At 48.0% G+C, this 122,021-nt stretch overlaps 4 protein-coding genes across 23 annotated transcripts; 1 reads left to right on the top strand and 3 right to left on the bottom strand.

The window, feature by feature from the left end:
• Positions 1-940: 940 nt before the first annotated feature.
• Positions 941-13,228, bottom strand: DPYSL4 (dihydropyrimidinase like 4). 3 transcript variants are annotated; one of them, XM_031597292.2, is made up of 14 exons: positions 12,892-13,214; positions 11,232-11,320; positions 10,936-11,120; positions 9,889-10,053; positions 9,094-9,155; positions 8,918-8,998; positions 7,742-7,810; positions 7,537-7,657; positions 6,540-6,696; positions 5,388-5,529; positions 4,507-4,677; positions 4,000-4,179; positions 2,352-2,523; positions 941-2,027 (listed from the first exon to the last, which is right to left on the bottom strand). In XM_031597292.2, exons 1-14 carry the CDS (start codon positions 13,177-13,179, stop codon positions 1,936-1,938), a joined length of 1,974 nt encoding a protein of 657 aa, XP_031453152.2. In that variant the 5' UTR covers positions 13,180-13,214; the 3' UTR covers positions 941-1,935. The 3 variants fall into 3 exon arrangements, with proteins under 3 accessions (XP_031453152.2, XP_031453153.1, XP_090001822.1); XM_031597293.2 differs by lacking the exon at positions 12,892-13,214 and adding an exon at positions 12,544-12,627 and having other exon boundaries at positions 944-2,027; XM_090145696.1 differs by lacking the exons at positions 941-2,027; positions 2,352-2,523 and adding an exon at positions 3,237-3,505 and having other exon boundaries at positions 12,892-13,228.
• A 7,758-nt stretch (positions 13,229-20,986) lies between these two features.
• JAKMIP3 (Janus kinase and microtubule interacting protein 3) lies at positions 20,987-75,918 on the bottom strand. Of its 16 annotated transcripts, none has more exons than XM_090145682.1 (22): positions 75,490-75,918; positions 44,736-44,917; positions 41,840-42,337; positions 37,055-37,270; positions 35,307-35,426; positions 34,432-34,578; positions 33,592-33,723; positions 33,017-33,052; positions 31,734-31,793; positions 31,320-31,448; positions 29,763-29,891; positions 28,322-28,405; positions 27,690-27,752; positions 27,499-27,597; positions 27,129-27,227; positions 26,981-27,040; positions 25,634-25,699; positions 25,141-25,209; positions 24,990-25,067; positions 22,949-23,152; positions 22,555-22,620; positions 20,987-21,647 (listed from the first exon to the last, which is right to left on the bottom strand). In XM_090145682.1, exons 2-22 carry the CDS (start codon positions 44,856-44,858, stop codon positions 21,468-21,470), a joined length of 2,658 nt encoding a protein of 885 aa, XP_090001808.1. In that variant the 5' UTR covers positions 44,859-44,917; positions 75,490-75,918; the 3' UTR covers positions 20,987-21,467. The 16 variants fall into 16 exon arrangements, 15 of the variants coding, with proteins under 15 accessions (XP_090001808.1, XP_090001806.1, XP_090001815.1 ...); XM_090145680.1 differs by lacking the exon at positions 75,490-75,918 and adding an exon at positions 70,945-73,659; XM_090145689.1 differs by lacking the exon at positions 75,490-75,918 and adding an exon at positions 70,945-73,659 and having other exon boundaries at positions 22,949-23,110.
• On the top strand, positions 75,261-80,809 carry BNIP3 (BCL2 interacting protein 3). Its single transcript, XM_031597299.2, has 6 exons — positions 75,261-75,398; positions 76,283-76,466; positions 77,477-77,561; positions 78,702-78,808; positions 78,988-79,137; positions 79,869-80,809. The coding sequence occupies exons 1-6, from the start codon at positions 75,362-75,364 to the stop codon at positions 79,918-79,920; spliced, it is 615 nt and encodes a 204-aa protein (XP_031453159.2). The 5' UTR covers positions 75,261-75,361; the 3' UTR covers positions 79,921-80,809.
• Positions 80,810-83,059: 2,250 nt separating this feature from the next.
• On the bottom strand, positions 83,060-109,527 carry PPP2R2D (protein phosphatase 2 regulatory subunit Bdelta). Of its 3 annotated transcripts, XM_031597296.2 has the most exons (10): positions 109,371-109,527; positions 109,121-109,207; positions 97,171-97,268; positions 94,101-94,266; positions 92,602-92,714; positions 89,955-90,132; positions 88,915-89,079; positions 87,347-87,516; positions 87,172-87,263; positions 83,060-85,212 (listed from the first exon to the last, which is right to left on the bottom strand). In XM_031597296.2, the coding sequence occupies exons 1-10, from the start codon at positions 109,375-109,377 to the stop codon at positions 84,933-84,935; spliced, it is 1,356 nt and encodes a 451-aa protein (XP_031453156.1). In that variant the 5' UTR covers positions 109,378-109,527; the 3' UTR covers positions 83,060-84,932. The 3 variants fall into 3 exon arrangements, with proteins under 3 accessions (XP_031453156.1, XP_090001823.1, XP_031453157.1); XM_090145697.1 differs by lacking the exons at positions 92,602-92,714; positions 94,101-94,266; positions 97,171-97,268 and having other exon boundaries at positions 109,371-109,513; XM_031597297.2 differs by lacking the exons at positions 92,602-92,714; positions 97,171-97,268; positions 109,121-109,207; positions 109,371-109,527 and having other exon boundaries at positions 94,101-94,227.
• Positions 109,528-122,021: the final 12,494 nt, after the last annotated feature.

The following is a 122,021-nucleotide window of genomic DNA, read 5'->3' as shown; positions in this document are numbered from 1 at the left end:
GGGGGTTCCTGCCACACAGAGCCTGAGGGCTTTGCTCTCGGGTCTTGTGCAGCCACTGCCCGTCCCTGCGGTGCATTGCAGTGCTGCATTGCTGCATTGTGCTGTGGTCTGAAGGCTGACTCTGAGATGCATCAAGATGCTGAAAGCTCCTTGGAAACACAGCCTGACATCCCGGGACCGCAGGATGCTCCGTCCATCCCACTGCAAGGTAATGAGGTGAGCTGCAGGAATGCTGTTGTGGTGCTTAATGCAAAGGTTTAGGGGCCAGGATTGCTGCTCCTCAGTGGCTGCAAACCGCACCTGTGGGCCTTTCCCAGGGTCAGACAGGTGTCCCTGTCCTCCTGTCCTGCAGTGCCAGGCACAGTGATGGCACTCAGCTGCTCCCCTCTGCCTGGCTGAGCCAGCGTCTGACCCAGAGCCTGCGGTGCTGTCAGAGGGAATTAGGGCTGTGCAGGCTGAGTGCTGCGGGCAGGGCTGCTCCCTGCAGGCACACACTGGCAGATGGATGATCTTCACGACAGGGCTCAGACATCTTGCTGAGACAAGCGCAGGGTTCTAAACTTGCTGCCCCTTTCCAAGGCCAGGTAGCCCCATGCCAGTGCTGCTTCAGCTCCCCCAGGTCCCTCCTGCAGAGGGGCTGCCCACAGCTGTGCCAGGGAGAGCAGAAGGGAGGGGTGGGCCCATGCCCAGGTACCCTGAAATGAATGAGCCCAGCTGCCACAGATTGCAGCACTCCCTTGTTAAGAACAGCTGTGTGGAGCTTGTGCAAGGCTGGGGCATCCTGTGCTGGGGTAACTGCTGCCCTTGCTCTTGCTGGCTGTGGTTTCAGCATTGTGCAGGTGAGGGATATGAGTTCGAGTGAGTGCTTTCCCTATGAATTGCTTCTGCAGTTTTCAAAAATGCTTTTATTTAGATGTAAGCAAAACGGCTGCTTGCAAAGAAAGTAAATGGATCTTCAATAGCCTTGTTGCATTTGCAGGCAAAAAAAAAAGAGAGACATTAAACAAAATTAAGTCATTTGTTTAAATATATCTGAGTATATACGCTTGATCCAGACACCCCATCTGCCTCTGGTCCCTGTGTTTGGGCTCAGGCACACAGCTGCAGCCCAGCTCAGCTCACAGCAGCTGCACAGCCACAGACACAGCACAGACCGGCACAGCTGTTCTACAAACCAGTGCACGTGGCAAGGTGAGGTATGAACACAAAGTGACGCAGGTCAGCTGCTTCCATCACTTCAGGATTTCCAACAAAGTTTATTCAATGCAAGGAACAGAAAACCAACTGCGAGGCAGGGGGCAGAGGGACATGCATAGATTTGTGGCAGAGGTTCACCTTATCTGTACATACCTTTCAATGTAACAAACTGCCTCGCACAGATTTTATAAAAGAGCCTGCCATATGCAAGCAGCCTTCAGCTGGGTCTCTTACTGGCTGTAAGACTTCACTGACACTCAGTACTTGAAAAACCATATAAATAACCCTTTAAAAAAGCGTGCCTACAGCAGCCTGGCGTGCAGCCCCTGTGCACAGCCCCAGCACAGGGCCAGCTGCCAGCACGCAGCACTGTGGCAGGGCTCATCAGTTAACAGTCCTTAGAGAAGGGCAGCCATGGGGATAGAAAGGAATGAACACCAGACAAACTGTCATGGCCTTCCTGGGCACAGAGCAGCGAGCAGCACTGCTGAACACACATCAAATGTACCTCTAGGTGTGGGCATGCATATGCTAAGGGCTCTGAGGATCCAGGTAAGAGACACAGAGCAGGAGCTCTAGGGACTGGGGGACACAGGTGGGTGAGCTACCTCTGGGTGGGCTTTGTCTACTTTCTACCTAAGAGAAGAAGGTTCATCAGGTGCCCAGGGCCCACCTCGCTTCCACCCTGAGCTGGAGGGAACCAGCCGTGCCCTTCACACCAGCACCATGGGAGCAGCATCAGGACAGGGAGGTGATGTTGGAGCGCCCGCCCGGGGGCGCCATGATTTTCTGGGCTGTGCGCCGGGCAACGTGGTCATCAGCCTGAGAGCCTGGGGAGAGCAGAGCAGAGCATCAGTATGCAGCCATAAGGCCTTTGGGAAAACAGCCCACGTCTCCCTCTAAATCCATTTGGATGCTGCGTTAGCATAGTACTGTAAGTGGTATTTTAAGGGGGCTTCTAAAAGAGGCACGGTCTGACAGCAGGAGAAGGGGGAATGGCTTTGTGTGAGAAGAGGGAAGATGGGGTGGAGGTGAGGAGGCTGCACAGGATGGCGGAGGCAGCATCAGTGCTCCTTCCTGGGCACAGAGCTGCGTGACTCAGCCCTGGAGCAGCACAAACAAACACATCCGCACTGAGCCCTGCCCACACCTACCCGACAGGCTGAACCCCGACTGGTGCAGGTTGCGCACGGGCACGGCGGGCACTTTGCTGGCACAGCCTGCAATCCTGGAGGCCGCGATGGTGGGCACAGCTTTGGTGCTGAGGACAACATCATGGACCGGGCCGTCATACAGCCCCCGTGGGACACCGTGCACCTCTGCCAGCTGCGGGAGGGATGTGGGTGTGAGGTGTGAGCCTGGGCACTGTGGGCCATCCCCTCCCTCCCCCACAAGGCTCCATCCCACCCCAGCCCCTCTCCCTTCACATGCAGCAGACACAGCACACGGCTCCAGGCTGCTGGTAGGCAATGGGCAGCACAGGGGGAGCATCCCACAGGCACACACCTCAGCCAGAGCAGCACAGTGCCGCGTTCTACCAACCTCTGTATTCTTGGGCATCAGGAGCCAAAGCCAGAGCGGAGCAATGGCCCCAGTACCAGTATGCATCACAGTCCTGCTTAAGGCTGCGTTGTCTCCACAGCAGAGCAGATTGATGACTGACAGCCATTTGAGAACCAAAGGGTCAGCACACAAAGGGTTTGCAGATGAGAAGAGCAGGGTTTCAAGTTAAAAGCACAGGGCCTGATGGGTTCTCCACAAGCACACAGCATTTTCCACAGCAAGGTTTCTGGTACATCACCTTCATCCCAACCCCTATCTCATGCAGACAGTGCTCTGAGCAGCATCTTGCTGTGCTCCTTTTGACCCTGGCTTTTTCCCGAAGCTCTGGTTGAACCACAGACCAGGAGACACGGGACGGCTGTCTGGTTGTTTGCAATGTGCCCAGTGAGGCTGCCCAAGTGAATTAACTTAACAAACGAATCACCAGCCGCCGGCTCTGACACTCAATTTTCATCTAGCTGGGAGACCGGGGACCTTCAGGACGTTTCTATTTAGCAAGCTCTGTCTGTCCTTTGTGACAAAGCAGTGGCACCGGGCGTCTCCTTTCACCACTGACACAAACACAGCCTGACTGCCAGCCCTGCACAACACAGCATGGAGGTGCTGGGGGGCTGTGCCACCACTGCCTGCACTGAGCGCACTGCAGCACGGACAGAGGTGCACAGAGCGAGCACTGCTGCAGCAGCCAGTGCTGTTGGTGTGCCTGGGGTTTTGAGTTTTGCTCTTCAGCGCATAATGAAAAGGTCTGAAATAACACAAGGAAAAAGGGAGGAAGGTGCAGTCATTAAGGGGCATTCTATGCATTTGCACATCTTTGTGTCTCCCAGGAGAGCTGTGCTGGCACACTGGGAAGGGCTGCTGTTATTTCCAGTAACTACGACCACTCCACCAGTCGCAGGCAGCAGCCAAGTTGCAGAGTGGTAATACAGCAACACCATTTCCAACAGAAGCAGAGCCAAATTCTTCCTTCCTACCTCCAGAACAAACAGAGTTGGTAGAAGTTGTGTTTTTGCTCTGTAACTTTGTAATAGTTGAATAATACTAATGCCTGTATGATCAGCTGCACTACTGAAGCAGGCATTGTAAGCAGTACCTGCCATGACACTGACCAGGGTGTCACAGCATAACATTCCATCAGCACAGCTCTCCTTCCTGCTGCACCCGAGCGCTCAGAGCAGAACAGGGACCACAGTGCAATAATGCAGAGGATGTAATTACTGCAAATGAAGTTCTCCTTACCCTGTTCCTCGCCTTTATTCTTTTATAAACAAAATCAGGGAACGTCTTTCTGGGAATGAAGCGACCTGAGCCCTCGGTGACAAACAGGTTCCCGTCCTCAAGAACAACTTTCCCCTGACTGATGACCACAGCAGGAGCCCCATGACACTCCATGCCTTCAAATATGTTGTACTCCACATTCTGGAAGAAACAAACCAGGATGTTTAATACTCAGAACGAGGTCAGCCCTTAATTTCTCTGCTCTGCAGTGAGCACAACCCATGTAAGCTCTGTGTTCTGGCAGCAAGGCATCGTGGCTCAGTCACTGGGCTCAGCCCAGTCCCAGCTGCCCAGCAGTGCAGCAAACAACACATTTTGCATTTTACAAAGGAAATGCAAGGTTTTCCACCTGCTCCTCCACTCACATGGCCAATGCCCTCATCTTTTTGATCTGAAGAAATAAACTGCTTTGCCGCTCCTTTCCATCTGTAAAATCAGCTCAGGAAAATAATTAAAAAGATACCTTACCAAGTTGTGGGTTTTCGCTGAGATGATTTTTGTAGCCTTGGGGTTCCACAAGACCAAGTCTGCGTCAGAGCCCACCGCAATTCGCCCCTTCCTGGGGTAGCAGTTAAAGATTTTGGCAGCGTTTGTGCTGGTCACTGCCACGAAATCGTTCTCATCCATCTTCCCTGAGACCTGAGCAGCAGGAGGAGGGAAGGGCTGTTCAACACAGGACAGCACAGCAGTCCCACCGCAACCAAATCATCCCTGGAAGCTAAGGGTGCACTAGAAGGTTTGCTTTCTGCACTGGGAAAGGTCTCTGAGAAGGGCTTCCTTTGCAGGCTCAAGTTCCCTGTACGGGAGTCTCACATCCACCAGAGACGGCTAAGGATATCTCAATACAGAAAAACAAGAAGTGAACCTAAGAATTAATTGCCCTAAATATCTTAATTCTCTCAAATTATCTTAAGATAAGTGGTACTCATCTCAAGAACAAAGCCTCCTTCAGACTGTGACCCAGGGATGCTCCTGGGGGCAGCGGCCCAGGGCTGAGCACTGCGCTCAGTGCAGGGCAGCAGTGGCAATGCTCCATCCCCAGCCCCCCTGTGAGCTCCAGCAAAGAGCAGCATCTCAGCCCTTCCAGCCATCACTGAGAGCTGTCTCCTGACTGCAAGTCACAGCGCGGGGGGCTGCTCCCCCACTGCAGCCTTTGAAGAGGCTTTGAAGGCACTCAGTGTCACATCTCCTCCATCGCAGAGCTCTTTTGAAGGAGCCGTCTAGACAGTGTCACACTGCAGGGCTCATGTGAATTAATGAGAGATCTGACATCATCCGATTTGAGCGCCGCTCCCATCCACTCGCATTCACAACTCGGAAGGAATCAGGTTATGTATTTCTGCACCTACCACACACTTCTCCCAGATTATGGCCATCCGCTCCTCGATGCCATTCGTCCCCTCGGGGATGAGGGTGAAGTTGTCCTTCCCTACGGCCTTCTGGGCGGTGGTGAACGTGCAGTGAGCACTGCCTGCCACCTGCAGGTCCCCGCTGCACCCAGGAAGAGACACGGTCAGAGGACACTGCAGAGACAGCAGCTCTGAATGGGCTCCTCAGCAAAGCTGCCCTTCCTGCAGAGCTGCGTGCTGGGGAGCCTCACTGGGAGCTGTGTGTCACAACAGCCCCCGGCCCTGAGCTCTGACTGAGGGATGTGGGCGCTGTGCACGGTGTGGGCAGGCTGGGGTTGAACTTGGGGATCTTGGAGGGTTTCCCTACCCCGAGCTGTTCTGTGATTGTACGATATACACTGATCTCATCAATGCAGGCTCACAGGCAGGCGGCTTAGACCCCTACGTCCCACTGGAAGTCAAGTGAAGAGGTACACAGAGGTACTGCCCTCTATTCACTCACAGAGACTAAGCACTGGAATCTCACAGTAGCAGCAGCCGTAGCCTCATGAGCACCTTTGCTCTTTTCTCCTAAACTGGCTGTTATTTCTATTTATTCAGTATCTCGATCTCTGTACCTTCCCTTTGAACCTCAAGCCCTTCTAATATGAAGATGGTTCTAAGAAAAAACATCCTGATGCACCTCCAAAGTACCTTTCAAAAAGGAAGGATACAGTCCAACCCAACAAGCACATCTCAGTCCCATAACAGACTGCAGGTTACGCAGTGCTGTGTGGATGTGCACTGCACATGGCTGCAGCCAGCCCCAAAGGGTCACTGCTGCATCCTGGCTGCAGTGGAGCACACACAGATGCCTTCCTGTTTACCCATCCCTGCGTCTGCAGGGCTGTCGGTGTTGTGTCTGTGCACAGAGATGCTCGTGCTGACACAGGGATAACAACCGACCCCACATGCACCATCCCCCAGTACTTACAGTTCAGATTTCAAACCTCATGAACACCCAGTGCTGCTCCTGATAAAACCCCTCATCTGACATCAACACCCTGGAGCTCAGTGGATGCACAGGCTGTGCTGTGACCACCCCCCAGCCTTACGACGCCCCCAGCACTGCCCACATCCCCACACAGGCTGCGAGCCCCGGGCTGCACTCACCAGGACAGCAGGGAGGAGAGGCGCTCCGGCGTGGTGGGGTCGGGGCTGAGCGGGGGTGAGGTGACGAAGGCCGCAGCCTTGGCCCAGTTCTTGCTCCAGTAGTGCGAGCCGTCGGCACCCAGGCTGGCAGTGATGGGCTCACCGTACACCACAGTGCCTGCAGAGCAGCGTCAGCGCAGTGCTGGGAGCCCTCAGCCTCCATTCACAGCACGCTCGCTGCTCACCGTGCCGCTTTCATTTCTCTCCGGTGTTCTGGGCACTACAGCTTTTTAAACTCAGACTAAAACCTCTGATTACCTCGGATGTCTGGGAAGTAGCACGCTGTGAATGCATCCTCAGAAAAACATACATTTCCAGCTGCAACTTGCTCTGCAGCCTTGGGTTGGGTATTGGGAAAAAGAGAGCGGCCAGGCGCTGGCACAGCTGTCCAGAGGTGGGCAGTCCCCATCCCTGGAGGTGTTCATCTGCGGGAATGTGGCACTGAGGGACGTGGGCAGTGGGACTGTGGGGGGGGTGGGGGTCTCAGAGGGCTTTTCCAGCATTAATGGTTCTGTGATTCTATTATCTGTACCCAGCTGGTGCTGATGGTGGCCATGCACTGCTGCTCTCTCAGCACACCGCTCTGCTCCTCACTCCCTGCAGGTGCACAGCTGGCTCTCCCACCACTCCCTGGTTTGAATTTAGTTTGCTCCAGTTCCACTTTTCATTTAGCTCATGATAAATGACAACGATAAATGACTAGGAGTTGTTTTCTGTTCTTTTTTCAGCTGTATCTGCTGGGATTCAGGTGTCAAGGTTTCAAGTACATCACATCTTCTGCGTGCAGCTCAGAGCAGTGAGCTCTGGCACATGGTGAGGAACAGCCAACACCAAGAGTTAGCACCCTTAGAGAGAGAACTGGGGTGATAATGAGCTCTTAGGCTCTGCAGCTAGAGTGGCATTCCTGGATGTATGTGAATGGGCTCACGGAGCATGCAGACGTGACACAGAGCTTTACCTTTTCTCTTTGCTTGAGCTACCACATCCGCTGCACTTTTGCTCATTATTTTTGTGATGTACAAGGGGCAGTTGGCTTGTTTTGCTATTGTAATCGCACGGTACACGGCCTCTGCTTCGACCTGCAGACACAAAAACAGAGGCACGGGGCATCTCCTCGCAGCCCCCAGGAACCACGAGTTCTTTGGAAATGTGGGCAGCATTACCTCCTCGGGGCGGCTCAGGACGTGCCCCTCTGGCCCAGTGATCCCAATGTCCAGCAGCCTCTTCTGCTCCTATGGGGACAAAGATGAATGAAAGCAGTCGGTCTGAAGCAGAGTGGGACACAGACACCGTGCTAGGAGCAGCCAGGGCTGACAGCAATGAGGAGTACAACGATGTGACACCACAGAACACGGGGTGGCAATGACCCTCCAACCTCTTGGTTCAAATAAACCAATTTCAAGGATCAGGATTCTGCTTTCTGAATGTAAGCTTCAAGGAATTGCATGTCTAATTCTGCTGTGCAGCACCCATTCGCAGTGTTTGCCTAGCACTTCCTTTTCTAATGGGAAAAAGGAAGATAATGAATAGCTTGCAATAGCAAATAAGGTACTGACTGTTGGTTTTGGTGATACATATTATCAGCTGTAAAGCAGATCACTGAGATAACACACAACTCTTCAGCTTTCTCAAGTAGTGGAGACACCTGGCTACACAGCAGTTCTATACAAGATAAACAGAGGAATAAACAGCACTGAGGGTGGGCAGGCAGCCTTCAGGGAGCCCCTCAGAGCTCTTGTTGGGAACTACTAGCAGATTTCTGTGATGAAACCCAGGTGAGTGTGTGGAACTGGGAGGATGCTGCTGATATTACCAAGGGCCCCAGATCCCCCTGCTTGTTCCTGCCACAACAGGATTTCCTATCAGCCCCGTCCCTCCAAAGCTTTGGTAAGCAGATTGTCCTGGAGGCCAAATCCCTCCACCAGGTGCGTGTGGGCAGGAGGGAGAAGGGGTGGGATGCAGGGACAGCCACAGCCCCCAGCCTCTTCACATCTCAGTTAATGCGCAACGAGCAACCAGAGGCTGCCCTGCTGCAGCAAGGCCAGCCCATGCAGTGAGCTTTCTGTCAGAAACAACCTGACACTGAACAACCCAGGTGATGCCAGCAGACAGCATGCACTGCAAAGTGCACACTGATTGTCTTTATGAAGCAACAGTGCCCAGAGCTGCTCCTCTGTCTCACTTGGACATATTCCTATTGATTCTGCAGCATCAAATGAGCACTCAAAGCATGCTGGCACCTCCTCTCAGACACTACGGCCCATCTGCTAAGTCAGCGTTTTGCCTCACACCAAATTACTCCCACCAGCCTTCAGTCTGAATGAACGTCAGCACAGTACCTCCTCAATGATGTCTCCATTTTCAGCATGCACTTGGGCTATGGCCCCCAGGTCTCGAATAATGCAGAATATTTCATACATCTGCCAAGAGAGAACGGGTGCCCAATATCAGACCAACGATGGATTCTGCTCACTGGGGGTCACTGCTTCCACTGCACAGCAGCTGTCTGCACTACCTGGGCGTCAGTGCACTGAAGTCTGTCCTTGTAGGCCATAAAAACCAGGAAGGAGTTCACACCTTGGGAAGAGAAAACGAGAAGAGCAGTGATTGCCACAGCTCAGAGCTCAGAGCCTGGCATGGCTGAGCTCTGCGTGGGCTCAGCTGAGAGCAAACCAACACGGGCCTCTCCTATTTCTCAGCACTATTACTCAGTACACTATTTCAATAGAGGAAACAGGCACACTGTGCTCTGCACACAGCACTGCACACAATTCCTATTGTTCCTATCGAACGCAGAGCACGATTCATGGAGCAGAGTCAAAGCCTGAGAATTGCCAACGTGTTTTACATGGATAAAGGCAACAACTAATTCCAAACTACAATCAAACCACAAACAAGCTGTATTTCATGAGAAGGTATATATGAAAAATATGTTTTCAGCTCCAAATGGTCCATTACTCAGCTGCTCTGCATTTTAATACGAGATTCACTGCAAATTTTTATGTTAAATGACCAATTAAGGCCTTGCTTGCAAGACTGCAAATTACACTGAAGTCATTTAGCTTTGCATTAGCATATCTGAAAGCAAAATGCAGCTCCAAACTCAGCATTAAGAATTAATGGAAGGCACAAATTCCTGACGCCTGGCCAGCACCTCCCTGGGCTGCATCCAAGGGATGCTTAGAGCGTGCAGGAATTAGAACACAAAGGACATCTCCGGGAAAAGCCCAACGCTTCACCTCATTCCGCGAGCCCAGCCTCCAACGTTTGTGTTTGAATAGTTTCTTTAAGTCAGAACCCAGACCCTTACCCTTGTCCTTCACCAGCGCCTCCAGCTCCTCCTGCAGGCCCTCGTGCCAGCGGGGGATGTCGATGTGCAGCCCGTAGTCGCAGCAGGCCCTGCTGTCAGCACGCTGCCGCCACTGCTCGTAGGCAGCCAGCAGGCTGGTCCCAGCCTCGGGCAGCACGTGGTCCACTGAAAGACACCACAGGGTGCTGGGGGGCTGCCTGGGCACAGCTGTGTGTGGCTGCAGGAGCTCCTGGGGTCAGCGCAGCCACCGCCCCAAGGAGACACCCCAATAGGAATCCATATACATGGAATCACAGAACCATTTGAGTTGGAAGGGACCTCCAAAGGCCACCCCCTGCAGTGAGCAGGGACAGCCACAGCTCTGACAGTGCTCAGAGCCCATCCCTGCCTGGGCTGTCTGCAGGGATGGGGCAACTCCACACCACGGGTGGATGGATGGATGCACGGAGCTGGGGCAGGGCTTGCTGAGTTCCCTTCAGGCAAGTGCTGCTGTGGGCTTTGGGATCAGAACAAGAACAAATAGAAATCAAAACTGACATATGTAACAAAGTGGATCCCGCACTCATAGAGCTGATAAATTTATAAATATAGCTGTATAGCTATTAAAAATATATGAAATGGTGATTAACGTTTTCTTCTATTCTATTGTCATGAGATTCAAGTTGGGTATTAGGAACAATTTGTTCTCCAGAGAGCAGCCGGGCGCTGGCACAGCTGCCCAGGGGTGGGCAGTCCCTGTCCACAGAGGTGTTCAGAGCTGCAGGGATGTGGCACTGAGGGACGTGGGCAGTGGGACTGTGGGGTGGGGGGCTCTCAGAAGGCTTTTCCAGCGTTAATGGTTCTGTGGTTCTATGAGGTGAAGCAGGAACAGCTAAGCGTGTTCAATATACATGTATTACAAAAGGAGGTTATTGAGAAGCACATCATGCATTCTACTTTGCTTTTTAATGCTTTGGTTACTACAGAAAAAATGAACATTTCTCTGCTAGGAGAACAAAGCCATGACAAAGGCCTGCACAGTGCCCAGCTCAGCGCTGCCCATCTTACTTATCATCGTGGTTCCTCCTGCCAGGGCTGCCCTCGTGCCTTGGTAGAAGTCATCAGCAGAGGCCATCCCCATCACAGCCATCTGCAGCCGCGTGTGCACATCGATGCCGCCCGGCACCACCAGCTGCCCGTAGGCATCCACCGTCCTCACCCCGCTGGGAACAGCCAGGTTCTCTCCAATCTGTCTGAACACAGCATTCAGATGAACATCCAGCCCAGCCCCGTGGACAGAAACTTTGTAAAAATTAAACAGCACTGGGATCGGCCTGGCAGCGACATTACAGAACTTCACTTACTTTATCAAGCCATCCTCCACATACACGTCGGCATAGAAAGACTGGTCGTCGTTGACGATCTTTCCGCCCTTGATCAGAAGCTGCTCGCTCTAAGTGGACAAAAAACAAATGTAGGATTTCTTCCCGTGGATGCTGCTCACGGTGAGATGTGGGGTTGGGGGCTGCAAGCACCGCTAAGTGCATCTCATTGACCTGCTAATTTATTGACATAATTAGCTTTTCCAGTCTCGGTGGAGGTGGTAACGCCTCGAGGCCTTTCCTCCCTTCAAAGTAAGGCTGCGCGCTGCTGTCAGACTGATGGGATCTTTAACCAGAAATATTAGAGAGCTGCAGCATAATTAGAGGGCTCCTTTCCGACCCTCTGCTATATTAACGAATATCAGCGAGGCTGCAATGGGCGGTGCTGGGGGCACAAACACAGCGAGGGATGCACACGGGGCTGCGACCTCCCCAGCATTGAGTGCTGCTGCGGGACGGCCTGCAAACACGTCGGGGTGCGGGGAAAGGGACCGCCTCGGCGCACGGAGGAACCACGAGCAACTGCGCTGCCTTTCGGAAAACGCATTTATCGCATCGCTATTGTTCGTGCGCGTCCCATAACATCAATCACGAGGAGCTGTGCCGGCTGCCCCACGGGCACGGCGCAAATCCCCGCCCCCGGCCGGGATGGCGGCTCCGATCCGCTCGGCTGCGCTCAGACAGCGCGATGTGTGCGGGGACCGCAGGGGTGAGCCGGCGGGAAAATAAAAGATAAAAAAGAAAAAAAAAGAAAAAAAAAGAAAAAAGAAAAGGCAATGTCGCTGTCTGGAGATTTCCCTCACTTCTGCTCGGAAGCCCCGGCAATAGGAGCAGGGAATCCCCTCCTACAGCAGCAGCGCCGGCGCCGGTTGGCGGAGCGCTCCCAAACAGAGCGGCGACAACAGGCGGAGGATCTCCGCCGGACTCCCGCAGCGCTCGGGCGCGGGATGAGGCGCGGGGCATCGCGGGGCTCGGGGCGCTTCGGGGAGCGGAGCCGTCGCCTTTGTGCGCGGAGCGCGGCTTTGTGTGCGGGGCCGCCGGGCAGACAAAGGCGCAGAGCCGGAGCTCCGAGTCACAGCGGGTCACGCGAGGCCGCCGCCACCGAAGGGCCCCTCGCCCGAAGCCGAGATGCGGGGCCGGGGGGTCGCGGTTCGGGCCGAACGACCCCAGCGCTGCGGAGCGCTCTCCCGAAGGAGCCGAAAGCTCCCAGCCGGGACGCGCGGCCAAGCCCGGCTCTTCCGCTCCCGCTGCGGGACGGCGTGAGCCCGCCCCCACCCCCTCCGGAGCCCCTCACCGTGCCACGAGGGCCGCTCTTCTTGCCCGGGTTCGACATCTTCCGCCGTTCCGTGTGTCTGCGTCGCGCCCGGTCGTGCGCGGCCCCGCGCCTGCGCGCCCCCCGCCGCCGGCTCCCCCCGCCCGCCGGGGCCACGCGCCCGCTGCTGCCGTCGGAAGCGGCTCCGCGGCCGCGGTGGTGGCTCCGTCAGAACCGGCCCGAGCGGTAGCTCCGTTCCCGGCACCCGCACTGCCCGGTGGTGCCGTGCTGGCCGCCCCGCCGAGGCCCCCGCGCGAGGCTTGCCCGACGGCACAAGACAGAGCGGAGGGGCTGCCCCGGCCGGCCCCACGCACACACACACACACGCACCTGCCGGCAGCTGTCGGACGTCCCGACATCTCGACCCGCGGTGGCGGCCCCCGGAGAGCGTGGCGGCGGCGGCGGCGCGGGGCTGCTGCTGCCGTCGGACGGGGTCGCGGAGCCACGGGACCGACCGCAGCCGCCGCCGCCGCCGAGCGAGGGAAAATCCAACGTCTTGTTGTCGAAGGCGTCCTCCACGCTGCAGAACATCCCGCCGCGCTTCTGCCGCGGCCGAGGGCTGCCCGCGCCCAGCCCCGCGAAGCAGGCGGGCAGCGGCTCGGCGCTCCGCTCTGCCATGGCGGGCACCGGGCGGCACCGCGCGGGAGGAGCGCCCGCAGCCGCTCAGCGCCCACCTCCGACGGCCGCGGCCCGTCCTCTGGGAGCGGCCCCCACCGCGCCCGGCGCTTCTCCGCGCCGCCCCCCGCCGCGGGCGGCACTCCGCAGCGACGGCAGCGCCGTGCCCCGGGATGCTGCGGACGGGCACGGAACTCCGCGCTGCTGGGGGCTCCGCCCGAGGCTTCGCGGGGTAGCGGTCAGCGGCTGGAGAACTGCAGAGATCGGCGCTGAGCCCGGCAGGAGGGGCTGCGCTGCGGGTGCGGGTTTTGTTCCGGGTATCATCGATGGGTCAGGTGGAACTTCAGCTGTTTAAAATGAGGGCATAATGGAAAGGGTGAGCGAAGTGTCCGTGAGTAATGCCAGGCTTCCACCTGCAGCCGGGAGAAAACAATTCACCGATTTTAAGGTTTAAAACAGCTCTTTTTATTAAAAGTTTACAATAATTTATGTATTTTACAAATGAATAGAAAGTCTCTTGATATATATCATATGAATCACAATACAAAAATATGTGTAAAATTCTGTAATTGATCGATGCAGCCCCGCCTTGGGCCCAGCAGTCATTGCCGCGGCACCGACCCAACGTTCTGCACTCGGGATGTGGCTGCTGGAGGTTACAGAGCACAGCACACAGCGCAGCGGCCGGGGGAACCACTTTCTCTGGTTCGCCTCGATGTTCAGCATTCCTTTCTAGCAAACATACCACGCATCAGTACAGGCTGTGCTGCACTATTCACAACACAGATTCCTGAGCCCCTGGGCTGCCGGTGGCTCCGTTTAGGAGCTGCGTAAGGCACTCGGGGATGCGCTGAAAGCTGGGGTGCTGCTGGAGCACGGCACTCACTGACGCCACGCTCCTGCAGCCAGGTGAGCTGAGATCCGAGTGGCTCTTAGTTCAGCTGTGTTGCATCAGTCCAGCCCAGGCCGTGCCTCTGCCCAGCGCTGCAGTACCCGAACTGGGAGCACCTTGACTCCTTTGGCATTCCTCCAGAAGCTCCCTGTGCTGCTGATAACACACTGCACGCTCTTTCCAAACTCCGGTAGGTGAAATAAGGCTGCCATAGCAGAGCAGCAGTGAGTGGGCAACACGTTCAGTGTGTGTCCCTCCACCGTTTGGAGCAGGGCTGCCCAGAGCCCCTCAGCCCCCAGGACTGAGCCCTGAGCATCCCCAAGCCGAGCACGAAGCTGAGCTTACGTTGAGCTCAGCAGCACGTCTGTGTCGCTGTCCTTCTGTGCCTTTAGACAGAAGAAACTATTTTTAAAACATTCTTTGAGCCATTATTTTCTTTCCTATGTACATAACTTTTTACATGTAAATATTAACATCTACATAAACGTAATCCCTTATTTACACGTGGACCTGTCCTGTACAGCTTTCTCATTAAAGAAAACACCATAAGGAAGTCTAACCAACAGCTGGACCCTGTGCCGCACACACACAGGACCGGGGTCTGAGTTAAGGGGGATCTCAGTTTGGAGGCGGTTCTGTGCCCCACGCTGCCCCCTGGGTGGGGTTAAGGCATTCTGCAGATCCACAGAGCACATCCCAGGCCTTCCTGGCTTGCAGAATCTCCACGAGGGCCTGCAGTGTGCCACACACAGCTCTGCGCAGGCGCTCCCACGTAACTGAGTGCGTTAAGACATTGCGTTTAAGTGGAACTCAAAATGGACGTTTGGGATTTGACTTCTTTGTGCATAAAATGTGGAAGTGACCATTTGGCTCATCTGTGTCACCCCAATATAGGTGCTTGTATGGGGTGGAGCTGGGATCGGGTATGTGACTCCTATCAGATATATGCTGATATCGAAGTCCATAACCTTTGATTCTCGTTTTGTCCCATTATTTCAGCACAGATGGAACACTCTTCTGAACAATTTGAGCTCTGACAGTTCTGCTGTTGGCTCCCATGCTGCTCAATGCCCAGTGTTAACGGAGGGCTGCTGTACCAACACCAGGGCTTTAGAATTTTGTTATCAACGGATTCACTTCTCAGCTTTCTAAACCTGCCATGGGCTGCAGAATCGGTGCAGGCACCTATGGGATAAACAAACACAGGGGTGAAGCACAGCCAGAGGTCCCCCCAGCAGCGATGCTGATCCCAAACACTGCAGCAGTTCTGGAGAACCCCTCCCACACTGCGGGTGTAACTGCTTGGCAGCACATGCACCTGTGTGAAGGAGGGCTGCAGGAGCAGCCATGCAGGGCTGAAACAAACTGCTTTGGGACACCGAGCCAGTGTAAGTGTGGCTCCCAGACAGGAGCACTTAGCTCTGTCAAAGCCTTTTGTTTATTTGGTAGCATATGGTGCTCATTGGTGAATCTGAATTGCACCTGCATATAACTGCCGTGCAACCGCGCAATTGTGTTTAATTGCTTAATGATGTTTGATTGCTTTTTAAGAAGACATCTATTAGCTAACTACTGTAATTGTACATAAACTACATGGATCTATTTCTCAGTAAGGGAAAAATACTGGGTGGTGTATTTGCAGCTGTTGGTGTTCCACAGCCACCCTACCAGAGCAATTATTGCAGGCTGGGCAGGCTGTGCTGGTCTGGCAGGGGTCAGTGGTGCAGCCCCCAGCTCCACGGCTGTCACAGCACTGCCATCTCCTTCACATCCCCCTAACGGTCCTCCTGTCAATTTGTGGCAGCCCCGGGGCTTTTCCTGCTTGTTACAAAAATGAAGCCAGCCACTGGAACAGCCCTACTTTAGCAAAAGCCACCGACGGAACAAATTTGCCTACATCTGCCTCTGCAGATCTTTGTAACAAAGCCATCACAGGTCTGAGCTCCTCAGACAGGTTCTTTTCCTGGCGGAGGTTTGTCTGGGAGCTCTAATTGCCCAGTGGGGCAGACACATCCCAGCACATCACCCACTCACACCACGGCCTGCTGCAGCCCTGCATCTCACCGAGCCCCAGCCTCCTCTCCTGCCCCTCCAGGAGCTGACTGTCACTGCTGGAACTACCTGGTGGAACCTGGGCTGTGGGCTGGGTGCAGACACATCCCTATCCTTAGGAAGCCAGGCTGAGGAGCAGGAGCTGGGCAACAACACCTTAAACTTAAGCCAGGCCAAAGAGTCATCGTTCTCACTCCTCAGAATTGTCATTCTCCACAGTGTATCTCATAAGAAAATCTTCCTGCAGCTCCGTCTATGCACACTGTGATGGTGCTGGCAGGGACAAACCAGTGCCTCGCCGTGACACCATTGGGCAGCTGGACCTCCTCTTCAGGCCCATCACATGAGATCTTTACAAATGAAGAGGACAAACTCACAACAAGCTGTGACTGACAGCACTGTGATTTACACAAATGAAGTTTAATCTAGCTAATTTGTGTGTGTACTCAAAACTCCATTCCTCAGACAATAGTTAAGGGCTGTGCTGTGCATCTCAGCCCCATCAAAGTGAAGGGACACAAAGCCCACATGTCCCCAGCTCACTCACAGATCATTCTTGGGACTTTGAATGAATGAAATGTGAAAGATTGACAAAGATGAGTTTGTTTTATCTGGTCAGTTTCCCTTGTTTCCTCCCTCACAGAAGAGAAAGAATCCTGCCCTGTCTGGAAGATACAGTCATGAAATGAAAGTAAACCAAGGGGAGAACGCTTTGGACCTCATGGAAATGAGATCTGCAGTGCTGCAGCCCTCCCGAAGGTGAATGATAAAAAGGGCAAAGTTTGTTTTTAAAAAAAATGCTCCATGGATAATACTTCTACAGTGCAAATCTCAGGTTCTGTGCCACGTTAGGGCTGAATGGGTGACTCAATTACAGCTACTGCCTTGCTGGTTTTGGTGAACAAAACATTACACTGCTACCCACGTGAAAACAGCTGTCGCTGCAGAGTGTCTAACCCGTGTAGCATGCCAGGACACTGGCAGCCCGAGCAGAAAGCTCTCTGTGACACTGCTCCAAACCTCAGCTCTGTGCTGGATGCTGCAGTTCGGCTGAGCAGAGCACGCTGTCCTGCCCCGTGGATGGGAAGCAGCAGACAATGCTGCCAAAATGCAGCAGCTGTGGGAAGGCCCGACAGATGTGAGGGCCCTTTTAAATGTTAATCAAGGCGTTTAACCCCATATTTATGCGAGCTCACAGATCAGGCTTTGACTCTTCCCATGAGAGCACAGTCTCGGAGTTCAGGAGGTTTGAGGGGGAGGCCCTGCAGGAACTGCAGCACTGAGAAATCAGAGACAGCTCTGCTCCTTACAGCAAACATGAGGGCACTTGTACAAATTGTGTGCTCAGCATCAAACACCACTCCGAAAAACAGGGCTCTGCACATCAGACTCGTGTTTTGACCATTTTGATGACTTCCATCCTTTCACTGAGCTCTCCTGGAAGAAGGCATGATGAGCACACAGCTCTGCTCGTATTCACTTCTGGGTCTGGAGCTGTTGTGCTCCTGAATCTTGGAAGAAAACTCAATCAAACAAACTCTGTGCTATTCAAAGGTGGTGGAAGCACCGTGCTCAGGCACTCAGAAGAGAGCAGAAGTGCATCTGTTCATCTTATTGAAATGGTTGGCTGCAAGCTGACCTTAACAGCAATACAAGTCAGTAGAAATATTTTTCCAGCAATGTTAATTCTAAGCATTTAACTGTTTGGGGGGTCCTGCTTCATTACAGAAACACTGTTTTCTGCTTAGCATTTTAGGTGTCTGCATTTTGTAACAGTATTTGATGGAGAAGGACATAATGCCATTGTCTTTTCTGGGTTTGTGTCCAATTTAGTGCAACAAATCAGTCCTGTGTGAAGTCTGTTGCTCTGGAACGGCATCTCAGATAACTACCAGAAAGCAGACATTCTGCTTACAAGGAAAATCTCATCAGGTCTGCTTCACCTTGTTTTCTGGTGGAACTGGCTGAACAATAATTTGCGGCCTTTTACTTTGACTTCATGAACTGAAATCTCTCCATGATCAAACCTCCAATCCGCGCTGTGCTCGAGCACCAGCAATGTCGTTATTCCTGCCCGAGGTCCTGCCTCTCACCTCGTCTCCAGACATTGCAAATTCAGAGTGACACTGTCATTTCTATGTATTTCTATGTATTTCAGCCTGTATCAATCCCTGAAATATTAAAGCAGAAAAACGGTGCAGTGAGACACTCCACACTTTTCTGTATGTTGGTTATTATTAGTCTGCGGGAAACCCCTTTGTTAATACTGAGCCACATTCTGCTCTTTACTGGGATCAATTACACAGGATTTACATCACAGTAAACATCAGCAGACTTTGAGCCTTTTGCTTTATATGCTCTCATTCATCCCACTGGGGGGGCTTCCTGAAGTCTTGAATTTCCCCTGTTTGGCTCATGCTAAACAAAGATGTTTTGAGTTGTTCTGCACAGCAAAGGCTCCCCAATTAGTATTCCAATAACGTAGCTTATTAACCTTGTCTCAGTACCCCTGCGAAGTAAGCCTTTTACAGCCCCTTTGAAAATGAATGGAAATATACAGGATGTGGCTGATGGAACAATGAAGCAAAATTTAAGCTCTAGCAGCTCATCATCTCTCCTGTGGATCGTATCTGCAAAAATGTGCTGCTGACCTTAAAAAGAAATCTCTTCTGATAACTGAAGATAAAAAGTGCAATTTGATTACACAATCAATAAATAAAGTGATTTAGAGAAAAGTAATTATCTACCACAGGAACAGGATAGCATGGACAGATCCAGCAGTGGTGTGAAAGGAGGTGACCCGACGAGACAGCTGCCAGCAGAATGCTGCTCACCAGCTTCACTGCTGGGCAGGTGTGAATGGAAACCAAAGGTGCCCCGTCCCTGGAGGTGTTCAAGGCCAGGTTGGATGGGGCCCTGGGCAGCCTGGTCTAGCATTAAATGAGGAGGTTGGTGGCCATGCATGTGGCAGGGGGTTGGAGATTCATCATCCTTGAGGTCCCTTCCAACCCTGGCCATTCTGTGATTCTGTGCCACAGGGAGATAAAAAGATCAGGTGCTGAAGATCTTGATTTGGTGTTTCTAATTGCTCTCCTGCCTACAGTAGGAAAGAAGGCTGAATATTCTTTGTTAGAAATGGCGTGTCCACTCCTAGAGTAAATCTATGCCTCTGTACGAAGCAGAAGGGCTGGAGGAGCTGGGTCGCTGTCTGGGATCGTTGTGCACCGTGAGCCCGAGGGCGGTTCTCTGCTGGTCAAGGCCACGGGGGTCAGGAGGCGGCACGTCCCCGCGCTCCTGCAGGACGCCCTGCCTGCCATGCGCTCAGCGGCAGCGGCACCCACCCTGCGGGCTGAGCTCTGCTCCCCAGCCTCCCGCCACCGAGATCACTGGGACAAAAATAACGGGTTTGAGGGCGCTCAAAGGCTTCTATCGACACAAGAACCACCGAGCCGGCAGCCCGGCGGCGCTGCTGCCCCCTACCGCCGGCAGCCCGCAGCGCCGCCCGGAAGTCGGTGCCGAGAAGCCCCGGAAGTCGCGGGGCGCTGCCGCCCCGCAGCCGCTCTCTGTGCCGCAGCGCCCCCTCGCGGCGCGGCGGAGCTGTGTGCGGGCGCGGCCGCGTTTCAGATCGATGAAAACAGAACAACTGTGCTCATACTGAAATTCGGTGTCTAAATTGTGGACTAAAGTAAGACAAATAAATAAGTCATTTACATAAAGGCCTTGGACTATTCAATTTTTTCTCTGCGTTATTATCCTGAATAGGTTGAGTGAGTCAGACCGGCAGCCACGCAGTTACGAAGGAAGTCATACATGTAATTATGTAATAAATCAGCTTTTAGGAATCTGTCTGCCTTACCTGTCGGAGCTCTTTGGCTTCGCGTTCCTCCTGGTGCTCCCAGCGATGGGCAGAGCTGCAACCTGCAGCCCGTGCTGCTGGGGCTCCAGGACCAGCGCGGCTCCATCATCCACCAGCAGGTCCGGATTTGCACACCTGGCTCCAGTTCCCATCTGGCAAAGTACTGGTGGGACTCCTTTGGGGTTCTTCCTCCTTCATCTGTTGCTACAGAAGATTCCCTCTCCTGGCTCTGAGCCCGGCCTCGGGCTGCACGCTCTGCGTATTCATGCCTGCGTTCCTCTGCCACCTCCCACACTGGGATCAGGGACGACGTGTTCTCAGGTTCACTCTTTTTCAAGTTGAACGTTTTAATGGACGGCGTTGGGCCTTTTAGCATCATTCAGGAATAGCAAACTCCAAATTAGCATGCCAGTTTTGTCATCGTGCTGTGCAGCATGGCCTACTGAAAGCTCAGAGCCGAGTACAGTTTCATTTCCTGAAGGGTTCAAACAGAGCTTCATGTTTTTCCCCTAATCCTGGGCTTGTGGGGTAGTCAGCAAACCATTGGGCAGACCCCGTGCTATGATGAAATGCCTCGGAACACAACGCACTCCCGTAGTTCACATTTATCCTTTCAGGAGTTATTCATCTGGAGCTCTCTCTATAAATTTCTTTCAAGACAGATTTGTAAATAACTATGAATCACAAATATAAATGACTGACATATAAAACGGGACATAGTCACTTCCACAGAGAAGCAATTCTCTACCTGCTTAGCAGGGAACTAAAATGCATTCAGTTTATCTGAATTAGTATACTGCTCCTTAGGTAAAGCTGAGTTATTTCAAGCAGCAGAGCGAGGACCTCCACTGAAAGTTATTCCAAGCAGCAGAGACAGGCTTGGGAGAAGCCCATAACTGTTAATAGAGGGAGGGGTTTTTGGCTTTCTTCTTTGCCAGCTTAGTTCCAGCTTTTGAAAATGCATGGTCAGAGGTTTCAGCGGTGCAGACCCCACCTGTGCAGAGGTTCCCACGCTGCCTGGTTCATCTGCAGTCTGAAAGGGTCGTAAGGTTCACTCCTCCATCTCCAGCAGCAAAGTACAAGATATATTTGGGTTTCTTGACATTGCAATGTCTCTTTTTCTGTCTTGGCAACCAATGCCATCTTCCAGTTAGTAACAGTAGAAGCAATTCCAGTTCATCAGTAGGCTGAAACAAGAAAAACATATTAAAATACGGATCAAAGAGAAGTAAATCCGTTCATAAATAACACGCACAAAAATTCTCTAAGGTTCATATTTGCATATATCTGCTTGAATTATACAGCAAATAAAAAAGAATTTTTGTCATATCCCATTGGCTTCCATGAGTAACAGAGACCGTTCCTTCCAGTGCTGCTCATGGCCAACATGGCAATCCATGCCACCTCTCCAGGCACAAATGGGTTGCCCTTTTTTCTCCTATTTACATGAGATAAAGGGTAATCCCAGCAACACCTCGGGCACACGTTACTTCAGGGCTTCAGGGGCTTCCATTCTGGGGAGACGTGGGCAGCCCTGGGGAGTGCACAGGCAAGGCAGGCTGTGCAGCACTGGGTGGGCCCTGTGCCACGTGGGAAGAGGAGGGGACCCCAAGCAGTCCGAGTGCTTACCTTCTGCATTTGGCCTGAAGGGCTACGACCAAAGAATGAAAGCTAGAGAGAAAAATAAAAACAAAAATAAAAACTGAAAAGGGGAGGGAAAAGAGGAAAAAATGGAAGAGAAGAAAGAGAGTAAGATTTTACAGTGTGTTTAGCTGAGAATAAGCCATGGTTACAGACAGTGCAACAAATCTTTGTGTTGGGAAGCAGTACTGACTGCGGGGTGACCCCCAGAGCCAGCTCTGCTCAGCTCAGGCAGTTGCCTGCATCCCTCGGGGCGCGGAGAACTGCAGCCCAGCTGCAGCCTGGGGCAGGCAGGCAGGGAGATCAGCAGCTGAGGTCTTCTGATGCTTCAAAAGGATGCACTGCTAAGGTTGGAGCTTGATTTTGGGCAAGAGTTCAGCTCAACAACTGTTGTGCCTGTGGTAGGGGGAGACTTAGACTGGATATAAGGAAGAAGTGTGTTACAGTGGGGACAATGAGGCACTGCATGGGCTGCCCAGAGAGCTGGGGGTGGTCCCTGCAGACAGCCCAGGTTGGGGGATGGGCTGTGAGCCCCGATGGAGCTGTGGGTGTCCCTGTGCATTGCAGGGGGCTGGACTACATGGTCCTTACAACTCAAATGATTCTAAAATTCTGTGATTCTACAGTTCTATGATTCTACAAGTTCCCTCTTGGCAATTGCTCTAGGAATAGATGTTTCACGTGAAGGTCATTTTAGGGCAGAATTTCAGTTATGGTTTGGCCAAAATTGAAGTTGTAGGAGGAGAAGTGGTGCCAGGCACATGGGAGCTGCTTCTGTGTGAGATTCAGGTGGGAGCTTTGGGCACAGGGAGAGAACTGCGAGAAGGTAATTTATGCACAACATCAGTTTTTGTAAGATTATTTTCTTAGCAAAGATGGAATGAAGACACGGACATACACACATCACGTATCAGCTGCTTCATCTGCATTCCCTTACCTTTTCCTCTAACTCTTTTATTTGTCTTTTTTGGCCTTCAATTCTTTCTTCTAGCTCTTTAATTCTCTGTTCAATTTAAAATTTAAGAAAAATATGTATTAACCAACCAAACACAAACGTACCCAGAAGACGTATTATTTTCAGGGACATGACTTGCATATATCTCTTCTGAAAAACAAATGTGTGTTTTAAGCTGTAGGTGAGTCCTCTGTTAGTGCAGCATCACGCACCACGCGTGACAAACCCATGAAAGCCAGAATGCCATTTCGAGGGATGCTCTGAGGCAAACCAAACCCGGCTCCAACACCAGGGACCCCCGGTGCAGCCCTGCAGGGGTGGCATGGATCTCACCGCGCCCCTGCCCTGAGTGCTGCCTGCCCACTGCAGCACATACCTGCTGGGCATGCTGGACGAGCTCCATGCGCTCGCGCAGGATTTGGGCATCCCTCTCCCGCAGCTCGCTCATCACCTGGCGCTTCCACTGCTCTACCGCACTCTTCAGTTTCTCTTTCTCCTCTTCTGAAAGAAGTTCGGAAATTTTGGCTCCAGCTTCTTGCTGCAGGGCATCATAGAGCATGGCTTCTAATTCCAGAATTTGCTAATCAAAAATAATATATACGGCTGTCAGCTCAACGTGGTCATGGGTCGAGGGAGGGTTTTGTGGGGAACTGCTCATCCTTCCTCTGTAAGACAAGGGGAGGGCTGAGGGTGGTGTGCTACGTCCTGCACAGGGCAGCACAGAGCTCAGTCACAGGGCAGGGCGCTGGGAGCCCCGTGCTGCAGGGCTGTGAGCTGTGTGGCTGCTGGGGGGCTCCGGTCCCTCCGTGTGCCACCCAAACACGGGGGGGTCAACTCCTGCTTTCGTGGAGTTGGTGGATGGCCATGCGGAGAGAGGGAAAAGACAAAGCAGCGTGGTTGGAACCTGTGGGCTGATTGAGAATGTCAGAGATGTCTGCTGTGATAATTCGGCTGAATTCAAAATGAGCTATTTGCTCCACCTGAGGTGGCTGTTGCTGCTTTCTTATTATGACTTAGCAGAGTCAGGACAGAGTAACACTCGTATTTACAAGAATAACAAGGGATTACACTTTGGAGCTGCAGACATGGCTGAGAGCAGCAGTAGTTGCTGTGTCTCTGCAAGGACGGTGGGATATACAAGAAGGTTCTCCTTCCACTTGTAGCAATAACCCCAGCAAGCTGGCTGACCATAACTGCCCTAACAAAACCCCACTGCTGGGAACACGTTGGGCCCCACATCTTGCTTCAACACCATTATACCTCTCTGCTTAAATTGAGTTGCAAATAAAATGGAAAGAATTGAGAAATTCACTGTCTTCGGGGCAGTTGTACTCTGTGTGACAAAGCGTTTCTTGGAACAAAGTCCTCAGCAGCAATCAAGGCAGTGAAAGCCGTGCAAAAAGCGTGGCGGTTCCGGCTGGTAATCGGCTTGGCTGGGGCTGCAGGGGAGATTAGCAGCAGCTCATCTTGGGGAGCACAAAGGGAACATGGATGTGAGACAAGTTACACAAATCAAAATGGCTTTTACCCTTGGAATTTCAGGAAGAACAAAGCTTTCTGGCTGCTTTCAGCCTGCATTTGTGCGCATGAAGAAAGCCACCGCACTGCCTGAGAATATGGGGGAGTGCAGATAATCCTCAGCCAGTTCTGCACGGACTAAGACTCACTTCATTATGCTCCTTCCTTCTGCTTGAGAGGCAGATAAAGAGCACCAAGCTGAGCATTTTGCCAAACCAGGCTTAAGGCATCCACACCGGACTGAAAAGTGTACCGAAAGCTCTCCCAAAGTGGTTTGACATCCGAGCAGATAATGGGTTTCCAAAAAAGAGGCATAAAAACCCATTGCTTCTCAGGAAGCAGAACTGTCCTCAGGATTTAAGGGTAACCAAAATAATAGGCTGAATCTATAGGTCAATGTATGCATTTATGTCTTTTGAGACTATATAGGTACTTTAACTGGAGGAAGCAGAATGGCTGAGAAGGTAGTTGAAATGGCACAGGATTCATTAGTGTGTGCAATGAACCTCACCTAACTGCAGTTTCGTTTCAAGTGTGCAGAATCCCATAATATCTCCAGGTATTTTGGTGGCAGAGACCATAATCTAAGACCTAAAAGAAAGTCTAGGCTAAAATCTCTGTTCTATAACAAAAAGCACTGTCATTAACTACAGCCTCTGCTAAATTTAAATTTGTGTTTAATAACTTTACATTTAGATCCTAATCCTGCAGGGACCATGCACACCCAAGGACCACCATCCCTAAGGAGCTCATTATGAGGATTTGCTTAGCATTCCACCCATGCAGTCCTTGGGTCACTCCATGAGCAGTAGTGGCAGAAGCAGAGAGCATTTCTGGAGGCAGCACAGCACACACCTTGCAGGGGGGAAATGGATCCTCTGGCACTGCCTGGTGCTCACCTTGTGCGCCTGGTCCAAGGACTGCTTCCTGAAGTCCAGCTCCTCATCCAGGTAGCCCTTCTGCTTGCTGAACAGCTCCTGGTGCACAGGGAGGTGCAGTCAGTGCTGTGCCTGCCCTTCCTGCAGTTTCACCCCTGCCCCATTCCAATACCTTTTCATTCTCCAGATCCAGCATCTTCTGCTGCAGCGCGGACTCAGTCACTTCAATCTGCTGGAGCCACTGTGCACACAAACAGAGCAGGGCTGAGGCAGAGGCTGGGGGCACACGGCCGCAGGCGCAGTCAGCCCTCACTGGAACTTCAGAGTGCATCTTTGCACTGCAAACATGCAGCTAGCTTCACTGGTTGACAGGGGAAGGATGGAACTTACTGTGACACCTTCACTTTTATAAGAATTGGTGGTGGAAAAAAACATTAGTTCAAAGTTCACCATTTGCCCTCCAACATTTTCCTAATTAAATAACTTTTTAAAGCAAACAGTTCGTGCACATGGCTCGGATTTTCTCTCTATTCTGACAAGAACCCATGCAGGTGTAGTGCCCCATAGGGAATCATGGCCTCTGGTGAACACCCTCCGATTCATCCCCAGCTCCTCCAGCAGCTGTTCTGACACCAGGGCTCACGGTGGGGCTCTGCAGCCGTTACCTTTTCAGCCAGTGTGAGAACTGTCCTTGCTTGTATGACAACCACTTGCTCCTCGTTGGTCAGGTTCTGCACAAGATCAGAGCAGAATTACAACAAGTCCCGGCGCCTGGCATGTAACCCAGCACTGGGCCACTGCTGTGTGAGACAAATACGAAGTTAAATGCATTCAAGCAACAATAAACTAAGGCAAATAAAAATAGCATTGTAACACAGTGTTGCTGTAGGAACAGCTGTAATTAACTACTAATGCTGAATGGTGATCACACAGGTGGGGAGCTCTTCTAAAACTCTGGCATTAAGAAAGAAGATGCAGACACCAGATCTTGGTTTTGTCCAGCAGGGAATAAAAGCAGCTGCACCACACAAAACTGAGCTTTGTGGGACGTGCTGTTAGAGAAGAGATGCAGTCCTTGGCCTTTCCTTGCATGCACAACAGGCGTGATTGCGGGCACCAGGCTGGAACAGCAGGGTGGGAGGCGACCCCTGGGCGTGGGATTGACCTGCCATCAGCACTGCCAGTCCCACGTGCACTGACACGAACAAGGGTTCATCTTTCTGCCTTCCCCAGGGTCAGTCTCACTCACTGGTGCTTGGGTTTATGCACATGCTTTTATTCTTCACACCCCAAGGATTTTAGGATTTGTCATGCTTCTGCCAGTACAAGCATCTTGAATTGCAGCAGCAGTAAATATCGCTAATTACTTCAGTATCTTCTGATTCCTCTGCTATCTCCTGGCTTCAGGGCTGTTCGGAGGGGCAGAGGGTGGGCCTGAGCAGAGGGAGGTGTTGTTCTGACTGCTCCACGTGCCCCATGCACAGGGACACCCACCTGCACTGCAGTGCCTCTGCAGCTCAAGTGTGTGGGTGTGCATAAGATGTGTATGTGCACAATCACTTCAACTTGGTACAGGTGAAACACTTTCAAACTTCTTACTATTTGCTGCTGCTTCTCCTACTGCTGTTGTAACTTGTTGCGTAACAGCCTGCTTCCATGTAGACGTTTTTGGTATTAGACAAAACTGAAACACGCAGCCGTTAAAATGGAAACGTACAGCAAATGCAGAGAACAAACCAAATGTGAGCAGCGGTGAGAAAAAAAACAGAAGCACGAGAAAGCAAAATTTCAAAGTATTTTCTAAACCATTCACTGGCAATTTAGAAGCAATATGATGGTATCGAGGTCCTGTGCAGCACTTGTAAGAAGGCAAGTTGACAAGCTGGGGAACACGTAGCGTGTAGGTCAGTGCCCTGCAGACAGCTTTGGCCATTGCAACCCAAGCGGCTTTGCTACAATAAACGTAAGGACAATGCATACCAAAGCATGCACAATATATTAAAGGAACATACACTTACGGCGTTATCCCCTAAAATGTCCAATTTTTTCATCAGCTCTGCCACTACTATGTCCTAACAAGAGAGGAATGGAAAACCAGGAGTCAGAACAGAGTGTCGGATTTGAGTTAGAGAAAGGAGAACCGGAGGTGAGGATCCTTACTGTGACACCTTCTGCCTCGCAGTAAACCTGGAGAGGGCTTTTCCCCTCCGTGAAGGGAACGTGGTGGAAGTTGATAGCAGGTGATCTTCTTTCTCTCTCCTGAAAGAACAATTGTGTGATTACTGCACTGTTGCTATTGTTAATGCACAAGGATTGCCTCTAGCAGCTGGGCAGAGCAGCCCTGCCATGGGCACGGCGGCCGTGCTGAAAGTAACCTGGGGTACTTTTCCTCTCGTCAGCACTTCCACTGACTGTTTCACTGCTTTGTCTTACAGCAACAACACAGTTGGGACGGGCCCAGCCGTGGTGCCCCAGCCCCAGTGACACACACAGTGTGGGGCAGCAGCACAGCCCTGCAGCACGAGCTCACCTCCAGCTCCAGGATCCTGAACTCCAGGAGCTCGTTCTGGTCTTTGGCATCCTGCACATCGTGCTTCAGGCGAGCCTCCTCTGCTTCCATTTGCTTTATCTGTACAAGAAAGCAATATGCGTTAGTAGCATTTTCTGCATTCCGTAAGCAATAGATGTGATTTGAATAATACTTATAGAAGTGCTGGGCACCTTGTCCACAAGTTCTTGGTTCCTTCTGTACAGTGCTTGCTTCTCCTCAATCCACTTCATGTCCTGGGAAACACAAATGGTTGATAGTATGGGTGAAAACTGGCAGTGTTTGGCACAAGCACAGCAGCACGTCGTTCATTAAGTCACACATGCAGAGAGAAATGATGTTGCATAGGAAATTGCAACTCTATTATTGCCTGTGATGCAACAGAGCAACTCTTCCATCTTATTTGAGAAAGTCCATAGCGTACAAATGGAATTTAAAAACTCTAATGACTAAAAAGAACTCTTTCAGGTTAAGAAAAGTTTGCCTTCAGAAAGCTATGTCTAGCTGTCCAGCTCCTGCTAAATTTTGGTCACGTGGATGCAAGTCAGGTTTGTGGACATGGGGAAGGCAGCCAGCAGCCTGCACTGGGCACTGCCTCCCATCCCCAGCTCTGACAGCTTCCCCATCTTATCCCTCCTTCAACAAAGCAAACTCTTACAGAGCACCAAGGAAAGCTGGCGATGAAAGCTTACTGTAATGCACGCAAACCAAACATTTCGCAGAGAACGGCCATCCTCCCCCACACTCCCCCTGCCCACCCTGCACTGCAGCTGCCCCTGGGATGGGGCAGGGCTGAGGGCATTACCTGCCCCTGCTCCGCCAGGGCCTTTTCCAGGTCCTCTATCTGAGCCTGGGATCGGTGTATCTCTGCTTGGAGCTGCTCACGTGTCTGTAGGAGAGGAGGGAAAAACACCACAGAAATAAATAAGCAAATACAAATTCCCTAACAGCCGAAAGCTAACACAGATACGGAAAATGCTTAAAACATCAAATCCTTTTAACAAGTAATTTTAACAGCTCTATGGCAGGGTAAATTTGGAGCTAAGCACGCGGCATTGGTCACTCATTGTAAAACAAAGCCTACAAGATGGCATGATAATTTTAAGCTCTTAGATAAACATCCTGGTGGGTTGGTACAAGAATGGGACAGGACACATGGCTTCTTACAGCCGACCACAGGAGGTGCAGCTGGCAGCCCTCTGTGCTCCAGAACGAGGTGGGTGACACCAGCAGGCAATGCATGCATTCATCTCGCCATGAAAACCAGTGCAAGGAGTGATGTGGGACACAGCAGAGAGCACACTGTGTGAGCAGGGACACACTGACAGCATGCACTGCTCCTGTGCACTCAGTGCCCTTCTGCACCGTATGTCGTTCTCACCCACGCTCAGAGCTTCCTTCTTAAATATCCAACACCTCCCTGCTTTTTTGCTGTAGAGTACGAGGAACTGTCAGTAGCTGTTTTATTCATCAAATGCTATGTTTATAGAACATTTTCTTTTCTTGAGCCATTTATCTGCTCTTTATCCTGTCCTTTGCAAATGAAAATGATCCTTTTTTGATTGCTATGGTTCTCTTAGGCTTCAGACTGCCAGCTGAAAGCAGAGCTTATCCCTTACTGGCTGTGTTCTCCCTTGCACTCTGTGCCCCAGCAGCTACGTGACACACTATGTCCTTGTAGCACAGAGCAGATTCCTCATGAGCAGAACGTCTTACATCTGATAAGACATCTGATAAGGAAATGACACTAGAGACAATGAAGCTGCGTGGCCATGTGAGCCAGGTAGACAGGCAGAGCTGCACAGGATACTTGGAAGCCTCATTAAGAAGATGAATTTTGGAGCTGCAATCCGTATTATGAAGAATCAAATAATTAGAATGCAGAGGAACTGAATAACAGGCATTATGCACTTAAGGTCAACCATAGTGGATTTTTATAGAAAGAGAGCTTACTGTTAAGGATTTCCCATTAAAAATCTGGCTGAATTTCTCTTAATCTGATCACGAGGTGAAAACAGCAGAACGAATTCAGTGTGGTTCCCTCGGCAAGCAGCACAGGCTGTAGTGGGCTGGGCAGGAGGGAGGGGGTGGGGTGGGGATGGGGACGGGACCCCCCCGTGGGACCCCTAATCCCACAGCCCAGCCAGGTGCCAGAGGGCAGCTGACACCCTGCAGTGTGAAGAGGTACAACGACACGGTGCACACAACAACAGCCCTTTAGTGCATGTAATATAAGCCATTTAGACCTTAACTTCTCGCTCCGCATCCAATGTTCCTCCGACCTGTTCCTGCAATAGGGCGTATGCGCGCTGCAGAGCCTGGTACTCCATCGTCAGCTGCCGGAACCGCAGTTCTGTCTCTTCTTTGGCCATGCCCTGAAATCGTTCAAAGCAAACCTGATTTGTGCCAGTTACTTTTTTTTTTTTTTAATTCTGCGATGAGAGATAAAAAGTTAAAAAAAAAAAAAAGAGTGGATAATTGCTTTCTCTAGAAGTGCTGAAGTTACTACTGTTAGAATGCAATTTGGGAAGCACTGAAGATCTTATTTGTGTGTTCTCACACTATTTCTCTTTTGTCCAGTAAACACGCCTTGCATACACCTAACTAAGATAAAATATATAATTATATATATATATATATAAAATAAAAGAAATAGAGTGAATTTCCCCCTCCTTCCATCTGAGTCATACACTAGCAACTGGATGACCCTATATTACTTTACCAGGTAAAGCCATCACACTTAAAGGTGAAAGCACAGCTTTCTTGCACCACCAATAGGTTTCCAGTCTGCAGACTGACCCACACCTAACATCTCAATTATTAAAACAGGAATCTGGAGACAACAGTTGTAGAAATGGTGACATCAACAGGAAGAGCACGTTTCATCTTCTTTCCCCTCCTTACCACATCCAGCACTGTGTGCTTCCACGTCAGGCTGACCGCAATATTTCACTCTACCTGAGATGAAATGACACTGTGGGTGCATGCAGAAACTCAGAGCTGTCTGCACGGGGGAAAATGGCAGTAGAAGAGTGAAAAATAAATAGGTTCCAAAAAATAGATTCAGCCTCCTGCAGTGCCGCTCGCACCTGGCAACCACTCGTGTATCTTTTAGGATAGAAATATGCATTGTTTAAGTTCCCTTTCAGAATCAAGAGATCTGATTACAACCCATGAAACAGACAAAGTGACAGAAGAGAAACTGCAGCTATCACAGCCTGCAATGGCTGCTGCCACTCTTAGGAAGTTGTGTTTGTTACAAGGCTCTTGTTAAGCTGAGGAACAGCTATCAGGGCTGGCATACACAGGGAGTGCATTTGTAGGGAAGAGGTGCAGAGTGCTGGAAACAATCCTTTCCCTTCATTATACACACTCAGAGTCCCAGAAAAGCCACATCCTCAGAGCATTGCAGGGAGCCAGCTCCTCCCCAGCACTGTGCTGGCTGCAGAACCCAGGGCAGCACGGTCACACTGCTCATGGCTGCACTCATGCCAAGCTCTGGATGATAGAGGAGAAGTGGGGTGCAGGTTGAATGCAGGGCACCTGGCTCCTGGGACCTCCCCTCTCCAGACCCACTCTAGATCCAGTGTTCTTAGGATAATAGCATTTCCAGTTTGGCTAAAAGCTGTGAAGTTACCAAAAGCCTGAGACCCAGAAACATTACCCATCACACCCAGTGTGACATCAGCACCAGTCTGTAGTGCTGTGGTCAGAGCTGACCTGAAATGAACAGACCAGGAGGTCCATTGCACAGTAACAGCGGGGTTCGACGCCCAAAACACACCACGCAGCTCCACAAATACCTCTTCCAGGTCATCTTCAGGGGTGCACGGGGTCTGGTCCGTCCGATCCGTTTGATATGAGATAGAGGAACCATCAGACTCCAGGGAGGCTTCTTCATCATAGCCGAAAAACGTCTCCACCACCGGCTTCTGGCCAGAGAGGTGTGTCAGTGTGTCCTCGTGCTGTGCCCCACACTCAGCTGCTGGGCCGGGCTTGGGAGGGCTGTAGGAATCCTCTCCGTACCCTGCAGCTTTGGGGTTTGTGTGCACACACCCCGTTGGACACCACCCCCAGCCCTGCCCCCAGGCTGTGCCATCCGGGCAGCCTGCTGTGGGCCCTGCACTTACACCCCGTCCCTCCCCCAGCCCACACAGCCACTGTACCCACCGTGCCCATCACAAGCCAACCTTTTTATTTTGCTTTTTTTCTTTTACCTTAGGAATTCTTGTCATTTTTTTCCTTTGCTTCCTATACCTTAGCAGCTTATCACGTTCCTGAAAGAGCCAGATACAGAGCTGTTAATTAAGTTAAACTCTGCAGTTTTCAGAGTCACGAGGCAACCAAAGAGATGGCAGTGCTGGGCAGGCTTTAATTTTGCTCCAGCGTCTTCTGAGCTCATAGTAAACAATCATCAAATGCTTTTCATGGTCATGAAAATCCAAACAGCAAAACAAAAGCAGGACAGCACAGACACGGCTCTTCACCCTGCTCCACTCTGCAGCTCCATGCAGTGAGGCTCTGTCCTGGGACAAAAACAGAGCCCAGCCCTCTGGCTGCTCTGTGCCATGCATGCATGTCATTGCCCGAACTGCACAGAATTCTGAGGCTGTTTGCAACAAGCACATCCAAAACCAACAACATTAACAACAAGCTCAAGCCAAACCCGCCTGCGTTCCCCAAGGATGTGCAGCTCTCCGTGACTCTGATGAAGGGGCTGAGCCTGTTCTGCTGCCAGCCAGTTTTTCCCTTTGCTGGTAATTATGACTCTCTTCATAGAGTGCTATTAATTTTTTATTGTGCTGATTATTTTATTATTATTATTCTGGATGGCACATCCAGGCAAACTCTGGAGCTGAAGAGCCAGTGAATTCCTACAAGGATGCTCTCCCACCGCCCCACCTCAGCCCTTTGCTGGAGGGTGTGCTTATGCTGGGACACCAACAATCTGCCCCTCCTGCATTATCCACAGCAACAGAGGAAAATCAAACACTTGTTTTTTGCTTGGCAACATAAGCTTTGCTGCACACTTAGCAATGGAAAGCAAAACGGTACAGCTGTTTGGTACATATTGGTGGCTAAACTTAATGAAATCTTCACCACCAGCAGCAAAGGGATGAGCTGTGCAGGGCCCTGTAGGGGAGCTGCTGTGGGTATGATGAGGCAAGGCTGGGATATCTGCCCAAAAACACCCCTGTGATGTGGCAGAGCTGTCCCAGAGATGGGCACCACGTGCTGTGCCCTGCTGCCATTTGTGGTGTCCTCGGGGCAGGGGAAATCTTTCCTCTCCCAGCAGAGCTCTGCTCCACACTAGCACTGCACTGTTGTCTGAAGAACAACTGCTGGTAGGGCCTTCAGTGGTAACGGCATGGGGACAGATACTGAGTTACTTTGCTGTCCAGTAAGGGAGGGAAGTGACAATAAGTGTCACCTGTGTGCTTTTCATGACCTGCATTTAAAATATGTAAAAAGATGAGGGTAAAGTTAGCCTCACACGTACCATGACACTCTTCACATAGCCAGCAGTTTCCAGGGTCTAACAAAAAAAAGAATAAAATAACTTCAGTAAAAGTGCATAAGAAAAACAACCCACAAATAAAACAAACACGTTTTCCTTGAGGAGTGGTCTGATCACAGTATGTGAAACACTTCCATCTGCTCTTTTCAAAGACTGAGCACAAGTTAGCAAAGAAGAGAAAACCGAAGCACAGTGCTGCAGGACGTGTCCCTTGTTTATGCAGCAGCTGCACTCAGGCCTGGTGCTGCTGTGGCTGAGGGAGCCTGGGCAGTTTGCTTTGCTGGTGCAGGATCCGGCCGCTGGTGTGTGTGTGTGTGTGTGTGCATGCTGGGAGCACTGCAGTGGTTGCACTGTGCAAGCACTATGTGGGATGGAGGGATTCTGTCCAGATGCTGTCCCACATATAACTGAGATTCAGGTCAGTGACTACTGAGCACACAGACACCAGCTGTGCTCCCTCTGCTGCTGTGCCCGCTGGAGCACAGCACCCCAGACATGCCCTCCCTTGGGCTTCCCTTCCTTTGTATGTGTCCTTAGATGGCCCTGCTCCATCTCACCTTGGAGAGCTCATCAATGATATTCTGCTGTTCGATGATTTGCAGTCTCAGGAGATCCACCTCTCTTTCTTCCTGGCTGTGGTCGAGGTCATTTAAGGAGCTCGGTCTCCGCATTGCTCCCGCTCTTTGCCTCTGAAAGAAACCCATATGGCAAAAGAGGAAACAATCCAGAGGCTTTGCTGAAGAGCTGCCTTCAGCCTTTCCCGTTCCCAGCTATTAATGCACTCATCTAGCAGCTGTGCTCACAGCTGACCCTTGGTTCTGCCCACATCCCAGGCCATTCTCCTGCTGGAGCAGGCACTCAGGGGGCTGTGGCCACCAGCACTGCCTGCTGTGTTGTGCGCTTGTGTCCACCTGCAGCAGCCTGGGTTGCTGTGCTCTGGGATGATGAGGGGCTGAGGTTGGCCCCGTGGTGATGGCATCTATGAGTGTCACCACCAACAGCTGCTGCTCATGGCCACCAGCAGTGCTGGAGGTAACCCCGGAGGGGAAGGGAGAGCACAGCAGGTGTGGGCTCCCTTGGCTGATGGGGTGACTCTGGTACAAAAGCCAAAGCTGAAGCGAACTGCTTTGTGTTTGCATTGTAAAAGTGCTCTGTGACTGAGCAGCCATCTGATCAACATCCACAAAGCTCACACAGTTCTTTTTCTTCAGAACTATTGTGTTCTGTCAGGCCAAAATAAAGCATGTTATGTGAAAGAAAACAAGCTGAAGCCACAAACCACTCAGGACGTCACAGCAGACAGCAGGAAGGAGAAGGAGTTCCCAAGCACCTCACGAGCTGTGCTGCTGCTGCCATGTTGCCCTGTGTTCTGGGATGGCCCCCATTCCCAGACTTACCATTGCTATGTTTTCCTGTGTGACAAATTTTAATTTGTTTTCCATTCGACGTAAGGCGTGTGACAGCTCTTCGTTCTTCCTGCTGAGGCGTTTGTTTTTGTCCAGGATGGGCTTGTACTGACTTTCAGCTTCTCTGAGGCGTTTTAACTGAAAAATTAAGAGAGAATTGACACCTCAGGAACAAATATGTTTTATCAAATAAATTAATCATTTTCTTTCGCTACCATAGTAGCAGTACTTTCTCTTTATACGTGGCAGAATATATCAGGAAACTCTTGGTATAGCCCATTGGGAAGTGGGTTGTTCCTCACTTGTTTGCAACAAATATACCATGTGGGGAATGTATTTATTGAAAATAATTATAATTACAGAATCACAGAATGGCTTGGGTTGGAAGGGACCTCAAGGATGATGAAGCTCCAACTCCCCCACCACACACAGGGCCACCAACCTCCACATTTCATAGCAGCCCAGGCTGCCCAGGGCCTCATCCAACCTGGCCTTGAACACCTCCAGGATGGATGGGGCATCCACAGCCTCTCTGGGCAGCTGTTCCAGCACCTCACCACTCTCATAGGAAAGAAGCATCCAACCTAAATCTTCCCTCCCTCAACTTAAAACCATTTCCCCTTGTCCTGCAGTTATCAACCCTTTCAAAGAGTTGACTCCCCTCCTGTTTGCAGGCTCCCTTTAGGTACTGAAAGGCTGCAGTGATTCACCCCTTAGCCTTCTTTTCTCCAGGCTGAACAAGCCCAGCTCCCTCAGCCTGTCTTCGCAGGGGAGGTGACGATTCTTGCCAATTCCTTCTTTAAAAGGACACTGTTTTACAAACAAAAATCAGTGTGATTCTGTTGGTGCCCATCCCAGCTGCTCACCAGCTCGTTCCTCTCCTCCGACAGCAGCGCATTGCGGTCCTCCAGCTTCCTGATGATGGCGCTCAGCTCGGCGATTTTCAGTTGGAAGCGCCGGGCATCCTTTTCATCCAACTGCTGTTCCTAAAACAAAGATCAACTGCAAATAACTGCTCCTAAGTGCACAGGGAATATCAGTGTTATTCAAAGCTCAGCCTCCTTTTTATCCCGAATCCAAACATTTCAAAACTATCAGATGGAAGGGCGTCAGGTACGCCGTAGTGGAACTGACCACTGAGAGCTGCGAGATGGGACCGATGGAAAGGCAAGAGTGAAAATGTAACAAAGTATGCAAATGCAAAGTATGTATATGCAGATACAAGGTGGCAAATGCTAGACTTGGAAACAGAAAAGAAAATATAAAAAAAACAAGGCAGTGTTTCCAATGTATGCCACTGTTGAACTGAGTGTTTCAGACACGTCGCCCACTCCGAGGACTTTGTTATAAGAAGATGGTATCAGAAGTACTGACATACAAATGGGGAAAATCCATGCAATTATACCATTGCATAAGCTCTCTTCCAAAAAGCTATGGCCCTTATTGGGTTCTGTTGGGTCACTCGTAAAGCAAATGGGGTAGCACTTTATCTGAGTGAAAATGCTTAAATCAATTCATAAGTGAAGAGAAATACAGGTAGATGTTCTCATTCAGAATCAGGGAGAAGTTACATCCATTTACAGGTGTGACGTGCTATTTTTTCCTCCTCTTGTACTTATTCTGATGATTGACAGAAGTTGAGCACAAATCAAAAGAAGCAAATTAGTGTCCTCAGTCCTGGTGGCACTTTCAGGAGGTCTATGATTCCTCATTCAACAGGTGCAGGAGAGGCTTGGGATAAAGAACAAAATAGATCGCTTTGCTCATGTGTGACTATTTACACTTCTACTGAGAAAATTAAGGCTGTTGCAAAGGAAATCTTGATGAGAATCAGCAATGGAGAAAATTGGCAAATGTGAGACATACAAGGTTAGTTAACTGAAGCTTTCTGCTGTTAGCAAATTAAGGCAAAAGCAGAAAGGTGCTGTTGTTACAATTAAAAAAAAAAAAAAAAAAAAAAAAAACATCGTGAAAAGATGACTAAGATTTAATGTTTTGGATATTGTGTTGTAGAAAAGAGACAGGAAAGAAGAGGTTAACAGGCTTCTAATTGACTTTCCGGCCCACTGAAAGCAATTACAGCGCGAGGATGGAGGAGCAGGGAGTGCAGCACCGCGGGGCTTCCAGTGCTTGTGCACCGGGCACCTTCACCCGCCTCCCTCTGCAAAGCAGCCTTGCACATCTGCTTGCACAGTACATTGTCAGCAGTTCCAACAGCTAGCACACATACATTACTTGGTTAGAAAAGCATTTGCATCATTTGTTGACAAGAAGTGTGTCAAACAGTCAAATTAAGGCAGGTGGTAGAAGAATGGTACGGAAGGAAAGGAAAGAAGAGAGAGAGGAAAATTTTCATCCTGGTATCAAAAACAAACAAAGGAAACCAGAAAACAAAACGACAAACAAGCAAAAGCTCTCCCATAATTTGGTTCGGTTTGAAATGTTAAGCATTCAGCTAACGAAGGAGGGCGAGAAATTAATGCCTCTCCGTTTCCCCTGGGTTACTATGGGAAAGCTGTTGCTCACAGTGCACTCATCAAGATTCTGTCATTTGGTGTCATTTGGTCATTCTGCTCGTTCGTTTGTTTAGGTGAAACCACGTGAAAGTGCTTACGGGGCTTCCCGAATGATCTGAAGCGTCTCCTGCACCACTTGCATAAGGAAGTTCCCGCTTGGGGCTGCCCAGGTGCCGGTCAGACTCTTTGATCTGGGACAGTTGTTCATCTAAAGCCTCCTTTTGGAGCTGCAGTCTCTGGGCATGCCCGGCTTGAACCCCTAACTCTCTTTCCAGCACGTAGACTGCTCTGTCTTTAAACTTAATCTCCTCCATCTATAAGGAGAACAGAACACAATCACACACACATGCAGCAGCTCGGCCGTACGTAGCGCCCTACAGCCCAACCACTGCCACAGAGCCAACCCCTGGACATGAAGACAAACCCTCCTCTTGCAAACACAACAGCAAGGAATAATGGACAACGAACAAACCCAGCATTGCGTCAGTAACTCATGAGCATTGTGCATGCACGTGTGGCCGACTGGCAGCTTCTAGAGACCATCCCAACTTTTCAGAAGTTTTTCAGTAAGGCAATTAGGAGACAACCCGCCGTTTCAGTACCACTTCAGAACACCCCTCATCACTTTGGTGAACAACAAAAGTAAAAGGGATAAAAAAAAAAGGAAAAAGATTCATAATTAACTTCAAGAGAAAGAAGTTAAAAACTGAACGTTTCCAATGCTCAAAAGGTTTTCTTTCCAAAAGTTTCCCTTTTGAGTGATTTCCTTAATTATCTCCGCAGCAGGGCAGCCCTGGGCTCCGCAGGGCAGTGCAGACAGGACAGGGCCAGGGCTGCCCAGGGACAACTGGTTGTGCACTGGAACATTTGTCTGCCTGCAGATGAGTGCAGTGCTGCAGCACAACCTCAGGATCTTCACAGCTGCATTGTGCTCATACACATAAGGTGTGAATGTGAAGTTAATTGCACGCACACACCTCTGGGTGGCCGGATGTGCTTACAGGGAGTGGATCTGGGAAGCAAGAGATTGCTAAAGCACATCCATAAGGTGCCTGTTGGCTTCTCCAGGCACAGCACGTGCATCCTGGACACGTAAGGTTTTAAGCAGTTCTGAAACTCGACACATTTATAGTTTAAAGGGACAGTTTTAAAACGTGGCCTGCTCAAATAAGAATGCTTTGCCATGTGAGGACTGGATTTGATACGTTTATTGCTTTGTGATAGTTTTATCTGTAACCTGGAAAACAGTATGAGAACTTGGAAAAGAATGGCAGCATATGGGCAGATCTCTGCAAGGAGTTGTCCCTGCATCCTGCAGCCACCTCCTGGGAACAAGTGTAGGTTCTCTCTGTAAAATGGTGAAAACAGGAGCTGTTCAGCTGCATATTAGTATGGGTGCTCTCGGGAATTCCCATTAAGGCAATGATCTGCTAACTCAGATATGTGACTCAGATATGTCCATAGAGGTCCTTCTGCTACATATGTAAATAGTTAGAGTCATAGACTGGTTTGAGCTGGAAGGGACCCTAAAGATCTTCTAGTTCCAACCCCCTGCTGTAGGCAGGGACACCTCCCATAGCCCAGGTTGCTCACAGCCCCATCCAGCCCGGCCTCGAATGCTTCCAGAGAGGAGGCATCCACAGCCTCTCTGGGCAAAGAGATCAACAGAAATCAATATGGATCCATAAAGGAAAAGATAATGCACCATCAAATGATTATTTGCTGAAAATAGGTAGAATGTTGGTGGTTATCTCTATTTCTGTGAAAACAGAGTCGTGGTATTACACAAACAGCACTTTAAAAAGAATAAAGCTGCAGCAGAAAATGCAAGGGATTTGTAACAGTGTCTCAGCAGTGGTCTATCTTCCAAAAAAACCCTAAAAGAACATGTGGTGAACAGCTGAGGAAGCATCAGTGGTCACATTTCCTGTCTTAGGATGAAATTCACATTCATGAAACACATAAAACAATTTGATGCTGCCATCTCTCTATTTGAGTGAAATGGCGTGGAAGCAGTACCAAAGGAAGGAAGCATTTACTACAATTATTATCCAGCACATTTCTTCCTTGCACCACAGACATTAAGAGGAGTGTAAGATGAGGTCCTGGCAGCAGTGCCAGCCGTGAGCACAGCTGAGACCAGTTATGCAAACCTAATTGCATGCAAAGCACAATGTGCTGTCCTCTCCTTGTGCAGTTCCAGCACGGTTTCACATTTAGCTGGCCTTAAGCCTTGTGGCTCTTTTAAAATGTATTATTTCCACAGTGATTTTAAAACCTACATATAGGTTTCCCTGCTTGGGAAATTTCTACTTGTGATGTTCTTGGGGCTTTGCAAATTCTGCAGACACTTGCATTTGAGGCACCTGCATTTGGAAGGCAGCCCTCCAGCAGCTGAGATGTGAGTGAGAGCAGCCCTTTGAGGCAGAGCCATTCCCTAACAACCTCCTTGCCTGCATCGTGTCCCAGACAGCAGCTAGGGTGTGCAAAGGGACAGCCAGCAGGTAGGGAATGGGGGGGGGACAACACTGGCCAGAGAAGGACTCTATCTGCGGGCGGGCTGAACTCAGCCAAATGTTTGTGACATGTCCAGGGAATGCAGCATGCCCAGCCATGCCCCTGCTCACACATGGACACTGGAACAGTTGCCCAAGGAGGCTGTGGATGCCCCATCCCTGCAGGCATTCGAGGCCAGGCTGGATGTGGCTCTGGGCAGCCTGGGCTGCTGGTTGGCGACCTGCACACAGCAGGAGGTTGGAACTGGATGAGCACTGTGCTCCTTTGCAACCCAGGCCATTCTATGGTTCTATGGTTGGTGATGGGCTGGGTCAGATCCAGCCCTGCAAAGCAGCCGCATTCCTGAGTGGGGTGGCATCAGATGGAGGCCATATGAATGCATCTAAATTCATGTATCTGCTGTTTTACATCGTTCTGAAATGTACAAATTACAATTTGAAGTTTACTAAAACCAGAAGGGACGTTGCCATATGGACTTGTTCCTGTCTGCAATACGACTCTTGTCTTTTACATTAACATCTTGGAAGCATCTGAGCCAGGAGAACTGGTTTGCAGTAATAGTTTGAGGGTTTTGGGAAGTGCTTCCCTTTCATAAAGAACAGAGTTTTCTATGGAGCACCACACCAGCTTGGAACATCGCAGCCCTCCCCTGTGAGGTGCCAGCGGCTCCATTGAAACCAATTGTGGCCAAGTCAATGGAACAGAGAGTGCTTAATGTCATTCAGGAAGCACTTAGGGCCTGGTAAAGCGATGGCATCGTGTAATTTAATTAGTACGGTTAGATAATCTGATTCATTGAAGCAGGAATAAAAAAAGTTTGATTTTCAAAGGCAATTTAGAAAACATGACATTCAATCGCTCTATCCTTCATAACTAAGAACATATTTATTTTATAACTTCTACATTAGAGGCCATTAGCATGGATTTTATTGTAATGCCTTAAGTTTATTTAGGATGTACATTAGCCATCCTTTCACTGTGATGTATTAAATCAATGCATCCAGCAGTGTATGTTTAGAGAAGAGTTACTTACACTGCAGGATATTTGAACAGCATTGACAGATCAGTTGGTTATAAATTGTTTTAACATCCTCTTCTTAAAAGAAAATAATATATGAGGGGAAGAAGCAATGTGAAGTCTGAGAGAGCGGGTGGCAGAGTACAGGGTGAGCAGTGCTGCAGGGCATTCCATGGACAGACCACAGTGCCTTGCTTTCTCATGGGGCCATCATTTTCCTGGTGCTTGTTTAGTTGGCTGTGATTTAGCTTTCTTAATAGTCAAGTGAGAATGGGTTAGAACAGACATTTATGAGTTTGTCCTGAGACACTGCATACCTTTAAAAACATGGCAGACCCCAAAAGATGGTAGCATCAAATCAAGACTGAAAGAAAACCCCAAATACACCACATTGGAGTATGGGTGTTAAATTTGTTCCCGTGTTCTTGGGAATGGTAGCAAGGTTAAGGGAGTCCTGCAGATGGGCTGTGCTGCACTCAGAGGCTGTGGGGGAATGGCAAGGCAAGCGGCCAGCTGCCAGTGCAAACTCCAGAAAGTGGAGGTGGCTACCAGGTCTGCTTGCAAAGACTTCCCTTCCATGGGGAATTCTCCTGTTCTTCTTTCAAGGGGTACATTCTAACACCCCCAACTAGCTTCAGAGTCCATTGGATTTATATTCTGAAGCTGTTGGTGTGTAGCTTTGAGATCCAAACTGTTGTAGCTGAGACTCAAACGGTCTGATGAGCTGATTGAAACACACAGATGCAGCAAGGCTCAGATGGATCCACAGACAGGGACTGTCACTGTCTGCCCTGTGGGAAAGCCACTGAGGGGGGACACAGAGGGGAAAACTCCTCCTGAACACCCTGCAAAGTGGTGGGGTCATCACCTCCAGGCTGTGGGGCTCAGGGCTCTAGGATGTGGAGAAAATAGCATTTTGGGATTGCATACAGCTTGTTATGGAATGTTTACAGGAACCAGCAATGGGGAGGGATGGAAGTTGGTCAGTGAGGAGCAAAGGGTGGGGAAAGAGAGGGGGAAAAGGGATGAAAGGAGGCAAAAAGCACGGCTATTCTGTGGGATTCCCCTCACACAGCTGGCAACAAAAGGCCTGCTCCTCACATCTGAAACATGACTTGTACCAATAAGCACTGACGGAGGTAAAAAGAAGCTCCATACAAAAACATCCCATAGCAGGTTTAAAAAAAGACATTTTGACATCACTATTAGCAATCAGAAAATGGACCTGGAGTAAGCTCCAGAAGTTTGGTTTCTATCCTCATGCATTTAATGCAGCCCAGCACTTTCATTTAACTGCTATCAATAACAGAAGCATTATAAAAACACAGATACAGATAGCAACACATACCAGCCTGCGAATTTCTCTCTCACACTCCCTCTTAATTCTGGTGATTTCCTCTTGGTGCAGGTGATACACGCTCCTTATCTCCGCGGCTTTGATTTTGTCAGCTTGGATGACCATAGTCAGAGCCTCCTCCACTTGTTTCTTAGCCCCCTTAAGTTCCGAAATTTCCTGCTGCATTTTTATTTTCTCTACCTCGAAGCCCCTCTTGGCCTCCTCCTTGGCCTCTGTGAGCAGCACGGTTTTCACCTTGTCGGGAGCCCCGTCGCGCACAGCAGTCAGCAGGGCCTGGAGTCTCTGGATTTCGTTATCTTTAATTTTTATTACTCTAAGCAGTTCGGCCTCGTGCTGTCTCAGAAGTGCTTCCCGAACAGCTTGGAGCTCCTTCATTTTCTCTTCGTGAAGCTTGACTTTGAGCTCTGTGACCACCACTGTGCTTTTGTGCTGCTCGTGCTCTTTGATTTGCTTCACCTCCTGATTCTTCTCTCTCTCCAACTTGCTGACCTGTATGGAAAAACAAACAAGAGCAGCATTTTTACGAACAAAATGATTACCAGAAATTCTGAGGTAATCTAGGACAGACATGGATCACAGTATTTTATCAAACCCTAATGTTGTACGCCTGTGCCTGGGAGAGTTGGTGCTATTGATGCAGAAGTACAAATGTGCTTAATCTCAGGTGCTTTATGAACTCTTTTCAGAAGAGCTTTTGGGTTCCAATGGGATCAGCAGGCACTGCCTTGGCTGCTCTGGCATCAGATCCATCCCTTAGCAGACCTCACTGCTCCCCCTGCCTTCGTGCTGTACACTTCAAAAAGAGAAATATCCTCTCCTGAGGCATTTCATTGGAACGAAATGCACAGTACAAAACCCTTCTCCGCAAGGAAAAGGCCTTTATGATTTGTGGGAAAGGCTCTTCATGCTACCCAGCCGCAGTGCTGCTGGACTCCATGCCTGGGGCTCTGATGGGGCCCTCGGGAGCACAGCTGCCCCCTGGTGTGGCCAGGGGTCTCAGGGCTGTGTGTGATTCCAGGCACACCGGAAACACCAGGATCACATTTGTCACAGCCCTAACAGGATCCGTCCCCTCTCACAGAAGCACCAAGTGCTCACCTTTTGGCTACCAGAGCCAGCGTAGCTCCACGTAACCAAAACTGGTGGTGGCGATGGATAAAAACCCTTCAAACACAACTGGTCCTCTGTGTGCTGTGGCTATGAACCTCTGCACTTCAATGAGGCACTAAGTTGGAGATCCTTTCCTTTAATTCTGACCATTGTAGCAGTGAATATAGCTGTGTGCATGGAGGGCTACTCTTGCACACGCACCAGGAGAGCTGGCAGCAGCCACCAGTAGTGTCCTGGTGTACCAGTGTGCCACGTGTCCTAAGGGAAAATATCCACCTCGGTGGCAGTAGGTTTGGCACAGTGGCAGGCATTGCTCTGCAGTGTATTCCCAGCATGTATCTGCTGTAGAATTTGTGGCATTTGCAACTGACCATCTCCTTTGAGGAGGTTTGCCCAGGGGCAGGGAGTGCAATTCCATTTGCTCTCTTTTCTGCTCCAAGTTGTTTATCAGATCAGTCTGTGCATATATTTAAATGCCAAGATTAGGAAGTGAATATTCAATACATTATAATTACTTACTGGGAAAAAAAGGTCAGGTCAATTCTTTTTAGTGAAGCTGCATTTTGTCTTCCTATGGTGACACAATAAGGTTTCCTTGCTAAGAATATGCCTAGGTCTGTCTCCCAAATGAGAGCATTCTATAGAACTGCAGCTGCAAAGGGAAAACTGCAACGTTACAGAGAACTGGGAGAAAGTAATTTGTGAATAGAGGAAGAGGAATCCTGACAGCTCTGTAGAAAAGACTTTTCTTTGTCAAGAAGTCAGCCTAAGTGGTAATATCTGTACATTTTAATAATCCCTTGCGGCCTCAGAGGCTTTAATTTGCCTGATTTAGTGCCCTAGAAGCATTAGCTAACATGTAAGTGTAATAAATTTCTGCAAGAAGCACAAAACCCAAGTGAACTAAGCATTAATATCCAAACACTACATGAAGCAAATGCTCAGAAACTGGACTAACATGTCTGTGATACAAGCTATGAACAGAATTACGTTTAATACACATCTAAGAATTAGCCAGCAACTTCCAGAGAAGTCTGAGCCCTTTACTTTCTGGCCGGGTCTCTGAAGAAGCCCTCCTGCCACATCCCATGGGGCTGCTCAGGCACAGACCCGAATGGAGCTGTCTGCACATGCAGGGAGGCACAGAAAGCCTGGTGGCAGCTGCTGTGAAGCCCCAAACAGCCACGTTTTATCAGCTGCTTTTTCAGTGATGAATTATGCATTGCAAATAACAAAACGTGCCAGACCACAGAAGGGTCAAATGATATTTCAGTTCAAAACAGTGGCAGGAACTCAATCGAAGCTATGATGAGAACCCTTGTATTAAAAGGGGGTGACAGTGGGAAGGAAAGTTATGTCCTTGTTCCTAAAGCTGCAAACTCTGCTTCTCCGCAGAATTATCGGTTGCTGCCCTATTAAAACGTATGTGTGTGTGTGTTGCCTTTGCAAGCACCCTTAAAAATTAGAATCACAGTCTGCAGTGTCAAATGATGGTGCAGACGAATGGAGAGCACAGCGCTGTGCATGCAGGGCAGTGCGTGTCTCCATCTGGCGGCTCAGCAGGCCCAGCCTGACGGCTGCATCGCTGCCTTGGGGCCGTGGCTCTGCTTTGGAAGCGGGGTGCCTTGTGTGGAGCACAGGGGGAACCGCTCAGAGCACGACGGGAATGGGTCCCCCCACTTCACACAGGGGTCAGCCCCCGCTGCTGCGCCCCGTGTTTCCCGAGGCACGTAGGTGCGCGAGGCAGAGGGCTGTGAGGGGTGGGAAGGATGCACACCTTGCTCTTCTCCTGCTGGAGCTCAATCTGGATGTCGGTCAGCTTGGCCCGCAGCTCCTCGTTGGCGGCCTGCAGGGCAGCCAAGGCGTCGGGCCTGGCGCGGCTGCTGCCCCTCCTCGCCATGGTGCGGCCCCGCGTCGCCCTGCGGTGCTGCTCCTCCGCCGCTACATCTTCTCACCCACCTGCAGGGAGGGAACGGATGTGTGAGGCAGGGCTGGGCATCGCTGCCGGCTGTTGGTGTCCTCTGTGGGCACTGCGGGGTCTGTCCCGGGCTGCTCACACCTTGCCCATGGCCGGCGCCGCACCACCTCCCTGTGACCACCCTACAGCCAGCTTTATGGTCAATAAACACGTCTGAGAAATACTTTGCCACCGCGTGACATCAAAGGACGGGCGGTGTGTCAGCATCTTGCTCAGTACTGTCCGAGGGGTGCTTCAAAGGCACAGAAACCCATTCATGCCACGAGCTGCTGAGGCCTTTCTCACTCCTCCGCCCATCCCACATTGCAGGGAGGAGCACGGAGCTGGGAGCTGGGATTTGGGAACCCGAAGCACACAGCTCAGGAGGCTCTGCCTGCAGTGTGTGAGGGCTGGCTGGAGCTCAGCGTGCACTGCTGGGTGCACAGCTGTCCTGAGCACACGTTTACATCACTAAACATTTCTCATCATTCATCTGCACTTTGCATTCGCACAGCACAGAGGAAGTGGACGTGTGCTGTTGGACTCAGTGATCCTGGATGCCATTCCTAGCCTTACCAATGCTACGACCTGCAGAGGACCTTCCACCTCCAGCCTCAAGGCACCCTCGTGGCTCTGGCTGGGAAATCTGCTTCCAGTACGGGCAGAAAAAGGTCTCACATAAAAAAGTTTGGTTTCCTCCAAATAACTTTAAGAAAGCGATGGTAAAAAATAATAAAAGTAATAGAAATAGCAAGAAGCTAGAGGAACAAGCAGGGGTTGCACAAAGCTCTCTGTGCCAGCACACCTTTTGTTGTTTGGGAGCAAAGAGCAGAATGGATGGAGCTTCAGAACACAACTGAAGGTTAAAGAATAACAAAAAATCTAATGACAAATGCTTCGCCAGAAAGGTGACTTGCTTAGATAAAGCCATACTGCAGACAGATTACATGCATTCATCAGTTCCAAAATCCATTGGAACGCATTTTTAACTCTCACCACACTTCCGGTTTGAAATAACACTTTGTTTCCAACTTTTGGTTAATTCATACAATAAAACATACACAAAAAGCTCTCATTTGGAAAAGTATTCCCAGGATCCTTAATACTAAACTTATTAATGCAGATAAAAAATGTTTTTTGACGATGACTTTCAATGCATTGAGATATTCGTCTTGATTCATCATCAAAAGCACAATAGAGCAGCACTAATCCTGTCCAAGTGCTAGGAAGGAGGCTTAGCATTGCAGACAGCTGCAATAACAGAATAAAAATAAATAAAAATAACATAATAATGAAAGAAATCCAATTTATGTTCTAAGAGCAACATCAGGAGAAAAGAGCAGACAGGGGCAGCCGCCTCTGGTGCTATTTAACCGAGATGAGAAGCTAGGACAGGGCTGAGAGCATCTGGGGGTGGGGGCCAAGTTTGAGAACAAATGGACAGAGCTGCTGGGTGATGGGAGCACAGATATAGAGGGGTGGGGGGAAAGAGCTGCACTGCTGCCGGGTGACCAAAGCAGGGCAGTGCGAGCAGCCTTAGCTCTGCTGTTTCCTGTGGTGGTGTTTGACTGCAGCCTCCTTTTTTATGTAGAAAAAAAAATATTTTTAGTCATTTAAAGAAATTAAAATGAAAAAAATGTTGAATACACCCTACAAAATCTCTAAGGAGGTTGTGTAGATATTCTTAGCACTTGAAATTCCTGCTTCTTTCTGTAAGAAGATACAATTCGTCAGTGACTGCTCCAAAACAGAGGTATCTTCAAGCAGAAAATGGGGCAGTCCATAGCCCATGGCATTGAATTCCACCTTCTGAGATGAATGAAGCATTTGTGTGTATGACAATGATTTTCTTAAACAATATGTTGCAGTGATGGCTGCGGTCAGTGGAGTCTGGTTGCTCCACAACCTGGGGAAATGAGAAGCAGCGTAATCCCATTTTAGCTGCTTATATGTGAATGTCAGAGAACTAACAACGTTAATGACACTGATTTGTCAGAATAACTTAAATCAGAACCGCTACTTCTGAAGGGCAAAAGCTACAAGAACATTTGCTTGTTTACAGAAAGCAAACTGAGGAAACTGGAACAAGAAAGCAAAGGGCAAAACTGTTAACAGAAGCACGCTAGAAGGAGCACGAGCCCAGCAGCTGCTTTGAGGACAGCACACGGTCACAGCACAGAGCTGTCTGACACCCCCAGGGTGACAAAGTGAGCTACTATTAGCCTGCTGTTCTGCTCTGTCCCAGAGGAGCCTGGAAAGCTGGGTGCTGCCCATTTTGGCCCAAATGGGGCTGCCCATGTCTGGCATCCAGTCCCCCATAAATCAGAGTGAGAAGTCCGCTGACAGCTCTGCTCTGGTCACACAACACGTCCCATAACACACGGGAGGTGACAATGGATGGGGCACAGAACTGAAGTTCAGATCCCACAGACTCCCACCAGATCAGTGTGGGCATGGAGCTGCATTGGGAGCTTCCAATCTGAATGCTAAGGCTTTAATGAAATTTCCCAGAGAAAAATTAGCTGCCTCACCACTACTTACAGTAATAAGACTGGTTCTGAAAAACTACGCAGAAATCAGTTGATGACTCTTTTTCTCTTTTAATTAAATCTTTAAGGCTGAAAAAAGGATATAATAATTAATCTTGAATGTAGCCAAGGAAAACATCAGAGGATTAAGGGATGCAGACAATAGGAATTTGATCAGCCTTGGTAACGATCTCTGCACAGGGTCCTGCTGGCACTGAGAGCTGCAGCACGATGGAGAAGCCACTCTGCATGCCACATCCCAAGCTCTAAAACTTGTGAGGGAGGCAGGGCAGGTTTCTCAAAGGAAAGTACACAAACAGAATCGTGCTTCTCCCTCTTCCCAGAGGAAACATGGGTACATGAGGTGTAGATTTGCTCAGAGCTACAGCAGGACGTATTATTGGGTACGACAGAGTGCAGACCCCCCGGCCCTGGCCCAGGCTGGTGGGGATGCCCTGCACATCCCTCCTGACATGGAAGAGGTGGATCTGGAGCACACAGAGAAGGAGGTGCTCCCTGCCCTGCTACAGACCTGAGTCTGTGTCCTTCCCTGAGAAGGAGGAGAGAGGGAAGGAAAATCAGCCTGGGACCAAGGACTGGGCATGTCGGCATTACTAAATGCTCCCTTGTATGGTTTCACTTTAGTTTTGCCTCATTCTGTTCAAATCAGTGAATGGTAGACAGATTTTGGATAATCGACATTCACGAAACTCCACTGGATTCAGAGACACTCATTTCAAAGACAAGAAACAGTCAGGTCCCCGAGCTTCTAAATGCAAAAAAATTAAAATGCAGTATGAGCAATATTACTGACCAGATTCATTCACCTCTGTCAAACTAAGGGACATAACCTGAGCTGCTGTTCACCTGCAAGGACATTGATTCAGAGAGCAAAGCAGCAAAAACCCTGCTGGAATTTACAGCAGAGATTTTGTGTGAGACAGAGCAGAAGCATCACAAGCATGTTACAAAAACCCATTCCCTTATTGCTGCTTATCCATGAAGACAGCTGCAGGGAGGGCAAACAAAGACACACAGGCACCAACCATGGACCTGCCCACTTGTGGATTTCTCAAACTGGTGCACACAGTGTAACGGATTAAACGGAAAACCCCAAAGCAATGTCATTATGGTCGAGACCTGGTCTACACACGAAGGACCCCTCCAGTATTTGCTATTCTAGCAATCAGAAAGGGATTACACAGCTCAGAATGGGACTGCTGAGGAAAAGCAGGGCTGATTTTCTTGGGGTTACAATGGGAAACTGGTCTGCAGAGAGTATGGCAGCTTTCTAGTGACAGCCCTGAGCTTCTGTGCCTGCTGGGGAACAAGCGTCATTGTTGCAAAGTATGAAAGTAGTTATTTGTATTTCAAAACGTCGTGGTCTTGTAACACTGAGGCAGCGGTGCCGGCTGGTGCGTGCCTGCCTGCACATCAGCCATCTGCAGGCTGCTGGGGCAGTGCCAGGCTTGGGGAATATTTCTCCCAAATACTGGGAGAAAAAGAACCCATAAAAATACTTCCAAGGTAACAGCATCATCCTTACAATGATATCATCATAGAATCATGGAATGGCCTGGGTTGAAAAGGACCACAGTGCTCATCCAGTTCCAACTCCCTGCTGTGTGCAGGTCACCAACCAGCAGCCCAGGCTGCCCAGAGCCACATCCAGCCTGGCCTTGAATGCCTGCAGGGATGGGGCATCCACAGCCTCCTTGGGCAACCTGTGAACAGTGCCTCACCACCCTCTGGCTGAAAAACTTTCTCCTCATATCCAACCTAAACCTCTCAGTTTAAAATCAGCAAGGAGAGTTTTTCTTTCTGGGGAAGGAATGCAAACCAGTCATTCTCTGCTGGCTCTGTTCTGCTCTGACAGCTGCAGGTGAGCGGTGCTCCAAGGGGCTGAGCTGGGCTGTGCACAGCTGGGACAGCAGCCAGCATGGCAGGACATGGACCTTGTGGTCCTGGGAACGATTGGGCAGAAAGCACTTCTTGTGACACAGGCAAGTCACTTGGGTAGATTTCATTTTTTTTCCAGCAAGTTCTGTAGCAGGGCATCATTAAGATATAGCAGTAATAAGGCCTTCGTATTTTTGATGCGAGGAGAATATAGTATGTTTATGATTCCTGATATGTTTGATATTGAAAATAGCATTAATAATGCATCATACACTGCCTCCAGCAAGGGCTCATCATTCTTTTGCCTCCTGACTTGCAATTCAAACATCAAGGCTAATTGGAAAACATGTTTTCTATGTAACATTTTCCGAAATCAAGGTTTCACCACAACTTAAAATAAATGAGTAAATTGCAACCCAGAGTATCACAGAATCACAGAATGGCCAGGGTTGGAAGGGACCTCAAGGATGATGAAGCTCCAACCCCCCACCACATGCAGGGCCACCAACCTCCTCATTTCATAGCAGCCCAGTCTGCCCAGGGCCCCATCCAACCTGGCCTTGAACACCTCCAGGGATGGACGGGGCATCCACAGCCTCTCTGGGCAGCTGTTCCAGCACTCACCACTCTCATAGGAAAGAACTTCCCCCTGACATCCAACCTCAATCTTCTTCTCTCCTTCAACTTCAAACCCTATTTGTACCAATATTTTAAGCAAAACACTCTCCTTACAAACTTTTGCACCCTGCCTATAGGCTCTCATGATAAAGAGGCTCTTTTGCTCTTTTAATCTCTTCTCAGCTTGGAGCAGCCCCCACAGCTGACATGGGATGCCAACTACCAGCTCACACAGCCCAACACTGTAATCCAGGCTCTCATTTTCTGGACTCTGCAACAGAAACATCCAAAGATGTTACCATGAATTTTTCCTAATTTTCATGAAGACTTAAATTTTAGCCCTAACCTATCTGATAAATTCAGCTCAGTTTTGTCAACCAAAACCTACGTTTTCAGTGCATAAATGTTTGCCACAACGTGTCTTACCTGCAACATGAGGAGAAGAAAAGCTGTTGGAAATGCCATGGTAAAGCACAGCGAGCAGGCAGTGAGCCTTTAAAGCCCTGAGATCAAGAATTGCCAAGAGATCAAGAACTGACAAATTGTCATGCACACAGTTACGCTGGGTATTTAGCCCATGCATGCTATGAGGATCTTTGTCTTTATGCTGTTGATATAATTGCTTAACTGAGCTGAGCTTGATTTTAAATATGTATACATTCTTATATATATGTTTAACAAGATCAAATGCAGATAACACAAACTTCCAAAGGACCGTATCTGTCTTAATCACACTTTTGCTGAGAAAATGTCAGGTTTAAAACCAAATCTCACATGAATTTGAGTAGAAGACAGCAGAGCAGGAGAAGCCTTGCAGGCAGAACATGAGATCAGGGTGCAGAAGCCTTGTGCTCAGCACCCTCCTTCCAGTCAAGTGCCATGTGAGTGGGAAACTGCATCTTGTCGTGGAGATTTCAGCCCTAAGAAGAGCTGGTGCTCTCTAATTTATGCCAACAAATCCCTGGTGCTCTACCTTATTTATCAACAGGAGGCTGTTCCAGAGCACATCTCAATCCCCATCACAAAAAACAAACTAACAAATGTCTAGACTGTATCTTTGAAGAAACAGCATCATGTAAAAAAGGAAACAAAACCACAAAACCCCACAGCAATGAGCTCCTGCAGCTGGAAGCCCATCCCAGGTGTTGCTCAGGATTAGATGAATGCCAGCTTTAACAGACACATGCCAAATCCTGACCGACTGCAGTTTGTCCTCAAAGATTAATCCTCAGCCAGCTTTGACTCATTGATGGCTGGGCCAAGGTTACAAAATCCACAGCAAAATCCTGAACCCTGTTAGCTATAGTTACATACATGCACACACACACTGTGTGTAATTACCTGTCTGCTTCACATCCATACTGACTTTTCATCTTAAATGTCACAGCTATTTGTGGGGTTTCTTTTCGTGTGCTCGTGTTTTTTAAGTGCAAAACATAACTGGGTGTCACATCAGTGAGTAGCAAACATTTACAGTAAACACAGAAGACATGAAGAGCATGTAAGGACCAGGAGGCATAGTTGTTCCAAACCCCAACACACAGAACCTACCATTTTAACACAAGTTTGGTATTACCTGAGCAGGACATCTTTTTTGCACTTGTATCTCCTATGGCTAAACTGTTAAAGAAATTAACAGAAAATAGAGGCAGTAGCTGATAGATAGGAAGTTAATTTTTCATTTTTCCCTGGATGCTCTGCAGTATTTTGGGTACACAAATCCATGGGGCTGTTACAATAGCAGTACAATGTACACCTACCTGAATGCCCAGATAAACTAGAGCAGCTCTCAGTAATTTCACTGGTTTCCCTGGGATTATCAGCGAGGGATGCATTTCAGACTTAATTCTCTCAGCTTAATGCTGTGTCATTGCATTATCTCGATCACAAACTAACAGTCTGCACAACCCATCCACTTTCCCAAGGAATTCATTCCTGTATAATGAGCCACAGGCAACTGCAACACAGATGGCATCGCATGACCCGAAAGCACTGCATGGCAATGTTTTAAGCACGTCATTAATATCGCCAAATAATTATTTAATGGTACCTCTCCAACCCTCTTCTGTGCAAACACACAACACAGCTGGACTGCAGAGCATCAGGTGGCATTTCACTGCGATGCTGTCAGAAAAAGATTCCAGTTCTTGGAGCTATTCAGTTTATGAATGAGATTGTAAATAGCAGGCAACAAACAGTGCTGCATGACCGATTTCCAGAGTGACTCATCCTCAGCCAACGTGGCATGGAGGACCAGGCAGCATGGGAGGATGCTGGTGGCAGGTGGAACATTTCCTAAGCCTGACTCTGGTTTTCCAAGAGAAAAAATGGATTTTTAGTTGGAGCATTTGTTTCATTTGTAACCAGATATGTGCCTGGTTCCACGCTAATAGAAGCACATTTAACAGCAGCAAACAAGAACTTGGTAGGAAGTCAACTACAAGCTGTTAGGTGCCCATGAGCTCTAATGCTGCCTGCTCATCCCCCAGAAGCTCATTCCTTGAGGATCAGATTATTTCAAACCTGTTTTTTCATCAGTTTAAATTACCACATCTTGGCAATTGCTGAGGTCCTCTCCCCAGTCTCAGCCCACCTCTGTCCCCTCATTTAGCAGGGAGCATGTTGGTTGGCCTATAAGCTGGTTAAGAAAGCAAAAATTGGATCAAAGCACGAGTGCTGCTGGCGGTGTGTCCTGGGGTGTTGGTGTGGGATGGGGGGATACACCCTGTGGGCCCCACTGTATGGGGCTCAGCACTGATTCTCTGCCATGAGCATCTGATAGGGTCCCAGGGAAGGCCAGGGGTTCCACTGCCCATGGAATCAGGTCTGGGTCTACTGGTGGGGGCTGGAGGGGAGATGGCCCCTGGGAAAGACCAAGAGAGCTTTGGGTGAATTCTAGCAAAAGGGAGATGTGCATTGCAGTCACTGGAGGACAGAGGGCTGCCCTTCACACCATGCAGGCTACTAGCAGGAACACTGCTGGAGAGGATGGAACCTAGGGTGATATCCAATTTAGCAATGATCTGTGAGTTCAGAAAGGAGAAGCTGTTTGAATGCCACATTACTGTGACTGCAGATTTGGCACTGAGCATCACACCATGGGGCTTCTTAGCACTGGAAGTGGGCAGCGCTCAGCTGATCTCAGCACAGGAACTGGGGTGACAGAACTATAACACACAGTATTGATTTGCACTGTTACCCAATTAGCTGGGATAATTGTAGGTACACAGGTTTCTGACACATTACAACATAATAGCATATGGCAGGGAATAAACGAAAGCTGTTGCTGGAAATTGTGTGCTCTGGGCTATTCACATCCTGAATCTCACCGACGATCTCACATGAACCCAAATGAACTGCAATTAAGAGCTGCTGTAAGCTGAAATAGCTGGGGACAGATCTAAGTGAAAACCAGAAATCCTTTGGTTCTTCAAACTTGAGAAAGGGGACTGAATCTACCACGGGTGTCCTTGGGGACAGCAGGCACTGCCTGCACCCATCTGCTGCAGCACCTGCCCTGAGAGCTGCCCTGGGCTGTGTGATCTGCCCAGCACTCAGCTAGTGGGCTGTGCTCCTCTGTGCTGCTGGGTGCTGTGGACAAACGAGCAGTCAGAACACACTGCTCCTTAACATGGCATGCTTTAATGGCACAGAGCATCTGCTAGGAGGACACAGAGAGACATTCAGCAAGCAGAAAATGATTAATAAAAAAAGGAAAAGGAGCTTGTGGGGAGAGTGGGGCAGCAGGGTGAGCACAGCACTTTGACAAACCTTTCTGTGTCTGCTTCTGGCACATAAAGGCCCCTTTTGAGCAATTGCTTTTTGGCAAACGAACCGCCTGCCCTGGGAGCAGATGCTGACCCCCTCCATACACAGCCATGGGTGCTCAGTCTGAAGGCTGGGCTCTCTGCTCATCTGTGCTCCCAGGCTAAGCCACGAACCTGTGTGTGCTGTGATCCATGTGAGGTAATGGTTATCTGTCTGACATTTCCAGCTATAAGGAAACAAAATGAGTGCTTTAAATTAAATTTGAAGAAATGAATAAGGTTTAAACAACAGCAACAAAATCAGAAAAACCCTGAGTCATTCCAGGCCTCAGAAGATGATTGAATGAAGTCCTGAAGGCAAAATGCCCTCCCAGGGAACGGAATGGGGAGAATACCAAACCCTGCAGCAATGAGTGTATGGTCGTCAGCACAGAGCACAGCGGCTGTGGGGCAGGGGCTGCTGTGGGGCAGGGGCTGCTGTGGGTCTCCCTCCCTGCTGCTGACCATGGCAATGTGACTTCTGCTCGGAGGGGGTTCTGCTTTGAGCAGATGCACATGGCAAGGAATTTGTAAGCTATAATCTGATTTTTGTCTTTAAAGCTGACTTGATCTCAGATGCTGCATCAATCATTCTGGTCAATTTTGTTAGCTTGCAGATATCCATTTCTCTGCAGTTTCATGGAACAGAACAGTCAGGGAGTTGGGACTTCCATTCAGCAAGGCAGAACTGGCCCACCTAAAGCAGGGCCAGGAATCCATTCCTGTAGGGAAATGTTTGGTTTTTTTTTTTTTTTCAGCACAGGTGCTCTGTCATCTTTTAAACGTTTTCTTTAACCAAGACTAGCTGCCAGAAATGGGCTGACTTCCATGAAGAATCACACCCGTTTTATGCACGTTACCATACTCAAGATACAACTGCAGAGTTACAAAGAATGATAATGTAAATCAGAATCATAGAATCCTTAGAGTTGGAAGGGGCCTCTGAAGGCCATGTAGTGCAACTCCCCTGCACTGAACAGGGACACCAAAGCTAGATCAGGTTGCCCAGCGTCTGATCCAGCCTGGCCCTGAAAATCTCCAGGGAAACTGCATCTACCACATCTCTGTGCAACCTGTTTCAGTGCCTCACCACCCTCACTGTATCAGAAGGGCACTTTTTACAACTGATTCTTCTAACACTTCACTAAATGCAAAAAGCAATAAACGTAAATATAAATTGAATGATCAACTCAGAAAGTGGTTCATCCCCCCCCCAAAAATGAATGTTGTACAGCCTCCTGCAAGCAGGACCAGTGACAAACATGCATTAAGGATTACAGCTCCAACAGCACCAGGGGGCTCACATGCATTCTACCTGCCTTCAAGAGACATCTGATATTCAAAGGCAAGAAGTAAAATCAAGCACATCATTGTATCTGCTGCCACACTGCATGCAACAGATTAAAACTGAACAGCAGCTTGGAAACGTGCTCTGTGTCAGCACTGAGCCCCCAGTGGCACAACAGCACCAACAGTAGCTGCCAGCTGCAGGGCTGAGGGTTGGGTTAACTGAGCCAGGAACAGAAAACCCCCCACTTCAGCACAGGGAGCTAATGTAATTGATGGGGTATAATTGGCTGTTCTTCTACAGCTAAATCCTAAAATGCAAAGTGAAATGTGCCACCCCCACCCCAGTGATATTATTTCAATGAAAGCCCCCTACAGATCATCTACAAGGAAATGCATGTTGCTAAGCACGTTCCAATAGCAGACCAACATTGCTTCTACCTCAGGTTCTCAGTATTTCTGTTTGGAAACCAGTAGTGCAAGTGTGACACCTCCAAGTATCTGATGCTATGAAAACAATGAGAAAGATCTCATCTCTCAGCTAGGCCAAATATGGCTTCAAAATACAATATCAGCAACCCCAAACCTTACAGCCTATCCCCAGGTGAACTCTGGTCCCAAACACCCTTTGTATTCTTGGACTTCTGTGGTTCATTCAATAGAGAAGAATAGATTTAGCACCAATGCTTGACCTCTGAGTGCTGCTCAAGCATGGGAATTGTCCAGATTTGCAGTACTGTCCAAATGAAAGAAAACAGAGATAAAACAGAACACACACACACAAATAAAATAGCAAATGGAGGTTTCCAGTTCCTAAAGTCAGATGTTGAGAAGTGACAGACCAGAGCCCAGTGCCAGCTGGTGCACCCATTGCCCAACATCACTGCGTGGGTCTGTCACGTCTGTTACTGACAGCTCAGTTTCCCAACTTGCTTTTAACTTCCCACAAGAACATGCACATCTATATAACGTGCCCTTTTCTTTCCAATAGCTGCTAACCCTCATATGTTTAATTATTGGTTATGGATTGGGTTGAAACTGTTTTGTTGCACTCAAGGAGGACATGGGTACCAGGAATTGTAGGAACATGAGTCTTCCTTGCTTAAAGGCTGCCACTCACTCTCTCTTTCCACCTCTGGAGCTCATTTACCCATCCCAAGGATCTATCCCACACCAACGCCATGGCCTTTTTTAGCCTGCACAACACTAAGTGCCAAAATGCTCCACCAAAAGGAAACCTGCAGCTCCACATGGGCTCTTCTGGTCCATAAACACCAGGAACGAAGTCACTCGTTCCCAAATGGAATCTCCAGGGAGCAACGCCAGCCAGAGCCCATCCCAAAGACTTGTTCAGGCTGGAAATAGTGCTGGCCTTGCTTTTCATTGTGAAAAATGCAGTATCATAAAGTGGTGGAACCCTCTCACAGAACTCTCTGCCTACAGACATGGCGCAGCTACAGAAGACTCTTCCCTTATTATTTGTTCAGTGTTGCATCTGGGTAATGGCAGAATCCCAGCATGGCTGTGTTGGAAGGGACCTCAGAGCCCCCCAGCTGCAAACCCTGCCGTGGGCTGAGTGCCCCCCAGTTCTGGCTGCCCAGGGCTGCCAGGATGGCCTGGGGCATCTCTAGGGATGGGGCACCCACAGCTCTGGCAGCAGTGCCAGGGCTTCACCATGCTAAAGAGTATTGAAATTCAGCATTTCCCAGTCTGACAGCCCTCTGCACTCACTCCTTCAGAGAACAATGCTTCTCACGTGGCTTGTGCTGCACCACTCCTAGTTAGGAGGATGCACCCTCCTGGCTCCTGACCGCCTGGCTGACCCTTGCCCTTGGCAGCAGCCTGTGCTCAGTGAAACCCTGCAGGTAAACAAACGTGTACAGCATCAGAGTGCAAATCTGAGTCTCAGTTTCACGGTGTGTACTTAAGGGCTGGATGCTAAGCAATTAGCTGCTTAAGAAGATTTGGTAAGACGAAGCTTAAGCAACTCATCATGCACAGGGCACAGAATCAGAGGGGAAACAGCCACTGGGATGGACAGTCCCAGCAAAAGGCCTGCCTGGACTGGAGGTGGGCTGGCAGTGTTTGGGACCCTGCTGGCAACCTGTGGGAAGAGAGGACAGGCTATCACAACCTGCTGATAACAGGATTATCTAGGTCAATCAAGATGAGGGAGGGATATAAAGCAAGAAGAAGGAAGAAAAAATTAAAACAATAACTGCAGAAAATTAGGTAACTAAGCAACACAAGATTCAATATGAAAAGTACAAGATAATCTATATTTAAAAATACAATTTGGCATACCCTGCAGACAGAGGTTTAGAAGGAAAGATCAAGTCATCACTGAGGACATCTGTCGTGCAGCAGCTAGGTAAACAAGGTATTAGATTGTAATAGCAGGAGATGGGAAATAAGATGGAAAGCATTGCAATGTTGCAGGAAGGTAGTCATTATCACACCAACACTCATCTTAAACAAAAGGTACAGCCAGGAAATAAATTATCAGGAACCGTGATTTGTGCAAGAGACATTAAGTAGGCAGCTATAAATTATTGATGTTATGAGAGTGAGAACAGTAGTTCTGATTTTTTTCCACAATACTGCAAGAACAAGAAACTACCCGACATTATGAAGGGACACTGGCAGGGGATAGTTATGGGTTTTGCAGAGGAAAGCTGGACTTCCCTTTTGCACTGTGCTCTGCAGGCAACAGCAGCACGCCCTGCCCTGCTGCTCCCATCAGCCAGGCACCACCAGCCCATTGCCACGCTGCTCCAAGGCTCTGCAGCCCTGTGGCACCTGCAGGGCACAGCTTCCAGCCCTGCACCACCTGCCTGAGCCTCCATAGGATGCTGTTTGACTGCTCTGTGCTGCCTCCGTGAACATAGTTGCACAAATCCTATACAGATGCAGAACCTGAGTGTTCCCTGGGCTGGCAAGCAGTGGGTAACAGAGCCCCAGCTGCACTGGTGGGAGAACACCCTGCAACACCACGGTGTGGGGTGACCTTCTGCAGTGGCACAGCGCTGTGGAAGAGGACTGTCCCAGTGCACAGAAGTGCAGCTGCAGCAGCTGAGGAGCACTGCAGTGAGCGCCCTGCTCCGCTCCAGCCCTTACAGTCTCCACCAGCAGATACTGAAAGGAACACAGGAAATATCAGTGTAATTATGCAGGCTTTGTATTGCACTGCTCACTGCTGTGACTGGGTTCTGTTTTCTTTTGCAGCTGTTTTTAAGGGGCTCGCAGCACAGTCACTGCAGTTTCACTTCCCTGCAGCAGTGGGCCCCGTGTGGGCACTCAGCTCTAGGCATACAACCCCTCTTGCATGCTCTTTTATTTCTTTAAAACATTCTTCCCACAGAACCCAGAGTCCTCCAGAAAATAGTGGAACCCAAAGCTCACCACAGGGCTCCAACTGCATCATCCTCACTTGTTGTTCCAACGAGATCATTGTTCTGGTTCCTTCTTCCTGCAGCTTCCCTGAGCTCTGACCAGGCACGGTGCAGGGAAGCACCCAGCCCTGCTGCATGGGGCTGCTGAGCCTCACAGCCCAACCTCAGCACAACCAGAAGGAAGGAGATCAGCCCATCTCTGGGAATGTCTCACTCCAACCCCATCTCACATCAGATGAGCATCACAGAGCAAATCTATGTCTAGATTTAAATTTCCCAACTGGAAAAACATCATTTTTGTGTTACATCAGCATGGGAACAGCCCAGGACAGCCGTGGCTGTGAGCAGTGTCTCTGGGGCAGGCACCAACTCCAAGTGCATGGCTGGAGCCACACGTGTTATCACTCAGTGCCCGCAATAAGCCCTGTGTCAGACCGGCAGGCCAGGTCAGCTGCGTGCTTCAGGCTGCAGAGCTCCCATGACTACAGGCAGAGCATGAAAGGAACGCAGTTGGCCTGCACTGGAAGCCTACCTTGCTGTGATGGAGAGGACGTGGCACAGAGCCAGGCTCAGCACTGCCCCAAATCACGCCAGTTAGGAAAGCATGCAGTACTCAGATGACCATGAAGAACACACCGAGCCCATGGCCTCCACTCTCCAGCCCTGGGAAACCCCAGTGGTTATCATCCATCCTCCACGCGCCATTTTGCCTTCTCTTTTGGAGAAAAAATAGCCCAAACGTATCTGCTGCTTAAAACCAAAAGTGGAATAGAACACTGAGAAGTTTGTTTTGGCAGTAAGATACATAAAATACTGCCTCCAGTGAATCTGCAGAAACATTTATAGCTCCCAGCACAACTATGTGTTCCCCAGCCCCACACAGCATCAGAGGCTGGGACCTCACCTCCCTCATACAACACTCCAGGCATCAGGGCTGAGACAGCAACATCTCTTGGTCCTTCAATGTAGCAAGACCTTTCCCCACACCCTTTCAGTTCACTTTGTCCATTTCTGTATTAAAATAGGAATGGACAGGAGTGAAGGAGTGGGGCCTGGGTGAGGAGCAGGAGCCCAAGGATGTGGAGCATAAGTGGGGTGGGAGGGCAGCCTTGGGGGCCGGGCGTTCTGCACCAAGCACAGCCCCTCGGGATACCAATTCTTGCTTGCTTTTTAAAATCTATAGAAAAGTACATGGAAAACACATATTTACCCATGACATCTTAAGTTTAATATTTACATTTTGTTCATAAAATACGAATCTGCAACCTACAAGGGACTGCCGATTAAATTTCCACGTCTATATCTGAGATTACAGCCAGAGATTATTTTTCCATCTAAATAATCTATACCTTAGCAACACAAACAGGGCTACTTTCCAAAGCCAAACGCTGTGTTTTAACGGTGGTCAGGGAATGCTGCTGTGCAGCTCTGCTGGTTGGCTCCCAGCACCGCCAGCCCCCTCCTCCCATCCCCCCATGCACACTCACACTCTGGATTTCACCCCATTCCGTAGATTTAAGAAGACGGAAAAGCTTCAAAAAGCAAACAGCCTTCAGCTGTGCATCTGAACCGCTGGAACACAGCATAAATACGAGTCTAAATAAAGCTGTTGCTTCCAGCCAGTGGGGGAGGGATGCGCCCGGCACCCCCAAATTCAGTAGGATTGCAGTGCGGGGGCACAAGAGGGGCTGTGCTGTGCCTCAGGCCGGGCTGGGGGCACGGGGCTGCTCCTGCCACGGGGGGCTGCCACCAGGGTTGGCACCGCGTATGCCTCGGAAAAGCCACGCAGCCGCGAGACAGAAACGCGACAGAACCCTTCTGCAGACAGAATCACACCTGCAATGCACTTTAAGGAGATGGCTCAAATGGGATCAGCTGATAAACGCGCTCAGCAGGGATTCCGAGCGGCGCTGCCTCACCTGCGCGCTGCCTCCGGCGCCGAGGGGCTGTGACTCAGCACAGGGAACAGCTTTTGATTTTTCTGATGGAACTTACCAAACCGTGCCAGCGTTACGGGGAGGATCTGCTTCCTGCATCCGCCTCTCTGCCGGCCTCTCCGGAGGTATTTTCACTAAACCCTCCCCATCTGGTTATGTTATGATGATGGGAGTCGGTTTATTTGGGGAAAATCAATTGCAAGCCTGCATGGGAATCAGGTGGAGCAAGACAGAAAAAAATTCTCAACCTCTATCTCCGCTGCATGTAAGAGGAGATGCAGCATCTTATTATTAGCCCTGGAGCTGTGTGACTAGGAGCAGCAACCTCCACTCTGAGCATCCCTGAGGCCGCAGCTCCCTACACACAGGGAACACCTCACAGAGGGGCAGGAGGGCTGGGGGCTCGGGGTCAGCAGAAAGGAGCCGGCACCCGGCGTGCTGCAGGCACAGATCTCTGCAGGTCAGGGCACAACCTGTGGCTGCCACTTCAGGAAATGCCACCTCCAGCAGGTGAGGAACAAAACAGCTTGGCCTGTTCCAGTGCAAAAACCAGCCTCTCGATCTAAAACCAGCAGCCTAGCTTGTCATTAGGCAACACACAGCAAGATGTCATGTCCAGGTACAACGAGCTGCCCACAGAGGGGCCACAGCTCCACGCCAGCTCCTGTGCTCCTTCCACTGCTAGCACAACTGAGTCACAGCCACGCTGCAAATCTGGATGGATTCAGCACTGCCTCCAGGTTACAAAGCTTCTCATAGCTCTTGAGGTACCAGGTACCCCAGCTACTGCAGAGAGGTGCAGAATAAATGACTGCACAGGTCTCTGCAGCCATTATATTCATAGAAACACATCATGGCTCAGCTGGAAGGGCCCCTATAGCTCCTCACCCCCCCAGTTCAGCCTGCCCAGGGCCTGGCCATGGCCTGGGCTCCTCCAGGGATGGGGCAGCCACAGCTCTGGGCAGTGGTGAGCACCAGGGCTTCACCACCCTCAGCAAAGAATTTCCAACTAGCATTGCATCTAAATCTCTCCTCTTTTGGTTTAAAGCTGTTCCCCTGTGTATGGGCCCATGGAAAAAGTCACTCTCCCTCCTCTTTTTTCAATACTGAAGGGCAGGAACGAGGTCTCCCCAGAGCTCCCTCTTCTCCAGGTTGAACACCCCCAGCTCCCTCAGCCTCTGTTTGTTTAATGCTTCGTTCAAACCACTGAAATATTGAAGACCGTCAGCTATAGCTGGGCAGTTATTTCTCACTGAGAGCTCTGAACACAGCACTGCTCAGGGCCGGCCGGCAGCTCCAGCAGCATCCCCAGCACTGCTGACAGCCACAGCATGCCCCAGTGCTCCTGGCACAGTGCTGCTGGGTATGGGCACCACATGGACACAGACACTGGCCCCACTGGTTGAGATGGGAGAATAGCACGTCTGAGAGATTTAGAATGGATTGAATGAGTGAATTAGTAAGAAAAGAAAGAAAGAAATATTTCATGGCACGTGGGAGACTGCAAAGTGCATGATTACTTGGAGGGGGGAAGGGTTTTTTTTTTAATTAATCTGAAGTCCTAAAAACCAGAATTTAAAGCAGTGGCCCTCCCAGAGGCTGTGCCCATGCAGATGGAGGGAAGCACTGTGACTGCACAGCCACTGCCATGCCATGCAGCAGGGGGAAGGGATGAGGGGAAACTGCACTGTGTCCATTTCTCCCACACTGATTTTGTGCACAGCCCGGCTCCTGGCTGCACTGCTTTCTGTTAGACCCTCCAGGTGGAAATAAAGCATCTTGGTGTGAGCTAAATAGACGTTCCCTTTGATCAAAGTTTGCGTCGCCTTCCTCCCTTTCTGCTTCTCTTTATAGCACACGTTAAGGAGGAAAAAATATTTTGGTTCGATGCACGCTCCTTGACAAATTTTTAGCACGTGTGCACGGCACTGAGAATAGAAAGCAGGCAGTGAGAAAAGAAGGGCCCACATCTCATTGCCACGGGCAATCAGTCCCTGCCTGCCTCAACCCTGCTGCCATCGTGCAGGAGGGGCTGCCTGCACTGCGCTCAGCCCCTGCTCAGGAAGTCAGGCCTGGCCTGAGCAGCCTGTGGGGCTCCTCCTGGCCCTGCAAAGCTGAGCCATGGGGACAGGATGGCTTCTCACCAGCCAGGAAGCAGGAATGCTGTGCCCTGCTACTGTCAACATGAATGTTGTCCCTTGGTGTCAACTTAGCATCGGATAACAAAGATAAGTTTTAATGCCTTGCCTCTGAAGTAGATATGGTGGAAAGCAAAACAAAACCCCTGTGTCTGAGATCAGAACTACAGACATTTCGGGGTCCAAGCAGAGCGCAGCACCGCACGGCGCTGGCTGTAGCAGCTGCTTTCCAGCCCTGGTCTCACAGGTGAGTCATCACTCCGGACAGGCACACTTTTCTGAAAAGCAGCCTAACATGAGGTGCCTACGAGTTCCTCCACAAAGGCATTTTTGGAAGAAAATGGCCTGGAACCGAGGCACTGTGGAGGCAATTCAGCAATGCTGTGATCTCTGGGCAGTTCCGCTTCCTTTGCTGTGACTTGGAGGCGCAGTGCACGTCCAAATCCCTGCTTTCCACTTCCACATGAAAACGACAGTAATAAAATAATTGCATGCTTATCACAAGTGCTTGCTGTTAATCTCACCTGGAATGGCTGACAGCCAAGATTTTGCAGTAATAAAGCAGGGACTTTAGTGGTCATAACATGAAGTATTTGGACTCGGACAAGTCAAGCCAGAGCTTGGAACTTTGAGAAAACTTCAGCGACCTGAGTTTGCACATTTGCTACTTTAAATAGTGAGTCACATCAACGTGAATTAGGCATCTGCAAAACGATGTTCAGATTCACAACCCTCAGCCTGAAAACCAAAGCTAAGTTTAATGGGAAGTCACTGAGATGCAAATTTGCCTTTTTTAAATGGCATCCAAAGTTCTGCAGGTTCTCACCCACTGCTCTGTCAGTGGGAAGTGGCCTGTTGTACGTTAGCATTCTGTGTTCCTGTTTGTAAGGAAACAGCCCCATCTACGTCAGTGCAAAATCTGGGTCCTTTGGGCAAAACAGCAATCATTGCTGTTACTGAGACAGAACGTTTTCTGCGTGTGGTGCTGATCTCGGTGGTCAAATAAATAAATACATAAATTGTAAATAATAATAATTCTTAGAGGGGTGTGCTGAGATATCCTGAGTTACCAACGAGAGCTGTGAGAACGCCTGGGCTGTGGAACAGACAGGTCTGTGTGCTCCAGGATGTGCCTGGAGCTGAGAGCAGCACAGGGACTGCAACAACAGCTCTCAAAATGAAAAGCAGAGCAGGAGACATTTCCAGTGTGCTTAAATCACAGCCCAGAGTTACCAAACCCGTTCCTATAGATAGCAATGTGAAAAGCAATGATAAAGGATGCTAAAGGAGACACAGAGATGAGGCATTAAGCCCAAGGGCTGGCTGGGGGCAGGAGCAATGCAGCTCATAGTTTCCAGGGCAGGCTTAATCAGCTGAATTACCTGACTTCATTAGGTGCTGATATTCAGTAATACCTTCAAACTCTGATCCATAGATATGCCTGTTGTTTTAACAAACCCTTGCATTTCTCACTCCCTGCCTTTCTGCCTTCACTCATGATCTGGAGATCTCCATGCACATCTATTTCTGTGCAGACATCCCTTCCCAGGAGGTACATCTACTCCTGAGCCGACTAATGCTACCTGATATCACTGTTTGTGGATTGACATAGACATGTAAGTAGAAGGAAAAATATTCATGACTGTATGATATCATCAGCGTCAAATGCAGCTGTTGAGTGACTCATTTGTAACTGACAGCAATGATATTTCTTAGCAGGAGCACCTATTTTCCTTCAGTTTCACACATTTATTCACAGTCCTGAATTAATCACAACTTTTTCCCCCTCACATACTGTTACTGCTCATAAATACAACCAAACATCCCTGATGGCATCCGACCAGAAGGCCGGCAAGGAGAGCTGCCATGTTCAGATGGACAACTGACCCACTTGTGCTATGGAGAGCTGCCCCTTGATGGCAAAGTGAAGGGGCAGGTGCCAATAGCAAGCATCCTGCTTGTGGGAAGCCATTCCAGATTTCCCAAAAGCACTCAGTGCTGGTGCGAAGCCACTCCTGCTGAGCATCTCAGCTCTCCAGATGATGGAAGAAACTGCTTACATCTTTTACATCTTTTTCTTTCCCGTAAACTCTGCACAAATGGAAAACCTGCAGCATACATTGCTTCTTATCTAGAAAGGGAATGCACTGCAGGCTGTAAACATCATTTGCCCTCCACTCTTCATGGTGCTCCTCCTGAGAGGCTGCCAGAGACTGCAGAGCGAACACAAGCCGTGCTGTAAGGCCAGTCCCCATCCCAAAGCCTGCTTTATTTCCTTGTCACGCACACCTCTCTACCACTACAAAGATGAGCACCTGCTGGCATCCTTCTGAGCTCTCCATCCACACTATGGGGTGGTGTTGGGTCTACCCAGATAGGACCCCAGCCCCAGAGATGCTGCCCAGCAGCCAGGTACTGCACTGAACAGCCCTTCCCTTGTGGGACAGCCCCAGCACATGCCAACTGCTCCTCTTTTTTTCATCCTTCACATCTACCATACTTCCCATTTGCTTCTCTACTATGCTTTAATTTGGTTCGCAATACCCAGACCTCATCAGGCCAGGCCTCCCCACCAACTAAAGAGACCTGCAGCACTGACCCTGCTTATAAGAGCTGCCCAGACCAACCCAGCCAGGCTGTGCTGAGCACCAGGTCAGCTTGCTGGGTAGCTGACAGCTAAGGAGGGACACCTGTGGGCAATCAGCCACTGTGCTGACTGCTGCTAAGCCAGGATGCAGCCTGAGGGTGGTTGGGCACAATGAGATGTGTGCAGCAAGCCAGCTGAGTGCACAGCTTCACAGCCATGGCTTTGTCCCCACCATGGGTCTGATGGTGGGAGCAGTGCTTGTGAGCATGGCTGAACCCAAACAGCACAGCATCCTTTTCCTGTTCCTCCTCTCACTTCACCTCGGATGCAAAGAAGCCAGAAGCAAATTTCCCACCCAACACAAAAGCATTTCCCAGGAACCAGCGAGGCTGTCTGGCCTTACCTAACATGCAAGAAGAAGTTTCAGTATCAGCAGATGAAGAAATAATGCACTGTGAGCAACCATTTCATTTTGCTACCAACAGAAGAGGTAAGCAATGGCAGAAGCACCAGTGAGCCCCCATCACCACCTTGGGGATCTGCTGCTGTGGACCAAACACTACGTACAGTTAGAAGTGCAGACATCACAGCATGCTGCCGCTGCAGCCCTCCATACAGACAAAGGCTGTGACTGAAAATCACCGCCTGCCCCAACACACAAACGTGGCACTGCCAGGGATGTGGGAGAATTTTTCCTATATATATATATATAGGAAAATCTGAAGCTTTGACTTTAAGGCAGAGAAAAGATCTGTGCTTTGGGTGGTTATATTACATTTCCAGTGAGCCTTCACATTTCTCAAGAGCTGCCTTTGCTGATATTTGTTTTCAGATGGAGTAAGAAAATATCACACACGAGAACGAGCCCTGAGTCTATAAAAAGCCAACATTATGGAAGCAGCTGTGCCAGATTTAGAAGGAATGTAGAGAAGACATCTTATGAGCCATAAGAATAAAGAACTGGGTCAGTTCTGTGCTCTAGTTTATGTGAGCTCCCATATAAAAGCATGTAAGCCACTAATATTCAGGATTTATTTCTTATGACAGAATTGGATGAGAGGTTTTCTCTAATTGTAAAATACCTCACTTGTGTTAGTGTTGCACAAGCACCAGGATCAGCAGTGCTTTGTAATGGCTTTGGTTCTTCTGACACATAAATAGATACAAATTATTGCCTTCAAATAAGAGAAAATAAATTGGAATGTATCACGTTACATAATTTTCTCCATTTCCAGAACTCAGCCCCTTTTGTCTCTCTATTGTCTGTATCTGCCATCCTCCCCGAGTCTGTGGTCTGTGTGACGAGTAGAGATCAATCCTTTAGAATAGAGGAAATATTACATTCACTGTTCCCATGTCATCTCCAATCTGCTTCCAGTGGAGTTACCTTGTGATCTGATTGCATTAAGCTCACTTTGCCCTGACTGAGTGCCATAAAGCCCATTTAGAAAATCTCATTCTGACATGGTGCCATAAACTTCCAGAAGTACACAAACAAAAGAAGGAAAAAAAACAGATTATTTTCCACATTAGCATCTCAAAAAGCCATTCTAAAGGGAAAAATAACAATTATGAAATAATCACACAGCACAGTCATAAGGCTGTTTGGTGATGATTGAGTTGATTCTACGATTCTATGAAACATGTGCCTGCTGCTCAAGGCTAGGCACAAGATTGATGCATGACCTTAAATACCAGCATTGCTATAAATAGCAAAAAGCACCAATATGCATTAAGGAGAGGTGTAACTAATTGTATATATAAGTGCAGTTTACAATTTATAAGGATAACGTTAACAAGAAGGAAATACAGAATCTCTGCCCTCCCTGTGTCTGCCGCCCTCTCTTCCCCCGGGAGATTTGGTGCCCTGTGCTGAGGGTGCTGCCTGTGAGCACAGCCTCATGCTGCACAGCCCTGGGCCCAGAATCCTTGAGATGAAGAACTTCTGTATGCTTATGTCCGCATTCTATATGCAGCCTGCACTGCATTTCCAAACACCCTGTTAATAAAGGGGCTAACATCAGCTCTAGCAGCAATAATAAAATAAATGCACAGATTCTCTACCTAGAAATGTCCTACCCAGACATCCAGAGCACTTCAGGATCCCCTTCACATTAGGAGTATATGACAGCTTTCCACGCTGCCTGCCATGAACTGGGATGATGCTGTTGCTCACTGCCCGACCCAGTCCTCATTAGAGATGCTCCAGTACAACACCAGCTGTCATCCCACAGATGGATGTGTCCCTCTTCTGAGGCGCAGCTCGAGCTGATCTCCTTCAGAAGTTAGCAGCTGATGGTGGCTACCTGCAGGCTGCCTGGGGCAGGCAGGGCAGTGCGTGCTGCATGGCGAGGTGACAGAGTTGGTACTGAGGTCCTGACCTTCATGTTGTCCACGTTTTAGTGGGATTTCAATCTTGAGTTCTCCCGTGTGTGAGAATGAGCTGCTGGATGGAGGATAGCTTCTGATTTACTTTTATCCAAAGGGAATCCAGACTGTGGATGCTGAGGCAATGCATACCAAAGCACAAGTGGGTATCAACAAGAGATTTGCTCTAAGAGTGCTGTCCTCTCCCCAGCTGGACACACCCTTATCTCAAAGCATGGCTCTTTTTCTATGGAGGCAACTGGAAAAGTAACCCGATACGAAATGAATCAAAGAGCAATTTTAATGTAAATGTAGTTAGAGTGCAAAGTATAGCAAAAAAAAAAAAAAGTAAGTAGAGCCATGGGAATTTGAGTGCCAGAGCTCCATTAAGCTAGTGCAAATCTGTGCATCTTCAGACACTTGTTCTCCCTCTGGCACATCCTGAGTGTCCTGGAGTCAATAAGATTTCTGATGCTGATTTGGTGAGATCAGAATCAGGCTCTTTGCAGGCAGTGTCTTTTTAATTGAGTGCCGCTAATACAGGATTTGTTTCAGATTTACATCCCAGTGAAATACAGCATGTGCCACCTGGGGTTGGTTAATGCTGCCCTTTTCTGACAGTACGTGCCAGGGGACACATCGCTCTGCAGCTCAGGGATGAGCGCGACAAAACCCAGCAGTCCTCGAAAGAGAATCACAGAATCAGGATACTCCTGAGTCCAGCTCCCAGAGAAGCACTTTTGTTATCCAAAGCCCAGGTTTGAATCAGTTCCACCTGTACCAGAAGTGCTGAAACAGAGCAGCCAGGGTTGCCACAGGCTGAGGGTCTGAGCAGCACCTCCTGCTGCACCCTCTGCACGGCTGAGCTCTCTGCAATCAGCACCCGGCCTCTTGCAGCCACTCGGCTCTGGCTGCTGCTGCTGTGCAATCAGTATGTGCAAAGCATCACCTGTGGGTTCTGGGTAGCATGGGGATGCCCAGGGCTCAGCCTGGCAGCTTGGGGCCAAGGCATGGCTGCACTGTGCTAAGATGGAGCTGAGCCCTGGGGCCAACCAAAGGAGAAAGCAGGAGACCAGACACTGTGCTTACAAGGACAGAAAACGCACATTCTGTGTCTTGAACTGACTGCTCTTCACTTGAGCATGAAGAAATACGAGGTTCCCAATTGCCCTTGACCTTGCCAAGGTCAGATGGCCACACGGTAGAACTGGCTGCAGAGCAGAGCAGTGCAGCAGGATGCCCACTGGGCTTCCAGCAAACCAACGTGTGAGCCAGGAGCCGGGCTGTGCCCAGCCTGGGAGCCGTGCTGATGGGGTGATGGACCTCCTCCCTCCCCAGGGTCACCTCTGCCAGCAGTCCCTGACCACGTGCTCCTGCAATAACGAGCAGCGGGCTGCTGTGGAGCTGAAGGAGTGAAGGGATTTTATTAAAAGAATGATAAGGACATCATTCTCCTTTAGAGTATTTTCTACTGAACTATATTGCATTCCTGAGATCTTTAGGATTTGGTCTATCTGACTTCAGAGGACCTGACTGTCAGAGACAAAGGAAAACAGGGGATTACCTTACCAGGTCAGAGCCCTACAGCATTTGTGTGGTGTTCTACCACTGATAACAGCCAGCACTTAAGGCTCTGGGGACAAGTAAGCTCCCCTTTTCCTCAGTGTGAAGATCAGTGCTATTAGCCTGGTCTGGAGAAATAAAGATAGGATTAAAGGAATGATTTAATTTGGAAGCCTGAAGCACAGCCTGATATCCAGCTGCTTTCCCTCCACCTGTGTAGGTGCTGCTGTCTTCTGTCAGAGCCCCAGAGCTGAGGCAGAGGGATGGAACCCACCTGTGCCCAATCTAGGAGCTCCATCAATCAATCTACATAAGGATTCAGAACCTGCTTTTGCTTTGTTGCTCCATTTAAACTGTTGTCACACAAGAAGAGCCACACCTGGCACGGTAGCAGAAGAAATGTTTTAAAAAGAAAGCACTGTACAAAAAACATCATTGTTTAAAGGCCTTCACTTATCATAGAATGGCTTAGGTTGGAAGAAACCTTTAAAGATCACCGAGCTCCAACCCAATGCCATGGCCTGGCTGCTCCCTACCAGCTCAGGCTGCCCTGTCCAGCCTGGCCTTGGGCACCTCCAGGGATGGGGCATGCATAGCTTCTCCGGGCAGTTCCAACACCTCAATGCCCTCTGAGTAAAGAATTTCATCCTAACATCCAACGTAAATCTTCCCTCTTTATTTTAAAGCCATTCTCCCTTGGTCCTATCTCTATTAGACCATACAAAAGATGGGATACATGAGAAATACAGTTGGAGAAACAGTGAAATAGGGTCAACAGACTGCAGATGGGAACTTTGTTAAGATTGGTAAAGTAGGAGGTGTCAACAGCCACCACCTCCAGGACACGTAAGAGGAAATGCTCCATAGGCACAGGGCTCCCTGTTACATTCCAGAGCAGAGGTCTCCTAACAGCCCTCTCAAAAGAGCTGCTAGCTTTTCCATCAGGCCCTCATGGCAGGTGCAGCTTTCCCTGCTCCAGGCACTCCTGTACCCCACAGCCATTTCATTTGCCTTTGGGCCCACATCCCTGCCACCAAATGTTCCATTCCTCAGCACTCTTTAGCACCAGCTGTGCTGACCAGGAACAGCAGAGGTGAAAGAGGCACTGGGTTAAAGCCACGACAGGCCTGGCAGCAGGGAACCTCCTGTCTGCACACTGCTGTGCTGCAGTGCATGCACTCCTCTAGAGGTGTCACCAACTGAGAAACAGCACACCAAAGCCACTCTGACTCCAGTGCATATGATCCATCATTTCTGCCTTTTAGTAAAGGCACCACCGTGTTACTTGAGAGGGACAGAAATCGCAGTGAGATAATGAGACTGACACCACTGGGGGAGCAGGCAGCTGGGAAAAATGAGTGCTTTCTCCAAATAAAATAAAATAAAATAAAATCTGACAAGCAGCCCACAAGGTATGCAGTATGCGCAGTACAGTTCAAAGAACAGGATGTATCCAAATCAACAGTTTAATGATCCCAGGAGCCAGTTTCCCTCATGACAGCAATCCATCACAGCTTTCAATACCCTGAAGCACCAAAACGCTGCCGGCCCCAGAGATGTCCCTGCAGTCCCAGGCCCGGCATTCAGCGGCTCCATCACACGCTACAGGGACGGCCGGTCTGACAAACACCGCAGCCGGGAGGTGCAGCCCTGGAGCTGAACGCACAGCCGCTCTGCAAGGGCTTTTCTGACACCCAAAGCCACCGCTGCTGCAGAGCAGGGCTGCGTTACCCACAGCAAACAGAAAGTGGTTGGTCAGGGAGGGGAATAAACGGCAAGAGTGGAAAACAGGGCGTTTGAAAACGGATTGTAAAAGGCCCATAGGCAGCACGCGATGCAGGCATAGCATATATATATGGAACCCATCAGGCACGCACTTCCACGCACAGACACGGATAGGAACTGACCTTGCAGGCACGCTCCATCATGGTGCACGCTGCCCGTCGGCTCTACCTGAGGACACTGCCATTCCTCCGCGCTCCGGGTTAAAACCTGTGGGCTGTTCCTAGCGGGCAGATCTAAAGGGATTTTTTACCATAAAACTGAGGAAGGCAAAACCCAATAATCCATCCCCGCTGCGTAAGATTAAATTTTCCATCTGCGTCCTCTTGAACCGCGGAATCAGACGAGAAACCGTTCATCGGTGCGTCCGGGGGAGCATTTGGAGGACGGGGAAGGAAAGGGGAAAAAAAAGCAGCAGCATCACCAGGAGCTGAGAGCCGCGCGATGTGCGCGCAGCGGAGCGGGGGCGGCGCGGGGCGGAGCGGTGCGGAGGTTGCGGGGGGGCTCGGAGCGCGGCGCCGCCCGCATCCATTGCGGTGCTGCTGCGCATCGCAGCTCCCGGCGCCGGGAACGGCATTTGGAGCTGAATCGCGGAGCTCGAGGCTTGGATCTCACGCAGGACGGGTCCCGCCTGAGCTCCTCTCGCAGCACGGCTCGAGTTGCCGAGAAGATCCGGAAGGTGCGCGGGGCTGGAAGCAGCCGGCAGCCCGTGCTGGGGGTGTGCAGGAACACACGGCTGTGCTCCGGAGCAAAGTGGGAATCACGGCACCGTAGAATAAGTATCGTTTCAGTTGGAGAGGACCTGTGACGGCCGCCCGGTGCCACCCCCTGCAATGCACACAGCACACACCCACAGCTCCATCAGTGCTCCCAGCCCGTCCCCTGCTCTAGGCTGTCTGCAGGGACCACCCCCACCTCTCCGGGCAGCCCATGCAGTGCCTCACTGTAACACACTTATTCCTTATAGCCTCTAGTTTGAAACCAGTTCCCCCTCTCCTTCACAACAGCCCCAGCTCAACAGTCTGTCCTCTTCTTTCTTACAGCCCCTCAGATACCGCCAGGCTGCTCTCAGCTCTCCCGCAGCCTTCCCCTCTCCAGCTGCACAGCCCCAGCTCTCAGCCTGTCCCCTTAGGAGGTGTTTCATCCCTCGGCTCATCTGGGCAGGATCACCTCCCTCGCCCTGCTGACTGCACTGCTTTGGATGCAGCCTGAATACAGCTGGTTTTAGGGCTGTGAGAGCACACTGCTGGCTCATGTCCATCCAGTACCCCCAGGTACTTTTCAGCAGGGCTGTGCTCTATCCTTATGTTTCCCATCTTGTACTGGTAGTGGGGCTTGCCATGACCCATGTGCAGATCTTGCACTTGGACTTGATGAACCTCATGAACTTCATCCACTGCTCAAGCCTGCCTACGTGTCTCTGTTGGCATCCCATCTCTTGGGTAGGTTGGCCATACCACACAGCTTGGTGTCACCCACAAACTGCTGATGGTGCACTTGATCCCACTTATATCCCAGTATTAAAGCACTGATCCCAGTAGTGGTCCCTGAGGGACACCACTCATCACTGATCTTCATCTGGACACGGAGCCACTGACCACCACTATCTGGGTACAGTCTTGCAACCAGCTCTTCATCCATCAACAGACCATGGAGGACCATGTCAGAGGCCTTACCGAACTCAACTCCGGATAGATGACATCAGTGGCTCTTTCCCCATCCACTGATGCAGTGACGTGATCACAGAAGGCCATAGGTTGGTCAGGCAGGATTTGCCTTTGGTGAAGCCCATGCTTGTTGTCCTGTATCATAACCCTGCCTTCTGTGTGCCTTAGCATAGCTTCCAGGAGGACCTGCTCCATGATCTTCCCCAGCAGAGATGTGACACTGACAGCAGGGGCAGCCTGCCTCAGCCCCCAGCTGGCTGGCAGTTTCTATTCACCCAGTAGCATCCATCACAGTTTGCTCAGAGCACCCTGCTGCATGCTGCTTTATCAAGAGGAGCAGATATCATAGAATCACAGAACCATAGAATGGCCTGGGTTGCAAAGGACCACAATGCTCATCCAGTTCCAACCCCCTGCTATGTGCAGGTCACCAACCGGCAGCCCAGGCTGCCCAGAGCCACATCCAGCCTGGCCTTGAATGCCTGCAGGGATGGGGCATCCACAGCCTCCTTGGGCAACCTGTTCCAGTGCCTCACCACCCTCTGGCTGAAAAACTTCCTCCTCATATCCAACCTAAACCTCCCCTGGCTCAGCTTAAAACCATTCTCCCTTGTCCTATCACCATCCACCCTCACAAACAGCCGTTCCCCCTCCTGTTTATATGCTCCCTTCAAAAATTGAAAGGTTGCAATGAGGTCTCTCCATTAAGAGCACCAAAGGCAGAGCAAACTCTGGCCCATGGTTTGCAGAATTACTTGTCAAAGTCAGGGAATTGTTGGCACACAAAGAAATGACAGCCTTTCCCAAAGCTTGATCTCGAACATCAGGATTTGATCAGATACCTAACCCACCAACTTCAGATATTTTTTCCTGACTGTAATTGAATTTAATTTTAAATCAAAGCACTCCTCTGCCCTGTTGAGCCCGCCGTTGTAGCACAGCAGATGAGAAAGGCACAGAGGTTAAACGTAGCTTCTAGGAAGCGGCTTTGCAACATTCTAACAGCTGCGCTCACTTCGTTGCTGAATGAAGTTGCTGCGGTTCCCCACGAGGTGGAGGGAGCGCTCAGCTGCGCCTCGGGCCGGGCAGAGCAGCGCCGAGCTCCGCAGGAGGAGAACGGCCCTCGGCCCGCGCGTCCTCACTGCCGTCACCACGTCTGTCACGCGGGTGGCAGCACGAAGGGCGCCGCTCAGCCGCTCGCACCTCGCCCTGCGGCTGAGTTAACGCAGCCGAGGACTCGCAGGCTCACCCAACGCGTGGCTGCCGGCTGCGTGCCGCCACCGGGACGGAACATCTCCGGACGGAGCGCACGGCCGCGCCTCGCGGTGACAAACACGGCCTGCGCAGGGCCGGCACTGCGGGCCGCTCCGTGCGGAGGAGCTCCGGGTTCCGCCGAGCCCCGAAGGAGGGCAGGAGGTCAGCCTGGGGCCGCTCCCACCGGGAGGCGCTCACAGCCGAGCTGAGAACCGCGGAGTTACTGCTGCGTCCGGAGCGAAGCGCTACGGAGGCTGGCAGCCTCCGTCCTGCAGATTTGCCGTGGCTGTGAGCGGCTGCAGCACGCCGATGGCAGCTGCCTCCTCCCCAGCTCCGTGCTCGGGCTGCCGGCGTTCCGCCCCCACGGAGCTGCGCGCAACCATCGGACGCAGCACCTCACAGGCACTGTGCGAGCAACCGCTCTTCTGTTCGGAGCGACCCGCCGTCCGCTCGGGTGGTGCCACGCCTCAGACAGCCCTCAAGGAAGAAGGAATGAATCCCCGCGAATTAATTCATCGCCACCTTTGGGCTCCGTGCCGTCGGTTTGGGAGCTGCCGGGCCGGTTCTGATACCAGTCCCCGCGCTTCTGCAATCAGAAACGTTTCCATCACAGAATCACAGAATGGCCAGGGTTGGAAGGGACCTCAAGGATCATGAATCTCCAACCCCTCTGCCACATGCAGGGCCACCAACCATCCCACCTAATGCTAGACCAGGCTGCCCAGGGTCCCATCCAATCTGGCCTTGAACACCTCCAGGGACGGGGCATCCACAACCTCTCTGGGCAGCCTGTTCACCTCACCACTCTCATAGGAAATAATTTCCCCCTGACATCCAACCTAAATCTCCCCTCCCTCAACTTAAAACCATTTCCCCTTGTCCTGCAGTTATCAACCCTTTCAAAGAGTTGATTCCCCTCCTGTTTGTAGGCTCCCTTTAGGTACTGAAAGGCTGCAGTGAGGTCACCCCGCAGCCTTCTTTTCTCCAGGCTGAACAAGCCCAGCTCCCTCAGCCTGTCCTCATAGGGGAGGTGCTCCAGTCCCCTGATCATCTTTGTGGCCCTCCTCTGGACCCTCTCCAACAGCTCTCTGTCTTTTTTGCACTGGGGGCTCCACACTTGGATGCAGTGCTGCAGATGAGGCCTCACAAGAGCAGAGTACAGGGGGACAATCACCTCCCTGTCCCTGCTGGCCACCCCTCTTTTGATGGAGCCCAGGATTCCATTTGCCTTCCGAGCCGCAAGGGCACACTGCTGGCTTATGTTAAGCTTTTCGTCTATCAAGATCCCTGGGTCCTTCTCCACAGGGCTGCTCTCAAGGACCGCTCCTTCCAGTCCGCGACAAACGGCAGCCGCGCGGCACCGCGAGGAATCACGGCTCCTCCTTCTGCTCCCGGCAGCCGCGCGGCGCCGCCCGGGGGGCGAAGCGGGCGGGGAAGCAGCGCCCCCTACCGCCCCCACCCCGCCATCGCGGCGGCGCTCCGCCCCCCGCCGCCCCCACGGCCGCTCGCGGAGGGCGGGAGCGCCGGGCGCCCAATGGCAGCGGGGCGGCCGTGACGGCAGCGCGGAGCCGCACCGAGGGCCGGGCACTGCGCGTCCCCGCGGCCGCAGCTCCGCGGCGCCATGTCGCGGCTCAGCCCGCAGGAGGAGAACCTGCAGGGTAAGGAAGGGCCGCGGGGCGGGGAGCCCGGGGCGGTGGGAGCCGCGCGGTTTCCCTCGATCTCCGCCTTTGCTTCTCCCCGTCTGCTCGCCTTTGCCGCTGCGCTCCTCCTTCGCTGCGCCTCCGGCGCCGCATCTGCGCTGCTCCAGCTTTGCGCCCGCCGAAGCCCGGCAGGTTTTGCCACGCGCGTTTTTCCTTCCGGCGCATCCCGTCACTGCGCTGCGGTGGGCAGAGCTCGGCGATCTGCTCACGCCGTTGTGTCGGCGTGGCGGATAGGCGGGCAGGCTCATCGCCCCGACGGTCGCGTGGCTCGACGCTGTCCGCCCCGTGAGCTGGTTTGTAAGCGACAGAAGAGCTCCGGCTCCTCCCGTGTGTTGGTTGCCCAGGGCTGCAGCTCAGAGCGAAACAGCAGAGCCGCGTGCGACCTCCCGCGTGAAACACCCCGCACGTGATGGGGGCATCGCTGCGTGCCCTGCTGCTCCACCAAAAAGGCCGCAGACCGCAGCTAGGGCGGGCTGCAGCTTTCGGTAATCAGTAAACAAACCGGCGCAGGAAGTCTCGGAGGTTGTTGTTGTGTTGGGTTCTTTTTGGACGTTGCCCGTGTTGAGCAATACGAACGACGTGCAGCTGTGAACGAAAATAAAAGCCTTCGTTTGCAGGAGGAGACACAATGTACTGCCCGGCTTCTGCTCGGCTCCCTGGCGCTGCAGCTCTCACAGCACACCCCCGTGTTTTGGCACTGCGTGGTGCTCGCTGAGCTGCAGATGCTGGCACCAGCGTGTCCTCCTGCCGTGTCATGGGAGGATCGGCAGTCTCATGTTCTGCATGCCTTTGTGCAGAGCAGCCGGCCTTATTCTGGTTGTGTTTTCCATTGTGCCCTACAGGTTCCTGGGTTGAACTTCACTTCAGCAGCAATGGAAATGGCAATGGAAACAGCACGGCAGCGACCAGCCAGGAGCAAGTACCAGCTTCTATCTCCATTCACAATGGTGACATGGAGAAAATACTCCTTGATGCACAGCATGAGTCTGGAAGAAGCAGTTCCAGAGAAAGTTCCCACTGTGACAGGTAAACAAAATGCTTTACAGTAAGTAATGGCTACTATGGGGAATGGTTTTAAAGTGAGACGGGGGAGGTTCAGGTTGGATATGAGGAGGAAGTTTTTCACACAGAGGGTGGTGATGCACTGTTCACAGGTTGCCCAAGGAGGCTGTGGATGCCCCATCCCTGCAGGCATTCAAGGCCAGGCTGGATGTGGCTCTGGGCAGCCTGGGCTGCTGGTTGGTGACCTGCACACGGCAGGGGGTTGGAACTGGATGAGCATTGTGCTCCTTTTCAACCCAGGCTGTTCTATGGTTCTATGAAGTAGAGCAAAGCTCACTCTTGCACACAGCCATTTTTATGCACAGCATTCCTGCTTGTGCACAGGCAGCACTCTTGTTCTGGTAAAGGTACTATGGCTGCCATTCTAAAGCAGAAATGTCAGAGAAAGGTGATAACAAGCTGTGTGTGCTTTGTAATGGGCTAAGACAGTAAGCAGTGCTTGGGCAACTGCTGAAACAAATTGTTCTATATCTAGTTTACAAAACATACAGATTTCTAGGTATCATCTGAGACTCAAGGTCAGTTTTATCAATTCATGCATTTGATTTGGGTGGACTGCAACCTGAAGTTTACTTAGCAAAAGGAACTGAGGGACTTAAAACAGTTCAGGATGCAGAACCTCCTTGTCTCACCTGCCTCGTTAGAGTTGAACCCCAAAGCCATCGCCTGCTGCCCAGGTTATTTAGTGAGCAGTGGGAGCCCAGCAGCCCCACGGCCGAACCTCTGCACTGCTGGCAGTCATGTTGGCACAGCACTCTGCTTGGCAGCTGTTAGAGCATCAGAGGTGGACTGAGTGAGGTGGCTGCTTTGTGTCACCCTGTGCCAGACGGATCTCTTTGGTTACGGTCAGGGCGCTGCAGCTCTTCAGGACAGCCGTGCATACAAGCTTTGTTTGTTACTTTTTAGTCATCCCCAAAATGATGTCATTATGGACTGACTGAGCTCCTTCTCACTTGTTCTTCTCTTTGTTCAAGCCCTCCTCGTTCCCAGACACCTCTGGACAGCCACAGAGCTCTGGAAATAGAGAGCCATAGCAGTGGAGAAAAAAACAGCTTTCAGGTAAAAGTCTCGTTTTGCTTTGGAGAACAAATTTGTCACTGCTTGACACCCAGCAGTAGGAAACCAGCAGCTTCACCTTCTGTGTAGGGACTGCAGCAAATTGCTCTTAGGATAATGACAGCAGAATCACTCAGAATTGCAGACTCTCTCAGCCTCCTCTTGTCCACAGCTGACAGCCAGGTTTTACCAACGTAGCTTAAATCAGTTCTCAAAATAACATAAAACTTGGTCCCATAGCCCCTCCTTTATCCCAAACTCACTGTCTCTACAACTCCTTCAGGAATCTGTCTGAAGGAATTGCCCGCCTTGGGTTAATTAAATACATCACTGTGAATTAATTTTCTTAGGTTACGTTTCCAGAAAACCTTTCATGTGTTTGAAGATGGTTGTTTAGATTTTGAGATCCAATAATCTCAAGTTAGAAAACCAGTAGAAATAGCTGCCAGGACAATCTTGTTTCATTGTTAAGTGTGTGTGCAGCTGCTTAACTTCTATAATCAGATCCTGCTCTTACTGCAGGACCTCTGCTTCATTCAGTGTGTATGTAAGCAGCAGGAAATTGTATTCCCGTGTAGCAAAGCTGTGTTTTGTTTGTGTGCACACGTCTGTGCAGCAGAGAACAACAGAGCTGGGATCACCCCTCCTATTGCCAGCACTGTCCCAGAAGTCGTGTAGCTTTTCTAAACTAAACTTTTTCACTTGGTGTGTGTTAGCTGGATTAAGGTTGTGCAGGTGGATGTAACACCCAGACCTGAACACAGGCAGACTTGAGAAGTACATTCTGCCAAGTGTCTTCAGATTTGTGAACGTGGGATATTTTCAGATCACACGTAGGGATGAAATACAGGGTGTCTGGCATTTTGTTTCCAGGCAAGTCTTTACTTTCACAAATAAGAAATATGAATGTGGGATATGACCCCTTCCATTCGCATCCTGCTCTGAGGCCATCCCTTCTGCCCATGTTCGTCCAGGATCCGAATGCTTGGGGTGATGTGGAAGGTACACAGCAGGGAGATGGGAGAAGTGAGCTGCAGGTGCAGCCTTGTGCATGGCCTTGGGTGCAGAACAGACCTGCTGCAGAGGACTGCTTCCTACCTCTGACAGTCACGTGTCCTGTTTGATCACGGCTCTCTGTTTCAGTCTGAAGAGGACTTCCTTGAAAGGAGGAAAGAGGTAGAAAGGCTCCTGAAGAAAAATGCAGACTGGATATGGGATTGGTCCAGCAGGCCGGAGAACATCCCCCCAAAGTGAGTGCCTCAGGGCTTCTGGAAGAGCTCTGAGTGTGTGCATTAGTGTTCTGACTGCTTGTGTGTGTGTGTGTTAATGTTCTGACTGCTTGTGTGTGTGTGTGTGTGTTAATGTTCTGACTGCTTGTGTGTGTGTGTGTGTGTTAATGTTCTGACTGCATTTTCTTCCTCAAAATCAGGGAGTTCCTGTTCAAACACCCCAGGCGCACAGCTACGCTCAGCATGAGGAACACCAGCGTCATGAAGAAAGGGGGGATATTTTCAGCAGAGTTTTTGAAGGTTTTCCTCCCATCTCTGCTTCTTTCCCATTTGCTTGCCATTGGACTAGGGTACGTTTGTGTTTTTTTGGGTGGCTTTTTTTCTTTACCCGTTTTCCCAGGTCTGACTCTGACTCCCTCTGTGTCTGTAGCTGAGCAGTGTGCTCTTCACCACCTAAGGATGGCAGTTGGTTGTTCAGGGTTTGCTATTTGTTTGCCTCTGGTACTGCTGAATGCACCCAGCTAACTTTGACACTTTCCTTACTAGTTGAGAATTCTTCTAAAGAATTAAAGAGCAGTGAAATGGAGATTACACGTACATACCTCTCAGTTCCATGGGAGGTTATGAGCTTTAATCTCAAAAGGTAAAAACGTAGGGCAGCTGTGAAAGCACAGCAAGGTGGGAAATGGTGGCTACAGAAACAGCAAGTCCGTGAGGATGACAGTAAAACCAACGGTTTGAAAGAAAAAGTGTAAGCAGAACGTTTGACTTCAGGAAGGTCCCAAAGAGCTGCGTTGTTGTCGATGGCCCCGTGCTCATCTCTGACTCCTGCATTCCTGAAACTGAGCAGCTTACACAGAGAACCACTCAGAGTTTGGGAGGCAGTTGTTAGAGAAGGCTTTGCACAAGTCTGACAGCAACCAAAGGCTGTGGTGGGCACTGTGTTACAGCTGGTGCTGCTGCCCCGGCTGTAGCTTATATAACTTGTAATCTGATAATGAAAAACACTTTCTTTCGCAGGCTGTACGTCCCTCCTGAGCTGAAACCAAATGCTTACTGACCCCATGTTCTTGATCCTCAGGATTTACATTGGAAGGCGCCTCACAACCACAGCTTCGAGCAGTTCTTTCTGAAGGCACCTGACGTGGTTTCAAAGCAAAGAAAACATTCATCTGGGAATCCAGGAGGTGACCTGCAGGAACACCTGTCCTAGCAACGCGTTCTGTAAATGCTGTGTTCCCAGTTTGGTGAGAATGGGAAAAGACACTAAAGCTGATGTCTCGTGTAATCTTCTGGAGCAATGCATAATGCATCTGAATCATGCTCTGGCAGCTGCTGCCTTGCTTTGTAGTGAAGTATCTCTGAGAACTCAAATAAATGGGTGTTTAAAAACAGAAGCTTAGCTTTAGCTGAGTACCTTGCTGAGTCACAGCTGTGATATTCAAGTGCTGTTTCCTTACACTTCACAGACCTGGATGTTTGTCACTGCTCTGCAATGGTGACGATGAGGGATTAGCCCAAAACAATGTGTGGCCTTATGTATCATAGACAGGAATTCTGAGTAAGCTTTCACCTCACTTGAAGCTGTTTCCTTTTAGATTTTGCTCTCCTTCACTTTTGTGTGAGATGTGAAATAGGCACCTGGAAGAAATTGCTCTATTGGTGAAACTTTTATCAGTTTTTACTACTTCAGTGTGACATGCAACAGCCTGAAATGAGATTTGGACCTTAGTGCCTAATAGTTTCTTCTGCAGACGCATTAATTTAACTCCCCAGCTAATTGGATCTCAGACTGTTGCTTCTCAGTCTTTTTACCTGTAAAATAAATTTGCATCTTCTATTTGCCTCATCCATGTATAAACTTCAAAAAGATCTGCTTGCTTGCTTGTTTGTACTAACGGAATGCCTTCACATTCAGTAATTTTATCTTATTTAATGAGAAAAAAGTGGATGTTTGCCAAATTATGTTTTGTATATTTCAATAAAACAGTTCCTCACAGATTGCCTCGTTTCTCTAATACTTGCTCAACGTGGTTGAAGCAGCTTTGACTTAAACAAGGCTGTTTCATACTTAAATGCGTAACTGACAAATCAACAAGAGGTTTATATAGAAAATAATTTAATCATTGATTCTTGAATCTGAATGGGGTAAGCTGTCTTTGGAAGTCACTTAATGAACAGAGACTCACTGAGCTTGCAGAGACATGTTCTGTTCTACCATCGTCATTTAGAAACAAATTAGCTTTCTACTTTTTGTCCTTATTTAGCAGTACTGATTCCTTCTGTGCTGAATCCCTCTCAGGGCAGAGCAGCACTGCCCTGTGGGCCCCAATCCAAGCGAGGCACAATTCATTTTCCATGGGCTGATCCTGCTGAGGCCGCTGGAAATCCCCACTTGCAGGTGCTGCTGCTGGAGGAGCAGGCTCTGCTTGATTAAGTGCATGCCTATCTGCAATGAAAAAAAAATATTACATCAGTTTCTGAATAATAATTCTCATGAAATTGAGCTTTTTAAGAAATCTGACTACAATCTGAGCTGAACCTCAGGGTTCCTCCTCAACAATAATAAAAGCAGAACCATCATCAGAATGACCGCTTCCTCCCTTTGGAAAAAAAAATTGTTTTAATATTGTTGTATCTGAATTTAAGGTTTTCTTATGAATACAAAAAGAAAAACAAAAAACCCAAGCCTAAACACGTATCCAGCAGTTCCTCACATTCACAAAGACCTTTAAATGGCAGCAAGTGGAGCAGGGCATTCTGCAGCCCCAGCACACAGTGTGCATTCATGCCTTATTCCACCAGGGCTCCTGGAACAGTTGTAGCAGACAAATCAAATGCCACGAGAAGTGAAGATACGCTGCATTGGAAGTTTCTTGTGCTCCTGTTGTAACTACTGGTGTTTCAGAAAGGATTCATGGAAGCTGCTCATGACACCTCAGCATTCCAGCAGTGCAGCCCCCGCGTTCCCCATCCCTGCCCTCAGCCTCAGCCTGCAGAGCACAGTGAGGAAACCCCAAACCCACCCCAGGTGGCATTCGGAGATGCAGAAATAATCCCAGACGTAGGAAAACATTGCTTACCCTGCTCAGTGAGGCCAGAACAGGGAAGTTGCATAGGAGTCTTGGACTGCTCGCCGGGTAGCAGAAAGGTCACTGTTTGGAGACATGGCCTTTGGAGGAGGACCTCTGGTGAAAGCCGGGCAGAAACCACTTCTCTGACTCCCAGCCTACAAACAGAGCTTCCTTGAAACAACAGGACATGGCAAAACCTTTTGTGGTAAGACACACGCAGCCCTTAGGGCTTTAGAGGTAGGGACAGGAACTGAAAGATATCCCCATTTCTGATAAGCAATAAACTCACCCTATTAAAAAGAAAATCAACACATCTGTTCTTACCTTTTCTTCCTCCTGGAGCTGAATACAACTCCTTCCCTCCTGCAGGCTGAATCCAGCAGACAGTGCCCCAGGAGTCAGTAGGGCTGCCCTCAGCTCTGGAGACTCGAGAAACATCGTGGCACATAATGCACAAAACAGAAAGGGTCTGTGTGACAGCCATGCCCCGGGAGGTGTTACAGAGCACAGCACGCACAGAAGGCAGCAACACTCACAGCCATGCAGAGCTCAGGGCACAACTTTGGGCCAGGCTCTGCTCCAGGAGCTCCCAGTGCAGCTCCTGCCACATCCCACAGCTGCCAGCGCTGTTTTTGATAAGCCCTTTTCACCAAGGCCCTAAGTAACAGAGCACCAAGGATTCACTGCACCAAAATGAGCAGTTGTTTAAAACAGGCTTCAAAAATCTGACCCACAATTCACGCACAGCCAATTTCTCTTGTTCTGTTTATCCCCCCAAAACCAACTGAGGACAGAAGTTACCTCACTTTCAGGACGTATCTGCAAAGCTGTGGATTTGTACATTGCTTAAAGCTGCCTGTGTGTGCTGGGACCTTTCACACACCAGTGTCAGACACTCCGCACACAGCGCCAAGGCAGCAGCCTCATTTTTAAGCAGATGAATCATCAGAAGCTATTTAACTGAAAGAGGTACAAAATAAGACTTCATCATATCCTCTTTATACTGACATTCCACTTACAGCTGCTGAAAAAATAGATCAGAAAAGAATAGATCAGACAGCACAAGTGTATTCACTGCATACAGATGGCCAAGTCACAGGCCCAACCTGCAGATCTCACACAGACACAGGGCTGGTTGGTTACCAAGGCCAATCATCTCACAAAAGGAAGAAAAAGTTGTCAAAATACACAGAGCACATCCAGGTAAACATTTAAAATTTATTAAACTTTTTGGTCAAAATAATTGAACAAGTATGTACAATCCCATTGTATTAGCTCTATTATGCATTTTAGGAACAAGGTCAAATTGAACCCTTTCATGACCCAGCAGTTCCATATTTCAAGATTTGCAAATAGTGTCACAACCAATATACAGTATAAGTTTTTTTCTTTTTTTTTTTCTTTTTTTAATTTAAACTTTATTTGTAGAACCTCAAAGTTAGTTGTACTTACTAGCTTACCGTGAACAAGAGTGGCACTCAATGGACAATAATTGAGGGTAAGAACAGACACTTTTACGTTTGCATACGTAGATCTGATTTAGTAATCATAATACACCTTCATTCCAATAAAAGTGGAGTGTAAACCACACTTCTTGTATTTGCTCTGGGAAGCTGAAGGGATCTCTGAGAACATCTAACTTGCAGGCACCTTTCCCAGAGCGCGATGCCCAGCTACCTGGCACTACCAGATGTGCTGAACAGCTTCAGGAGCAAATTTCTCACCCACGTTAGCCCAGGGTGAAAAAAGGTTGATGCATTTTAGGCCCCTTTGGAACAAAAAAAAAAGTACCTAAGGCTTTAAAAACCAAAACCAAAACAAAAACAACTAGCAAGAACAGTTATAACATAGTAACACCAGCTAGCAGCCTCAGTATTTTCTGACAGCCTGATGTCAGAACGTACTAAAATGTATTAAGCTGTGTTGCTGCTTGGCATAATCAAGAAACTTTTTATTGCTGGTTTCAACTGCAATGTGAAATACAAGATATTATGCCAAACATTTAAAATAAAGTGTATCTTCATGACAAGTACTAAAAAGGTTAAAAAACATAATGCACATAAGGTATGTCTCTACCTAACATTGAGAGGCATCAGATAAACTTAAATGTTTTGTTTTTTTTTTAATCTTCAAAGAAGAAAATCTGTTTTCCCTTCTGTGCAAGGTGGTCGCTTTCTATTAAGGCTGCGGACTTCTTTACACTAACCTCTTCCATCTCCTACTCTGTATACAAAAGTTGTTTTTACAAGAAAACCAGTGCAACTTAAACTAAATGACACTTCCAAGGAAACTCGAAATCTAGAATTCGAAATACTACACAAAAAAGTTTGTATTAGTCTGCTAGAAATCAGTGTGTTGGGACAAACGTTGTGAAAAAACCATCCTGATGGGCAGATCTGACAATCTCAGTACATGCAATAAAAAAAATAAAAAAGACTGAATACATACCTTCAGATTTAAAAACACTTTTTTTAGTTTGTAATTTTATTAAGTGGTTTACACCAGAAGGTGTGGCAATAGATACAACTGGTGAGTAAATATCCATGGAAACCTGTCTACCAACCCAACTCAAGACCTACCTAAGTGCTCCAAGGTAAAAACACCTAAGCCTAGATACAGGCCAGAGGAGGAATGTTTACAGGCATTAAGCACAATATATGTCTTGAAAGGCCCAAATATTACAGCAGAGAAAGAGCGCAAAAGATAGAAATTACATTTTTATGACTTTTTTGTTTTCTTCTTGGGTGTTAAATTTTTGGTCTATAAACTGGAAAGGAAGGCTCAGACTTCAATAAATACATTTGTTTTGAATATTGGCCTGATTGAGCACTGTCCATCAGTTCTGCTTCCAGAGGGTTTTCCTCAGAAAATTGCAACTGACACTCCCTAACCTCAGCGAAGGCAGAACCACACCGTGAAAGCAAAAACCAGGCCAGATCCTCTCCTTTACCTAAAGGGAAGTAAGTGCATCAATGTTCTTCACTGGTAGGACAACAAGGCCGTCTCTTTTACAGATAAACAACTGAGCTTAACTATGCAAGAAGACAACTCTGTCCTCAAGTCAGTCACCTTTAGTTAATTTTGTCCTGGAATATATACAAATTATTGGTGGCAGCTACAGCAATGATGTTCTCCATGGGATGCCATGCTGTATGAAGAATCTTCTTGTTGAAGTCCAGACTGTCAACATTTATTTCATCTTTCTTTCTTTTACCACCTGTACACACTTTGCGTGGCTTTAAGATGGCACGAGGTTTGCTGCTCTCCCTGGATGCTTCTAAAGTGATATCCCGCCGCGAGTTGCGGTCAAACATTCTGAAGAAGTTGTTGTAAGATCCAGTCATGATAGCACTGTTGAAAAACAGAAGAAAGGGAAATGTCGTTAGGCTTCCAGCAGGGGAATTCAATCCCTATCTTCCTCTCTCACCCGCGAGGCATCAGGTCAGATTTACCACCGCTATCTGGCACCCACTCCTTGTGTCTGATGTACACCTTTGCTCAGTTCTGCTGGGCATTTAGGACTGCTTCCACTCCCTCATTTTCTCTCCCAGGTGTTGCCCCTGGTCCGTGCCCCCTGCCAGTAAATCTCAGCAGCAGCCCTGGGCTTTGTTCATCTTAATGGAAGCAAAGCAGGCCTTCCTATTCCTACTATATCCCTTCACCCTGCAGCACCAGGAGCTACAGAGGAAGCACATGCATTGTAAACTACTTAATTTCATCAGACTGTCACAAACAAGTGCCTTCCTCTGCACTGTGCTCATGTTAATTATTAATTACTAAAAATTATTCTGAAGCAATAACATTAACCCCTCATGTGAGTCTCTGATGCAGCTTTTCAGAAACTCTCTGCGTAAAATATTGAATTAGTTTTTAAAAACACCTAACTTTCAATTACCAGTTTGTTTGTAGCTCCCAAGAAACACACTTGAAATTGAAGGTAAGCAGCTCATTCTTTTCTATGTTAAACACTAATCTCTACCACTTGAAATTGGAAAAGCTGCCACCCCATGTGTCTGCAGTCCCACATGTTGTTCAAAATCTGAATCACCTTAGCAAAACATTGTCAGCATATTTATCAACACACACTGTCTTCATGGCATTCCAAAATTAATGAGTAGGAGCAGGATGAGATGCTAATAACAGAAGACACAGACTACATGAGGGAACACAAGGAGAAAGGGTTTTTCCTTTTTCAATGGGAGGTAAGCAGAGACTGGCTGAAATTACTTGAAAAAAGCAGGAACAAGCATTAGGTTCTTTGCATTTTAGTTCAGTGAGAAACACCATTTTTTTAATGCATTTTCTACTAAATATTGGAAATGCAGGATTTTTTTGGTAAACCATTTGATACAGTATGATTTTTCTTTCCCCCTGAATAACTCAAAGCCACTTGCAAGTGAATACTGACAGCAGTGTTCTAATTCTATTTACTTAGAAAACTAATTCCTAAGTGGTGTGTTCCATGCACTCTCAACAGGACTCCAAAAGCAACGTAGGTTGGTTTTACTTCCTTCACTGATGCCCATACACACATCTTGACTTCTCTGGCCACTGCTTCCTTAGAAATTACATGATAGATGTTTCAGTATTAGGCCCAATCTTGCTTCAAAGCATGGCTCCTGTTACTGCCAAACCAAAACTCGTACACCTTTTCACTGAGCAGCTTGAAAGCATTTCATAGAAGGGCACAGGTTGGTAGGGACATAGAAGCTCATCTAGTGCCCATGTTTTGTAGCAGACAAGTCACCATCAGAGGCATTTCAGAAATACACAATCCTGCAATAAAAAGAAGAATTCCAATGGCAAGCCAACAAAAAGCATACAGATTTGCCATGGCCTTACCTATGGCTTCTGAAAACATTTTAGTATGCAGCCAGTGACAGGAAGCGTGCACAAGAAGTGTTTTGGTATTTGATGACAATGCTTCCACACTTTGCAAGCAAGATAAGCATTCCTGTTATTTGCAACAGATGTAAATCATTACCTAGCAGTTTTATCTTCTTTAGCCTACAGAAAATACTGAAAGATGTTTCAATTTGGAAAATAATGCATGGATGTTCTTGTAAATACTTTGAAAATAAAGCAGGGCTTGAACTGACCAGTTGACTGTACTGACAAACAAAAATTCATTCCTGCAACTGGAGAATGAAAAATTGAAGTCTTCTGGGGAAAATACAAACACCAACACACAACCACCAACAAAAGCAATCAAAAACACAACCGAAAAAACAACCCCACTGCAAAATACACACCATCAGCCCTTCCCCACCAAGAGCTGATCTGAATCAAAATAAAATCAAAACAACTCACCCATCAGAACCGTTCCAGCAGCACTCAAATTTGTCAAAGATGCAGTCATTTTCATACAGGGAACAAAGCTTGCTTCGAAGGTACTCATGAACCTTTTTGAAATATTTAGGTTGATGTTAGAGATTTAAAGAAGGAAAAACAGAAGATGATATTTAAGAAAACTTGAACATCATACTTGATATGTCTCTACAGGCCTGTTTTCCATGTTGAGATCCCACACTTTAACAGAAAGGTAGTCTCTTGTCATCATGTAGCGCCCGCTGTGGCTGAATTTTACATCAGATATTGATGATATTATTTCTGAAAAAAATGATCTGCTGCTAGGATCTTCAGGTTCTTCAAAAACTGCAGACAGAAGACAATTATAAATGAAACCAACACCAAGTTCTACAGCTTCCAGCATTTCCCAGTACTTCAACAACAACAAGCCAAGCAACTAGCTTCTTTTATCAAATGTTACTGTTTAAATTACTTTTTAAATAGTCTCTTTGAAATAACGTTACAATGTCTGGCAGCTGGCAGCCTGATGACCATCTCCAGCCTTCTCAACTGGAGGACAGCATCAGCAGCATAGACTCACAGGACTTTGGGATGAATCAGGAAAAAAGTTAAAAGCAAAACAACAAAAAACCCTCAGAAAACCAAAACACAGTCTGTGCGTGCAGTAAAAATACTGCAACTGATCTACAAGTTCTGCTGAAGAACAGACCTGCATGCATGACCCAAGTATTTTGAGATTGTTATACAACAAGCTTTTATTTAAATCTGAGTTGTACAATGCAAACTATTGAGAGGAAATAATAGTATCTACACTCGTAATGCAGCAGGTTTCAGGAAGCAGCAAAAGAAATGTGACTTAAACTTTAAGTCAATATTGAAGTCTATGCTCCAGGACACAAGCTATCCAGCACTATTTTTTTCCATTTTTGAATAGATCCTTTTAACAGGGTGTTATTCAGTTAAAAAAATAAAACGCTAGCATGTTTTAATGCAACACTAAGGCATAGCATTCTATGTGTCACACTGCAGAAGTATTTCCTTTCCTCAATAAATCCTTATCTTTACTGCAGAAAGCTTACCTGCAAGGATCACTAGGGTAAGATACCCCCATGAAAAGTAATGCTAGTGAACTCCCACTGCTACAGTACTGAAGAAGAAACAAGGGGCTGGGAGCTAAGCACCAACACCACTCATTCTGACTCCAACAGAAAAGCCTTCCTCACCTACCAGGTTTACATGTCTCAGCAAACTAAAAACCATTCGCCTTTCATCCTTGGAAACTCACCTTCAAACAGAGCATATTTTTAATATACTCTACCCTGTGTGCTGCAAATGGTCACAAAGTAAACGGATCATCCTCAGCAGCAGCCCAGTTACTAATGCACAAAGGTGAATAAACTGCCCTGAACTGGCATTCAATAAGCAGATACCTTTGAGAAGCACCAAGACTGAGTCTGGACAGAAGACAGGTCTCACTGGTGCCAAAAGCACTCGTTCCCATCAGTTTATGATGCATAAATGGGTAAACGGGAGCAGAGTCAGATGGTCAATTGTCTCATGCTACACTTCAGCTTGCTGATGGCCTAGAACAAGACAATTAAAATGTTCCATTCTACAAAACTACCACTCCTTACCTTGCGTGGTCTTTACTGATAAGCCGAACTTGGTTAGATTATGTAGAAGGGACCACCTATACATCCTATCTAAGCAAGAAACCCTTAAGGGCAGAGCACAGCTGCTTACATTTGGAATGCCTGTCGCAGAGGGCTGAGGAGCGCATGTCGCAGAGCCGAATGGTGCCTTTGCTGCTGCTGTACACAAACACGTGACAGTGGTGGGGGTGGAACTCTGCAGCCGTGATCACTTCAGTCAGCTCCTCCATGTTGGCAGGCTTAATATCTACAATATCTGGGAGGGTTTGGGTAAAGGTATGCAACGTCTCACGCCTGAATCATTTCTACTAAGTAACCATCTTGAAAGATGTTAAAAGCACAGCAGAGAAAACTGGGGCAAATATATTAGCTGCTACTGTCAGCAACCTACGCAAAGTAGCTTTTTATTTACATAACAATTTTTAAAAGGAAAAGAAAAAGGAGTAAGAGTCTGTCCCAACAATGGAACTAGCCTCCAAAGCCCAGCATCAGCACCCAAGACGACTTAAAATCAAGCTCACAGGTGGAAGTTTCAGCCTCCTCTCAGACCTCCTTTTCAACACATTGTATTGAACACTGTACATTATTTACTTAAAGCCTTAGAAAACTTGTAAATCATTTTTTTTTAAATACATAATATTTCTGTAACATCAGTTTTGTTGCAGATTTGACAATATAGGATGTACTATTACAGTTTTGGTCTGCTAAAAGATCCAGAAATTATTTCTACAGTTAGCAATACCATTTGGTATGGAAAAATAACTGTTTTCAAGAGAAATGTTATTTTAGACAGTTAAGAGACCTTAAGCTTTGGAAAGAAGCATCTACTTCTCAAGTCTTTTTGCTCACATTAAAGTACAGACTAAACTCAATAAATAAAGGGTGCTTCCAAAATTCAAGCCATCTATGGTATTCCTGCTGGCAGTTTTCCAATGAAAGAATGCTTGCACTTGAAGATGACTGAGACCATTCTGAAAGCTGTGTTCACTACATTAAACCTCTACATTTTTAAATCCTGCAGTTTAATCCCCTGATTCAAACACTACTATAATTAGTAAAATTAAGATAATTCTCTTCAGCACACAACTTACATGTGCCCAAGTGTTCACAGAAGATTTTAAAAAAGGATACTAAAACTTCTATCTGTGATTTCTAAATGCCATAGGTTAATTCTTAGGTCATCTGCTGAAAGGTATGTTTCATGATCGCTATTTACTGAAATAGAGTTTATATGATAAGTATGTGCATTTGCAAATATCCTTCTGGGACTTGCTTCTACCATTAGGTCCATGGGTTTCAGTATTGGCACCTGAAACATAAAAGAACAATCAACTTGGGCATAAAACTGATTTCAGATTCAAAATATGTTAATTATTTGCACCCCACCTATTTCTGTTTTAATTTACTGACATCCTCCCCCAAGTTCTGCCGCAGGAATCTAAATTCCTACAATAAATTCCTACAGCCACCCCATACCACGAAGTTAACAAACTGGGGTTGCAGCCCCGTGAGCTATGAGATGTGCAATAGAACACTGTCTAATGACAAACACCAACAGCTGAACTTAGATTTCCTGTTTTCTAAAAATCAATTAAGTTCCAAATACCTTTCAATCTGTGGAACAAGAATTGTACTAAAACAGGCCATGAATGCAGACCTGACCCTCTGACTTCTGCAGAAGTTACCTGTCACAAACAGGAGCTCTGTGCTGCATCCATCAGGACAGTGGTGTATGTCTATAACGAAGGTGATCATTGAAACAAGTGCTTAAAAATGACCACTGTTCCTTAAGGACTGCTCAGGTGCTTGGTAACAGAAGATAAAGAAAATGCCCAAGGTGTTCACTGAGCAGTCAGTGCCATTTCAGGATCAGAAACGCTCTGCAGTCACAACTAGTTGATATAAAATATGACATGTGTATCACAGGTAAGTGGATCAAGCTTCTCTCTGGCTCCTTCAGCAGCCTGCTCTGTCACTGATCAGCATGCAAACAGGTTAAGATTGCCTGTGGCTGCCCTGTGTTGTTTGCTGGACTGTATGTACTGGAACATTACCTTACATCACCCAACCAAGGAAGAAATTACGGCACTGGTTCAGGGTAATTTCTCTTCCTTCAACAAGAAACAAATTAAACCAAAAGTGCTGTAATTGTTTTCACTATATTTGTATCTCACAGTCTGCTTAGATCATAAATGGTTATTATTAAAATTAATTCGTTGCTGCTTACTAGGCAATCATTCTAAGTGACCACGGGTGTCCTGGCCCTTCAGTTGTGAAATCAAGAATGTGAATCAGCAGGACTTGTGTTAGAAATGACACTGCATCTACACACAGGATGCACACACTAAGTGCTGCCTCTCCTACTGGTCTACCTCATTAGAAACAAATGGAGGTTCTTCTGTAATGAGGTATGGAAGCAATCCCCCTAAGAGGCCAAGGTACGTACGCTCCAGATCTCTAAGCTGGTCATTCAGACATGGAGGTGTAACTCTCTGGGAGGTTTTCCTCCTTCAGACCATCTTTTCTCTGTTCATTCCATCACATTTTCTTTTGAGGTGCCAGATTTGCTGCCTTCCTCTCCCAAAAGGCAACAGAACTAGAAAGATAACTTTTAAAAGAGGTTCTTGCTTTTTGTTGCTCTCCCTCATTCAGCCTAATGATTCCTAAATATACTGTGCATTTAAAACAGACACGAATGTACTCATTGGGTGATGCAGCCAACAGAACTGTCCCAGCTGTGCTTTGGACTTTCCATGCTCTAGATAGGTTCTCTACTTCGACATAAATGCAAGGCTGGAGAAGCCCAAATTTCATCTCTGCTTATTTCCAGCCAAGGCATTTTATAATTGGTTTCCTTGGCTTTAGACATCTTAGCTGGCACACTCCATCAGACAGTGGCTCCCACTGGCTAAGTAAAAGATACTTCCTAAAAGAAATGGGTAATCCTTCCCAGCATGACAATGAGTTGTACTGGTGATCACCTGCATTTTCACTTCAATAGTCAGTTTAACAAAAGCAAGAAAAAAACAAACAAACAAAAAACCAAGACAAAACCACAACAGTATAGATCCTAAAGGTGTCAAGAGTGGCACTAGAGAGCCTCGGTTCAATTCCTACTTATAGCAACAACATCAGAGATTGAAAATCCCCTGCCCCCATAACTGTTTTGCTTGAGCTCCTGCTTTGAATGGCCTTACATCTGGAGCACCAACCTTGCCATTACATCACCATGAAACTGGAAAACACCAAGGCTAGAGAAGTATTCATTAGGCTTTCCAAATGCCCCAAACTGACCTCTAACTAAAACACCTCCTGTAGACTACCCAGCACTCTGTTTAAATATATCAGTCCTGTTCTTGAAAGTAAGAACAACATTATGAATATGAGTACAATATAAAAATTAAGTTACCAATACAAAGGCACTCTTTCTTAAATTCACAATGGCACACGCTTTAAGCCAAACAGAATACCCTTACCTGCCAGTTTCACAGGGAACTGCCAATAAATCTCTTTTTCTACAATTGAATTACACTGAGTTGGATAAATGCTATCTCCAAGAAGATATTTTGAGAATTTTTGATTTCAAGTCTATTTAAAGTATAGTAAGATTCTAAAACAGCAAGAAGAACAAAACAAGAACCAACCTACTGCAAGGAAATATTGTAGTTATGGACCAAATTTTTTTTTTTTTTTCCACATTTCAGTTGACAACCTTGGTAATATAAAGGTAAAGAAGTACATGCAAAAAGATATTTAAAGTCAAAGAGCAGAAACATACCCGTAGTGCTGTGATTTTGAAAGGATCCCTAAGTCTTCCATCTTCATCTTTTAAATTATAGCCTTCGGCTCTTTTATCCCTTTCACTTATTTTCCATAATTTAATAGTTTTATCTAAAAATCAACAGAAATTCACATCCTTGAGAACGAATCAAATTCCAAAATTAAATCCCTAAGACTGGGGGTGAGCAGAGCATGTTACTCATCTCTCTACATTTCTACTGCTTGCAACAGAGGGGATCCCACTGGAGTCCTTCAAACGACATAACACAAAACGCAGTGCTCTCAGCACAGATGTGAAGAACTCTGCCTTTGGATACATTAGTTAGCAAAATTAGTGCATTAAAAAAAAACAAAAAGCATGCACTTATGGGGCGTGGATGGGAAATACATCAAAGTATCAGTAAAAAGAAGGACCAGCAGGTTTCATTTTAACTCTAATGTAACATTCAGTTTAAAAAAACCTACAAGTTTCTGCATGACCAATAAAGAAGACAGCTTACCATCCATCTAATGCCCCTTTGCAAGGGACATGCTGATCACAACTCAGCAGTGAGCCCTGTACTGCTACCTAAGTGGTTTTAAACAGACAAATGCTAAGGAAATAAAACAATCATTTAAGATGACACAGTTGAAAGGCTGCTTTGAGTCTAGCAAGACTTAGATCAAAGTAGATTAACTTAATTTCCCAGTCCAGTAGACAGAAGTCATTCCTGCTTTGAAGTTTTGTGTAGCAGCACGTACGTAAGAGCACTTAAGAACAAGGCTAAAGGAGATCCAAAACCTTAGGAACAAGTGCATGTGCCAACAAAAGCAAGGTGTGGTTTCTTCATGCCCAGCTCTGCACTAGATTTACAACTTGCTCCATGATGCATCAAAATGAAACAGTCCTAATGTTCATGGCACTGATCATCTCAGTAATACGTGTAAGCACTAATCAAATAATGGAAGAAAAAATACAGTGAATAAAAACTGTACAAATATATTCCTGCAGTGGCTGCTGTCATTTAAGCCATGAGCTCCTCAAAAGCACACATGTTTTGGAACCAGAGAGGCAAGAAGAGTATTGAAACCATAGCATTTCAGTTCCAATTAGTATTATTCAAAATTGATCTGGCATCATCAAAAATTGAATTTCAAAATTACTGTGATCAAATTAAGACAAATTCAGACTTTTGCTATGGTTCTGCATACTGGCAGCCCTATTATAAAGAATCCACATAAAAAGCAGAGCAGCAGGGTGTGTGAACTGATGGCATGGGCAGCATATCCCAGAACACAGCTGTGCAATGACGTCTGTTCCGTTGCTGCTAGGTTACCTCTAAGTTTGTAAGTCACTAATTGACAGGGTATTATAAGCAAAACAGTGCTGCACACAATTGGAGAAGACATGAGAACCACCCCAAAACACTCCAGAAAAACCCCACAAGTGGATCATTGGTGAGACAATATTCAAGTGACACACAATAGGTACTTTTTGCAAAAATAAAGTGTTCTTACCATTTGTAGACAGCAGGAAATGAGCAGCATTCTGTTGTGGTAACCACCTAATTTTATTAATTTTTTCCTCAATTTCTAGACTTTTCAAGTAGTCAAACTCAGGTTCATGACTCTGGAAGGTACTGTAAACATTATATTCTCCCCTAGAATGAGGACGGCTTTTATTCTGTAAGGAAACATAATATTTCTTGAAGCTGATGTTACCCAGATCATTAGGAGTTGTACATACAAAGTAAGGACTAGAAATTGTCAATTAGGAGGTAACTTTGTTACAAGGGGTCTTGATGAATTTGGTATCTTTACTGTAAAATATCTTCACAATAATTATGTGCAGACTTCCTTTTTAAAAATATACTTTTAAATGTACATATTTGTTGACTCTTTTGAGAGCACCTGGAAGAGGCATGCTGCCTGCACTGCTGCTCCCAGGCACCTTCAACACAACTGGAGCAGAAATCAGTTACATCCTACATCCTAAACCACAAAATCCATGCGTTTCTTTTCTGCACCTCACCAAACTCATTCCCCTAATTAACATAATATGGACATCGTACAGGGTTTTCAGGCTGGCAAATAAATGTAGGAGGATGCAGTACATGGTGTAATTATATATGATTTTATAAAAACATGACTACACAAAGTTACTCTGTCATATAAGCATTAGATCTAGCTCCTCTCTGGCTCATTTTAGAATGTGCTGTATCCAGGAGTGGTATCAAGGCTTATCATTAAGCTTTGACAACATTTCTCATTATAAAAATCCACAGGCTGGAACGGAATGACAGTATTTTCATCTCAGGCTTTTCATGCTGCACATCACAATACAGCACAGACATTGTAAGTACACAAAAAACTCTTCCTCTCACAGAGCCAGGGAACAACTCTGCACCATTCTCATTTGTAGATGCAGTACCAAGGAACAGAGATCAAAGTCACAAGTACCTGTGGATGTGTCCTATCAGATTTGAGGAAACTGTTGTGGGGATCTTTAAATAAGTTAGCATCAGATAGAGATTCCTGTTTGGATTTCAGCTTGAAGAGCTGCAGAGCCCCAATCTTCTGACAATACAAACTCCCCAAAACACAAAGAAATCTCTCACATTAGAGGAAGCAACTCACTTGTTTCCAAAGGCAGCTAAGAAATCAGTTGCCCAGAAAAGTCCGCAAAGGCAACCTTTTTGTTCTGATGCTTCCTTCTATTTCCATGCTTTACTGTGCAATTTTGAGAAGGTTTTCAGTTGTTTTTTTGTCCCTCCCCCTCAATATCTAACAAGTATGAAGTTAGTTAATTCTGAGACTCGCTTTTTCTCCCCGTCATTTAACTTTTAGGCATTTTAGATAGGATCCTCTCTACTTTTAGTTATCTCCATTACTTACCTAACCACCCATGTTTTGGTCAGGCTGTCCTGTCTGGTACAAGGCACTGGTCTCACTATGTTCCAACCAAGTGTGTGAGTAACATCAGTTTCTTGGAACTGATGTAATGCCCTGTGAGTTCAGGGCACAGTGCCCAATATTTCAGCCTGCATTCCCAACACAAAGCCTATGTGAAATCTTACAACTATCTTCAGTTGTTATTACACAGTCAAAAAAATTACATGGTTTAAAAAAACAGTTGTGAAATTTTATTAAGTTTGCAGTATTATATACTTATTTGGTTTAGATTTGCCTTCCTCCACTCCAGGAATTGTGTAGTTTTCTACATGGCAGGAGAACGAATGGAGTGTCACATCCATCCCTTCCCTGCAGCCCACGTTCTCCCAAATATTGCAATGTGAGAAGGGTGACTGGTGTAATGCTAAGAGGAAGTGACGTGACAGCTGGGTTCTGACTTACAGAACAACTAAGCACAAAACCAATAATAGTTCCACTCCAAACAAGTGTCAAAAAGATAGAGATCCTGAACAGGCGGCCACTTCTGACCTTGGTCTCTGTGCCTTAGTTAAGTCTATCCAGCAGACTAAATGATAAATGAGCAATGAGCCGTCTAGGTGTAGCAGTGTAACATTTCAGCAGCTTTTTCAGCAATAGTATTTTTATTTCACCACCTCTCAAAACCCTACAATAAAACTGATGAACCATCTTTGGTAAAATGTTTTATGAACAGCATCACAGTGAGGATGAAACATGAAATACTGGACTGCTCATTCATTAAGCATTATTCAAATCATACAGTGAAAAGTGGAATTCTGCTTTAAAAAAAGCACCTTGAGATCAGTACACTTTGTGCACAAACTGAAACAAAACTCCACAATCAATTCCAGTATTTCCAAAGCAGGAAAAGGCTCAAATTCTCATCAGCTCTTCCAAGCAGAGGATAAACACACTCCTTGGTGGTGGGCAACAACTGCCAGGTGGAATGCTGATGTAAGATTTCTATGAGACATGACAAGGCATGAAAACTGTTTGGCAGCAAAAAGCTTCATTTGTCAGGATTCAGCACACGCTTCCAATGCAAGCTTTTCCCCAGGATGTGAATAGCCTGGTAAGATACCTGCACTGGGGAATGGCCAGAGCACAGCACAGCATTAGCACACAAGTGAGCAGCACTGCACCGCTGTCTGAAGATGTGCAGCTAGGAGGGAGGGCTCTTCTCAGCCTCAGGACTAGAAATGCCCACATTTTCCCACTGACATCAGATGCCTAATTCTTCAATTTTTGAACTATCACATGCTGATGTCCTTGAAGCTTAACGCATACTTTTTCCTTACAAGCTTGTTTTCTTATATTAATTTCAAAAGAAATAGAATGCATCTTAGATCAACCTACACATAAGGCTTAGGAGAATGTCCAATGGCAATTCAACATTTACAATGCAGAGAATAACAGTTACATATGAGGAATTCACTGTACTTTTGGGATGGTTTTTTCAAAGCAATGAAGGACTGAAACCACCACCAAGCTGACCTCCCAGATTCAGCATAGGGTAGACAGACAGATAGATGGCTAACATTGGGTTTCCTAAGCAGTCTATCCAGTCACATAACCCTTGCAGCATGAGCAGATGAAGTGAGACTGTGCAACACAAGAGCAGTGTAGTAACAGCACTTTTGTTTTTCATGTCACTGACCTCTTGTTCCCTTTGAAATATAACCACTCTGCCACCTTTGTCTCCTGTTGCAAGAAGATCACCAGAGTAATTAAATTCAACTGTTGAAATAATATCAGCTGTAAACAGAACAGAAATAAAATAGCACTGTAATGTGTAAAGCAAATCAAGATGTTTCAAGACTTGAAAACAAAACAAAATTCCAATTTGCATTAATGCAACAGCCCGAATAATTGATTTACATCATTAGTATCCAGAAATTGTTTCAAACCCCATCAAAATGCATCCATTTACTATTTAAAACATTCTCTCACTTCTCCATGTTTTGAGCTCAAGAGCCTTCAATCACAAGAGAGAACCCAAACTGTATTCTACACATCTCCAGTAAGCACTGGCACACATAAGGGAGCTGTGCCTGCACAGAGCTTCCCAAAGTGGTCCACCTGCAGTCAGTTCAGAGCAGCTCTGCAGCTTACACTGGTCAAAGCCATGCTGGTACAGGCCTGCCCCTCCCCGAGCTCACTACTGATGCACTTTGTTCAGGAACCTGAATTGGCCAAAGAAAAAAAAATAACAAAAAAAAAAGTCTGCTAATTAAGCCTACTGAGCCAACATCAGCATTTACACAACAAACAAGAGGCAAGGATGACAGCAGCTGAAGGAACAGACAGCAAAAGAAAGTTCTGCAGGACCTCCAGGTTAGAGTGCCTTAGGCTCCCTTAGAACCAAACCTGAGAAAAGCAGCAGTATTTACCACTACAGGCCACGACCTCTGAAGGAGGCAGTAAAGAAATAACTGCCATTAAAGGATCTCTAATGGACCTACAGGTTTTAGGTATACAGGAACAGCAACAAAAGCTACTCACCATAAGGACAGCACACGAACACCAGAGCCATGCTGGTGCTCACCAGCCATGTAAGAATTTTGTTGTATTATGCAGGTAGAATAAACTGTAAGATTTGAAATACCTGCTGTCATTCAGTTCAGAGTTGCACTCTGAGACTGATGGAAACCACATCCCTGCACTGATTCTGGTGTGCCAACTTTTAAGTTCCTTAGAATAATGCCCACTCTTATGAGGAAGGTGACTAGACATCTGATCAGTTTTCTCAGTTTATCATTCCTATTTCTCTTTAATTAACAGATCCTAGAAACAGGTTGTTTTTCTAGTGCACAGAGATCTTTGTTTACTTGCTTTGAAAACAATAATAATCTTCCTACAGATTTATTCCAGCCTTCAGAAATCACACTACTACCTTGCTCCAGATATGCCTACTTTCCTATATTCACCTTTAAAACATAACAGAAAGATTTGATTTTGGTTAAAGCCTGGATGGTTGCCAGCGCCATGTCCTCAGCCCCAAAACAAGAGAACAAACCCCACACAGCCCATGCTTAACCCTCCACTTTCCCTCAATTCATCTCGTTAACCTTGTTAAAACTGATGATAAAGCTATTTCTAAGCAGTCTCCCTATGACAGCTTCTCCACTCACAGGGGATCCTCACCTGCCATGTGCTGCCTGGATGTGAGGTGGTGGTCACTAACAAGTCTACAGAGCAGACAGAGCTCTTTCCTAACCCGGCCCTGCACTGATGGCCAATCCCTGGTACGTGGCTAATTGCCTTCCAACAGACTGCAATGAAAACAAGAAGCCTTGAACGATCTTTCCCCTGAATTTAGAGCAATAAATAATTTCAGAAAACAGCATACAGCTAAAAGGTTAATTAGCACTACAAGACCTCTTACCTCAGAAGTTGCCTTACAATTACAAGCTCCTAGTAGCACATATTGATAAAAACAAAAGATATGCACACATACCAGTGAATATATGTGCATTTTTTATACATACATACACACACCTTAGACCTTGTTTAGTAGTACAATGTGTTTAATTCAGAAGTTACTTATTGCTGTCACCATAAAGATGCGCTCTGTCATACTATACCCACACACTGGGCACAGCAGTAACAACTTACATGCACTTCTCAGCACCAAAACAAGGACTAAAACACCGGGAATTTAAACAGTCATACAGAATCTGTCAATTCACACACAGTCTCTCTCTGTTCCTCTCCTTGAAAGGAAGAGGACTCATTATGGGTACACCAGAGCCAGGCCAGGCTGCTGGCCCTGCCCTCCCTGCACTGCACACCTCCCAGCCCACCCTGGTGATAGTTTCAGCTCTAGTCAGTCACCATAATGCACACGTTACCTTGTGTCGTTTTAATTCTTTAATTTACTTTGTCAGCACTCCAATAAGGCCATGCTGTCAGGCTGATCCACCACTTTCCTTTTCCAAAGCTTGCCACCTTTTCAGATGTACCACTTTGCACAGCAGGTACATGCAGGCTGCACACAGCTGGGCCATGCTCAGCTCTCTGGTCCTTTGGAACTTTTCTCTTTCTTGAGAAGAAAGCAACCTTAAGTAAGGCCCTTCCAAAACGACGTGCATCATGGATGCACATGGCAATTATGAAAATATTTCAAAGTCAACCTATTCTTCCTGCATGAAAACGGGGGGAAATGATAGGCAAGGATGCTGATTCAATGTCAAGAAAAACCAACTCAAAACTCACAGCCAAACAACCCCCAAACTAATTGAAACCCACAAACAAAAAACTCCTCTCTGCATCCACTGCTAATATTACCATTGGCCACTAATGCTGATCTATGTTAATTATTTCCACAATTACATGTTTACTTTGCGCCCAATGGATGTTTGATTGTCTGAATGTATAAATTACAAGCTATTACAGGCTGGCTGGCTATGAGGCTTTCTAGTTACAAATACCAAATATCACAACACAGCAAAGAGCTCTGCACTAAGATGGCAAAGCCAGCACGTGCTGAACCAGCTGCAAGTGTAGCCCTAAACTCTACACCAAGACTGACAGCAGAGCTCGAATAAAATGACCTGAATAGCAATTTCATGGCATTTTCAGCACTCTAAAGTAACCCTAAAGTAACATTTCAGTATCACAACACCTGAAAGCTGCTCTAGCACAGACTGCTTTTACCTTTCAGACATCTATACTAGCAGAAACAAATCATAGCATGGCCTGGGTTGCAAAGGCCCACAGTGCTCATCCAGTTCCAACCCCCTGCTGTGTGCAGGTCGCCAACCAGCAGCCCAGGCTGCCCAGAGCCACATCCAGCCTGGCCTTGGATGCCTGCAGGGATGGGGCATCCACAGCCTCCTTGGGCAACCTGCTCCAACCACTCCTTAACAAACCCAATTACTTCAAAGCTGTGCAAAACACTTCTCTTTATGGTTTCAGAAAAGAAATAAACTATCAATAACTTCTCCCATGTATACTACCAAAGGGCATTCTAAACTGTTTGCTCAAAATACACTGTGCACTATTTTTTTACTATAACATACATAACAAGTCAAAAAAAATTAGTCTGACAGCAATTATTTACTTGATGTGTTACCTATCCCAATGCAACCTTGAGTTCCTTTACATTAAGCACTGTGGAAACATGACGAAACAAACTGGAACAGTACGGTTTTTGCTGAAGAACAAGGAGAAGAGGGTAAACCAGACAGTTCACACAATGCCAGTGCAGAATATCACTCTTTCCTAACTGGAAAATTAGTCTGAAACTTTAAATCCACACTGAAACAGTATGGAACAAATTTACTGCAAAGATGCTTGACAGAAACAGGGGGAGGAGCAAACCTGTACTCCTTTGAGCCACGAAGAAAAGCAAGATGTCCCAGTAAAGCTGCACATCTGTCCAGCAATACTTCCTTACAGCCATGAAAAACTAACGTTTGCTTTCACTTCTGGGAACAAGTTCTAACTTAGCTATGGTCTGCAGAGCAGGGAACTCCCAGTTGTTTCCAAAGCCAGGAAGCCAAAAGGAGCGTGGGGTGAGAACTGCTGGCAGCTGGAGTCTGATTCTGTCAAATCCTCACATCTAAAAGCACTGAGCACTTCCATGGGTGCTGCATGACCTCCAAACATGCTAGAAGGCTAAAAATACCCCTCTCTATAATAACACAGTGGGAACCATTCTCAGCGGATCAGGTGACTTTATCACAAGCCTTAACAGAAGTTCCAAACTTCAGTATAAATACTCCATGCCTTTTATCTTTACTGCTTATCATTAACCTCTTTCACAACCCCCTGCCTTAAGCCTGTTGTAGTTCTATAAAATCAGGCCTCCAAATCTTGGGCTGCTACACTGGGAGTGAAGGTGGATGGGATGTCAGAGGGCAGCTTTTGTTACACTTCTGAGAGGAGAGCAAGCTTGGGCTCACAAACTAATTTAATCCTACAAAGGAATCATACTATGTATTTCTGACACTGATACCAACGCCTGGGCTGTTTAGACATCTAAACTGGATGTCTAAAATTAGCCACCATGAACTTCTCTAAGCTGGCTGCATAGTGCTGCTCCTGTTAAAAACAGAAAACTTCTACTGCTCCTAAAACTGAAAACCAAGACAGTTAGCTTATAGCCCATGGTATATGAATGGTTGTACAGCAGGAGACCTTGCTTGGCACTAACACTAATGAGGCACAAGCAGCGTCAACCTCTCCCATTCTTAAAAGCTATTCAAAGACTCTTGGCAAAATCCTGCTCCTCGCACTTAATGGACAATCACAGAATCATAGTATGGTTTAGGTTGGAGGGGACCTTAAAGTCACCCAGTCCCAATCCCCTGGCCATGGCAGGGCTGCCACGCACTGTGCCAGGCTGCCAGAGCCACATCCAGCCTGGCTGTGATTGCCTCCAAGATGGGGCACCCACAACTTCTCTGGAAAACCTGTTCCAGTGCCTCACCACCCCCTGAGTAAAACATTTCTTCCTAACATCTAACCCAGATCTCCCCTCTTTTAGTTTAAAGCCACCCCCCATGTCCTGCCACTACCAGATCATGTAAAAAGTCACTCTCCCTCTTGTTTATACACTCTCTTCAAGGCTACAATGAGTTCTCCCCAGAGCCTTCTCTTCTCCAAGACAAACAATCCCAGTTTCCTCAACCTTTCTTCATAGGAGAGATGCTCCAGCCCTCTGATCATTTTCGTGGTCCTTCTCTGGTCCTGCGCCAACAGTTCCACATCCCTCCTGTACCAAAGGCTTGGAAAAGTACTCCAGATGGGGCCTCAGAAGTGAAACAGCTCTATTTTCAATCATTACCTAAAAAGGAGGCTGATTTAACTTCTAAGGGATCTTAATCATTAATCTTTGGGAAAATTTAAGTAACACAGCTTCAAATTCAACTAAGAGAGTGAAAGAAATGGCAGCAGATCTGCATCCTGTCCTCCTCCTCCTGAAAAATATTATACTACAAATCTTCGTCCATGATCTGTTCCGAGATCCAAAGAATCAACTGTTGTAAGGGACTGCGACACTGAAAAGGCTCAGGCTCTGAGAGGAAGTGACTGGACCTGGACCAAAGCCAGACAGCTGGCATGAACCATAAAGGAGATTGTAAGAGGAAATGAAACACAGGCAGAACACTTCTGTGCTTGAAATCAAGACCAAGGTGACACACCTGCTGCCCCTGGGCCCATTATTCCAGACAGACTTCAGTACAACAGCTGAAGGGAGTTGCTGGAGTCATCATATAGTCTCTCACAGTTGATGGGAATGAAACGGAGAGCACAGAAGGGGATAAGTACAGGCTACGTGCTCCTAACCCAACTTGGAATCAGAAGGTGGGATGTCCCAGTAATGTGCTGAACTGTAAGATGAGCAGAATGAGCAGAAATTTCTTTTGCAACAGGTAGCGACAATACAACTACTGAAAGATACAGCCAGGGCTAGGCAGAGAGCAGCTGAATGAAGAATCAAGCAGATTAGCAAAGGAAACAAAATGCATGGAGATGCACTAGAGGGAACAATAATTAAATGGAAAAAAAAAAAGAAAGAGTAAATGTAAAGACAAGCGCTCATTAAACTGTTAGCAAAAATAATTAAAAAACAAAATTCTATCCAAACCTAGCAAGTTACAGAAGCACAGTGCCTTCCAAGTGTAAAGTTTACCAGTTCTTCACCTTCAGATGGTTACAGGTATGCCAAAGGAAAAGCACAGATCTGCCAGCAAGGTTCTAACCAGCCTGTCCTCCATCTGCTGAGGCAGCCAAGTGCCAGCAGAGCTTTGGCCACTGCAGGTTTCTGGTCACTGACTTCTACCCGCAGCATCACCTCTTTTTTCCTGTACCTTTAACTGATTTGCTTCTGGCTGCATAGAAATTCTTCATGCTATGGCTGTAAGAAAAGTCACTGAAAAAGATTAATATCACTCTGCAGTTAGGATGGCCCAGGACTGGTACAGCTGTTATTGTAATGTCTAAGCTCGCCTAACATATTTCCCAGCATTGTTCCTTAGTTTAAGATTTGATAGAAATCTGATTTCTATCTCTGAATTACATGGAAAGGAAAGCCAAACCTTGCAGCTATCGACATTCATTTGAAATATACAGAGATACTAAAAATAACCCATGTTTCAGAATATGCTATTTTTAGACTCTATGTTCAGATTTCCACTTCTGTGATTGATTTGAGAGCACACAAAGGTGAGATGTATTGGGGTCGGGAGAACACCACAAGGGTAGCATCGTTTTGCTCACACCAAGTTTCTTCCAGCTTACTTTGCGCTGTCCTCCTGTATCCACCAGGTTTAACCACTTTTTCTTTTGTAATTAACAACTTGCAAAATGGCTTGAACTGCCTTAAATAGCAAGCAGAATTTCACTTAGTTCAAAGTCAGTCTCCTTTTTGAACTAATTTACATCATTGAACAGATGACCAAGAGCTCGAGCAGGACACCCAGGCTGCTGCAGTGGCTTGGCCAGCAAGGACAGTCTGTAGCTTCTTCTCAATGAACCTGGCTGTAAAGTCGTATCAGAAACGGGTTAAGGTGCATGTGGTTGCCTTGATGTGAGAACACAAAGCAAGGGTGAAGCAGCAGCAAGATCAAGTTGTAGTAAAGCTGAAGTTCAGTAAGATGGAAATGAACTTTACCTTTATGCTTGCCAAGGCCTATGCCTTTTCTTACAAAGGAATGAAAGTTCACGCAGACACACGTATACACCTCCATCAGGAGTCAAATTTTGATAACACAGTAAAGATAACAGAGTCAAATTCATTGTTAAACATGTTAGTTGGCAGGATAGATTCTCTTTCCCACGCATACACAAAACATTACTCGATGAGATCACTTCAATGAAGACTGAAGATTGAATGGAACTTATTTTTTCCATTATTTTTATTTCTTAAATATAGTTAGTCACTTGTAAATCTAGACATCCTCACCATAAGCAGCCATACTGCAAAGCCTATGAGAGAGAAGTGAATGATTCAGATAACTAGGAATCTCCAGAAGTTCTCTGACGTGCCATTTCTCACACAACATCCCACTGCATTCATTACTCACACAATCAGATAGTGCAACTGACTTTCCAGAGGCTTAATGCCTTGTTTTTATGGTTGGCTGATAGAGCTGGAATTCAAAAGAGTGCTTATTATTAAATACTACTGTCTGATAACAACGTTTTTAAGGAATAGTGTATTGTGGAATAAAAAGAGAAGATAAATTCTTGGTCCCAGGGTTGTATGAAAGAACACGAGACAGAAGTGTTTACCTGAAGCACTCAGACTGCTCTCTCCAGAGGAGAAAGGGCTCAGGTCAGAACTGGCAACAAAAGCGTTTAACATGGACAGAGAAAATAAACCCACCATAAAAGCACTTCCCAATGCTGATTTCATGTAACTGTATACAGAGCACCCTACACAACACAACAAGGAGGGAAGAACAAAACCTTTGGTCACTGCAGAGTGCTCACTGCAGTGCTTCTGGGGGCAGACACACAGCGAAGCAGTGAGGATCAAGGCAAGAGCACTACTGTGTGCCAGTGCTAACCAGGCAGAAGTGCTTAATGCTCTGGGCAGAGCAGAAGAGCAGGCATGGGAAGCTGCCTCTGCACCTCGTGGCAAAACATCTTTTCAAGGAAAAAAAAACAACAAACTAACAACACACAAAAAGCTGAAAAAGCCAACTTCCTGCCCCATTCCAGCAGTAAGTGACCTCCTCAGGCAGAACCACTTATTTAGGATTAAAAGAAACAATGCAGACGGCTTAATGACAACTCCCTATTGGATTTTCCAATTCTTACAGAAAAAGGGCCTTAGAGATAATGACCAAATTTGTCATTTACTCTGTGCAATGTTACCCAGATGTCAATCAGACTGTAGCTCTTTTGGAACATACAAAAATAAAGTGCAAAATCGTGCTGGGATTAGCTTTAAAAACATCAACAACAGGCCAGTCAAATTCCTGAACATTTTAAAACCACCATCCGTGAAGACAACTGAAGACCAAGAATGTTCTGAAAGCACTCACATCAGGACTTGAGAGCTGTGCCTGAGCTCTGCAACGAGGCTCAGGAGAAGCACAGCACCATGCTGAACGCAGGGTAACAACGTCAATTACTACCTGGGTCATTTCAAACCAGCGGTTTTCTTTGATCTTTAAATGCAGATAAAGTTTTCAGTGAGCAGAAAACCCTGGTGTATGTTATTCTGTTGTATTGGAGGTCAGCGATGATTCTTAGGTCAAATGACAACTTTTGTTTTTTGGAAGAGCTGAAGCACTGCTCATGTGAAATACCCTATAAAGGTTCATCTCCAAGTTAATAACTGAGAGCTCCTGTCCATTCCAAAAGGGCACTGCGTACAGCATGTATCTGCACAACTCAGTGCTACGCTCAGCTCCTTCTAATGAGATTTCCAGTAGAACAGAACAGATGAAGACTTCAGCTAATGAGACTCCAACAGGAAAGCATGAGTACTGCTCTCTGTGGAGCAGCCGTACCTCAATGCTGCTTACATCCCAAAACAGGAACATATACACATCTTACTGGCCCCAAACTGAAAAGGCATTTACAGAAGGGGAGAGTTCATCACAATCCAAAGAAACCACACAGACTGATCCGGGGGATGGAGAGGGGCAGAAGCTAGAAGCAAAACTCCAAGAAATCCTGGTGTCGATAACAGGAAACCCAAGACCTCCACAGCACACAGGTTCACATTCCTTCACAGACACTTCAAGTGCTTCCAACCTGTCACCAGCACAGGTCAATTAGGAAGACTTATAGTGACACTATAAATATATGTGTATATATATACATATACTCTGCTAATTACATCCAGAAGCAGCCATTAGTTATATGCAGCACATCTGTCCCAATGGAATTTGGGAATATCTGAACATTGTTTAAATAACTGTTTCATATTTTGCTTAACAAAACAAAGCAAAAAAAAAAAACCCAAAACCAACCTAACCCCCTCAAACCCACCCACAATATTCCTGAGCATGCAGAACAAATTAAACTCTGACATCTCAAAATCAGTTAGGCCTTGACTAGCACGAAGTAAATAACTGAAGCCTACATTAAGAAAGCCGATTTCTACCACAAAAGGTAACCCAAGAACACACAGTCCCACAGTCAGTCAGTATGGCTTTATAGCCACATGCTGTTACAGTAACAACCAGATTACAAACACACTTTTAGACTGTTTTATTTCTCTTCCCCAGAAAGACAGACCATGTGGCCATCCCCAGCACCAACCCCTCAGTTCAGTATCTGCTTTTGATCCAACTCTCCTCCTAGAATCAAATCAAGCTTTCCTACTTTAGAAAACTACATATTTCCAAAACCCATGTTTTCCTGATCTTTCTGTATGACCAATCTGACCATTTCAAACACTGCTCTTCTACTGCATTTACACAGAGCACTGCACAGATTTCAGACATTGCTCACTGAAGAAACTGGTTCCAGACACAGAAGGCATAGGAGAAAGTGATCTTCTACACTGATGACTTTAGAAAAAAAATCTTGTGAACGGAGATGGCACAGCACAGCAAAGTGCTATACCCAGTACTTTCATTAAGGCAATACATTTGAGACAACTCCTGAGTATAAAATGTATTCTAGAATTGCACTTCAAAAGGAAGCGAAATTCTGGTTAAGTTGCTTGACTATCAGGCATCTGAATTTCTACTACTGAATGAGCTATCTGCAAGAACAGCTCGGAAAGAAGCCTGCATTTACTGCATCAGACAGCTGCTTCATGCTGTCATGTTCAGACCTCCTTCACAGAGATAACTTTTCACAAAACGGGGCAGAAGAATTACAAAAGTTCAGTTTTCCCCATCACAAATACTTCCATGGAACTCACAGTGGTTATGTGCAGTACTTGCAGTGAGGCTATCCCAGGTCAGTCAGAGCACACCCAATGCATTCAGATGTGAGTTTGGTAAAAGATGCTAGAAAAAAATGAGTAATTAATAGCTATTCCTACAGCTGTGACCAACTATTTAGCAACTGAATTCAATTCTCAAATTCAATTGTCTTCAGTCAAATTCAGGCAATTATTAGCGAATAAACTGCACACTGCACTTAATTCCAATTTCAGGACAAAATCTAACAGGAAACTAAACAAAACCAGAGCACAAAATATGGACTTTACGTCACAAAATCTTTAAGTAGTTCTCATATTCCAGTTGGAAAACAAAACTGACACTAATTCTGATAAAAACAGGTAAAGAATCATTACTTTTATTAATTGCCTTATGAAGGAAATAAAAACTCCTTATAAATGATAGTTCCACACAACCTGCAGTCCTCAGACCAGAAAAAGCTGCACTAATAAGGTAAGTTTGGGAAAAGTCAGAACAGAAGCACTGAGCATTAGCATCCCTACTTGCTCTCTGCATTTCCAGTCACTCAAAACAAGCTCTCTCCTCTCACAAAGAGCTCAGCCTTGGTGAGATGTCTCATTGCTAACGTTCAGTTCCTCTTTGAAGAATCCTGTTATGCATTTAAATAATTAACTGGGTTTAAGGCATCCTGGTATTTCAAAACCCAGAGCTCTCCAGATCTGCACAAACTTGTGTTGCTCAGTTGCAGGCTGGGAAGCAAGGTGCTCAGAGCTGCTTCACTCAACAGGAAGAAGTGACTTTTAGTCGCACAGATTGATGCTAAGAAAATAAAGAACCATTCGGGAAAAGTTTGTAAAAGCCACTCAAGTACATTTTGAAAAGAACTTGGGGAACTTTAGAATGATACTACATGGTGAAAGTAGGCTTAGTACAACAAAAACAACTGCCTGAGCTGACCGTGAGCTCCTTGAGCAGCTTAAGCCTATCCCTCCCAGAGCTGCTATTTGAATGGAATGCCCAAACAAGTGGCATGATAACAAAAACATTGTCTGCTTTATTGCCTTGTAGCAGACAGTAAGAGAAAACATTTACTGCACTCAGAAGACTCCAAAGCCAAAGAAGACAAAGCTTTGGGACTGCAACCTTTTCCACTCAATACAGACATTTCAACGCACCTAGTAACAGTCATAATAACAGCCCAGAATGATGTTTCACACAGGTTACACACCCTTTTTAGAAAAGGGAGCGTCTCCAACCACAGCAGTTCGAACACAGAAAATTTAACAGGCAAAAAAAAAACCAAAAACCCAACAACCAACACCTCCCCGCTGAACCTCAGCAACACCTCACATCATCTCCACACAACGCTCCCTGCACACAAAAGGCTTTTTATTTCTTCCTCATCGCCAGCCACACTTTGCACAGGTCTAGGAGCCAAGAGGCAGGGTCCTTCTCCTTCCCTTCCCCTTCCCCATCCCTTCCCCTTCCCCATCCATTCCCCTTCCCCATCCCCTTCCCCTTCCCCTTAGATCTGTGCTGGGGCTGCTGGGTGTGCAGAGACACGGCAGCAGGCAGCAGCAGCAGGCAGCGGCTCCGCTCGGCGATCCCGCTGTGAGCGCAGAGCCGCTCAGCCCCGCCGCTCCTCCCGCCCCACCTGCGGTTCCGCCCGCCCCAGCTCTCCGCTTCCCCCGACGCACAGCGGATGCCGCCCCGCCCGCCCCGCCATGCCGCGCCGTTCCGCAGCACGGAGCGCTCCGCTGGCGGACGGCCGCCCCGCCGCTTCCTCACCTTCCGCCACGTCCTCGTCCACGGCTCCCTTCACTTGCGAGAAGCACCACTGGAAGTCGTTGCCGTTACCGCCGCCTCCTGCCACCCCTGCGGAGGGAACGGAGCGCGGCGTGAGGAGGCGGCGGCCCGCCCGGCACCGGCACCAGGCCTCGCCCCGCGCTGCCCCCTCGGCGCCGGAGCGCTGCCCCCCCGCCCCCGGGGCCCGGCCCGGCCCGGCTCGCGGCACGGAGCCGCCCGGGATCCGCCTCACCTGCCATGTCGCGCGGTGGCGGCGGGGGAGGCGCCGTCCGGGAGCGGGCGGGAACGAACCGCCACAGCGAGCTGCCGCCGCGGGAGGGCTCGGGGTTTCAAAATGGCGCCCATTGCCGGTCGGCCTCAGCCGGTGACGTCAGCAGCCGGCTGGCCTCGGGGCGGGGCGGCGGGAGGAGGAGAGGAGGGCGGGGCGGGGGAGGAGGAGGAGGATGTCCGTATCCTTCGGTATCTTTAGTGATGACCCGGATGAGGGCACTGAGCGCGCCCTCAGGAAGTTTGCGGGTGCCACCAAGTTGGCTGGAATGGAAGTGTGGATCTGCTGGGGGTAGCGAGGCCCTGCAGAGGATCTGGACAGGATGGAGAGCTGGGCTGAAGCCAATGGATGAGCTTCAACAAGGCCAAGAGCCGGGTCCTGCGCTTTGGCTGCAGCAACCCCAGGCAGCGCTACAGGCTGGGGGCGGAGTGGCTGGAAGATGCGTAGAGGAAATGAAGCTGGGGGTGTTGATTGATGCTGGGATAACGTGAGCCAGCAGCGTGCCTGGGTGGCCGAGAAGGCCAATGGCATCCTGGCCTGCTTCAGAAGCAGCATGGCCAGCAGGAGCAGGGCAGTGATCATCCCCTGTACTCAGCTCTGGTGAGGCCGCACCTCACTGTGTCCGGTTTTGGGCCCCTCGCTGCATTGTGAGACATTGAGGCCCTGGAGCGTGTTCAAAGAAGGGCAACAAAGCTGGTGAGGGGTCTGGAGCACAGGCCTTATGAGGAGCGGCTGAGGGAGCTGGGATTGTTCAGTCTGGAGAAGAGGAGGCGCAGGGGAGACATCATTGCTCTCTATAACTACCTGAAGGGAGGTTGTAGTGAGCTGGGGGTCGACCTCTTCTCTTGTATAACAGTGATAGAACTAGAGGGAATGGCCTCCAGATGCACCAGGGAGATTCAGGCTGGACGTTAGGAAATGGTACTTCTCTGAAAGAGTAGTCAGGCACTGGAATGGGCTGCCCAGGGAGCGATGGAGTCACCGACCCTGGAGGTGTTCAAGGAACGTTTGGATGTTGTGTTGAGGGACGTGGTTTAGTGAGAGCTATTGGCGATCGGGGGATGGTTGCACTGGGTGATCTTGCAGGTCTTTTCCAACCTTGGTGATTCTGTGATTCTGTGAGGAAAACAATGGCTGGTGCTGCACCCCCAACTGACCCTCCCTGGAGAGGCCATCCTTCTCAGCCTATTGCCGTTACCTGGGGCAGAGGCTGACGCGCTGCAACTTCATTTTAGGTATTAGTAGAGAAATTGGTGTGTGGATGTTTTTTTTTTTTTCTTTTTTTTTTTTTCTGCGCATGGATGTGCTTTTGGGATGAATTAGATGCCTTTATATGCTATAAATCAATGGATATATGTAATTTGAGTAAACTGAAATTACAATAGTTGATAATTAAGTTAGCCTTCTGAAATAGATGTGTGTGTCTGTTCATTTTCTAATGAGCGAGGAGTCAGCCTCTGCCCCAGGTAACAGCAGTAGGATGAGAGGTCATGGCCTCACGTTGCACCTGGGAGGGTCAGGTTGGGTATCGGAGCAAAGTCTACTCCAGTGTCTGCTTGTTCCCCATTACATTCAAAGAGCTGTTTAATTAAAATCAAGGAACTAATTACTGTTTATAACCTCTCTAAAGTTTTGAGCTCAAATTCATAAGAATGTGTTGACAGAAAGAGATTCAGACAGCTGTGATCTATTTGCTGTGATGTTTGTTTTGCAGCCAATAAACCTGCTTAAAGCTGTTGTACACTTGCATGGGCTTATCACAGGATGACAGAATGGCCCGGGTTGGGAGGGACCTCAAGGATCATGAATCTCCAACCCCTCCCCCCACCACAGGCAGGGCCACCAACCTTCACATTTCATAGCAGCCCAGGCTGCCCAGGGCCCCATCCAACCTGGCCTTGAACACCTGCAGGGATGGACGGGGCATCCACAGCCTCTCTGGGCAGCTGTTCCAGCACCTCACCGCTCTCATAGGAAAGAACTTCCTCCCACTTTTTTTTGTGTTTGTATGTTTTGTAGTGAGGTGGGGGCTGTGTCACGCTGGGAGCCTTTCCAGAACACGGAGTTCTAGTGCCTGTCACTTGTGCAAGGCACCAGGACAGTCCCAGTGCTATGCACTGTCCCACAGGACAGCAGTGCTGCACAAGCTGTGAGGCAGGCACTCGCACCCTGCTGTGTGCTTCTCAGAATCAAGGCACAGCCTGTCTGCAGCAGCTGCTTCCAGTTTCACGGCTCAGCGCCATGTATTCGAGCTGCACTGGGAAGAGAGTGACGCTTTGCTCTTGCCACACTTTGCAAGGAAAGCTCCTGACGGAGATGTTTCCAAATGTTCTCCCAAAATAGCACCCTGCTCAGGCAGCTGCTCCATGCCCCCTGACATACGCAATGTGAGTTATGCTGAAAGTGTGTTTGTATTAAAAAAAAAATGCAGTGTGAGCCACAGAAATGGCATTTATTGTAGAGGGATATGCAACTAATTGGCATAAGAAATCAGTTTTCAGTAATAGATGCATATTATATGCTAATTGACATAACAACATCTGGTTAATTGTAGGTGAGAAGAGCAACAGATTTTCCCCATGAGATTTTTGTCTGTCTTCCAAACTCCAGAGGAAACCTGTGGTTCAGAAGCTGCAAAGTTACCTTACACTGATTCTTTTATCTTTACTGCCTGCATTTCTTACCCTCTGGTTGTCAACATGGCACAGAAACATATGCTGAAATTCAGTCCTCATGCTGCCTTATGCCCTTATGACTTTGTTCAACTTCTGTTCCCTAAGGGCTGTGCTGAGGGCAGTGCATCGTGTCCCCTTGCTGCCACCACCCTGTGTGTCCTGCAGGACCCTCAGGCCATGCCAGGGACAGCTCTTCCAGGAAGCAGCAGCCCAACCTTTCTTCTTGGCTCTCGCTCGGCTGCTGCTGCGTGTTTCCTTTCTGTGTTATGGATAGCTTCTGTATGAGGGAACGGAAGGAGAGATGGCACATGGTTTGCTCTCTGTTTACAGCTGCAAAGGCCCTGGTTGGTCACAGCTTCTGATCCCGCACCCCCCCCGCCCCCCCAGTGTGCCTGACCTCGACTGAACTTCACGTGAAGAATGAGCAGAAGGGGAGAATGGCAAGTGTGGTGTGTGCCTGTGATGCAGGGGCAGCTGGGATGGGAACTGCACACAGCTAAAAGCAGAGATTTTCTCCCCAAATAGGAAAAAAAAAAAAAAAAAGATACTCTCTGATAGCTAAATCACCCCCGACAGAAGAAACTATTCTATTGTGTTTGTCATGCTGTGATCCAGTAATTGCTCTCTGGCACTGTAAGGAAAGAACTTGAGCTCAACAAAAACTTCAGGCAGCTTCTCAGCACTGCGTGAGTGCTTCTGTACAAAGCATTGCTTTAGTAATTCCAAAAACATTGCTTAATGGAAGCTGTCTTGGTTGCTTTGCAGCTTGGTTGAGGAGGAACAAGAATTTCCCATTAAATTACATCAGTGCAGATTTGACAGTTGTTCTACATAAGAGATGTTGTGTTATTTTCCCTCCCTGCACGGATCAGCTCCTGCCTATGAATGTGAGCAATGCCAAACATTCTTCCTCGCGGGCGTCACTGAGAGCTGGGTCTGTGAGCAAAGCCATGCTAACAGGTTGTTACTGTTGGAAGAAAGGAGGGTAGTGTTTGCTGTGCTATAAATTATAATTGAACTATCTCTGCTTCCTCACTCCCTTTCCTTTTTGGCCTGCCTTAGTGCATTTTGTGTTTATTCCTCAGGAATTTGGTCAATTCTTATCGTCTTAATTGGGATTTTGCATGAGCAGTCTGAAGATACAACCTTGTCTTTGCTGTGTCCTGTACCAGCACTCCTGCCTCCCTCCAGTCCCCTTTAAGAGATGGTGGCAGAGGGCTGAAGATGCTCTGGATGGAGCTAATAGCCTCCATGCCACCTGTGACAATTTAATTATCTTAGTTGCCTTACAGTCCACATATAACCAGCTTCCTTGTTTTCTTTAGTTGGTCTTTCTCAAGCTGATCACAGCTTTTAATGTATTTTAAATCTTTGCTTGCACAAGGAAACTAAGCAGTGTTAGAGTTCTTATTGCACACAGCTCTTTCAGCTGTAAAAGTTGGATAACTTGGATGTTACTCAGGAGCCAGGCATGTCATCTTGCTTTGAGCATCAACTTGCTGTTCCACAGAACAGTGGTTGGTAGTAGTTAATATCAAGTTTGGAGATTATCTCCTATTTTGTTCTTTATGGCCCAGTCTATACAGATTGGGAAAATGTCCTTAGCTTTGTTTTGCCTGCCCTCTTCCCCTCTTGGATAGCCTTTAGCATAGCACAGTGTGCCTTCCTGGCAGTATGGCAGCAATTTTGACCAGTGCCATAACCTTCGTGTCTTGTCATGTCAGTCCACGTGGCCTTATGGTTGGTAGTTGCCTTCTTTATCCAGCAGTGTGGCCTAATCTGTCTTTGCTGCATGTTTTTCCTCCTGGACTTGAAGCATTCCTCAAAGTCTCTGATGACATCTGAGCAGTTCACACTGTTGTTTGGGAGCCCAGTGCCCTGCTCTCTCCAGGTAGCCCTGGCAGCAGGTGTGCAAATGCTGCCCATTGGCCCCAATCACTGCTGTGCTGGGTGCTGGATGCCCTTTGGCCAACACTCACAGGAGCCACGATGCTCAGCTTTGTTCTTCAGACGTAAAGTCCTTCCTCTGGATCCTCCTTCCTGTCTTCTGTCAGTGGTAGCACTGGTGGAAGGAATGTTGGTGGTAATGGGTAATATTTGCTTGCAGTTCTACTTGGAGGTAGGTTACTTCCTCAACCGTGGATCTTTGCACTTGTAGCAAAGAAAAAAAAAAAAAAAAAAAGCTCTCGCAGCAACTCTGTGTTTTTGCATCTGTTTGCATTCTTTCTTCTGCCTCACTTGGCTCATAGAAATAACTTTAAAGCATGGAGAACATAAAGGGAGAAATGCCTGGAGAACAGAAGGAATGGCTGTGGATTCATTCTTTTTGAATGTATCTAGATTGTGACGGCTTGGATCAGAGCCACCCTTAATTTTGAGTTTTGAGTTCAGATAGTATGTTCTGTGAAGATGTAAATCTGTTTCCGTGTTTCAGTTATCTTCAATCAAAGTAGAAGAATGCCAACAAGCCCTGAGTGTTGTTCCCTGGGCGTGTTGGCCTCACCTGCAGCCAGCTTCAGTGTCCTCAGAAGCCCTTTCCTACGTGCCCTCTCCATACACAGCTGCCCTTGCTACCTGCGTTGTGTGTGGGATATTTGCATCAAATCCAGTCTTGCTGCAAATGTGATTCCTCTCGGTTCTCTTTGAGGCTGTGACTCCCTCTGACAGAAGCTCAGTGCTGCCCATTGCCCCCAGGCTGCACTTCCAGTCGCTCAGCATTGCAGAGATGCTGCCCTGTCCCGGCAGAGGGAACTGAGCGTCTTGTTACATTTCTGCAGTTTAAGCCAAATATTTGCAAACTTGTTCATGTAATGAAGAACAAATAAACCTCTCTTTTGTCACTGGCTGTATTCTCCAATTTTGTTTTCTGTTGGTGGGTTAGAAGAGCACACGGTGATCTCTCTCTTGCTCAGATAAAGCTTTGTTTTGGAGGCGGTAGGTGCCACATACCTGAGACATACCAGCCGTCCAGAGATGAGCACCTTCCTGATATATTAATTTTCCAACTGCTTTTATGATGTGAACTTATCATTTGGTTTGAGTGGATTCATAGAATGAATCATAGAACCATAGAATGACCTGGGTTGCAAAGGCCCACAGTGTTCATCCAGTTCCAACCCCCTGCTGTGTGCAGGTCACCAACCAGCAGACCAGGCTGCCCAGAGCCACATCCAGCCTGGCCTTGAATGCTTCCAGAGATGCATCCACAACCTCCTTGAATGCCTCCAGGGATGCATCCACAACCTCCTTGGCAACCTGTTACAGTGTTTCACCACCTCTGGGCAAAAAACTTCCTCCTAATATCCAACCTAAACCTCCCCTGTCTCAGTTTAAAGCCATTCCCCCTTGTCCTGTCTCATCTCTGCTCTCAAACTGAAGTAGAAAGGATCTCGATTTCACAGCCCTGAGAAGACGGACGTCAGACACAGAAGTGAATTACTCATCTGTGTGAGAGTGAGACTTCAGTTCTGTGACACTTTGCTAAATGTCAGCGTCACATTCCCACCCAGCTGCAGCTGCTTCATTCTGTGCAACCGCTATTAAGGCTTCAGAACACCTTCAGACATCTCTGGGTTTGCCCGGCCTCACCCAGGTTTTAATTGCAACTTGTGCATTTTCCAGTGGAGAAGGAAAGTTATAAAGCTGTCACAGGAGAGCCGTGAGTCACTGCTTCAGGCAGGTGTGGCTGCAATACTCCGAGCCTTCACTTTGAGACTGAGAAGTCATTACCTGCCTTCCAACAGCAGGGCATGTTCAGTGTGATAGAGGATTCATTCAACCTCAAAATATTTCCTCCTGCATAAAGCTCATGTGGATGCTTCATGGGGCGGAGGTGAAGAGACAAGAAACACTTTTGTTTGAAGAAAATGATGTTTGAACTCTACTGTAAACACTTCAGTAAGAGGAACACCTTTTTTTGTTTGAGCACAGCAATATTCAGCCAAAAGCAGTACTTCAAGGACTGATATGTAATGATGAATGAAGGAAAAAGCATTTTTTTCTTGCTGCAGCTTTTCTATATTAAGGTGAAGAAGACCAGAAAGAAGACAATGGCTATGTTTCCTTTTTCCTATGCTGATTGCTGGGAGGATTTCCAGAGGGGCTAAAGACCAAAGGGCTGCATGGAGCGAGTTGGTGTCTGAATTATAATTAAGATTAAGGAGCCCTTTCACTTCCATTGATGTCTGCTGCAGGACTTGCGTGCTGTGGCAGCGTGGTGTGGTCTGTCTGCTCTCCAGCCTTTGATTTGGGGAAAGTGTGAAGTGAAACTCATAAATGTTTGACCTTTTTATTATTTTTTTAAGAGAGTTGGGACTAGTTGAAGTGTTGAAATCCTTTCATGGATAGACAAGCACGCTGCCTGCTCTTTGTCCAATAGAGCCATGTTGAGGTTGGTTGGCTTCCAGACTAATCATCCTTTTCAGATGTTTGACAGTAAGAATTAAAACTATACTGAAACCAACGTAAGAATGTTTAAGCCGTGGTGACATAGTGGAACAAATGCGGTGTTGAAAGAAATGAGGCTGATGGTGCTAGAGCCACGGCTGGTTGGAAGGCTCAGAAAGTGTGCTTGAAATGGCAGTGGATGGTGCTGACAGAACGTATGTCATCATACAAGCTCTATCTGCTGCAGTTTTAAGTATAATCACAGATGTGGCAGGGGGGTTGGAGATTCATGATCCTTGAGGTCCCTTCCAACCTAGGCCATTCTGTGATTTCTGTGATCACAGAATCTTAGGAAGGCCTGGGTTGCAAAGGATCACAATGCTCATCCAGTTCCAACCCCCTGTTATATGCAGGGTCACCAACCAGCAGACCAGGCTGCCCAGAGCCACATCCAGCCTGGCCTTACCAGAGCTCTGTGAGCCTCTCTGCTGGGAGCTGGGTGAGCACCCAGTGCTGCTGTCAGTGCAGGAGATGGTTGCATGCCTGCAGAGATGTACGGTGCTCCCACTGGTGCTAGGGAGGATGGGGTTATGCCTGAGCATGCTGGTGTGGTCCTTCAAAGTCCATACTGACCAAAATGTTATGAAATTTACACACGTTTGAGGTCCTCCAGAACGGTAAAACACATTTCTGTCAAAGAAGAGTAAAGAAACGCCATTGATTATTTATGATCGTTACTGTTTGATCTCTATAACTTGGCAGGGAATTGATTTCCAAGCCTTTAGGCAGGTCCAGGGCTCCAACCATGGCTCAATCTTCCTGCTCATACTGATCAGCTGAAGGAAGAACCTGTGCCTTCCATCCTCCAGTGCTGAATGAAGCACTGCTGCTAAGCGTGGGTTTACCTTGGGAAGGAGCCAGGGCAAACAGTGGGCTGGAGAAAAGCAACACGGGCATCATGCTTATTTCAATTATTTAACTACCCTGTATTCTTACCACAAGCTTATAAAAAGTTTACTGCTGCTTCTTGATTGAAGTTTACTGATTGAGATGGAGTATTCTAGCTGTGCTGTTCTTCTCCTTGGTGGTGATGCTCCCAGCTGCATGTTTGTTCAAATGAATCACCATTTTGCTGCTGATGTCAATTCCAATAAGCGTTGCACAAGCTCATCCGCGGTCCTCCTGCTTCCAGCACATCAGCAGCTGGTGTTGTCCTTGTTTTACAAACCCTGGATATCAAAGCCTGATGTTACCTTATGTGTATAATAAATACCCGCTGCTGAAGAGTTCCAGGGAAAGCCCAAATCCTTCTCTTGAGTTCTGCAGTCCCAAGACTGATCCCAGGGACACATGGCAGCCCAGGGCCCACGTGGCAGTGCCTCTTCGGCCTCCCCACACCAGAAGAAGCAGTTACAACGCAAATAATTCCTCTGTCTCTTTCTGAGGTCACAGAGAAACTTGTTTCTATTTCAGATTGGGATGCACTGCCCTGAGCAGCATGCTGAGTCCTGGCTGCCTGGCCAGCCTTGCTCAGGGTTGCTCTTTTCTCAATCTGATATAAACCTCAGTTATTTGCCCACCAGATGTACAGGGTCCCTATCCCAAATCCAGCACCAGGCTTCAGGCAATCTGACAGGAGTTGAAGAAGTAGGCGTTTCTCCTCTAATCAAAGCAGTCTCTTCTCTTTGGAGGTGCTGAAGATGTGGGAAGCAGCAGGAAGAGCTGGGCTTGTTCTGGAGTTACTGGAAATTCTCTTTATGGAAGCTTTTTTTCTTTTTTTTGCTGGAATTTGAGCTGCTTAGAATTCAGAGGAGCAAAATTTACTTTGAAGTGCAGAGCCACGTGCTGCATTCAGAATGGGCTCTGAACTGGGGAAGAAGGTGCTTGTGTGGATGTGTGTGGAAAGAGCCATGGCAACGAGGCAGGTTTCAGTGCTCTCCTTCCTGCCTGAATGAAAGGAGAATTCTTGTTCCTGCAAGAGGAACAAACTGGTAGGGCTGAGAAAGCTGCCACCTCCCACAGTGAGGCTGTGAAAAGGAACGGGGCAAGATTCTCTGTCACAGAGCCACAGGATGTTGGGAAATACCTCTAAGATAAGTTCAACCCTTCAGAAGATCCTGCCTCAAAATGGCATTGCAGCTTCCATGGAGGCGATCGCTTTCTGCCGACTCCGCATTCCCCTCCACCCCGTGGTCATTCTGCTGAGCATCAGCAGGTGTTGCTGAGATGTGGAGAGGGCAGAGCACAGAACAACACACACACCAGCAGCTGGACGCGGCCTGAGGGATTGCCTGGGGCTGGGATGGACGGACCTGAGGGCTGAGAAATCCCAACTGTGGTGGGGTGTGCAGAATTAGCACAGTGCCCGGAACAGCCCCAGCATGGCCCAGGGCGTGGGATGGGGAGGAGGTGGTTGGTTGGTTTAGGTTTGCTCATCATCACTGTTTTTAGAGCTGAGATGATGTGGAGTCCTTGCTTTTTGTTCAGCGCGGTGACCTTGCCTTTGTGCCTTACCTGTTCTGCCACAGACACCGAGCTTCTGTCCTAGCCCTTCCAGTTATGCTTATGGAGATTTATGTTTGTCCTTGTGTTCAGAATTTAGGCTGTGCTAAGTTTGCTCGTAGTGCTGTGTAACCTGGCAGTGACGTGGATGGATGCTGCACCCTGACACCTGTGCAGCCGGACAGAAAATGAAGCTGGCTGCTGGCAATCAGGATGTCATGCTAATGCATTCCTCACTGAGCACCGTTTGGGTCGTTTGTATCAATTTAACACTGTTTAATCTAAATAAATTACCAACTGTGCGTTCCAGAATGTTATCTCTCAGTACCCAGTGGTGAGAACATTGCCAGCTGGAATGACTGTGTGGTTCACGGGTTGTATATTTACACTGATAAGGGAAATTTGGCTGAGCACTGTGGAGATCAGAAAGGTAGCACAAGGTTTTATCTGCAGCTGTGACCGTAGAGTTTCAAATATTGATTGAGGCTATAAGCATTATATTTTGATTTCATTTCAGCTTGCCGGTGGGCTGCAATGGAGAATACAAACATGCTGTAATCCATCAGACACATACAGCGTTTAAAAGGATTTTTTTAAGAGTAAGGCTTTGTAGACAGATTTAGACCTTGGATTATTAGATATTGAAATACCATGTTGTTAAAGTAGCATCTTTTTCTACATAGCAGTTTCATCACTTTTTTTTTTAATGTGGCTTACATGATACTGGTGCTGAACTATTGCATTTAATTTGCTCTTTTGCTAGTAGAAGAAAACAGTTTGCAATTTAACTTCCCTACTTCGGGTACACGGTGCTCCTTAGTATTGCTTTCCGCGTGTAATGGTGCTCTCTGCTGTCCTAAGGATATAACTGCAGCAGGGAAAGGCAACCCTGCGGAGCGATCCTTTCTCTGCTGCTGGGCTCGAGGTTCTGCTGCTGTTTTCCTACCCCTCCTCTGAGATGCTGACCGTCAGCGAATCTAACTTTGTTCCAAAGAGCAAAATAAATGCTTTGCAATCCAGAGTGGTTTGTGCTTCGTCTCTGTGTGGGTGCTGGGGTGGTGTTTCATTTTGCAGAGGTAGGTGAGAGTCTGAGCGCATTTCCTAGACTTGGAGGTAGTTTGTGGGTAACAGAGAAGCACATCACGTTCACTGCTCAAGCAGTAGCACTGTGTGAGCTTAAATGCTCCAGTTTTCATGGCACTCTGCTTGCAGGTGAGGACAGCTGCACCATCTGTGGGAAATGGAAAGTTTTTAAGGACTAAAATTTGCTTCTGAAATGATTTTGTCTTACTCGGCAGAGAGAAGGAATGGAATGAGGTTTTCCCAGCAGAGCTGCAGCAGCTGTGTGGGACACGTGGGTGTGGAAACGGCTCCTGCCTGCCCTGTTCCCCAACACCTGGGGGATATACGGCAGTCAGAGGGCAGAGCTCTGTGCTGGCAGCCCGCCTCTCTTGGTTACGCTTTGCTTTGATTCCTGCATGCTGATATTTGCTGCCTCATCACAGGATCAAGTGCAGACAAGGGAACTCCATCACCCCTAAAGCAGTCACTGAAATCTGGAGTAGGAACTTTTCTGCAGTTCCTACCAAAGCACAGGACTGAAGACCAAGAAAACAAACGGCCTTCTCAAATAAGGGCTGACGGAAGGGCTCCTGGCGGCCCTGCAGCTCCTGTCAGGGTGCCGGCCGTGCTGCAGAGCCGTGCTGGAGCTGCGGGGCTGCGGCACGGAGCTTTGCTTTGGTTTTCTTTTGCTTCTGCGGTGTTTTGGTTCTTTTAGGTAAAACATTTACATCCTAAAACGCGCAAATCCTTGGCGTTCAGTGAATTTTCTTCGTAGAAACGAACGGAAAACGCTTAACATGGGAAACATGTTTCCAGCTTTTTGTTTTTCAAGCTTTCGCTTGAGAACCGAAGCACCGAACGGCGCCCGCGGGGAGCGGAGGGAAGCGCAGAGCGGCGGGCGGCCGCAGGGGGGCGCCATTGCACCTCCCGAGCGGGGCTCGGCGGCGCGCGGGGCTGATTCGAGCGAGCGCCGCACGGCGGGGTTTGCCGTTAAGGAGGAGCGGTCCTCCGGGTTTTTCATCTTTCTGTAAGGCGAAAAACGTGTACGACACAGGCAGGTGCATCTGAATCCATTTCCAAGTATTGGCACGGAGTCTGTGGGCAGAATGCTAACGGGGGAGGCGTTCTGTACGGGAACGCTGCGTTACGAGGCGAAGGCTGAGCATCCCTCGTTATCCTCTGCAGGGATGGCCGCGTAAATGCGATCTGTAATTCAGAACAACGAGTGATGGATTAACAACTGCGAGCCCAAAAGCCGTGGTAGAGAAGATGGATGGCTGGTACAAATACACAGGTCTCTCCGAAAGTAATGCCTCCTATTGATTTCCACAGAAACTACACCAGAAGCAAAGAGCACAATAACGCTTTTTGACAGAGCAAATTCTCAGCCACAAAACACTGCTTTCCAACGCAGCCATCGCCATCAGCTGAGCATAGAGATGAAAAACTTAACACGAGCCAGCAGTGTGCCCTTGTGGCTCAGAAGGCAAATGGGATCCTAGGCTCCATCAAAAGAAGGGTGGCCAGCAGGGACAGGGAGGTGATTGTCCCCCTCTACTCTGCTCTTGTGTGGCCCCATCTGCAGTACTGCATCCAAGTGTGGAGCCCCCAGTGCAAAAAAGACAGGGAGCTGTTGGAGAGGGTCCAGAGGAGAGCCACAAAGATGATCAGGGGGCTGCAGCACCTCCCCTATGAAGACAGGCTGAGGGAGATGGGCTTGTTCAGCATGGAGAAAAGAAGGCTAAGGGGTGAATCATTGCAGCCTTTCAGTACCTAAAGGGAGCCTACAAACAGGAGGGGAATCAACTCTTTGAAAGGGTAGATAGCTGCAGGACAAGGGGAAATAGTTTTAAGTTGAGGGAGGGAAGATTGAGGTTGAATGTCAGGGGGAAATTATTTCCAATGAGAGCGGTGAGGTGCTGGAACAGCTGCCCAGAGAGGCTGTGGATGCCCCGTCCATCCCTGCAGGTGTTCAAGGCCAGGTTGGATG

Source organism: Phasianus colchicus, chromosome 8, assembly GCF_987193195.1.
Source record: "Phasianus colchicus chromosome 8, bPhaCol1.hap1.1, whole genome shotgun sequence".
Classification (NCBI taxonomy): Eukaryota; Metazoa; Chordata; class Aves; order Galliformes; family Phasianidae; genus Phasianus; species Phasianus colchicus.
The sequence above is the reverse complement of the archived record's forward strand: the minus strand, read 5'-3'. Positions and strand labels throughout refer to the sequence as shown.

What these genes read in the sequence shown, in the direction of transcription:
- JAKMIP3 (XM_090145682.1), bottom strand. Translation starts at nt 44,858, where the DNA reads ATGGCGAGGAGGGGCAGCAGCCGCGCCAGGCCCGACGCCTTGGCTGCC. An exon ending in TCATTGATGAGCTCTCCAAG is followed by an intron (nt 33,053 to 33,591) that starts GTGAGATGGAGC and finishes TTTTTTTGTTAG; the next exon opens with ACCCTGGAAACTGCTGGCTA. An exon ending in ACCAAGAACTTGTGGACAAG is followed by an intron (nt 27,598 to 27,689) that starts GTGCCCAGCACT and finishes TTTCTTGTACAG; the next exon opens with ATAAAGCAAATGGAAGCAGA.
- BNIP3 (XM_031597299.2), top strand. Translation starts at nt 75,362, where the DNA reads ATGTCGCGGCTCAGCCCGCAGGAGGAGAACCTGCAGG. An exon ending in GAGAAAAAAACAGCTTTCAG is followed by an intron (nt 77,562 to 78,701) that starts GTAAAAGTCTCG and finishes TCTCTGTTTCAG; the next exon opens with TCTGAAGAGGACTTCCTTGA. An exon ending in TTGCTTGCCATTGGACTAGG is followed by an intron (nt 79,138 to 79,868) that starts GTACGTTTGTGT and finishes CTTGATCCTCAG; the next exon opens with GATTTACATTGGAAGGCGCC.
- PPP2R2D (XM_031597296.2), bottom strand. An exon ending in CTGCGACAGGCATTCCAAAT is followed by an intron (nt 87,517 to 88,914) that starts GTAAGCAGCTGT and finishes TTCTGTCTGCAG; the next exon opens with TTTTTGAAGAACCTGAAGAT. An exon ending in GGCCTGTAGAGACATATCAA is followed by an intron (nt 87,264 to 87,346) that starts GTATGATGTTCA and finishes TATTTCAAAAAG; the next exon opens with GTTCATGAGTACCTTCGAAG.
- DPYSL4 (XM_031597292.2), bottom strand. Translation starts at nt 13,179, where the DNA reads ATGGCAGAGCGGAGCGCCGAGCCGCTGCCCGCCTGCTTCGCGGGGCTG. An exon ending in TTCAGTGCACTGACGCCCAG is followed by an intron (nt 8,999 to 9,093) that starts GTAGTGCAGACA and finishes CTCTCTTGGCAG; the next exon opens with ATGTATGAAATATTCTGCAT. An exon ending in CAGCGAAAACCCACAACTTG is followed by an intron (nt 4,180 to 4,506) that starts GTAAGGTATCTT and finishes TGTTTCTTCCAG; the next exon opens with AATGTGGAGTACAACATATT.